General features: G+C 42.4%; 1 protein-coding gene across 1 annotated transcript; it reads right to left on the minus strand.

Moving 5' to 3' along the window:
• Positions 1-20,955: 20,955 nt before the first annotated feature.
• Positions 20,956-73,861, minus strand: PCTP (phosphatidylcholine transfer protein). The gene is made up of 6 exons (XM_082271760.1): positions 73,719-73,861; positions 50,565-50,682; positions 39,316-39,395; positions 36,523-36,694; positions 32,464-32,531; positions 20,956-21,088 (listed from the first exon to the last, which is right to left on the minus strand). The coding sequence occupies exons 1-6, from the start codon at positions 73,845-73,847 to the stop codon at positions 21,020-21,022; spliced, it is 636 nt and encodes a 211-aa protein (XP_082127886.1). The 5' UTR covers positions 73,848-73,861; the 3' UTR covers positions 20,956-21,019.
• Between the last annotated feature and the right edge of the window lie 70,318 nt (positions 73,862-144,179).

Genomic DNA, 144,179 nt, shown 5'->3' on the forward strand with positions numbered 1-144,179 from the left:
CGGATTAACAGCATCATGGGCTTGGTGCTGAGGATTTTGAAGGGCCTTAAGGGCCGTGCCTTGCCATGCACCCAGAGGAGGAAGGGTGCAGCCATGCATGCCTAATTCAACATGGGATGCTGTCTCTGAAGCCCATAAACACATCCATGCATCGCCAACTGTCCCTCCTTGTCCGGCCTTCACGCTGTGTGGGGAGGTTCTGAGGGTGCTGCCTGGGGAAGCGAGCATAGAAGCCAGACTTCTGTGTTTACAAGTGACAGAAGAGCGGTAACAGTGAATATGGCCAACCCGGGGCCTATATAAAAGGTAGGGGCCTGGAGCTGCAGCTCCAATAGCCCCTACATTAATCTGGCCCTGAGGAGGAGGACGAGGTAGCCAACACTGCTTCTTTTCAAAAATTTTAAATGAGGGTACACCCCAAAAGAGTGAGAAAGAGCAAAAATGGAACAATGGGTGGGTAAGGTCGGTATCCATTGCTATTCTGCATAAGGTACGGAAAAGTCCCGTGGGATCCATGCCTGGTTCATTTTAATGAACGTGAGCTTGTCCACATTGTCTCTGGACAGGCGGCTGCGCTTGTCTGTTATAACGCCCCCAGCCGTGCTAAATACCCGTTCAGATAATACACTGGCTGCAGGGCACGCCAGCACCTCCAAGGCGTAAAGGGCAAGCTCAAGCCATGTGCCCAATTTGGAGACCCAGAAGTTGAAGGGGGCAGACCCGTCATTCACTACATGTAGGCGTGTGCACACATACTGCTCCACCATGTTGGTAAAATGCTGCCTCCTGCTAAGACGTTCCATCTGAGCTGCTGGTGCTGCTGTTTGTTGTGGCGTGCTGACAAAGCTTTTCCACATTTCGGCCATGCTAACCCTGCCTTCTGAGGTGCTGGCGGTGCCCTGGTTGCGTTGGCGACCTCCTCCTCCTCCTCCTCTGCCTTGTGCTTCCACTGTGGCCCCGCTGTCAGATGGGAATGCCAGCAGCATGGCGTCTACCAGCGTGCGCTTGTACTCGCGCATCTTGCGATCGCGCTCCAGTGAGTGAATTAAGGACGGTACGTTGCCCTTGTAACGGGGATCCAGCAGCGTGGCCACCCAGTAATCAGCACAAGTTAGAATGTGGGCAACTCGGCGGTCGTTGTGGAGACACTGCAGCATGTAATCGCTCATGTGTGCCAGGCTGCCCAGAGGCAACGAAAGGCTGTCCTCTGTGGGAGGTGTATCGTCCGTGTCCTCTGTATCCCCCCAGCCACGCACCAGTGATGGCCATGAGCTGGCCTGGGTGCCACCCTGCTGTGAACATGGTTCCATCTCCTCCTCCAGCTCCTCCTCCTCCTCATCCTCCTCATCCTCCAGAACTGTGCCCCTGCTGGACAATTGCGTCCCTGGCGTTTGCGTGTGCAGGAACCCACCCTCGGAGCCCCTTGCGAATGACTGCCCTGAAAGCCTTGGAAATGTTACCTCTTCATCCTCCTCCTCCTCCTCATCCTGTGCCACATCCTCTTCCATCATCGCCCGAATTGTTTTTTCAAGGAGGCATAGAAGTGGGATAGTTAAGCTGAGAACGGCGTCATTGCCACTGGCCATGTTGGTGGAGTACTCAAAACAGCGCAACAAGGCACACAGGTCTCGCATGGAGGCCCAGTTAAATTAAATAGCGGAATAGAAAATATGATCCAAAAAAAGTGTATGTATATCACACGTACACAACCACACTGGGCCCCAATTACTATTGTTTGTACCCCTAAAAGGCTAGATGAGGAGTAGGGGGAGTATGGAACAGGCAGCACCCTCAAACCTTCAGAAGTATGAGATGAACCCCAACAACTTGGAAAGGTGGATCTCTCTCACACGTACCGACACAGACTATCCCGCAATTCAATTGATCCTCAAAGGTTTTTATTGAATAGCGGAATAGGAAATATGATCAAAAAAAGTGTATGTATCTCGCACGTACACAACCACACTAGGCCCCAATTACTATTGTTTGTACCCCTAAAAGGCTAGATGAGGAGTAGGGGGGGTATGGAACAGGCAGCACCCTCAAACCTTCAGAAGTATGAGATGAACCCCAACAACTTGGAAAGGTGGATCTCTCTCACACGTACCGACACAGACTATCCCCCAATTTAACTGATCCCCAAAGGTTTTTGATTAAATAGCGGAATAGAAAATATGATCCCAAAAAAGTGTATGTATATCACACGTACACAACCACACTGGGCCCCAATTACTATTGTTTGTACCCCTAAAAGGCTAGATGAGGAGTAGGGGGAGTATGGAACAGGCAGCACCCTCAAACCTTCAGAAGTATGAGATGAACCCCAACAACTTGGAAAGGTGGATCTCTCTCACACGTACCAACACAGACTATCCCCCAATTTAACTGATCCCCAAAGGTTTTTGATTAAATAGCGGAATAGAAAATATGATCCAAAAAAAGTGTATGTATATCACACGTACACAACCACACTAGGCCCCAATTACTATTGTTTGTACCCCTAAAAGGCTAGATGAGGAGTAGGGGGAGTATGGAACAGGCAGCACCCTCAAACCTTCAGAAGTATGAGATGAACCCCAACAACTTGGAAAGGTGGATCTCTCTCACACGTACCGACACAGACTATCCCGCAATTCAATTGATCCTCAAAGGTTTTTATTGAATAGCGGAATAGGAAATATGATCAAAAAAAGTGTATGTATCTCGCACGTACACAACCACACTAGGCCCCAATTACTATTGTTTGTACCCCTAAAAGGCTAGATGAGGAGTAGGGGGAGTATGGAACAGGCAGCACCCTCAAACCTTCAGAAGTATGAGATGAACCCCAACAACTTGGAAAGGTGGATCTCTCTCACACGTACCGACACAGACTATCCCCCAATTTAACTGATCCCCAAAGGTTTTTGATTAAATAGCGGAATAGAAAATATGATCCAAAAAAAGTGTATGTATATCACACGTACACAACCACACTAGGCCCCAATTACTATTGTTTGTACCCCTAAAAGGCTAGATGAGGAGTAGGGGGGGTATGGAACAGGCAGCACCCTCAAACCTTCAGAAGTATGAGATGAACCCCAACAACTTGGAAAGGTGGATCTCTCTCACACGTACCAACACAGACTATCCCCCAATTTAACTGATCCCCAAAGGTTTTTGATTAAATAGCGGAATAGAAAATATGATCCCAAAAAAGTGTATGTATATCACACGTACACAACCACACTAGGCCCCAATTACTATTGTTTGTACCCCTAAAAGGCTAGGAGTAGGGGGAGTATGGAACAGGCAGCACCCTCAAACCTTCAGAAGTATGAGATGAACCCCAACAACTTGGAAAGGTGGATCTCTCTCACACGTACCAACACAGACTATCCCCCAATTTAACTGATCCCCAAAGGTTTTTGATTAAATAGCGGAATAGAAAATATGATCCCAAAAAAGTGTATGTATATCACACGTACACAACCACACTAGGCCCCAATTACTATTGTTTGTACCCCTAAAAGGCTAGGAGTAGGGGGAGTATGGAACAGGCAGCACCCTCAAACCTTCAGAAGTATGAGATGAACCCCAACAACTTGGAAAGGTGGATCTCTCTCACACGTACCAACACAGACTATCCCCCAATTTAACTGATCCCCAAAGGTTTTTGATTAAATAGCGGAATAGAAAATATGATCCCAAAAAAGTGTATGTATATCACACGTACACAACCACACTAGGCCCCAATTACTATTGTTTGTACCCCTAAAAGGCTAGGAGTAGGGGGAGTATGGAACAGGCAGCACCCTCAAACCTTCAGAAGTATGAGATGAACCCCAACAACTTGGAAAGGTGGATCTCTCTCACACGTACCAACACAGACTATCCCCCAATTTAACTGATCCCCAAAGGTTTTTGATTAAATAGCGGAATAGAAAATATGATCCCAAAAAAGTGTATGTATATCACACGTACACAACCACACTAGGCCCCAATTACTATTGTTTGTACCCCTAAAAGGCTAGATGAGGAGTAGGGGGAGTATGGAACAGGCAGCACCCTCAAACCTTCAGAAGTATGAGATTGTGTTCACTGTACCCCACAAAGATTGAGTTCACTGCACCCCACAATGATTGTGTTCACTGCACCCCACAAAGATTGTGTTCACTGCACCTCACAAAGATTGTGTTCACTGTACCCCCCAAAGATTGTGTTCACTGCACCCCACAAAGATTCTGTTCACTGTACCCCACAAAGATTGTGTTCACTGCACCCCAAAAAGATTGTGTTCACTGCACCCCAAAAAGGATGTTGTTCACTGCACCCCAAAAAGGATGTTGTTCACTCCACCCCAAAAAGATTGTGTTCACTGCACCCCACAAAGATTGTGTTCACTGCACCCCAAAAAGATTGTGTTCACTGCACCCCAAAAATGATTTTGTTCACTGCACCCCAAAAAGGATTTTGTTCACTGCACCCCAAAAAGGATGTTGTTCACTCCACCCCAAAAAGATTGTGTTCACTGCACCCCAAAAAGATTGTGTTCACTGCACCCCACAAAGGATTTTGTTCACTGCACCCCAAAAAGATTGTGTTCACTGCACCCCAAAAAGGATGTTGTTCACTGCACCCCAAAAAGGATTTTGTTCACTGCACCCCAAAAAGATTGTGTTCACTGCACCCCACAAAGGATTTTGTTCACTGCACCCCACAAAGATTGTGTTCACTGCACACCAAAAAGGATTGTGTTCACTGCACCCCAAAAAGATTTTGTTCACTGCACCCCAAAAAGATTGTGTTCACTGCAGCCCAAAAAGATTGTGTTCACTGCAGCCCAAAAAGATTGTGTTCACTGCAGCCCAAAAAGATTGTGTTCACTGCAGCCCAAAAAGATTGTGTTCACTGCAGCTCACACACAGAAAAATGGATGTGGATCACTGACACCTGCCTATCTCCAATCCCACACCACACAGCAATATCGATTGTAGTTTGTAGAACACAGTTTCCCTAAAATTCAGCAGACTCTGTCCCTAACAGGATTGAGAAGAGATCGTAGATCAGGATTGAGTGCAGACCCCACCCCCCACACAGCAATATCGATTGTAGTTTGTAGAAGACACTGACCCTATAATTCAGCAGACTCTATCCCTAAAATGCCTACAACTCGCCCTGCCTAAACACTCCGACCTGTCCCTCAATTCTAAAAAAATGGTTTTTTCCTGCCTATCTTTCCCTAATCAGCAGCCAGCACGTTGATGTGTGCTCTGTCCCTGAATCTAAGCAGCATAATGACGCCGCTGCGGCTGCCTCGAACTTATAAAGACTTGGTCACATGCTTCAGACGGCCAATCACAGCTACTGAGACATTTGCAGGCATGGCTGGGATGGCTTAAGGCACACCAGTTAAACGATTGTTGATTGGCTGTTGAAAGCCCGCCATGAAAAGAGCGCCAAAGCATGCAAAACCCGGAAATAAAACGACCGAACACGGATTTTTACCCGAACATACAGTAAAGTGTCCGTGTCCGTGTTCGGGTACAAAAAATCCAATTATTCGGTACGAACACGAATAATACAGTCCGTGTTCGCTCAACACTATTGCACAGTCATTCTAACTCCTTCAGGATGGCACATCAATACGCGCCATTGCCAGAAGGTTTGCTGTGTCTCCCAGCACAGTCTCAAGAGCATGGAGGAGATTCCAGGAGACAGACAGTTACTATAGGAGAGCTGGAGAGGGCCTTAGAAGGTCCTTAATCCATCAGCAGGACCGGTATCTGCTCCTTTGAGCAAGGAGGAGCAGGATGAGCACTGCCAAAACCCTACAAATGACCTCTGGCAGGCCACTGGTATGAATGTCTCTGACCAAACAATCAGAAACAGACTTCATGAGGGTAGCCTGAGGGCCCGACATGCTCTAGTGGGCCCTGTGCTCTCTGCCCGACACTATAGAGCTCGATTGGCAATTGCCATTGAACACCAGAATTGGCAGATCTGTGCTTTTTACAAATGAGAGTAGGTTCACCCTGAACACATGTGACAGACGTGAAATGGTCTGGGGAAGACAAGGAGAATGTTATGCTGCCTGTAACATCGTTCAGCATGACCGGTTTAGTGGTGGGTCAGTGATGCTCTGGGGAGGCGTATCCATGGAGGGACGCGCAGACCTTTACAGGCTAGACAATGGCACCCTGACTGCAATTAGGTATCGGGATGAAACCCATTGTCAGACTCTATGCTGGTGCAGTGGGTCCTGGGTTCCTCCTGGTGCATAACAATGCCCAGCCTCGTGTGGCGAGCATATGCCCATTCCTGGAGGATGAAGTAATTGATACCATTGAATGGCCCCAATGCTCGCCTGACCTAAATAAAATAGAACACATCTGGGACAATTATGTTTTGGTCCATCCAACGCCGCCAGGTTGCACCTCAGTCTGTTCAGGAGCTCGGTGATACCCTGGTCCAGATCTGGGAGGAAATACCCCAGGACACCATTCCTCGTCTCAACATGTCCTAACATTGCCAGGCATGCATACAAGCACTTGGGATCCATACACACTACTGACTACCATTATGAGTTGCTTTGATGAAATTTTAGCAAAATGGACTAGCCTGCTGCATCATTTTTTTATTTTCGGGGTGTCTTTGAATTCAGCAAGCTGTAGGTTGATAATTTTCATTTCCATCAAACAATGTGGCTTTCTTTTGTTCCTAGCACATTACCCAGTCCATATCACTATAGATATCGAGCATGAGATCTGTGTGTTCCTTTAATTTTTTTGAGCAGTGTATATTTAATGGATCTAATGCATGGTATTTACTTGTAAACTCCTCCCTTATGTAGACATCTAGAACCCCTAAAGCCTACTGCTTTGTGCTACCATTTTAGATGTGGCCAGCACTCCCAGCAGAATCAGAACTGTCATTCAAGTGATACTCTATAGCAGTGATGGCGAACCTTGGCACCCCAGATGTTTTGTAACTACATTTCCTATGATGCTCCTGCACTCTGCAGTGTAGATGAGCATCATGGGAAATGTAGTTCCAAAACATCTGGGGTGCCAAGGTTAGCCATCACTGCTCTATAGCAACCATTCTTAACCAAGGTTCAGTAGAACCCTAGGGTTCCTTCAGAGGTTGCTACGAGTTCTTTGAGCTGTAGCTGATTGACCTCCTATTTGATGGCATAGCTCCTTGGTCAAAGCCGCTTAGCAGAGTCAGCAATATGATACCAATTATCTTTTTTTGCTGTCTGTAAGGATGGAATTCTGACCATTTCTGTGTGTGCCCAGGGGGTGGGCTGCAATATTCTGTAACTGGTGAGCTGCTGCTGTGGGGATTTACTATCTACTGTTATAGAGACTAAGCCATTTAGGAACTAACCATACAGCCATTAAGTAGCCTTTTTGGTGCCGGTAGGCTTGACTGGGACTGTTCTCATGGGCACAACAGTACAACTGGACCCAATGCTAGCCGGTTGTAGAGTTAGGACTAAAGACTATCCCTTCACAGCTCTTAGGAAGAGACCTTCACCTATTGCTTATGCCCCTCTTTTTTCCCCACAAATAGAGCTTTCTTTTGGTGGTATTTGAGCACCATTTTTTGGGCTAAAAACAAAAAAAGGGCGTCAATTTTGAAAAAAAACACCAATATTTTCAAATTTCTGCTCTAAAACATTCCCAATAAAAATGTTTAAAAATACATTTTCTTTATCAGTTTAGGCCAATTTGTATTCTGCTACATATTTTTGGTAAAAGAAAATCCCAAAAAGCGTATATTAATCGGTTTTCGCAAAAGTTATAGCGTTTACAAACTACGGGATAGATTTATTGACTTTTTATTTATTTTTATTAGTAATGGCGGTGATCATCGATTTTTATCGGGACTGCGACATTGCGGCAGACAGATCAGACCCCTAACTGACATTTTTGACACTTTTTGGGGACCAGTGACATTAATACAGTAATCAGTGCTAAATAATATGCACTGTTATTGTGTAAATGACACTGGCAGGGAAGGGAAACTAATTGTTGGAGAAACATGGACTTTAAAGGCACTGGGTATATTAAAATATAACAATTTTATTGATTCACATGTTAAAATGCACAAAAGCACAAAACATGTCGAGCAATCTGGCTCTATGAACTTTCTATGCATCTATAATCACATCAGTCGATCTCGGTGGACCACAGCTCACACACCTGTCACCTTCTTTAGATCTCCTTGATGTGAAGTATCTAAAATACCGCAGTTTCTATTGTTTGTTTCTATATTTTACTAGTCCTGTATATGTAGGCTACATATATCAACGCCTCTTTTGAGGCGAGGTATTTATGTTTTTCTTTTGTGCTTTTGTGCATTTTAACATGTGAATTAATAAAATTGTTATATTTTAATATACCCAGTGCCTTTAAAGTCCATGTTTCTCCAACAATTAGTTTCCAATCCCAATTAGGATGTGGCACTTATCTACATATATGTGCGCTCAGTATACTGCTATTTGGTAGCGCATACAATTTAAATAACTGGCAGGGAAGGGGTTAACACTGGGGGTAATCAATGGGTTAAATGTGTTCCCTTTTGTGCTTACTAACTGTGTGGAGGGATGGGTTGGACAGAGGCAGAGAGAGATCCGTGATTCAGCTTAGCTGAATCACATGATCTTTCCCTGCCTCTCTGACAGAAGAGCCGCCTGCTTTGTTTACATAGGTAGGCGGCTCGTTTGACATTCTAGCCAAAGATCGCGGGACGCCGGCGGCGATCGAGCCCGTCTGGTTCCCGCTGTGTCTAATCACAGCGGAAGAGCGGCCCCGGCAGCGAATCCGAGTGCACATAATCACATAGATCTACATGATTATGCGCAGCTGAGCCGCCCTGCCGCAGTAAATCTGCATGGGGAGGTCGGAAAGCGGTTAAAGAGACTGGACTGTATCTATACTTGTGATCTTATAAATGTACTTTCATTCAACCAGATGTGTCAGAGATTTTTTTTTTTTTGTGAGTTTTGGTTATTTATATTTTTATTGCTTAATAAATTAAATCCAACATAATGATTTTGAAATTGTTCTAAGTATAACCACTTGATATAAAGGGAAAAGAAAGGGATACATCTGTTGGAAGTGAACTGAATGTTATGACATGATATTTTTTCTAAAAAATGGAAATGTTTTTTCTTTTATTTTTGTGTATGTTTATATAATTTGTGTATGGTTATAATTTCAATAAAGAATTATTGTAAAAAAAAAAAAGATGTGTCAGAGTGCCTAAGTTTTTCTTGGAGTCGAGGCTCAGAACAGTGAACCCAAATTAGCAAATGGTTACACAATTTTAAAGATACATTGCAAGCGAATAATTATTTATGGAAAGAAAAACACAGCCAGTATGGTTTTATAATACTTTTACGTTTTAATTTGTGCTTTTACCTGCATTTTTTTAAAGCTGAGGACAGGGTCTCTAAGGTTTTTTTTTTAAAGTGCCATTAGGGGACAGTAAGGATTTGTCTCTATTAAAGCAAATTAGTCAACATTTTTTGGGCTTTCTTTTTCCTCCAAATTATCTAGAGTTTTTGAGGAAGGATTTTGCTCTTTCTACTTTTGGGTGTTTAACTTGACAATCCTGTATTATTCCCCACACTGCACAGTATTTTCTTCCTAATAAAACTGCTAACAGACATCTTGGCAAAAATTCCAGACAGAAGTTGATTTGATCATCAAAGTCAGCGAGTCTACAGCCAACAGGATGCAGAAGTGGAAGGGGGCAAGTCATTTCAGCCATAACATGAATAAAGAATTGATGATTCAAAAGTTGGGTACTTAAATTATTTGGCTTGTACTTTTTTTAATTAGATATAATTTTATCTTATTTGGCTTGTACTTTTTTTAATTAGATATCATTTTATCAGGAGTTAAATACTGTCATTTTGATTTAAGTTTGGATAGGTATACAGGCAAAAATAAGAAATAAGAAAAAAGGATTTGGGACACTTAACCAGTTCTAGACCGGAAGGATTTGCCCTCTTAATGACCAGGCCATTTTTTGTGATTATTTAAACGGACAATTGAGCGGTCGTGCGACGCTGTACCCAAATAAAATTGATGTCCTTTTTTTCCCACAAATAGAGCTTACTTTTGGTGGTATTTGATCACCTCTGCGATTTTTATTTTTTGCGCTATAAACAAAAAAAGAGCGACAATTCTGAAAAAAAAAAAAACATTTTTTTTCACTTTCTGCTATATAACATTTCCAAAAAAAATTTAAAAATCAATTTTTTTCATCATTTTAGGCCAATTTGTTTTCTACTACATATTTTTGGTAAAAAAAAAAATCGCAATAAGCATATTTTGATTGGTTTGCACAAAAGTTATCGCGTCTACTGACTAGGGGAAAGATTTATGTCATTTTTCTTTTTTTACTAGTAATGGCGGCGATCTGTGATTTTTAGCGGGACTGCGACATTGCGACGGACAGACCTGACCCCTAACTGACATTTTTTTACACCTTTGGGGGGGACCAGTGACATTACTACAGTAATCAGTGCTAAAAATATGCACTGTTACTGTAATAATGCCATTGGCAGGGAAGGGGTCAACACAGTAGTTGATCAGGGGTTAAATGTAAGCCTAGGGGCATGTTTCTAACTGTATGGGGTTTGGGCTTTTGAAATGATCACAGAGACGTATATATATATAGAAGGATCACAGGCGCTCTGTGATCATTCCAGAGAGAAGAATGATCAGCTGTGTTTACAGCAGCTGACCGTTCTTCTCTCTCAGCGTACAGTTACGTCGGTTCATGCAGGAGGGACTGCCTGCCACACTAAAACTACGGCGGGCTGTCCTTAAGTGGTTAATGCTAAATTCCAGGCACACAAAAAATAGCTTATGTATATCCCTTTATAGTCATGAAGGATATATAAATGCATGTTATGTTTTCCAAATGTTTATTCAACTTGGATATTGTCTTGTAAAGTGTGAGTGGTGACATCATTACTGTGCTGTACATAGTCTGTACAGAGAGCAGAGCTGTGGGTTGGAACCAACAGGTCCTCTTACTACAGGCTGTCTGCAGAAAACTACAGGAGGGGACAAAAGAGAGAACAGCAGCGAATGGACTCTTTATTACAGAAAAACTTTATTACAGAGTTGTTTCATGCTTGATGTCACTGTCTCCAAAACTGATTTGTGTCGCTGTCTGCAGTTGTTCATGTTGCAACTGAGTCTCTGCAGGATCAGTCTGCCATTTTGCAGTCCCATGCTTGATGCCTGTTCATTCATCTTTGCAACCACTTTAACATTCCCTGGAAACACGCCCCCAAATCTTTCACTATCTGCATATTTAAACCCTCTTTTTCTGAGGATTCTTAGAGAGAAGTGCAGTTGGACACCTCTTCTGAGGTCATGTCCCGAGAAAGCTATCTACAATAAACCTGTTGCAGTGGAAGGTACCTAAGCAAAGACCTCTTAAAGCGGAGTTCCGGCTTGAAAAAAACATTTAGATAAAAATACCCCCGGGACAGTCAGGGCTAGGGCATTTCAGCAATGATAGCCTCTGAACTGTCCCCAGGTTCACTTACTTTTTAGAAAAAATATTTACCTTGAAAATTTCTTATCCAGCGCTGCCATCTCAGGTATGGGCAGCTGAAGCCAGGGCGTCCTCTTCGGCCTCCTCTTTGGTCCCAGAATGCCCTGCATCGGCCCCTCTCGTCAGTTCCGGCGCAGGCGCGTCAACCCTGCACAGCTTCTGGGCATGCACAGAAGCTGTTTAGCAGGGTATGACGCGCCTGCGCCGGAACTGACGAGCGGGGCCAGTGCAGGCGCATTGATTCCTGGGAGTGATGATGTTCAGCTCCCAGGAGTCAATGCAAGAAGGAAGTGATGGCGGCAGCCATGTCCACAGAGGGAGGAAGAGGAAGTAAGGTAAGTATATTTTCTTTAAAAACAAGGTAAGTGAATAAAAAAAAAAAAAAATTATCCAATTGTTTTACAGGTAATTAAGAGCAAGCAGACAGTGAAAAAAAAATGTCAGGGTGGAACTCCGCTTTAAGTATCTGTTCCTAAGCTACTGCACCTATAATCTCTGTTCCAGTTCTGATACCCATTTTACGGCCTTTAACTGCTTCTTGACAATCCTTGATACTTACCAGAGGGCTGCAACCTGGGAGCTGTCTGGAGCAAAGCTCATGATTCCTTGTGAGGTGGTCGGATGGACATTGGGCAGTTTTTTAGACCCTCTGCCTCAGTCATTAGTGCCTACATTCACCTGATGATGCAGCGGGTCCACCACCTGACACTGGATTACTGCACAGATTTGAAAGAAATACATGAAGAATACCAAGATTGATATGCCTCTTGTATTTAGACAATATTAGTTTATTAGTAATATCAGCCGAGTGAATTACTGTGTGTGAGTCTTTTTGATGAAATTGTGCAAACCTTTATTTATAGTGGTTCAGTATTTAGAAATGTATGTGAAAATGCAGCGCTATAAATCAATACATCAATACAAAATAAAAGGTTCATAAAGTTCATAGAGTGAATAAAAAGTTCATGAAGTTCTTAAAGCGGAGTTCCGGCCTCGGGGGTCAATTTGAGCTAAAAATACCCCCGGGACAGTCAGGGCTAGTACATTCCATAATGGATAGCCTCTGAACTGTCCCGGGTCACACTTACCTGTAAGAAAAAAATACTTACCTTGAAAAGTTCTCCAGCGCTGCCATCGGAGTCCCACAATGCACTGCACCTGCCCCGCTCGTCACTTCCAGTGCAAGCGTGGCATCCCTGCACAGCTTCTGGGCATGCCCAGAAGCTGTTTAGCAGGGAATGCCACGCCTGCACCGAAGTGACGAGCGGGGCCGGTGCAGGCGCATTGATTCCTGGGAGCGATGACGTTCAGCTCCCGGAAGTGACAGCACAGGCCGTGGCCGCAGAGGGAGGAAGTGGAAGGAAGGGGAGTATATTTTCTTCTATAATAAGGTAAGTGACCAAATAAAAAAATCGGCACTATCCATTTCTCTTTCAGGTTGCCCTCAGCAAGCGGATGGCCCAAAATCGATTTTTTCGATTTTGAGGCCAGAACTCCGCTTTAAATTAAATAAAGACTGTGCCAGGTCTTTCTCAATCATCTGGACGGCTCACTCACCAGAAATCCAGGCTCACCAATTAGGTGCAGAAACAAAGCAATGTAAATCTAAACTCCTGGAAATAGCGCTGATCTCCTCTGGAAAACAGCAAGTTAAATTAGGACTGCAGGTATATTAGAAAAGAAAAAAAGACCACGTAGTGCTGTATTGTTTATAAATCTACAGGGAACAGTGTCTAGTGCCACTTCAAGTGTAAAACATGACCACCAATCACCAGCCTCCACCCACATGTAATGTTTACTTACCAGTTCTGTTTTTAGATTTTGCCATGCAAATTTGTTGCTTTGCTGCTTTGAGTATGGATTTTCTTGAGAAAATGCTTCTCCAGGTTCCCTCCAGGATTGGTCACTTGAGCAAAAGTCAAGGCAATTTAGGTTACTTGATTTATGTTGGAGGAAAGGGATCAACTTGGTTGATCTGCTGCTTCAGTACAGATAATGTGACCACAGATCTAGGTTTTTGGTTATGGAAGCAGCACATGATCCAATTAATTTGCCCATGTACTAGTTTAGGTAGACCCAAACTCTATTAATGTAATACATTAGGGGTCTCCAAACTTTCTAAAAAAGGGGCCAGTTCACTGTCCTTCAGATTATAGTCTGTGGTTACTAGAGGTAGAAAATGTCCCAGCATCAATTCGAGTAGACAATTCCTCAGGCTTGTTGGCCAGTGGTGGTTACATGGCACCTGTGATCAGTACGAGGAGGAGTAGTGCCCCATCATTGATATTAGTGGAGGGAAGCGTGTCCAATCAGTTATATTAGTGGGAGAAATGATGTCCCATTGTTAGTGTTAGTGGGAGGATTAGTGCCCGATCCTTAGTGTCAGTGGAAAGTATAGTGCTCTATTGTTGGTGTCAGTAGAAGAAATAGTGCTCCATCAATGGTGTTAGTGGGAATAATAGTGGTCTTGTATCAGTGGGAAGCACAGTGTCCCAAGGGCTGGATCAGGGGCGTATCTACAGGGGTTGCAATTGCAACCGGGCCCCATGCTCCAGGGGGCCAGTGTGGCTCCCCTGTACACATTGATAGAAGAGGCGGTGGGGGCAGCATGTAGAGAAATCACTGTCCTCCTTTTTCCTCCTGTAGCTGCATTCCACCACCGTGGGGAGGCCCCAAGATGCAGAAAGGGGGCCCACTGCAGAACTTGTGAAAGGATCCCGCTGCAGGACCTTAATAACGGGCCCCTCAATGAGAGTAAAGCGCCCCAGGATCAGTGGGAAGAGCCCCAGGCTTGAAGGGAAGGGCCCCAGCCAGTGGTCCGGGGGGCCTTTCATGGTTTCTTGCAACGGGGCCCTACAGGTTCTAGTTACGCCTCTGGGCTGGATATAGGCAAGTAAAGGGTCACAATTTTGAGACAACACTCATAAATGGTAAAAGAGGCTGGGATATATTTTCCACATAAAATATGATGCTCCAGCCCTCTCTGGTGTCTGGTGAAATTAGCTGTTCTAAAGCATTAGTCCTGTCGTCTCTGTCAAAGAGGCTTGATGTAATGACAGGAAGAGATGGTCGGTCAGGTTTTCTGATGAAACAAAGGTAATCTTCTTCAGCAGAGACCATATGGCCAATTTCTCAGCACTTGTCATGTGACCATTACCAACACCAGATACCGGTATTTTACAGTTTAGGTTTGCCTAACTAACTATACATAATGAACATTTGGTCCCTTTTTCCACCCACACATTTGCCAGGAAGATTAATTCATTAATACAGTTTTGTTCTATTTCCCCTCAAATAAATAATTATACAAAAGGTCATTTTATCCGAACAAATTTATTTTGCAGGCAAATTCATTTTTAGTCAAAATATATTATTTACATATTAAACACTAAATATTAATAAATCAGGAAATTTTTCAAGAAATAAATGTAATGAATTTAAAAATGCAAAAGAAAACTGTATTTACGCCACAGAAAAGAAACGATCATGTACTGGAATAAACAGGCTACCATTTGATGCAAGACATAGACAACGTATATGGTGTTAATGTTAAGTAACAGTAATCTAAGTATGCATAATTGTAATATTTTATGTAAAAGTAAACCTGGGGGGGATCTTTAGACATTTTACTGTCCATGGCAGTGTGCAGCAATTAAGATTATTAAAAAAGAGTGTCAGAATCACCAAGATCAGGTGCACTTTAATATGCACATTGCAACCTGAGCCTACATGGTCTTACCACCAGACTGATTTACAGATGTAGATAAAGAGAACAGGTGACCCTTTAAGGTGCAATATTATTTTTGAGTGTTTGGAGGCTTTGCTAAGCAGTTCATTGCACATGTTCTATACCATACATTATTGTCATGGTATGATTATTATTATTATACAGGATTTATATAGCGCCAAGAGTTTGCGCAGCGCTTTACAGTGTGGGGGAAGACAATACAGTTACAGTACAATTCAAAACAGGAGGAATCAGAGGGCCCTGCTCGTTAGAGCTTACAATCTAGAAGGGAGGGTCAAGTGAAACAAAAGGCAGTAACCGAGGGGGGTGGGCAGATGGATAAAATGGAGGTAGAGTTGTTAGGTGTGGGTAGGATAGGCTTCTCTGAAGAGGAGGGTTTTCAGAGATCGCCTAAAAGCTAATAGAGTAGGAGATAATCGGACAGATAAGGGTAAGGAGTTCCACAGGATTGGAGAGGCTCTGGTAAAGTCCTGGAGGCGAGCATGGGAGGAGGTGATGAGGGAGCTACAGAGCAGGAGGTTTTGAGAGGAACGAAGAGAGCGATTGGGTTGGTATTTTGAGACTAGGCTAGTGATGTAGTTGGGGGCTAAGCTGTGGATTGCTTTGTAAGATGTTGTTAGTATTTTGAATTTGATTCGTTGGGTGAGCGGAAGCCAGTGGAGGGAATGACAGAGAGGAGCGGCGGACACTGAGTGAATATTAAGATGGATAAGTCTGGCGGCAGCATTCATGATGAAGGGGGGATAGCCTGTGTAGAGGTAAGCCAATGAGAAGGGAATTGCAGTAGTCGAGGCGCGATATGACCAGGGAGTGAACTAGGAGCTTTGTTGTGTCTTTGGTTAGAAAGGGGTGTATTTTGGAGATGTTGCGGAGGTTAAGGCGACAAGATTTGGACAGCGATTGGATGTGGGCCTATCGCTTATCATTGTACTAGAAAATTAAAATGGTCAGCAGGAATCAAAATTGACTTTCAATAATGGTATTGCTAAGACTAGATCACAGACTCTAAATCACGTGTCAAACAAAAGGCCTGTGGGCTGAATCCCGCCCTCTAGACCATTTCATGTGGCTCTCACGCTTCTCCTGCAGCTACTCAACCCCCTCATTTCTGCCCCGATCTTCTCTCAGCAGTCCGCAGCAGAAAGGAGGACAGAACTCCTTCTACAGATCTTGTGCCTCTCTGTGCAGCACTCCCACGTCTCCACCTACCCTGTTCCCAGCATTCAGTAGACTCCCCCAGCTTACTCCAGCCCTCCTCCAGACCCTGCAATTTTCTTTTTGAGGTCCACCCCAGCTTCTTCCCAGCAGCAGCACAAAATAAGGGGGAGGGCACTGTGATGTAAGGGAGGGGCTAATGGTGGAGGGGCTCTCTTGAAATTTGACCTGGGGGGGGGGCTTTGGACATCTAGTCTTAGAGATGCAATGGGCCTTTTGAGGACAACTATAATGCTGATGTGGCCACTTTTACACCCCTGCTCCAAATAATATCTGAAGGCAGAGATTACCTAAATTACAGTAGTGAGCAAAATAAAAAAGAAATGACATATACAATATGGTCTGCAAGTAGCATTAACAGTAAGTTTTTCCGAGTCTCCACTGCAACATAGTTTTATAGCTTAGTGATCCCACCAGCAGATTTGTAATTTTCCCACTTTGTTTAACAGAGTAACAACACTGTTCCTTCTGCAGTGCAGGGTAGTCCTACATGGTATGTAGTTCTAAATAGACTTTAAAGTGATTGTAAAGCTTTCATTTTTCTTTTCCATTAAAATAATAAACATTTTATAGTTACCTGCTCTTTGAAGTGGTTTTTGCACAGAGTTGCCCAGATCCTCCTCTTCTGGGGTCCCATGTCAGTGCTCCTGGCCCCTCCCTCCTGTCGGTGCCCACACAGCAAGCAGCTTGCTATGGGGGGCACCTGAACCGAGCCCCCTGCTCTGTGTGTCCATTCACACACAGAGCCATGGTTTGGCCCCGTACATGTTATAGCTCACAGTCCCACTTTAGTTACTTCCATAATGGCCACCAATCTTACAAAAGGTAAACTCATTCTGATTTTGTTACTATCTTTACCCTGTACTTTGTTGTATGGTACTGCTGGTTTTTGTAGCCATTTCTGGAAATAAAAAGGAATGCAATTGGACTATTTGAAAACAGAGGATTCAGTCATTTTCATTTAATCTAAATAAATTTAGTTTTTAAATGTCAATCTTGTTTAAAGCGCAACTCCAGCCTTCACAGAGCAAAATTACTTCACCAGTAATAAGTCTGCCAGGTGTAATAATTAAGTAAGGCTTTTTAGAATAAATGAAATTGAATCTGCAGCTGGGGGTCTTCATTTATTAATATTTTCTGAGCCTAAGGCTCCTTTCACACTATCCGTCCATCGGACGGATTCCGTTTTTCTCAGCGGGGGATCGAGCCGCCGATCCCCCGCTGAGCAGGAGGATGACAGCTGTGTCTCCGCGCTGTGTGCGGAGACACAGCTGTCAGTTCCCCATGCATCTCTATGGGGAAAATCGGATGGGAACGGACCGTCGGTCTGTTCTCATCTGATCCCATCCTATCCGATCCGCTGGACGGATGGAAAATAGGGTTTCCATCCGTCCAGATTTGACGGATCGGATGTCAGCGGACATGTCTCCGCTGACATCCGATCTCCCATAGAGATGCATGGGGGGACCGTTCAGATCCGACAAAAAAACTGACAGGCGGAACTGAACGGTCCGCCTGTGTGAAAGGGGCCTAAGAAAGGAGCTCCTCCTGTGGCTGGAGACACCAATGACTGGCGTTTAAATTACAGGTGGAACAGGTACAGTATGTGGGTGGCATGTATGGTGGGTAATCAAAGGGAAGCAGCAATATAGTAGCAGCATATCTTTCAAAAGTACCATTAAAGCGTAACTCCACTTTTGTTGAGAAAAAAACATTCCCCTCTGGGTGATCTCTGTACATTGCAAGGATTATAGCAACCTTTGTTGCAGATTCCTTCCATTTGTTATTCTGACTAAATCATTGTTTGTTCCTCTGTGCTGAGTGGGTCTAATAGGAGTGGTTTCATAATTATCTATCAGCTGTGCAGCTGCAGAGCACTTATGAGGAAACCTGCTGGGCCTTCATCCCTTTAGACGTGTTCCAATTGGTGAGTATCTCACCAAAATTGATATTTTTGTTGCAGGGGATCCCTGAATCCTGACTTGTATTTTAGTGCAGACTTCTGGGAAAATCAGTGAGCCAATCACACAAGCAGGAAATGATGTGTAATGGGGGTAATGGGGGAAATGGGGTGTAATCAGTACACATTCTGTGTACAGAACAACTTCAAGTAGCTATATTGCATTGCATTTTCAGAAAATTACAGCAGCTAAAGATTCAAAAGAAAAGGTAATTTTTAATAACATTCAATTACAATATGATTCGTGTTGCAATTGTATACGCTATATTGTTTTTTCTTAATTTGCTATTGTTTTCCCCACCAAAGTGGAATTACCCTTTAATGGGGACACCAGAACAAGCACAAGCTCTTTCAGATGTCACCAGACTCTTGGATTTCACAGGTAGTAAAGAGAGAGGCTAAATTGAATAAGTCTTTTTATAATTACTGTTGCAACTTTGTATTTTGTCTGACTGGGGTTTTGCTTGAATTTTGTTTTCCATCATGATCCACCCCATTCACAATTTTGAAGTGAACATGTGCTTTGGCCAGGCCGGTCACATCAATGGGTTTGTTTAATTGCCCCTGGATGCTTATATCTTCCTCCAACGATGCCACACTGGATGCCAGAGTGGGTATGAAAGAGCTCCCGGTAACAGGTGATCCTTTCTCATGATGGTTTAGTTTTGAACAATAAAAATATTAACACTGATAGTAGCGGTAATAATCGTAAAATTAATAACCATAATTATAATAACAATAGTAATAAAATTAATAAAAATGGATATCGCCCAAATGTAATTGTTTTTTAAAACTATATTAACAAATAAGGCCCCTTTCACACTAGTGCGACTTGAAAGTTGCGCGATTTTGCCGTGACTTTTACTGCGATTTTGACTGGGCTTGAATGTCTTTGGCCTCAAAATCGTGCCAAAGTAGTGCAGGGACTACTTTGAAGTCGGTGCGATATGAATGGGGCTCATTGAAAATAATGTAAAACGACTTGTCTTGCGATTTTGCTGTCCAAAATCGCGGGACAAGTCGCACTAGTGTGAAAGGGGCCTAAGTCTTATCATGGTTATAATTTTACATTATTTGTTATTATTATGATTATCGTTCTTTTGAAGACTACTAATAATTATTTTATTCATTTTATTATTCTTATTATTGTTCTTTTTCTTACGATTTTTACCACTACTATCATTATTATTGTAATTAATATTATTATTGGGATCATGATCATCATCATCACTATACAAACTCTTTAGCAAACTTTTTAGCACCCTTCATGATTTGTTATACATATTGTATATGTTTTAGCACATTTCATGATTTAGTATACATTTTTTTCTTTTCTGTTATATTTTTTATTCTTCATAGTTATTCTTCATCACATGAGCTTCATGTATTTAGATATATTTATACAAAGTGCAGATGCTTTTTACGGATCACTTTTTCAAAATGTGTCTGATATCAAAATGTTTATCTATTTTCTAACTTACTAGCTCCGAAGAAGGGGGGGGGGCTGTTCCCCTAAAATGTGTTGGCCTCATCTGTAACCTTTGTCATCTTCAATAAAGTTCTAAATTAAACCATCAACAGAGAGGAACATCTGATCAAAAAACAAAGGGGAATCCGCGCTTAGGATAAAGATAATAAAGAGATTGGCTGCAGCCCACTTCAAAATATAACCCCGGGGGGGGGGGGTTATATAATAAATATGTAGAAAGAAGGGGAAGTGATTGGCACTACAGAGAGGAACATCTGTTACCAGGAGCTCATTCATCCCAACTCAAGTTACTCCAGATGAAATGGTGTCTCTGTTGTATCAGACAAGTAGCAGTCCCAAGATATCAACTGAGTACACTACTAATACCTACCCTTGGGGGGATGAATTCCCCAAAATAAACTCCCTCCTAATTCATTATTTTGATGTCCACCAACAACCTATTGGTTGGCTCACCAGTCCATCTCTTGGGGGATGAATTCCTCCCGAAATAAACTCCCACCTAATTCATTATTTTGATGTCCACCAACAACCTATTGGTTGGCTCACCAGTCCAGCATAGTCTAAGCACATCAGACGCTTGATGCCTGACCAGCCAATTGTCATACACAAGTGCTGTAATATGGGTGGCAGGAAGAGAGTTGACTAAAGCTGGCCATACACTAGTAGAATTTCATTCAAATTTTTTTTGTTTTAAAAATATACATTCAATTTTCTAATTGTCAGTGGGGTCAAATCTAGGTTTGTTTTCAAACACAGTGACGAGAAAACTCAAAGGGCCAGGATGAATGTATGTGGTTTTCGTTTGGAAACGTCCAATCATTACAAAATTGAATGTTAAAAGCCAATTAAACTATTAGGTACAAATTTTCGTAGGAATGTTTGTACAAAAATCTACTAGTGTATGGTCACGGTACTATTTAACTTTACTGAACGGGGTGAAAAGGGGCAAAAAGAAGGTGGAGGGGGAGATCGATCAGGTCAGGCAATCAGTTGAACCGTTTCCTCTATACAGGCAAAGCTCAGGTTCACTTTTGAATTATTATGATGAACTCTGTTTATATCCTTTACAGGCCTTCTGCATGTCCTTCAGGAAGTTTGGAACTCCACTCTGGAATAAAACAGAAAAAATGTAATGTAAAAGAGTAACTCCACTTTTGCTGAGAAAAATAAAAACATTCCCCTCTGGGTTATAAATGTATATTGCAGAGATTTTAACAAACTTTGTTGCAGATTCCTTTCTTCTGATGCTCTGAGGAAAAAAGCTGCTTATTTTACCATGTTCTTTAGATACTTATTCTGAATGGGAGGGTCAGGTTTATAATAATCAGCTGGTGCACTTTCAGTGTTCTAATGAAAAAAGTTGCAGGGTTTAAATCACTTTAAATGTATTTTATCCTTGGGAGTACCTCACCAAAGCTGAAATTTCTATTGCAGTTGATGCCTAAAATTTGATCTTAGTGTAGGCTTCTGGATAAATCAGTAGCCAATCATACAAGCAGGAAAGGACATTTCTTGGGGGATTCTGTACACTGTTGGTGTACAGAACACATCCAGGGTGCCATATTGCCTTGAATTTTACAGCAGCTGCAGACTGAAAAGTAAAAGGTCATTTTTATTAACATTAAATTAAATAGTTTGTGTATTCATTTGTATATGCTATTTTTTTATTTTATTTTTTGCTAAATTTTGTTCCATGAAAGTGGAGTTACCCTTTACTGGGGTCCTGTCACCTACAAATAACTGCACATTGGCCTTCAAAAGGATGCTATATTAGTTTTTAGAGATTTTTTAAATTTTTCTATACATTTTTTTGTTTTTTTAATTTGTTATATTTATTTTTGCAATGTATTAAACTTAATTTACAAATTAATATTTAATAAAAAATGCACTCATGACACTGGTGTCGCTAAGCATTATAGGTTTTCCAAAGGCAAATAGCAGCAGTAGCTATTTGCCTTAAGACTTTTAATCTCTGATTGAAACTCTATACATGCTCATCTGATCAGAGTAGGCAGGGGGGGGGGAGTGAGGAGGAACTAAACCTTCTGGCACATTCAGCTGTGCATATAATTTGAGCTTTAGTTACTGAGCTTTGTAAACAAAAGGCAATTTTAACCAAAATAATTAAGATCAGCCCTATAAACACCTGAAATACTTAAAAGACATGTTTATATTAACTGACTAAAGAAGGTTTAGTTCCCTTATTTCTGTCCCCCCTGACCCCTCTAGTTACACCACTGCCTAGGTAGTTGATGAGGGGGCTGGGCAGCTGTGTTTGCCAAAATTACTCTTGTCTATACTGCGCAGGCAGATCTTCATTATCAATTGTAACTAGATTTTTAACACTGTCTGATCTAAGAAAGGGTTAAAGGTGTTGAGGCTGGGCTTCTTGCATTGTATGTCAATGAGGACAGACTTGGGACAGGCTCACTCTAAAGCTCGCCATACATTATACAATTTTCTTATTCAATTTCCTTTAGATTAACCTTTAGCTATATAGTACAAGGGCCGGCATGATTGCATACAAATTGAAAGTGTTTAGGTTTGACTTCATATTATATGGTTTTGGCAAATCTAAAGGAAAACTGTACAGGAAAATTGTATAATGTATGGCCAGCCTTACACTGTTCAAAAATATGCAATCAGCTATGAAACCTCCTACTGGGAAATATTTAAAAGATAATAATTTTTTTTTATTTCTTTTATTATTATTTTTTTAGGCATGCTGTGTGAATGGGAACACATAACAAAGGTATAGTGAGGTATAGTGAGGCTTTCTCAAAGTTGATTGAAAATGTTTAAATACCCTGTAAATTTGACTCCCCCACACATTTCTACGATTCAGGCTCGTTATTTCATGTGTCAGCGGGATTTCACTACTGACAGCTGAAGCGTAAAAAAAAAAAAAAAAAAAAAAGCCTCAATCACCAACGGTTGTTAAGGAGCAGGGCCACCGCTTGCTTAGCAACCGATGACTCATTCGGCTGCTGACATCTGTCAAAAAAAGCAGCCGACAATGGCTATCAACAACATTGCTCTGCCACTGAAAGACAGATAAAAAGAAACATTGTATCTTCTTATCTGTCCTTCTGTTTATTCATTTACAGATCAAAGGGATGAACTTTGGTCTGCAAATGAAGTCAGTTTAAAGTAACATTGTCAAGTAAAAAAATAATTTTTTTTTGTTTTTATTAAATTGTTTCTCTGTTGAACCCCTTTTTAGGCCTTAATTTACTCTAATCAGCTTTATTAACTCCTTATTCGCCCTTCTATTTAATTATTTTCATGCTAATTATTTTTTTTTCTTACTTCTATTTTATAAACTATTAATAAATAAAACTTTTTTTTGTTTGCTTTGTTCATTAATATTTTTACAACTTTAACATCTATTTAAATGTTTCACATAGAAAAAAGTGCAAAAAAATGTATTTAATTTGTAAAATAAATTTTCAATGCTTCTGAAGTGGCGGTAGATATTGGGTAAGTACCAAAAAAAAAAAGAGCAAAAAGACCTTAATATAACCTAATGGTATTTTTTTTTCTTTACACATTACATTAGTTTTCATTACATTTCTTTAAATTTGAGTATTATGTCCTATTTTATTGCCATCTTGTTTGTTTGATAGTATTCAGGGGTTGTAAATCTTTCAAATAAAAAAGTTGTTTAGAATCGTGATCTTTATTCTAAGTAAAAAAATTGTGATTCTCATTTTATCTAGAATTGTGCAGCTCTACTGTAAAAGGTACAATAAGGGACTTATGGTACTAGTAATGGACTGCAGTTTTCTTGCTGTCCAGTCAACAAGCTAGACGCCAGAGACCTGCCTGTGTTGTCTGGCAGATGTGACTGGATCAAAAGATCAGCTAAACAGAATAATTTCATTTTTTTTAGTGATTCATGGGTGTATATTTTAATAATATTACAAAAAAAAAAAAAAACAGCAAGTGTCACGTCTACAAAACATTATTTTAAACACATTTTTGCACACATAAAAAAATCTTTGTTTATGTACATGTCGTTTCCTCCCATGACCCTTCTGTTAAAAATACCTTGAAATGTAAGTAGATATCATAAGGAGATTAAACAATCCCTGGAACAATTAAATTAGTCCTCTGGGACTTAGAGCTACTTTAAAGCATACGTATAAAAGATGTTTTTATTTCCAGAATCGCTCCTCCTGAACACACACCCTTCTCCAAAACCAGGGACTCCGCTAATCAGATCTTATACAATGCCTTAGTCTCCTTACGTCAATCCCTTATCTTGACTGCGGAGAAGCAGGATGCAGGAGAAGTGACATCAGTGCAGTGAATTGTCTAATTGGCGTCTTAGGGCATGGTAATAAAATTAATACCACAACACAACAAAAGTAACTAAACAGTCCAAAGATTGAACAATCCCTTTCTCCAAGCGCACATAGAATCATAAATGAAAAGAAACAAACATATATAAAATTATATATCAATAAAAAGTTCTTTGCACTATCAGCAGCCGCTATGAGTAATATCCATTATTTTAATTCATGCCTTAACTACTTGCCGACCGCCGCACGACTATTTACGTGAGCGGTCAGCCTCTCACAGGCAAAGCAACGTAGGTCTACATCGCTAGCCTGTGAGGCTCTAGGGAGCGAGCTCACGGACCCCCCCCCCCCCCCCCGTGCGTGTGCCCGGCGGACCCGATGTCCACCGGGCACTCGCGATCATCCGTTAGAGCAAGGCAGGCGGCTAATGTAAACAAAGCCGCCTGTCATTCTCCCCTGTATAAGAATGGAGATCACACGGTTCTACTATGATCTCTGTTCTTACACCAGTAGCCACAGCCAATTACAGTTAGAAACACGCCCCTAGGGACACACATAACCCCTCCCTCTCCAATAAAGTTAACCCCTTCCCTCCCAGTGTCATTTTTACAGTAACAGTGCATATGTATAGCACTGATTACTGTAGTAATGTCACTGGTAATCCCAAAAGTTCAAAAATGTCAGTCAAGGGTCCGATCTGTCCGCCGCAATGTCGCAGTCCCGCAAAAAAAAATTGCAGATCGCCGCCATTACTCGATCGCCGCCATTACTAAAAACAACAAAAATGACAAAAATCTTTCCCTTAGTTAGTAAACGCAATAACTTTTGCGCAAACCAATCAAAATACGCTTATTGCAATTTTTTTTACCAAACATAGGTAGAAGAAAACAAAATTGGCCTAAAATGTTAAAAAATTTTGATTTTTACATTTTTTTTGGGAATTTCATATAAAAAAATGTGAAAAAAATTGTTATTTTTGCAAAATTGACGTTCTTTTTTTGTTTATAGCGCATGATCAAAAAATCGCACAGGTGATCAAATACCACCAAATGAAAGCTCTGTTTGTGGGAAAAAAAGGACGTGAAATTTGTTTAGGTAAAGCGTCGCATGACCGCGCAATTGTCCGTTAAAGCAACGCAGTGCCGAATCGCAAAATAGGCCCTGGTCAGGAAGGGGGTAAAATCTTCCGGGGCTTAAGTGGTTAAACCCTCATAGAAAATTGTAAAGCATTAGCAGCGCTTGCTTATGTAATCCTCGTCTCTTCAAGTTATGCAAAAAAAAATGGAATAGCGTAATACCGTTTTAAAGTGTATTCACAAAACACCCCCCTTTAATTAAATGCACTTAAAAAAAAAGAAATCATATCAAGCATGTAATCACAATCTCCTACTACTCAGCAAGCATGCATCGCTCTCGTCAATGGCCACTGAATGCGGTGATTCCCGGGATGCGATACACACTGTTGGTAGTCCTGGTAGCTGCATGATCACGTTCTGACTCGTTTCGTCATTACGACTTCGCCAGAGGGCTTTGATGATGAAATTGTGATGACGAAATAAGTCAGCGCGTGATTGCGCGGCTACCAGGACTACCGACAGTGTGTATCGTATCCTGGGAATCACCGCGTTCAGTGGCCATTGACAAGCGGTGAGACCGATACATGCTTGCTGAGTAGTAGAAGATTACAAGTACACGCTTGATGTGATTTCTTTTTTTTTATAAGTGCATTTTAATAAAGGGGGGGGGGGGGGGTTTGAATAAATTTTAAAACGGTATTACACTATGAGTCCGTTTTTTTGCATAACTTGAGGAGATGATGATTACATATAATGAGGATCCCTCACCATCCTGGAAGGGTAAGTGTGTAATGTTAGCGATCTAACGAGGAATATACACATTGAGGACCCTCTACAATCCCTGGAGGATAAGTGTGTTATTCCTGGTGATATCTTACTAGCCTTCTGGTGAGTGAAACGGAGAGGTTTCACGTGGTGTGGTGATGGGACCCACAGATTAGAATTGGACTGTATCCACTCCAAACTCAAGTGGTCTAATAAGCATAAGACTCATATGGTGGTTCATTTGGAATCCAAAGGCACAGAAGGTGTAATACACCCGGGAAGCGCTGCTAATGCTTTATGATTTTCTATGAGGATTTAAGGCATTAATTTAAATAAAATTAATATGCGGCTGCTTTTGCGGCCTCATACTTTGGGGAGGCCTGGAAGGAAATGGGTTTAGGCAAAAAAAAAAAAAAGTAGATGAATATAATAGAACCAACATTGTTTAAAGGGCCAGCAATAAAAAATATGTGCTATTTCCCTTTTTGTAAAAAAGCTAAAAAAATGTACCTGATGTTTTGAAGAAAACAGTTTGCCATAATTGAGTAATAAAAGCAGAAAAATAGATATTGCCTTGTTTTTTTTTAAGGTTTTAAAGTTTCTTGAAAGTTATTACCCACACCTATTCTATATTTCTAGAATATAGCACCACCCACATTCTGTATGACACCTGTAGGAAGGAAGGAAGGATTAGAGGAAAATGATGGCGTAACACCAATGTTCTAAGGCTCTACAGCCATGGCCAAAAGTTTTGAGAATTACACAAATATTAATTTTCACAAAGTCAGCTACCTCAGTTTTTAAGATGGCAATTTGCATATACTCCAGAATGTCATGAAGAATGATCAGATGAATTGCAATAATTGCAAATTTCCTCTTTGCCATGAAAATGTATGTAATCTCATAAAAAAGAAATCCCCACTGCATTTGTGAAGAAGACTTCAGGGCGCTCAAGAAAGTCCAGCAAACACCGGGAACTTCTACAGTTAAATTCAGCTGCAGGATCGGGGCACCACCTGTGCAGAGCTTGATCAGGAATGGCAGCAGGCAGGTGTGGGGGAATCTGTACGCACCAAGAGGAGAAGACATTTGGAGGATGGCCTGGTATTAGGAAGGGCACCAAAGAAGCTGCAAAAGGTACAGGGATTGGTCTGCTGAGGAATGGAGTAAAGTCATTTTCTTTGATGAATCCCCTTTCCGATTGTTTGGGGCATCTGGAAAAAACCTTGTCCAGAGAGGAAAAGGTGAGTGCTACCATCAGTCCTGTGTCATGCATCCTGAGACCTCTCATGTGTGGGCTTGCTTCTCAGCCAAGGGAGTGGGCTCACTCCCAATTTTGCCTAAGAACACAGCCATGAATAAAGAAAGAATGGTACAAAAACATCCTCCTAGAGCAGCTTCTCCCAACCATCCAAGAATAGTTTGGTGAGGAACAATACCTTTTTCAGCATTATGGAGCACCTTGCCATGAGGCAAAAGTGATAACTAAGTGGCTGGGGGTAAAAACATTGAAATTATGGGTCCATGGCCAGAAAACTACCCAGAGCTTAATCCCATTGAGAACTTGTGGTCAATCCTCGAGAGGCGGGTGAACAAAAAAAACAATACAAATTCTGACAAACTCCAAGCATTGATTATTCAAGAATGGGCTGCCATCAGTCAGGATGTGGCCCAGAAATCGATTGACAGCATGCCAGGGCGAATTGCAGAGATCTTGAAAAAGAAGGTTGAATACTGTAAATATTGACTCTTTGCATAACCTTAAAGCGGAGTTCCGCCTTCCCCTCCAAAAATTAAAAGTCAGCAGCTACACATACTGTAGCTGCTGACTTTTAATATTAGGACACTTACCTGTCCTGGAGTCCAGCGATGTCAGGTGCTGCCGCCGCCATTGCTGGTAAGGGAACCCGGCAGTGAAGCTTTGAGGCTTCACGGCCGGGTCCCTACTGCGAATACGTGAAGCGGGCATTTCTTTTGGCCCGGTGCCGTGTCCTGGAAGTGGGGAAGGGGTACCTGTCAAAAACGGGTACCTGTTCCCCCCTCCCCTGAAAGGTGCCAAATGTGGCACCGGAGGGGGGGGGGGGGAGCAAAATAGCGCAAGTTCCATTTTTGGGCGGAACTTCGCTTTAAGGTAATTTTCAATAAAAGCCTTTGACACGTATGGAATGCTTTTAATTATACTTCAGTATACCATAGTAAAATCTGACAAAAAGATCTAAAAACACTGAAGCAGCAGACTTTGTGAAAATTAATATTTGTGTCATTCTCAAAACCTTTGGCCACGGCTGTATATGACAGCTAGATATGGGATACCAAACCCTTGGTTAGGTTACCATCCTAGCCGTACCCCTGTAAAAAGTATTGTAGCTTCCAGGACTAGATAAGGTATTAAAATTCATATTTAGGCACAGTTTAGATTTAATACTAAAACAGTGGATGGCTCACCTACATATATGGTGTGATCACTTAGTAGATCTGTGTTTCCAAAGCACAGCAATCATTTTTACCTACTGGGATGCTTGGGCTGGAGAGGACCAGTCATGCCTGTCTGTGCTCTGATCCATGAGATATTGGTCTTCCCAATGCCCACTTGTAGTTTTGATTTTGTTCTATTAATGGGTGTTCACCTGTCCTCACTGCCAATTCCTGCATCAATTGGTGTTTACATTCTGAATACTAGTGCTTGCACTCCGCCAATGTTATCCGCCTCTGTCCCTTTTGCTCAGATGATGTCATTGGCCATTAAAAAAATATTACCATATACTCTTCACTCACCAGCCACTTTATTAGGTACACCTGTTCAATTGCTTGGTAATACAAATTGCTAATCAACCAATTGTAGGGTAGCAACTAGATGTGTTGAAGACAATTTTTTTTAGTTTAAATCGAGCATCAGATTTTGGAATAAAGGGGATTTAAGTGACTTTGAACGTGGCATGGTTGTTGGTGCCAGAAGGGCTGGTCTGAGTATTTAAAAAAATGCTGATCTACGTGGATTTTGACACACAACCATATCTCGGGTTTACAGTGAATGGCATGATAAAGAGAAAATATCCAGTAAGCGTCAGTTGTGTAGAGGAAAATTCCTTGTTGATGTCACAGGTCAGAGGAGAATGGGCAGACTGGTTTGAGATGACAGAAAGGCAACAGTAACTCAAATAACTACTCGTTACAACCAATGTATGCAGAACACCATCTCTGAAGGCACAACACATCTGTCAAGGTCTTACCTTGCCCTCCTGTTGGCAGCCATCTTGGACATGTGCATACTGCTGCCTCTTATAAACTCTGATTTCACCATCACTTGCCTGCAGCCTGGGTGTCGCACAGTGATGATACTGCACACCTGACTATATCTATCCCCTGATGGGTTGCCATTGTGCTTCTGTTCTCCGTCTTCCTGTCTGTGTATGACCTGGCCTGGCTGATGACACTCCTGGCTCTTGGCCCCCCCGCATCGGCAGATGACCCAGCTTTGGCAGACGACCCGACATTGGCAGACTACCCACTTCTGGACTCTACCCCAGCTTGGATGACTATCCACTTCTGGACTTGACCCTGGCTTGTTCCTGCTCTCACTTCCTCACCCTTGCTGGGCATTTATTGTTGTTTGCTCCAATAAACTGCTTTATTTTACCTGCATCCCCGTGTGGTCTGGTTTCCTGGCACCCTGACAACATGGTACCTTGAAGATAATGGGCTACAGCGGCAAAAGACCATATAGGGTGCTACTCATGTCAGCTAAGCTCACCAAAATAGGACAATAGAAGACTGGAAAAACGTTGCCTGGTCTGATGAGTCTTGATTTCAGCTGCGATATTCAGATGGTAGGATCAGAATTTGGCGTAAACAACATGAAAGCATGGATCCATCCTGCCTTGTATCAACGGTTCAGGCTGGCGGTGGTGGTGTAATGGTGTGGGGGATATTTTCTTGGCACACTTTGGTCCCCTTAGGACCAACTGAGCGTCCATTAATTGCCACGGCCTACCTGAGTATTATTGCTGACCATGTCAATCTCTTTAGGGCTACAGTTTGTGCATCTTCTGATGGCTCCTTCCAGCAGGATAATGCACCATGTCACAAAGCTCAAAACATCTCATCACTGGTTTCCTGAACATGACAATAAGTTCACTGTACTTCATAGGTCTCCACAGTCAGCAGATCTCAATCCAATATAACTTCTTTGGGATGTGGTGCAACAGGACATTCTCATCATGGATGTGCAGCCGACAAATCTGCAGCAACAGCATGATGCCATCATATCAATATGAACCAAAATCTCTGAGGAATGTTTCCAATACCTTGTTGAATCTATGCCATGAAGAATTAGGGCAGTTCTGAAGATAAAAGGGGTCCAACCCAGTACTAGCAAGGTGTATCTAATTAAGTGGCCGGTGAGTGTATAATACTATTATATTACTATACCAGCAAAGAGATGAACTATAAAGAAAATTCCACTTTCACAAAAAAAAAAAAAATGATGTCACATATTTTCATTGTCAATGGGTTCAAACCAATGTTCATTTTAACCATGGTGACTAAAAATTTGAAGGAGCAAGATGGAAAATGTTTCCCTAGTTGAAAATATTCTGTGATTTTCATTTAAAAAAATTGTAAGAAAATGTCATAAATATTAAAATTGAACTTTAAAATGAATATGTCTGGGATTCCATTTGAATGGCCAATCTGGGAAAACAAATGTAAGGCTTTTTGAATGAAACTGGTTGACACAATGACAAGAAAGAACATTCTAAAAATGTTGTGATGAGAACTTTTGTATAAATGGTCCAACAAATTTCTACTTGAGGTGGTTCCCTAAACACTCACCTTGCTCCATGTCACCGATCCAGCGCTGTCTCCAGACTCCCCCCACTTCATGCTGCTGTCAGCCATAAGCCCCTGCTGCTGTCAGTCAAACTCCAGTGAAGAGGGAGTGGGGGGGGCGTGGCTTACCAGCACTGTGTGTGTCTATAGATGAACACGGCCCAGCGCAGAAGCATGCATGTACAGGTGCCTCTTTAGTATCTGGCTTGCTGCAGGAGGCACCTGGAGTAAAATAGAAGCTAACAGTGCTGGCACGGGACTGCCAGCAGAGGATGTAAGCAACCTTTCTGTGCAACATCATTGCACAGAACAGGTATTACCTCTTTGTTGTCTAAAAAAGAAATATTATGTAAGCCCTTAGTATTATGTTAAGCCCATTGGAAGCTACAGTATATTTATGCCAGGTTGGCTGCTTAACCACTTGCCGACCGCTCACTCGAGCTCTACTGCGGCAAAGCGGTTAGTTCCCGTCCAGCGATGTAGACCTATGTCGCTGGACTCCGCCCCTTGTGGGCGGCGCATGCGCGCCGCCGAAGGCTCGCTCCTGCTGTATTCAGTCACAGCGGGAGTCGGGCCAGGGGAGGAGCGGCGGTTTTCACCACCGCTCTTCCCCGATCGTCGGGGAATCGAGTGTGGAGATCCGCCTGCTTGTGTAAACAAAGCGGGCGGATCTCCTAAGTGACAGACAGTGACAGATTGCAGGGTTCAGCATAGCTGAACCTGCGATCTGTCCCTGTGTCACTCAGTCGCCTCCCCCCACACATGTTAGTAAGCACCAGGCATACATTAACCCCTCCCTCTCCAATAAAATTAACCCCTTCCCTGCCAGTGTCATTTTTACAGTAACAGTGCATATTTATAGCACTGATTACTGTAGTAATGTCACTGGTACCCCCAAAAGTGTCAAAAATGTCAGTCAAGGGTCCGATCTGTCCGCCGCAATGTCGCAGTCCCGCAAAAAAAAACGCAGATCGCCGCCATTACTCGTTAAAAAAAAACACCAAAAATGACAGAAATCTTTCCCTTAGTTAGTAAACGCAATAACTTTTGTGCAAACCAATCAAAATATGCTTATTGTGATTTTTTTTACCAAACATATGTAGCAGAAAACAAATTGGCCAAAAATGTAAAAAAATGTTGATTTTTACATTTTTTTGGGGGGGAATTTCATATAAAAAATGTGAAAAATATTGTTATTTTTTCAAAATTTATGCTCTTTTTTTGTTTATAGCGCAAAAAGTAAAAATCGCACAGGTGATCAAATACCACCAAAATAAAGCTCTTTTTGTGGAAAAAAAAGGACATAAATTTCATTTGGGTACGGCGTCGCACGACCGCGCAATTGTCAGTTAAATTCGCACAGTGCCGAATCGCAAAAAGTGGCCTGGACATAAGACAGCAAAATCCTCCGGTGGTAAAGTGGTTAAACAACACCTCCACCTTTTTTCCTCTTCAACAAAATAAGCCTCAATGACTAGACACATTTTAAACAAAACTATGCAAACTCTTACCTTGGCTGCCCAGTTAATAAGCCATAAAGGGATCATTCCACCGGGATTGTCAAAATAATACATAAAAACTGCAAAAAATGTTTAGAAATTTTAATTAAAAACGTACATTCCAATTCTATTTATAACATTTACTTTATCACATGTACAAACCGAGGCGGTGCCATATGTGCATTTACATGTTCTCATTTTAACTACTTGATTCCCCAGGCCTTTTTTTTTTTCTAAGGCCACATTCATAACTGTGCAGCGTGACATGCCACGTTTTTGGCAATTAATGGCACCACAAGCGTGATGTGCATTTTGAAGCATTTATTGAGCATTTCTGTGCATGTTTCCAGTAAGACAAAGTGTGATTGGGGCCTAAATCTCTGAGTCCTAGAGCATTTTTCATCTTAGCAATGTCTCGTCATTTATTCCACTACAATGTTTATGTAATGCGAGCACCGCCTAAATGTCATATTATCTCAAAATATAATCAACACAGTGGGTAGATTAAAACAATTTTACATTAGTGTGCAATGATAAAGTTTGAAGCAAATGTATAAATTATAAAATTCCTCTTTTGACGCTACATTGTGTCGCAGGCAGGGATAAAATGGTTTGCATAAATTGACTTTATTGAAATCTAGGTTGACAAGGGCACAAATGAGTATGAATAAAACTTTTTTAACAGGTTTGCAATCACTAATAATCCAAATGACATTGAGTTCAATTACGCAAATTGCACATTCTAGCAGGACAATGCTAGATTTGAGGGGCAGGTGAGCATATAACAAGTAAGAAAAAAAAGGAGGTTAAAAAAACGGGTGTGGGACAGGGAAGTGAAGTTCCTCTTTAACCTTCCTTTAAGGTGCTTGCCATCCGATGCTGTCAATCAGAGTCAGTTGAGCCAATGAAGAGAAAAAGGGGGGCGGGTAGGGCCACGGCTTTGTGTCTGAATGGATACAGGGAGCTGTGGCTCGGCGGGGGTACCCCCACAGCAAGTTGCTTGCTGTGGGGGCACTTGGCAGGAGGGAGGGGCCAGGAGCATCAAAGAGGAACCCGAGAAGAGGAGGATCTGGACTGCTCGGTGCAAAATCACTTAAAGAGGAAGTAAACCCTCCTCTACAACTTGTACCTATAGGTAAGCCTATGATAAGGCTTACCTATAGGTACTGTAAATATCTCCTAAACATGTACCGTTTAGGAGATATTTACCTTACATGTCGCCAGTGACGTCACTGGCGCATGCGCTCTGAAGGAACGGCCGATCGTGCCGTTCCTTCAGAGCCCCGTGCCATGACTGTCGGCTCTAGCGCGCGTGCGCGGGAGTGACGTCACCGCGGCTCCGGCCAATCAGATGGCCGGATGCCGCGATCCCGGAAGACGGGCGACTAGACATGTCGCCCGTCATAGAGGTGAGTGAGCGGCACGGCGGGGGCTCGTTCTGAGGTAAGTATTGCATAATGAGCTAATATGCGATGCATACTAGCTCATTATGTCTTTCTTTTGCAGGGTGTAAAAAAAAAAAAAAAACTCAAACGAGTTTACAACCTCTTTAACAAAAAAAAAAAAAGAGATTTTAGCATCACTTTAAGTCCTACACCATTCCACTTAGCTGCAGATATGTATATGCCTAGGAGTTCTGCGACTCATTCTCCTTCCTCTTTTGTGACAGTGTTGGACCTTGGCAGTTGGCCAGTCAGGAATCCAGCGATATCACACATGGATGCAAGTCCTCAGATCTGTGTAAGCTCTAGGCCAGGGTTTCTCAACCAAGGATCCATGGAACCCTAGGGTTCCGCAAGATGTTGCAAAGGGTTACTTGAAAAATGTGCCTGTCAGATATGTTCCCACTGATACCATTAATCTTTTTAGTTATTTGTAAGAGGGTAATTCTTCCCAAAGATCTCAAGTTAGGGATAATTCTTCCCACTGGCCATCACACTAATGTATCATGAGTTGTAGGTTTAGTCATTTTTAGCAGGGATTCCCTGAGACCAGAACGTTATTTTAAGAGTTCCTCTGGGTTGCAAAGGTTGAGAAAGGCTGCTCTAAGTCATAAATTAGTGCTTATACTGGACTTCCTCTCTTCATTTCTGGTGGCCAGGGTGGTCTAGAAGATAAGAGTAAGAATTGTGGTTTGGTGACCACCCTGCCCATAGTTACTGGATTGTTACCTGATCTGGCCAAGAAAGTCATCTAAATTACAGCAAACTGTAATACAATGTCGATTATAGTTAACATATCTGCTCCAATAGATATACAAACCCGATTCCAAAAACATTGGGACACTGTGCAAAGTGTGAATAAAAACAGAATGCAATGATGTGGAAGTTTCCACTTTCAATATTTTATTCAGAATGCAACATAGATGACATATCACGTGTTTAAACTGAGAAAATGTATAATTTTAAGGGAAAAATAAGTTGATTTTAAATTTTTTGGCATCAACACATCTCAAAAAAGTTGGGACAAGGCCATGTTTACCACTGTGTGGAATCCCATCTTCTTTTTATAACAGTCTGCAAACGTCTGGGGACTGAGGAGACAAGTTGTTCAAGTTTAGGAATAGGAATGTTGTCCCATTCTTGTCTAATACAGGTTTTTAGTTGCTCAACTGTCTTAGGTCTTCTTTGTTGCATTTTCTTCTTTATGATGCTCCAAATTGTTCTATGGGTGAAAGATCTGGACTGCAGGCTGGACATTTCAGTACCCGGATCCTTCTTCTACGCAGCCATGATGTTGTAATTGAAGCAGTATGTGGTCTGGCATTGTCATGTTGGAAAATGCAAGGTCTTACCTGCAAGAGGCGACGTCTGGATGGGAGCATATGTTGTTCTAGAACTTGGATATACCTTTCAGCATTGATGGTGCCTTTCCAGATGTGTAAGCTGCCCATGCCACACGCACTCATGCAACCCCATACCATCAGAGATGCAGCCTTCTGAACTGAGTGCTGATAACAACTTGGGTCCGGATGACATGACGTCCCAGTTTTCCAAAAAGGACTTCAAATTTTGATTAGTCTGACCACAGAACAGTTTTCCACTTTGCCACAGTCCATTTTAAATGAGCCTTCGCCCAGAGAAAATGCCTGCGCTTCTGGATCATGTTTAGATTTGGCTTCTTTTTTGGCCTATAGAGTTTTAGCCGGCCACGGCGAATGGCACGGTGGATTGTGTTCACGGACAATGTTTTCTGGAAGTTTTCCTGAGCCCATGTTGGGATTCCCATTACAGTAGCATTCCTGTATGTGATGCAGTGCTGTCTAAGGGCCCGAAGATCACGGGCATCCAGTATGGTTTTTCGGCCTTGACCCTTACGCACAGAGATTGTTCCAGATTCTCTGAATCTTTGGATGATATTATGCACTGTAGATGATGATAACTTCAAACTCCTTGCAATTTTTCTCTGAGAAACTCCTTTCTGATATTGCTCCACTATTTTTCGCCACAGCATTGGGGGAATTGGTGATCCTCTGCCCATCTTGACTTTTGAGAGACACTGCCACTCTGAGAGGCTCTTTTTATACCCAATTATGTTGCCAATTGACCGAATAAGTTGCAAATTGGTCCTCCAGTTGTTCCTTATATGTACATTTAACTTTTCCAGCCTCTTATTGCTACCTGTCCCAACTTTTTTGGAATGTGTAGCTCTCATGAAATCCAAAATGAGAGAATATTTGGCATGACATTTCAAAATGTCTCACTTTCAACATTTGATATGTTATCTATATTATATTGTGAATAAAATATAAGTTTATGAGATTTGTAAAATAGTTCATTCCTTTTTTACTCAGAATTTGTAGTGTCCCAACTTTTTTGGAATTGGGTTTGTATAAAAATATACAGCATATACTGTACATACATATTAACCATACACTTACCAAACAATGATTGATAAAAGACAAAAAGAAGTGTATTTATTTAAACAGAGCAAGTCTGAGAATCACACGACAGTGTGGAGGGGAGGGTACAAGAGACCTGTTTATATGAGTTCCAGGCCACCTAGCCCAACTTTACAAGGGGCTTCAACCTCACAGCTGAATTTTTTTTGTTTATTGTACACAACACTTACTTTTGCAGCCATTTTTTCCATCACTCTCTATAGCAAGGCTTTGCTTGTAACCATTGACTCTAATAATGCCGGACTTCTCTGGCCAACGGGGAACAGATACACTTTTAGCTAGGATCACAAAGATCTTCCTCCCACCGATGTCTAGATCTTGCCTTTCCCTAACATAAACATACTACACTTACCAATTAAGGAAGATAGTTGTAAATATAGTTCTTACAACAGCCAAAAATAACCAGATAAAAGTAAATAGCACTTTAAAATATATGATAAACAAAAACACAGCTTTTGCTTCATTAATATGTTTGAAGCGGGACCTGGAAGTGGAGATCTCTTGAGTAGCGGTGTCTATTTCACTAATATCCAGCTTCCAGGATTGGTCAGGTATACACATGCCAATGCCTGGACTTAGTTTTTTAAACTGCTTGAGGTCAGCAATGCTTATATATCTCGCAATCAGCTTTGGCATTCAAACTTTAAATTTACATACATTATATTGTCAAAAGTATTGGGACACCTGCCTTCACACGCATATGAACTTTAATGGTATCCCAGTCGTAGTCTGTAGGGTTCAATACTGAGTTGGCCGTCCTTTGCAGCTATAACAACTTCACTTCTTCTGGGAAGGCTATCTGCAAGGGTTTGAAGTGTCTCTATGGGAATGTTTGACCATTCTTCCAGAAGCGCATTTGTGAGGTCAGGCACTGATGTTGGACAAAAAGGCCTGGCTTGCAGTCTCCGCTCTAATTCATCCCAAAGGTGTTCTATCAGGTTGAGGTCAGGACTCTGTGCAGGCCAGTCAAGTTCCTCCACCCCAAACTCGCTCATCCATGTCTTTATGGACTTTGCTTTGTGCACTGGTCCAAATAATTTGGTGGAGGGGGGATTATGGTGTAGGGTTATTTTTCAGGGGTTGGGCTTGGCTCCTTAGTTCCAGTAAAGGGAACTCTTAAGGCATCAGCATACCAAGAGATTTTGGAAAATTTCATGCTCCCAACTTTGTGAAAACAGTTTGGGGATGGCCCCTTCCTGTTCCAACATGACTGCGCACCAGTGCACAAAGCAAGGCCCATAAAGACATGGATGGAGGAACTTAACTGGCATAAAGTCCTCCATAAAGAGTTGAAGCTGTTATAGCTGCAAAGGGTGGGCCAACTTAATATCAAACCCTACGGACTAAGAATGAGATGCCATTAAAGTTCATGTGCATAAAAAGGCAGGCCTTCCAATACTTTTGGTATAGTAATACTTTTCCAATACTTTTGGACGACGCTCGGAACGGAAGTGGGAAGCAGGTACCTGTCAAAATCAGTTACCTGCAACAACCCCCCTGACCCTCAAAAGTGCCAATTTTTCAAGAGGAGCGGGGAACGAGTCCTTAAAGTGAAACTTTCCCTTTTGGTTGGAGCTCCGCTTTAAAGCTTGATTACAAGCAGATAGAGAAATGCAGTTTATTCTAGTAAGGTATGGTAAGTATTTGCAAATGCTGACAATCAAATTCTCAAATCTTTTTATCTGTTAATTATACCATGGAAATTGTTTGTTTATCTGTTCAGTAAGTGCATATATACCTGTTGATCTTGACGGAATTCGATTGAGCTCCTAGCTTCCTGTAGCGAACTGATAGTACAGTATTGAAATCTTCAATAATGTTATCAGCCCTGCCTGAGTTCTCTTTGTGGTCTATAGAACACTTTCCCTATGTTGTGGAGATATAGAGTGGAGGAGGTGTTCTGAAGCCCAAGTGAGGAACGAGCAGCCCAGGTTGACAATACTTAATCTCCATAGATACATTACAGTGAATTAGTGTTATCATCTAAGGGCAGTAAGTATGTTAAGCTGCCGAAAGATGGATTGAAATTCATCTGGTTCAGCAGGGACTGGCCAAATTTTGATCTGTATAAGGGCAGTGTGGTTGTTTGACTTTTGTACAATTGTCCTGCAGGAAACTTTCTCTTGATTAGCGCTGCAGGCTGTAGCCTGCAGTGGTGATCAGTGTGTTCTGATGGCAGAGAAGTATCCTCTTTCAGACTACAATAAGAAGGCAAGAGGATTCAAAGTGGATTGGGGAGACGGACCCATGTATGGCCAGCTTTACTGGCAGGATTACCAAGTGATAATACAGAAAAAATATCTTAAAAAAAAAAGAAACCTAATACAGCCATCACATCTACTGGTAGACTGTCATATATATTTAAATTTTAATCTTGGGGTTAGATAAACTTAAAAAAATACAAATACATTTTACATAAAATTAATATATAAGCACCAGAGCCAAACACTTAATTTGTGCTTTTTATATTTTCCTGGTGTTCAGCTTTAAATATACTTTAGATCATGTTACTTCTTGCAAGGGTATATAAGTAACATTGTTCTAAGTCCATAAAAAAAAGGATACATCTTTTTATTCCTCTTTTTCATTTCTCTTTCCTCTCCTTTCTATTCCTTATCCCCTCTCCCCTTATTACTATTATAGTGTTTTATTTCTTTTTGTTATTTATTTTTTTATTTTTTACTCAAGTTTTTAATAAAACTGACATTATTATTTTCAACACTTTGTTGGAAAAACTTTAACACCTTTCCCAGGCTATGATTTCTATCTATTTTGCAAGTGGTTATATACTAATCTATTTGTAATTTTTTTTCTTCCAAAAATCTAATTTAAATACATTAAACTAATCTGTATTTTCAATAAATTAATTTATTTGTATTGCGATTCTCCTTTTCAAGAAATTGTATCTTGATACCCGTTATATTAAAACTTATTAAAAATGTATTGAAAAGAAAAAAGGATACATCCCGATTAGATAAAGGGAATTGATATTTAACTTCCCAATAGATCACTTTGTCTTCTCCAGTTTCCTCTTCTTGGAGAGCTTCAAAATAAGAAAGCCGGTTGTAATTTAAACAGTTTGTTTCAGTTACTGAAAAATAATACAACTTATTAGAGAAAACAACCACCCAGAAATTCAAACTGTTATCACTGACCAGCTACTAAAAATTAAAGTAACTGGTCAGAGTTCCTGGCACACAGATTTGTTTCAGAAAGCATTCAAGGTTTTGGAATAACATGATCATTATAAAACAATATAGCTTTATTAAACACTTAAATCAAGTATCTCAGGCTGATGAAAGAGAGGGGCCTCGGAAACGCGTTGTGCCCTGCCTCCTCTCTTGCCTGTGTGGCAGCTTGTGGCAGCTCTGACAGTGGTGTGCGAGAGCCCCAGATGCCACCAGGATTTCTTCCTGATTCGGCGGGTCCGGGTGTGTGGACTAACGGTCTTCCATCTGAACGTGACGGCTGCCTGTTCCATTGGCCATCTTCACCATCCCTGTATGCTGCTCAAGAGCTATTTGATGTAAGTGTTTTGACCACTTTAGCCCCGCTCACTGTGCCTCTACTGCGGCACAGTGGCTCGTTCCCGTCCAGCGACGTAGACCTACGTCGCTGGATTCCTTCCCTTGTGGGCGGCGCTCACGCGCCGCCGGAGGCTCGCTCCTGCTGTATTCAGTCACAGCGGGAGTCGGGCCAGGGGAGGAGCGGCGGCGATCGCCGCTGCTCTTCCCCGATCGTCGGGGAATCGAGTTTGGAGATCCGCCCGCTTGTGTAAACAAAGCGGGCGGATCTCCTAAGTGACAGACAGTGACAGATTGCAGGGTTCAGCATAGCTGAACATGCTATCTGTCCCTGTGTCACTCAGTCACCTCCCCCCACACACGTTAGTAAGCACCAGGCATACATTAACCCCTCCCTCTCCAATAAAACCCCTTCCCTGCCAGTGTCATTTTTACAGTAACAGTGCATATTTACAGCACTGATTACTGTAGTAATGTCACTGGTACCCCCAAACATGTCAAAAATGTCAGTCAAGGGTCCGATCTGTCCGCCGCAATGTCGCAGTCCCGCAAAAAAAAATCGCAGATCGCCGCCATTACTCGTTAAAAAAAAAACACCAAAAATTACAGAAATCTTTCCCGTAGTTAGTAAACGCAATAACTTTTGCGCAAACCAATCAAAATACGCGTATTGTGATTTTTTTTACCAAACATAGATAGCAGAAAACAAATTGGCAAAAAATTTAAAAAAATTTAGATTTTTACATTTTTGGGGGGGGGGGGGGGGATTTCATATAAAAAAATGTGAAAAATATTGTTATTTTTTCAAAATTTACGCCCTACGTCGCTCTGCCTGTGAGGGGCTGACCGCCGACGTAAATAGTCGTGCGGCGGTCGGCAAGTGGTTAAGAGAGGGGAGAATAGATCAGCGCTGTGCACGGTTGCATCTATTCTTTCCTTTACTTCCTCTTCACACAGCATTCAAGAAGCAGCAGAAGCCATTGGCTCTTGCTACTGTCAATCAAACTCAATGAAGAGGAAGTGGGGGGTGGGCCTAAGTCCTGCTGTGTAAGTCTATGGAGCACTGCTCCAGTCCATAGACACACAGGTCGGGAACGCACAGACCACGCTTCTCCCCATAGCAAGCAGCTAGCTATGTTGGACAGAAAAAGAAGAGGAGGAGCCAAGATCGCTGCCGGGGACCCCAGAAGAGAAGGATCAGGGCCACTCTGTGCAATACCACTGCACAGAGCAGGTACGTACATATAACATGTTTATTTTAATTTTAAAAAACATTTTACTTTAATGGCTCTGTATGTTCTTTTTCATGAAATTGTAACTTATTGTGTTTTTTTGCCTACTTGTAACTGATCTGTGAATCAATTGCTTGCAAAGTGCTGTGTTATATTATAAGTACATATGAACTATTGATTAAGTTCTATGCTATATCATAAATACATAAAACCATGTGCACAATCTAAAAGCTTTAAAACAAATCTTTGAACATCAATGTAAGCATCAAACATATTCATATTCTTGTCTGAGTATCTTTTTTTTTGATTCCAAGATCTGAATTGGATTCCAAGATCTGAAGACGTCACACGTTGATGACGAAACACGTAATTTTGGAACGCACGTAGGGGCACATGACTGGTAGTTCGGCAGGACGGTGTGGAACGCACGCGGCAATCGGCGCCCCCACTACCCCTATACCTTCGGTGTACACCGTTAGGGTACACTATCCGTGCCTGGACCGCTTCTTAACTTTTTAAATGTTGTTTTTTATCTAGTTCTTTATACGTCTGTCTCCTGCATGCAAGTTTTTATATGACCATAGATATAAATAAAATAATAATACAGACTTCCCTATGAGGCGTCCTATTTTTTTAACACCCGTCGCCCACGGAGTGCACGCATAGAGGAACCCATATCAAGGAATAGGGTGAGGACCAGCAGCACAGTTCCATGCCTTGGGAGGAGAAATCTACTCTCCATAAGCCTGAATGATCTCCCTGCTGTAAGGTAGGAGGGGATCCAACTTTTCTGGCGAGTCTCCTGACACACACCCCCCGAGCACTGTGGTGACCCCTAAAAACTCTTATTACCAATACATCACCCTGCCTGGACTACTTATATTGGGTACCCTGGATTTACATCCCTACATGGTGTAATATTACACCCAACATAGACTGATATACTGTGGACATTATTATCATTATTTTCTATAAGATTCTGTGTATCATATTTTTTTCCAATTACAGCTGGATCGAGTCATATATTGTAGTATTGTCTATGGTGCATATGCGTTTTTGCACAATTACAAGTTTGTAATACTCTATATATAATATTTTTTTGGTATACACTTGTTGCAAGCGCATTAAGCGTGGGGTATTCTTAATATCCCTCTTTCAATTTTTATTCTGTCTGTCCTTGTGGCAGGAGGAGTTTATTGCAGCTGCACATTAGTTATTTACTTATTTATATTATTTATTTATATATTTATTTATTCACCTAACATTTTTTGTAATCATTTATAGTAATTTATGGTGCACATATTTAATTTTATAGGTCACCGATAGGGGCAGGTGCACACTACCAATACATATACACATTATATATATATTACCAACTGTATTGGGACAACTGCCTTTACACACACATGAACTTTAATGGCATCCCAGTCTTAGTCTGTAGGGTTCAATATTGAGTTGGCCCACCCTTTGCAGCTATAAAAGCTTCAACTCTTCTAGGAAGGCTGTCCACAAGGTTTAGGAATGTGTCTATGGGAATGTTTGACAATTCTTCCAGAAACACATTTGTGAGGTCAGGCACTGATGTTGGGGAGAAGGCCTAGTTTGCAATCTCTGCTCTAATTCATCCCAAAGATGTTCTATTGGGTTGAGGTCAGGACTCTGTGCAGACCAGTCAAGTTCCTCCACCCCAAACTAGATCATCCATGTCTTTATGGACCTTGATTTGTGCACTGGTTCAAATCATTTGGTTGAGGGGAGGATTAAGGTGTGGGGTTGTTTTATAGGGGTTGTACTTGGCCCCTTAGTTCCAGTGAAGGGAAGTTTTAGGACATCAGTATACCAAGACATTTTGGACAATTTCATGCTCCCAACTTTGTGGGAACAGTTTGGGGATGGCCCTTTCCTTTTCCAACATGGCTGTGCACCACTGCACAAAGCCAGGTCCATAAAGACATGGATGAGGAAGTTTGGGGTGGAGGAACTTGAAATCTCCCATTCCACCACATTCCAAAGGTGCTCTATTGGATTGAGATGTGGTGACTGTGGAGACCATTGGAGTACAGTGACCTCATTGTCATGTTGAAGAAACCAGTGGTGAAATGATTTGAGCTTTATGACATGGTACATTATCCGGCTGGAAGGAGCCATCCGAAGATGGGTACACTGTAGTCATAAAGGGATGGGCAAGGTAAGCAACAAACCTCAGGTAGACTGTGGTGTTTAAACAATGCTCGTTTGGTACTAAGGGGCCCAAAGTGTGCCAAGAAAATATCCCCCACACCATTACACCACCACCAGCCTGAACCGTTGCTACAATGCAGGATGGATCCATGCTTTCATGGTGTTTACGCCAAATTCTGACCCTACCATCTGAATGTCGCAGCTGTAATTTAGACTCATCAGACCAGGCAATGTTTTCCCAATCTTCTATTGTCCAATTTTGGTGAGCCTGTCCAAATTGTAGCCTTGGTTTTCTGTTGTTAGTTGACAGGAGTGGCACCCGTTGTGGTCTTCTGCTGCTGTATCACATCTGCTTCAACGTTCAATGTGTTGTAAGTTTGGAGATGGTGTCCTGCATACACTGGTTGTAACCGAGTGGTTATTTGAGTGACTGTTGCCTTTCTATCATCTCAAACCAGTCTGCCCATTCTCTTCTGATGTTAACAAGGCATTTTTCTCCACACAACTGCTGCTCACTGAACATTTTCTCTTTTTCAGACCATTCCCTGTAAACCCGAGAGATGGTTGTGCGTGAAAATCCCAGTAGATCAGCAGTTTTTGAAATACTCAGAAAAGCCCGTCTGGCACCAACAACCATGCCATGTTCAAAGTCACTTAAATCCCCTTTTTACCCCATTCTGATGCTTGATTTGAACTTCAGCAAGTAGTTTTCACCACGTCTAGATGCCTACATGCATCAAGTTGCTGCCATGCAATTGGCTGATAAGCAATTTGTGTTAGAGCAATTGAACAGGCGATTTAACCACTTCTGGACTGGAAGATTTTCCCCCTTAATGACCAGGCAATATTTTGCGATTTGGCACTCCGTTACTTTAACGGACAATTGCGTGGTCATGCGACGCTGTACCCAAATACAATTGATGTCCTTTTTTTCCCACAAATAGAGCTTTCTTTTCGTGGTATTTGATCACCTCTGCGGTTTTTACTTTTTTGCACTATAAACAAAAAAAGAGCAACAATTCTAAAAAAAAAAAAACAATATTTTTCACATTCTGCTATATAACATTCCCAAAAAAAAAAATTAAAAATCCAAAATTTTTTTAACATTTTAGGCCAACTTGTTTTCTGTTACATATAAAAAAAAAAAATCGCAAATAGCATATTTTGATTGGTTTCCGCAAAAGTTCCTATCTACAGGAAAGATTTATGTCATTTTTATTGTTTTTTTTTTACTAGTAATGGCGGCGATCCGTGATTTTTTGCGGGACTGCAACATTGCGGCAGACAGATCGGATCCCTGACTGACATTTTTAATACTTTTGGGGGGGACCAGTGACATTACTACAGTAATCAGTGCTAAGAATATGCACTGTTACTGTAATAATGACACTGGCAGGGAAGGGGTTAACAGTGTGGGTGATCAAGGGGTTAAATGTGTACCTAGGGGCGTGTTTCTAACTGTGGGGGGGCGTGGCTTGTGAAATTACCATAGAGACCTGTGATCCTATATAGAAGGATCTCAGGGCCCTGTGATTATTGCAGGGAGAAGAACGGTCAGCTGTGTTTCTCTCTCAGCGGGGAACGATCGCGGGTGTCAGGCGGCAATCGGAGCCGCCTGCACCGTGCATTGGCTTCCCTGCCGGCGGCGCGCGCTCGTCCCCTAGCTGCAGGCGCGCGACCGACGTAGACATACGTCGGTTTACCTGGGAGAGCCACACTGCCGCAGTAAATAGGTGGCGTGTGGTCGGCAACTGGTTATAACACAGCACTTTACAATTAGTTGATTCACAACTTTTTATTGCCGGTATTTATTTATTCTTTTACATTGCTTCAGAAATGAAGTAATTAATTGCATTGATAGAACACCTTGCATTGATTTGTGATTCTTAGTTTATTAGGAGTTTATAGGGCACTGCAGTAGCTGTTTTATTTATATTTTGCACTTTTGAAACTTCACTTCATCTACTAAGATCTGGAGCAAATGCACTTGCAGAATGCTCAGTCTATTTGCCTATTTCTTTATGCAACTTTTTTTTTTTAATATATATATATATATATATATATATATATATATATTTGTTCTATATGTTTAGTATTGTACTTATTGTAGAAGCTTATGGATTCGCCATAAACAATGACACCTCCTACCATCTAAACAACTGCGGAGAAAAGTTATTATCCTCACCGGAGTACATTGTTTGCAGATTCAAGGACTTGCATTGTTAGAAAGAGTAATAATGCACAAACACGGTGTAGAAATGCAAAGCAGGAAATGTGTGTGATGAGAAAATATGGCTGCCGCCACATATATAATTATAATAACACAACAATCCAAGGTTCTTTCAAAACATTAATACTTATGAATAAACTTATTTCTATCAAACCAATCTCTTTTTTATGAATATCTAAAAATATTTCTAAGAAGATTTATTGCTTTTAACCTAGTCTTGGTAGAAGCACGCTACCACCAGGTGGCAGCAGCAAGCTGTTTTCTTTGTAATAACATCACTACAGAAATGAGATGTATCCGGCTCTTATACGGAACCGTCAAGGACGTGAAATTAATGACACATTTATATATTCTCACGTGGCCTTTTTCATTCAATACAGATGTATCTGTTCCTGGTTTTTTTTTTTGCTTTTATTATTGTTGTAAGTCATGCTAGACCTTGAAAAAAAAAAAACAAATGAGTTGGACCGCAGAACGAGAATGATGTTTAACTTTTAACTCCTTGTGACCAGTGGTCATTGATGCATGGATTAGTTTTCTTAAACAATGACTCTAACTAATTTGTTTCATCTCAATAATTTTTTCTCCATTTCTATTTTTTGTATGTAGGGCGGTATGATAAACACCGTAATTTATAGTGGTGAGCTCCTACGCACACTTTAAAGGATAACTATATCCAGGAATTTGCGGCTCCTTTCTCCTCTCCTTTTCCTTTTTGCGTATTTGTGGTAGGTATCTTATTTGTACCATACCCTTTGCCAAACAATATTTTATACATGTTTTTTTCTTTTCTCTTCTCTCTCCTCCTCCCCCCCATAATGAATTGCTCAATTTATGTTGACTTATTTTTATGCGTATATTAGTATGTATATTTTCTATTTGTTTATTATGTTACTGTTTCCTTTTTCCTATACATACATATTATAAGTCTGTGTATACGGATGGCAGAAGCCCCGAAGAAGCGGAATACATAGGTCGCGAAACATGTTGGCACATCATGCACCTTTTATCTTCTCTCTCCTCCTCCCCCCCCTCCCCATATTGAATTGCTCAATTTATGTTGACTTATTTTTATGCGTATATTAGTATGTATATTTTCTATTTGTGTATTATGTTGCTGTTTCCTTTTTCCTATACATACATATTAGATGTCCACGTATACGGATGGCAGAAGCCCCGAAGAAGCGGAATACATAGGCCGTGAAACATGTTGGCACATCATGCATCTTTTATCCGTTATACACTATTGATGTCACTGTATGTATTATGTTTTTATGGGCCCTATGTCTATTCATGGCCCTACATGCTATGAGGTTGTTTATATATAGGACTGTTGATACTAAATAAATGCATTTTTGTACTTTTTTAACAAGTTATTGATATGGTTGTTCTTTCATTTGAGAGTCACCATTTAAAAGCACAATATATGTAGGGTTAGATTAACCTCTTTCTTTCTGGGTTTTCAAATTTAAATAAATGTAATACTCTTTTTATCATGGCCTAAATGTTTTTTGTTTTTTTTTTTTGGTTTCGGAACTTCAGTATAGACTGGAAACTGGCTCCAGTGTGCACTATGTCTGTTCATGGCCCTACATTCTATGAGGTTGTTTATATATGACTGTGGATTCTAAATTAATGCATTTTTGTACTTTTCTAGCAAGTTATTGATATAGTTGTTCTTTCATTTGGGAGTCACCATTTAAAAGCCTAATTTATGTAGGATTAGATTCGCCTCTTCCCCTCTACCTTTCTGGGTTTTCAAATGTAAATACTGTAAATGCAATACTCTTTTTATCATGGCCTAAATGTTTTTTTTTTTTTTTAATACTGTAATTGTATCTATCTAATACAATAGCAAATAGAAACACACTGCCATCTTTTGGCTGGTGTGGCCTCTGCAAGCTAGGAAGTTTGTTTATAAACAAATATGATGGTGTGCATGCAAGCACATGATCAGGAACCACTTTAAATTGGTTTCAGAACTTCAGTATAGACTGCAAACTGGCTCCAGTGTGCACTATGTCTGTTCGTGGCCCTACATGCTATGAGGTTGTTTATATATGACTGTGGATACTAAATTAATGCATTTTTGTACTTTTCTAACAAGTTATTGATATAGTTGTTCTTTCATTTGGGAATCACCATTTAAAAGCCTAATATATGTAGGGTTAGATTTGTCTCTTCCCCTCTTCCTTTCTGGGTTTTCAAATGTAAATACTGTAAATGCAATACTCTTTTTATCATGGCCTAAATTTTTTTTTTTTAATACTGTAATTGTATCTGTCTAATACAATAGCAAATAGAAACACACTGCCATCTTTTGGCTGGTGTGGCCTCTGCAAGCTAGGAAGTTTGTTTATAAACAAATATGATGGTGTGCATGCAAGCACATGATCAGGAACCACTTTAAATTGGTTTCAGAACTTCAGTACAGACTGGAAACTGGCTCTAGTGTGCACTGCTCTCAGAAGTAAATGAAGATTAACGCTCTACCTGCTAGGTCCGTACGTCATACGGACCTGACAGTGGGGGGCTTTACACACAATCCGGTGGCTGCATGGTGTGTGAAACTGACAGGCAGACTCCCTACGGGTACCAGCGCACACAAGTTTAAGTTTGGACATGTTGGGTATCTATTTACTCACTGCAACCTTATCTTTTATATTGTACCAAAACTGTGGGTAGTTTATTGTATTTTTTTGCCCTAAAATTCACTTTAGTGTGTTTTTTTACCAAAATGTTGTGTTCCCTAGACCTTTGCGATAATAACTTGTGACGTAAAAAATTGGAACTACCACTATTTTATTCTCTAAGTTGTCTGTTTTCAGAAAATATATAATGTTTGGGGATTTTGTGTATTCTTCAGGTTGAACACGTGTGCAAAAAAAATGCAAAAACAGCTCTGGCAGTAAAAAGGTTCATGTTTCTTCAGAACATGGCAATGTGCTACGAAAGGTAATATACAAATTACAGTCATTAGGCAAAAAAAACGGAACTTACGGAGCAGGGAAAGCATTTTCTACCCTGTGTAAGCTGAAGGTCATGACTCCCTTAGCCAGGGCCAGCCCAAGACATTGCGCTGCCTGGGTCCAAGAATTAAATGCTGCCCCCCTACCCCCCCCACCCAAAAAAAATAAAATCACGTCCACCAGAAGGCCCCCCATCCATTATTTTAGATCATGATAATTGAAGCTAAAACTACATTTATCAGGAAGTCAGATTTACATGCAACATCACCTTGTCTATATGCAAAATTATATGACATACCACCATGTTACTGCTCCCCTATCTTGGCGCTCTAGGGCATCCATGGGTGCATTGCGTGTCAGCACGGTGGGCCCCACCACCACTCAAGGCTCATGTGCAGTGAACACGTTGCACCCATGGATGATATACCACTGGGATAGGGCGGTATAGGGGCAGGCTAGGGCAGTATATGGAAAGGCTAGGGTAGTATAGTGGCAGGCAAAGGGCAGTATATGGACAGGCTAGGGTAGTATATGGACAGGCTAGGGCAGTATAGAGGCAGGGCAGTATAAGGACAGGCTAGGGCAGCATAGGGACAGGCTAGGGCAGTATAGGGACAAGCTAGAGCAGCATAGGGACAGGCTAGGGCAGTATAGGGACAGGCGAGGGCAGTACAGCGACAGGCTAGGGTAGTATAAACACAGGGTAGGGCAGTTTAAAGACAGGCTAGGGTAGTATATGAACAGGCTAGGGCAGAATAGGGACAGGCTAGGGTAGTATATAGACAAAGTAGGGCAGTATACGGGCAGGTTAGGGTAGTAAATAGACAGGCTCGGGTAGTATATAGACAGGCTAGGGTAGTATAGGAGTGGGCTAGTGTAGTATAGGGGTAGGTTAGGGTAGTATAATGGCAAGCAAGGGCTGTAGTGATTTTTGAGCATGACAGGTTATACAACATTTGGCCATCCAGTAGATCAGCAGCCATTACAAAAAATAAAATAAAATTGATGGACACCCTTTGAATCCTGTCACACCGAACCAACTTATATTACCTGAAAGCATTAAAAAACGAGAGAAGGGCGCACCGTCCTAGTGCAATACCATAAAAGATTTATTGGGAATGGTTAAAAACCACAACATACATTATAATCACAAAAGTATGCTGTATATAAGCATAGAACCAAAGAATTCCGTCGGCTATCCAGAGACCTCAGGACCAAATTCCTTAATAGTGACAAGCAAACTTGAAAATGTCCATATAGATAGGACTAACTAGAGTATAATGTATGTTGTGGTTTTTAACCATTCCCAATAAATCTTTTATGGTATTGCACTAGGTCGGTGCGCCCTTCTCTCGTTTTTTTATGCTTTCAGTTTGTGTGGATACCCATCATCCTGAGAGGGCAGCAAGACGTTAGATGCCAACTATTTAGCCACCGCCTCTTTGTTTTTCTCGTAACATTTGAGCGCAGGAGATATATTTTTGTCTTTTCAACTTATATTACCTCTCTGTTGCTTTCTCTCAGTGCTCCTTCAGTGCCTAGCCTCACGCATGCACCAAAGCAGAAAAAGGTGAACTGGGCGTGAGACTGGCCACACCCCCTTCTCCAGTTCCACCCAATAGAAATGCAAGCCTTGCAAATTGACCCGAACACCAGCTGCTGGCGGAGTCGGTGGGGAAGGGATCTTTCATTGATCCATGTCTCTTGTGGGTACCCCATCACCGGCAGCACACACACATGAGCTCTTTATGTGTGCCCGGGTGATTAACAGCTGGTGTTAGACTGTGTGAGCACCCGGCAACTATGAGTAGGCGTGTTGGGCAGCCTTTTTACAGGGCGCTGCCCCTCTCAAAGTGCCTTCTGGGTTCAATGAACCAAGCAGGACCCATGGTAGGGCCGGCCCTGTCCTTAGCCGTTTAAGAGTATGTTCAGTTCAGTCCAAAGTGGTGAACTGCAGGTGAAGGGACCCTTCCACAGAGGTGGGATCCTGCCCTCATATTTTTCTGTAAAATTGGTAAAGTGCCCAACAGTGTTCTAATCTCAGAATGTGGCCTCTAAAGCCAGCGTTGTACAAACCTTTCACATTTGTGTCCCATTGCTTTCTGTAGTTCAGGTCCATGTAGACGTCTGCACACAGGTCTGCAGGACAGTCAGCCAGACCGCCATATATTTTATATTCATACAGGCCTGTTTGCTGTAATGCACAAAAGGGAAAAGTCTCATTAGTAAAGATAAGGAAATCATAATGCTAGGTTTGAGATTGGTGGCAGATCAAGGTGAATGGGTAACTGTGAACATCAACTGGTTCACCAGGATGTTTCTTTTTTGTTGTAGGCAGAATTGTCACACACACACACACACACACACACACACACACACACTATATACTGTATGTGCTTTAATTGTGTATTTAAAGAGCAGCTGAACTTTTTTTTGTACAAAAACATTTAAATAAAACATGCCATGCATTAACCACTTTAGCTCTGGAAGATTTAACCCCCCCCCCCCCTCCTGGCCAGGCCATCTTTTGCGATACGCAACTGTGTTATTTTAAATGACAATTGCACGGTTGTGCGACGCGGTACCCAAATACAATGTGTGTCCTTTTTTTCCCCACAAATAGAGCTTTATTTTGGTGGCATTTGATCACCTCTGTGGTTTTTATTTTGGGATATATATACACAGTATATATATATATATATATATATATACACATATACAGTGGTGAACGAAAGTTTGGGCACCCCAGGTAAAAATTTGTATTAATGTGCATAAAGAAGCCAAGGAAAGATGAAAAAATCTCCAAAAGGCATCAATTTACAGATTAGATATTCTTATAATATGTCAACAAAAGTTAGATTTTATTTCCATCATTGACACTTTCAAGATTACAGAAAACAAAAAAATGGCGTCTGCAAAAGTTTAAGCACCCTGCAGAATTTATAGCATGCACTGCCCCCTTTGCAAGGCTGAGACCTGCCAGTGTCATGGATTGTTCTCAATCATCGTCTGGGACCAGGTGATGTCAATTTCAAAGGTTTTAAATGCCCAGACTCATCTGACCTTGCCCCAACAATCAGCACCATGGGATCTTCTAAGCCACAGGTGTCAAACACAAGGCCCGCGGGCCGAATCCGGCCCTCCAGGCCATTTTATGTGGCCCTCGCACCTCTCCTGTAGCTGCAGGAGAGCTCCAGTCCTTATACTTTCTGCTTTCCAGCAATGCCTCCAGCTTCTTCCCAGCAGCACCACAAGGTAAGGGAGGTGCACTGTGATGTAAGGGAGGGTGGGGGACTCAACTTTTGATGGTTGAGAGGCTCTTCACGTCTTATGTAAGGGTAGGGGATGCTCTTCACATCTAGTCTTACAGATACAACCGGCCCTTTTGACGGCAATCATAATGCTGATGCGGCTCACGATTAAATTGAGTTTGACACCCCTGTTCTAAGCAGTTGTCTAGAAAACTGAAACTGAAAATAGTTGACGCTCACAAAGCTGGAGAAGGCTATAAGAAGACAGAAAAGCGTTTTCAGATGTCAATATCCTCTGTTCGGAATGTAATTAAGAAATGGCAGTCATCAGGAACAGTGGAAGTTAAAGCAAGATCTGGAAGACCAAGAAAAATATCAGACAGAACAGCTCGCAGGATTGTGAGAAAAACAATTCAAAACCCACGTTTGACTGCACGATCCCTCCAGAAAGATCTGGCAGACACTGGAGTTGTGGTACACTATTCCACTATAAAAAGATACTTGTACAAATATGGTCTTCATGGAAGAGTCATCAGAAGAAAACCTCTTCTACGTCCTCACCATAAAAATCAGCGTTTGAACTTTGCAAATGAACATATAGACAAGCCTGATGCATTTTGGAAACAAGTTCTGTGGACCGATGAGGTTAAAATTGAACTTTTTGGCTGGAATGAGCAAAGGTACGCTTGGAGAAGGAGGGGCACAGAATTTAATGAAAAGAACCTCTGTCTAACTGTTAACCATCCTAGCGGTATTCCCGAGTGTGGCTCGAGATTAAATTTCAGTGCCAAAAGTGGTAACCTCGAGCCACACTCGGGTTACCGCTAGGAAGATCGCTGGATCCTGGAAGAGAGGGTACTATGTATGCATACTAGCACATTATGACTTTACCTTGCAGGGGGAAAAAAAACATCCAGCGGTATACAAGCGATTTAAAATTAATATAAAGTCATAAGATAAATAATAATATAAAGAGAATTGTTACTGAAAGTAATGATAATAGAGTGGCATGATCCAAATTGAACTGTTTGTATTATATTAAATTACTGTCTTATATTCCTAAATATCTTACATACTATGAAATTATAAAATATGATTAGGAATTAGAGCTGCACGATTAATCGTATGAAAATCGCGATCTCGATTCACCCCCCCTGACAATCTAAACCTGACATATGCTCGATTCTTTGCATAGGAAGCAGAGAGAACAGCTGTGGAATAAAAAAAAAAAGCCTCCCCACAAACGCCTATCAGCAAGTCTCCCAGTAACTATAAACAAAATGATTACATTGTATCTTTTCCTTTCCTCTGCCAGGGAGAAAGGAAGTTTAACCTCTTAAAGACTAGACCTTTTTCTGACACTTGTTGCTTGCAAGTTAAAATCAGTTTTTTTTGCTAGAAAAGTACTTAGAACCCCCAAACATTTTATATATTTTTTTAGCAGAGACCCTACAGAATAAAATGGCGATTGTTGTAATATTTTATGTCACACTGTATTAGCGTAGCAGTCTTTCAAACGCAATTAATAGACTTTAATGAATAAAAAAAAAAAAACGTAACAGTAAAGTTATCCCAATTTATTTTTGTTACACAGAGAATCGTGAGAGAATCGTGATCTTTATTCCAAGCTAAAAAATCGTGATTCTCATTTTGGCCAGAATCGTGCAGCTCTATTAGGAATATAAAAAAAAAAAAAAGATGTATTATATTAAAGACTATGTGGAAGCTGACGTTGCTCGCCTCCTCCTAAAACTTTCCGGGCCTGGCTCTCAAGCTGGCTCATTGGCTGCAGTTCTTTCTATAACAGAACGGGAACAAATGTCCAGATCAGGAAAAGCAGACTTGTTCCACGTTAGTGACTCAAAAGAAAATACAGTGTCCGCATGACAGCCAAGCAAATAGTAGTTACAGAAATGACTACCAAGCTCTATTCCATAACAGTCATGGTTTCCATACACTGCACGGATGATGGCTTGATACTAGAGCTTCATGGTTAATCATTAAAGATCACAATCTCGATTCAACACCCCCCCCCCCCCCACCCACACAACCTTAATTAAGCATTGTAATAAGTGCAGGACAGGTCCCTGCTCACAGCAGTCAAAAAATAAATTAAAAAAAGCACTCGGCAATGTTTATCAACAACATTGCTTAGCACTGAAATAGAGATAAAAAGAAACATTGTATCTTTCTGTTCATTTACAGATCAAATGGATGAACTTCAGTCTGCAAATTAAGTCAGTTTAAGAGCCGGTTCACACCAGAGCGACTCAAAGTCGCCCCGACTTTAAAGTCGCCTGTGCAGCACGACTTCATTGCGGCTTGCAAATTACTTCTCATAATAGAAGTCAAAGCAAGTCGCTCCGACTTCGCCCAGAAGTAGTGCAGGAACCCTTTTCTAAGTCGACTTGAGTTGCTCTGATTAGAACGGTTACATTGCACAGAATGGAGCGCGACTTGTCAGGGTCTAAAGCATGGGTGTCCAACCTTTTGGCTTCTCTGGGCCACATTGAGTGTAGAGAAATTTTCTCGGGCCGCATATAAAATATATACTATAGTTAAGGTATATAAGTAATAAAACGCTGCCGTGCCCTTCCCGCGCTGCTACACCCCCCCCCCCCCAGCACTAATTTAACACAACCAGTGGATGATCCCCTCCGAGGCAGCCTCTGCCTACAGTTAGTTGGAAGCCGCTGTGGCCATGCCCCCCACTCGCCTTCTTTCCTCCCCAGCAAAAAAAAATAAAAAAATTGTCAGGAGGCAGTGGGCCGCATTGCCTGCGGTTTCGGGCCGCAGATTGGACATGCCTGGTCTAAAGCAATCTTGTTTAGTAAAAAAAAATAAAAAATAAATAAATGTTTTTTTTTTTGTTTTCTTGGGATTTTTTTTTTATTAAATTGCTCCTCTGTTTAACCCCATATTAACCCTTAATTTACTCTAATCAGCCTTAATAAATCCTCTATTCTCTTCTCCATTTAATTATTATTTTCCTGCTGATTTTTTTTTTAATCTACTTTTATTTTTGAAACTAATAACAAAACTTTTTTGTTTGCTTTGTTCATTAATATTTTTACACCTTTAGCTCCCGTTCACATAGGGGCGATCCGACTTCGGGTGGCGACCTCCGAGATTGCGGTGCGAGCAGCGCGCCGCGACCTCGGAGCGGCCGCCACGGACTTCATAACATTGAAGTCTATGGCGGTCGCTTCCGGGTCGCCCCAAAGAAGCTCCGGACCCTTTTTCTAGGTCGGAGCGACTTGTGTCGCTCCTATTAGAACGGGTCCGCAGCTTCCCTATGGAAGGCGACCTGCGGCGACCTGTGAGGCGACCAGGTCGCCTCACTGGTCTCCCTAGTGTGAACGGGGGCTTAACATACCTGTATATTTAAACGTTTTACATTGAAAAAAAAAACGCAAAATCAAAAAAAACTAAATATTTTTCATTTGTAAAATAACTTTTCAATGTTTTGTACCATTGCTGACAGCTGAAGTGTAAGCAAAAAGTTGCGGTAGATATCTGTAATTGGTATCAGCGAGTACTAAAAAAAAAAAAAAAAAAGACCCTAATATGAAACTTAAATGGAATTTTTTTTATTTTTTTTTATTTCTTTACACATTACATTATTTTTCATTACATTTCTTTGAATATGATTGAAGCAAAAGAGTAATATAGGTCTTATTTTATTTTTACATGAAAAATGTATTTTTCATTACATTTCTTTGAACATGATTGAAGCAAAGAGTAATATATGCCTTATTTTATTGCCATCTTGTTTGATCAAATAATGTTCAGGGGTTGTAAATCTTAAAAAAAAAAAAAAATTCTTCAGAATCATGATCTTTATTCCAAGCAAAAAAAAAAATTTTGATTCTCATTTTATCCAGAATTGTGCAGCTCTGCTTGAAACAGCTGAATGCAATTTGTAATATGGCCCCCTAAGTTTAGGCTATATTTGCATTATACACCAGTGGTTCTGAATGGGCATCTGGCCAGTGGGGGTGATTGGCATAGTTCCGTTCACTCCCTGGAATAAGGAATAATCCTCTTATTTTTGGGATTTGTGAAGGAACAAGACGTGAATACCTTCTGCTTTAAGAAGGCTTTACTGAGCTGCATATTTCTCTCGGAAAAGGTTTCCTTTGAGGCTGTGGGGTTAATTTATTAAACACTTCTGGACCGGAAGATTTTCCCCCTTAATGATCAGGCCATATTTAGCGATTCTGCACTGCGTTACTTTAATGGACGATTGCGCGGTCGTGCGACGCTGTACCTAAATAAAATTGATGTCCTTTTTTTCCCCACTAATAGAGCTTTCTTTTGGTGGTATTTGATCACCTGTGCGATTTTTATTTTTTTTGCACTATAAACAAAAAAAGAGCGACAATTCTGAAAAAAAAAAACAATATTTTTCACATTCTGCTATATGACATTCTCAAAAAAAAAAAAATCAAAAATCAAAATGTTTTAACATTTTAGGCCAATTTGTTTTCTGCTACATGTTTTTGGTAAAAAAAAAAAAAGAAAAGTCGCAATAAGCGTATTTTGATTGGTTTGCGCAAAAGTTATTGTGTATACTAACTACAGGAAAGATTTATATCATTTTTATTGTTTTTTTTTGTTTTTTTTTTACTAGTAATGGTGGCAATCTGCGATTTTTAGCAGGACTGCGGCATTGAGGAGGACAGATCGGGCCCCTAACTGACATTTTTAACACTTTTGGGGGGACCAGTGATATTACTACAGTAATCAGTGCTAAATATATGCACTGTTAGGCTGGCCATACACTATACAATTTTCTTATTCAATTTCCTTTAGATTTACCTTAAACTATGTAGTGCAAGGGCCTGCTGGACTGCATACAAATTGAAAGTGTTTAGGTTTGACCCTATATTACATGGTTTTGGTAAATCTAAAGGAAAGTTGAACAAGAAAATTGTATGTGTATGGCCAGCCTTACTGTAATAATGACACTGGCAGGGAAGGGGTTAACAGTATGGGTGATCCAGGGGATAAATGTGTACCTAGGGGCGTGTTTCTAACTGTGGGGGGTGGGGCTCGTGGAATCACCATAGACACCTGTGATCCTATATAGAAGGATCACAAGCACTCTGTGATCATTCCAGGGAGAAGAACGGTCAGCTGTGTTTACAACAGCTGACTGTTCTTCTCTCTCGGTGGGGAGCGATCGCAGGTGTCAGGCGGCAATCAGACCCGTGCATCAGAGTCCCCGCTGACGAGCGGAGGCAGGAGCGCACCGCCACCGGCGCGCGCTCGCCCCCTAGCTGCAGGGGAGCGACTGACGTAGCCCTACGTCGGTTTGCCTGGGAGAGCCACACTGCCGCAGTATACATGTGGTAAGCAGTCGGCAACCGGTTAAAAGGCAAATACACTGTTCACTTTGCAAGTGCAGTTGCACCCTTCCAGTGGCATTTTCTCCAGAGTTTAGTATATGAGGTAAAGCTTCACATTTAAAAAAAAAAAAAATAACCAATCACATATAAGGAAAAATAAAAAAAACAGCATTTTTGCAAGCGTTCGATTGGATGATGGAAGTCAGGCGCTTCCCCTCCTTTACTAAGCTCTGGAGCAAATGCCCTTGAAGAGTGCAACTACACTTGAAAAGTGCACAGTCTATTAGTCTTTTGTAAACAACCCTTTGCGGCAACACTGTTGTGCCTCTGAAAGTTGATGCGTCTCTTATCAGAGAAGTTTGCTTCCTCACTGTGAGTCCATAACAAATGCAAGCCAGCAGATCGATAGCTTCATTATTATAAATCTTTATATGAGCATTACAGCAATAGCAAAAGCCATAAAAACTGACGCGTTTCGTCCTAAGCCTTCATCCTAGCATGATGCTAGGACGCAGGCTCACAGTGAATAATTTCAGCCACACCCTGCTCATATATTCGTACTACATAGCGGTAGAGCTTGGGTCAGTCTCTTTGTTACTTTGCTTCCTCTCCACCTGTTTTATTCCCTTAACCACTTAAGGACCGCCTGCCGCAGATTTACTGCGGCAGGCAGCCCGTCCTGCGTGAAACAACGTAACTGTACAACGGACGTGCGCCTGCAGCTCCATCTCACCATTTTTCTCTTGGTGTCAGGAAAAATTGTCAGAAGTGAATTATGCTGATAGCAGAGGAATGAAGCAGCAGACAGAAATTACACTTATTGGTGCTCCATGGGCTGGGGGGGAAGGGGCGGCAAATGGACCATACCCTACCCCACCGGACCACACCAGCTCCAGCCCACAGACCTAACCCCCCCGGTCGCCGTCTCACTCGCTCTGGGCAGGCAGCGGCGGTGGCAGGGGTTTTCCCCTCCTTCCATGGGCTTCCCCTGCATCTCCTTACTCCTTGGCCAATAGCATGGCTTCTCCTTTCGGCCGATTGGGAAATGGGTTTAATGACCCGCTTCCTGATTGACCAGGAGGAGAATCAGTGTGGTGATAGCGAATATTCGCTATTGTCAAACAACTGGGTGGGCTCAGGGCGCAGTGGTCTGTGCCCCGAGCCCACACTTTTTTGAAGCCTATTGGAGCTTCTGGCTCTAATCACGTGCTTCAAAAAAAAAAAAAAAAACCTCATTGGAATCCATGTGTCCGGCGCCCTGCATGTAGATTAGGGGGGCCAGACGCATGGATAGGGGGGGCACTGAGCCCCCAATGGACGGGCCGCCACTGTACTTAGGGGTTGATTTACTAAAGGCAAATTGCAGTTGCACTCTGCAAGGGCAGTTGCTCCACTTCCATCATCCAATCATGCGCAAGCAAAAATGCATTTTTTATTTTTTTATTTTCCTTGCAAGTGTTGGGTATTCTTTGCAAAGTGAAGCTTTACCTCATTTACTAAGCTCCTGAGCAACTGCACTTTGCAAAGTGCACAGTCTATTTGCCTTTAGTAAATCAACTCCTTAGTGCCCTTAATTGAGACAAGTACACACTATAGAGGGATATGCTTTGTTCATATTTCATGTCTGAGGTTTACAACCATTTTAAGAAGCTTAGAGGATATTGTTTTCCACATCTTCCTATAACAAAGAGTCTGTTGCAACAAATATCATTGTTTTACAAAGCATAAGAAAACGCTAAATACCCTTGTCATGCAATAAGTAGGTAATGACAGCTTTCCACAAGGAGCTTATGATTGGAATCTAGAGCAGAGGTAAAAGGAGGATGAGAATGCCATATCGGTGATTGGACAATGTGAAAGTATTCAACTCAGGTCCAATGTGTAACAACCCAGATTGTGCTTCATGACTGGCCTGATTTACATGGAGTGCAAAGAGCATTAAAGGAGCTTTTCACTTTTAGTGAACGCCAGAAGCTCGGTCCATTCATTCTGATGGTTGTACGCATGGCCAGGGCTTTTTTTCAGGGGGAACGCAGTTCCCACACCTCCAACACTGAATGTATTTAAGTGCAAGGGGTGCTGGGGTGTGCTGGACGGTCTATTGATGATGGCCCCTGGGAGATCCATTGCCACCTGTGGGGATCTATTTTTGCATGGGGTCTGTTGTTGCTGGAGGAGGATCTATTGTTGCTGGGAGGGATCTTATATTTCTGGGGAGTTAGTTGTTGCTAGAAGGGATCTATTGTTGAGAGATAGGTCTATTGTTGCTGGCTGCTGGAGAATTTAATGTTGTTTCTGGTGGTCTATTGTCGCTGGGGTGGATCTATTGCTGCTGGGGTGGTATTTTGTTGTGGGGGGGGGAGGCATTGTTGTATAGGTGATCTCTTGTTTCTGATGGTCTATTGTTGCTGGCTGCTGGTGATCTATTTTGCTGCTTTTCTTGTTAAAAAGAACAAGTTCAATCCAAATGACTTAGCACCACAGAATGATACTTGGGTCTGTGTTCTCTATAAGGGGCGGTACTGGGAGGTGGGTAGGGGGTGAGACCAAGGGATGTGCTAGGGGGTGGGTAAGGGGCAGAGACAAGGGGTGACTCAGAAGGGGGCGTTCCTGCACTCACTATCTGAGAAAAAAAGCCTTGCACATGGCAGACCCCAACCATCAAGATGAATATGTACTGAGCTATAGAAATACCCAGGAAGAGTGAACCCCTATGCCCAGTAGAAACAGGACGGGACAGCTCACCTTAAAGTGGAACTTCATTCTTTCGATTAGCATTGATTATTTGTATCCCTTATGCTGCTAGCATCTTACTTCTTGGGCTTCACTAATGGCCTTCATTAACCGCTTGCCGACTGCCCCACGCAAATATACTGTGGCAGGGCGGCTTGGCTGCGCAAAATCACGTAAATCGACGTGATTTTGTGCACACGTCTCGGCACAGTGGGAGGCGGTGATTGCCGCCGGCCTCCCGCGATCGTCAGAGAAACTGACAGAAGACCCACCTGCTTATGTAAACAAAGCAGGAGGGTCTTCTGTCACACAGGCAGGGAGAAATCAGGAGTTTCAGCTAAGCTAAAACCACATTCTCTCTGTGCCTGTCACAGACCCCCCCCCCCCCCCCACAGTGAGTAAGCACTAACAGGCATACATTAACCCCTTTGATCACCCCCAGTGTTAACCACTTCCCTGCCAGTGTCATTTATACAGTAACAGTGCATATTATTTAGCACTGATTACTGTATTAGTGTCACTGATCCCCAACAAGTGTCAAAAATGTCAGTTAGGGGCCCGATCTGTCCTCCGCAGTCCTGCTAAAGATCGCTGAACGCCGCCATTACTAATAAAAAAATAAATAAATAAAAAGTCCAAAAATCTATCCCGTAGTTTGTAAACGCTATAACTTTTGCGCAAACCAATTAAAATGCGCTTTTTGGGATTTTTTTTTTTTTTTTTACCAAAAATATGTAGCAGAATACAAATTGATAAAAAAAATTAGATTTTTTTAAAAATGTTATTGGGAATGTTTTATAACAGAAAGTAAAAAATATGGTGTGTTTTCAAAATTGACATTCTTTTTTTGTTTATAGTGCAAAATCTAAAAATCGCAGAGGTGATCAAATACCACCAAAAGAAAGCTCTGTTTGTGAGAAAAAAAAAAGGACTTCAATTTTATTTGGGTTCAGCGTCGCATGACCGCGCAATTTTTCATTATAGTAACGCAGTCCCGAATCGCAAAAAATGGCCTGGTCATTAAGGGGGTAAAAACTTCCGGAGCTGAAGTGGTTAAAAGTGAAGTTGTCCTTTAGAAAGTAGAGAGTTCTTCTAAGACAACAGAGAGCTATGACAACATTTTTAAGCATACACAATACAGAGATGGTGCAGCGCTAACTCAATATTCAAAAATCTCTATTAAAAGGTCACATAAGAGTCCACATATAAAATGATGGCAAGAAAATCCCCACACCGTCTTCTGTGAAAAAGGATGTGCATGCACACTCGTCACCAGTGTGAGTGGGGGTGGGGGGGGGGGGAAGCCTGCTTACCGGATCCTATTGATCTTCAATTTTTTGGAGAGGTCAACAACAGCACACAAGGTTTCTAGGGTTTAGCAATACTCAGGAGGTCTGGTGCTAGAAACTTTGCTCTCATTCCGGCGTGCGTGACGATATGAAACCTATTTATCGATATCACATTTTTTAAGCGTAGGCGCCCCGCTGCGTGCATTTACGTTTGTACGTGTGTATATGTTGGGGTCGGGGGGCGGGGCTACATTTCTTTTGGGGGGGGGGGATTTGTGCTTGGGTATAACTGTAATTTTTTTTTATTAAAATTATTTAAATCTTTAAATAAAAAATTTTTTTTTTTACTTTTTTTTCATGACATAGGGGAAAAAAGTCTCCTACATGATGATTTCTTTTGGCGACAGGTTCTCTTTAATGATATAGTTCATATTCCTATCGCACACCTTCCTGGTTTGCAGGCTCGTGTGTACTGGGTGCTGAAGCGATCACCAGTTGGCAACTGGATTAGTTACAAGTAGATACATATTCGTCAGCACACCAAGGATCTTGCAAAAGCAGTCCAAAAAACGTTATTCAAGATAAGATCACATCAGAAAAATATAGTGCAACGTTTCGGAGCCCCACAGGACCCCTTCGTCAGGCATGTGATGCACATGCGTGACGAAGGGGTCCTGTGCGGCTCCGAAAGGTTGCACTATATTTTTCTGATTTGATCTTATCTTGAATAAAGTTTTTTGGACTGCTTTTGCAAGATCCTTGGTGTGCTGGCGAATATGTATCTACTAGGTTCTCTTTAAAGTGGAGTTCTGGGCACAAAATCGACCTAATCGATTTTGTGGCCATCCGCTTGCTCTTCTTCACCTGAAAAGGATTTGGATAGTCAGGATTATTTTTTTTTTTTTTTACTTACCTTGTAATTGTAGAAAGAAATACTCACCTATTTTCCACTTCCTCCCTCTGTGGCCGCGGCCTGCGCCGTCACTTCCGGTTTGCAATGATTCCTGGGAGCTGAACGCCATCGCTCCCAGGAATCAATGCGACGGCACCGGCCCCGCTCGTCACTTCCGATGCGACGCCGCATTCCTTGCTAAACAGCTTCTGGGCATGCCCAGAAGCTGTGGAGGAATGCGGCGCCGTACCGGAAGTGACGAGAGGGGCCGGTGCAGGCGCATTCTGGGAGAAGAAGACGTGGAAGAGGACGCAGAAGAGGATCGCGCTGGCTTCAGCTGCCCACAACAGAGATGGCAACGCTGGAGAAGAAATTTTATAAGTGAGTATTTCTTCTTGCAGGTAAGTGCGAACCAGGACAGATCAGAGGCTAGCCATTGTGGAATGTAGTAGCCCTGACTGTCCCGGGCGTATGTTCATTGAAAAAATGTTTTTGTGCCCGGAACTCCGCTTTAATGAGACATCCAGGGTCTAAAGGAACCCGCATGTCTCCCCTGTGCTCCACTGAATGTAATGCAATGCACATCACACTGCATTACATTCTTTCCCCGATGGCCGGGAAAACTGTCAACAGGGACCCAGAAATTACATCACATGTCACTTTCGGGTCAATTAGAAGGGGAGCTCTCCTCTCTCCCCTTCTACCCGGTGGCACCAGCTATGCTGGTCCTGGGCCCGCATATGGGCAAGCAAGTGGTGCCTGGGATACATAGTGGGGAGGTGAACGCGGGGTGTGGGGGACATTCGGGAAGCGGCCCAGGCACAAGGTCCACACTTCTGGTCGCAATGGTGACCTGGCGCCTGGGGTTTGTCAAGCCCTGTATTATACTAACATTTTAATGTCAGATTTACATTCAAAAGAGTGAATTTTGATCTCTATATACACAGTATAGTCATGAAAAAATTGTTGGGCCAGGTCTTTGGGAAAACATGGTTTGGTGAAATTTATCAGGACAGAAAAGCATTAAGCAGTGTGGGAATCACTTTCTCCATTTCACTTTTTTTCCTCTTCCAAAAGAGTTTCCTCTTATGTAAACGACTTATCTGTTGCTTGATTAGAACCTATTGTCAAGTTTTGGAACAATGCGTCATAGCACTGCGAGCGACCAGAGAGATAGTTATAGAAATACATGCACAATCTACTTATCCTTCCTCAATGTAGTTTAAAGGGCTAAGTTGAATATCAGGAGGCATCAGCCGGTTCAATAGAAACCAGATGACATTTGGCCCGTGCGTACGGCAATCGATCCAACAGAAGCCGGCCATTCAGCCAGCTTCTGTCAAAGGGGCATGACCAAAAAATGTCTGCCGATCGGCATCCGATCAGCGCTCTCTGCCAATGGCTGAAAACACTAACGGGGGTGTTCTGCCGGGGGGGGGGGGGCTGTCCCCCTGTCAGAAAACAATAGCTAAGTGGGGTAGATCGCTGTACTAACATTACATAGTTAGTACAGCAGCTCCTCCTGAGTTCTTCGGTTTTTTTTTTCATTCAGCCCGCTGGGTTGAAAAAAATTAATTATAGTGTGTACTAGGCTTTAGTTCACCTTTACAGTGGAGAAAATAATTATTTGATCCCTTGCAGATTTTGTAAGTTTGCCCACCTACAATGAAAAAAGGGTCTATCATTTTTTTTATCATAGGTGTATTTTAAATGATAGAGACAAAATATCAACAAAAAATCCAGAAAAAAAAAAAACCTGCATAAAACAAAATGCTATGAATAAAGTTGCAGTTCAGTGAGTAAGATAAGTATTCGATCCCCAAGCAAGACATGACTTAGTACATAGTGGAGAAACCCTTGTTGGCAAGCACAGAGGTAAGACATTTCTTGTAGTTGGTGACCAGGTTTGCACACATCTCAGGAGGGATTTTGGCAGGAGCGAACTTACAGGGGTTGCCATGGCGACCGGGCCCCATGCTGCAAGGGGCCTGAGAGGGCCCCCTGTATGTATAGAGAGGAGGAGCGGCAAGCGCAGCTAAGACCGAGCTCCCCGATCCTCCCGACGGAGCTGATTTCACATTGGAAACAATGGAAAGTGAAAGCAGAGTGTGTGCTGTGCTCTCTGCCTCCCCCTACAGTGCAATACGCGTCCGGCAGGAAGTTACAGGAAGGTACAGTCCTCTCTCTGCCGTTTTTACAAAGGCTTTCTGTATGTATGTGCATTTATGTTTGTATGTATGTGTGTGTATGTATGTGTGTATGTGTGTATGTATGTATGTATGTGTGTGTGTGTGTATGTATGTATGTGTATGTATGTATGTATGTGTGTGTGTGTATGTATGTATGTATGTATGTGTGTGTATGTATGTATGTATGTATGTATGTATGTATGTATGTATGTATGTGTGTGTATGTATGTATGTATGTATGTATGTATGTGTGTGTGTGTATGTATGTATGTGTATGTATGTGTGTGTGTGTATGTATGTATGTATGTATGTGTGTGTGTGTATGTATGTATGTATGTATGTGTGTGTATGTATGTGTGTATGTGTGTATGTATGTATGTATGTATGTATGTATGTGTGTGTGTATGTATGTATGTATGTATGTATGTATGTATGTATGTGTGTGTAGTAACATGGACATCTTTGAAGGAGCCCTATACTTTGGTGCCAAATGAACTGCATAAACTTGAAGGATGTCATCTATGCAATGCACACAGTTGCGGCATACTAGTGTGGGGTTCAAGACAGTGGTGTAGCTACAGGGGTTGCAATTGCAACCGGGCCCCATGCTCCAGGGGGCCTGTGCGGCTCCTCTGTACACTGGTTTGGAGGGGCAGTGGGGGAAGCATGTAGCTAAATCACTGTCCTCCTTTTTCCTCCAGTAGCTGCAGGAGGAAAATGGAGGAGATTGGTTCCTCTGTATGCTGCACCTGCCACTCCTCCTATCCAGTTCAATTGTGTTCTGCTGTCTCTGGACCCCTGTGTGCTCTCCTGCCCCCCCCCCCCCCACTGTGCTGCCCCCCCTCCCCCCCCACAGTTCGCCCCCCTCTCCCCCCCACTGTGCTCCCTTCCCTCTCCTGCCGGCTGCTGCAGGGGATGTGTCACAATAGAGAACCAGTAAGGGGGTCGGTAAATATGTAATTTACCAGCTCCTTCCTTTTCTGAATGGACAGAGTCATAGTCAGTGGCATTGTAAAAAAATAAGATGATAAAAAATAATACAAATAAAATACCAGAAAATAAAAAACTACAGACACCAGTGGGTGAATTTTCAGGATCGCAAAGGTCACACTTGCGACCGGGCCCTGGCATTCCTTCACCGTGGGGAGGCCCCTAGATGGCAGGAAGGGGGCCCACTGCAGAACTTGTGAAAGGGTCCCACTGCAGGACCGTAATAAAGGGCCCTTCAACAAGAGTAAAGGGCCCCAAGATCAGTGGGAAGAGCCCCAGGCTTGAAGGGAAGGGGGCCGGAGGACCCTTCGTGGTTTCTTGCACCAAGGCCCTGAAGGTTCTAGTTACGCCTCTGTGTTTGTGAGTATAGTTCCTCTTATTTCATTTTAATAAACTCCATTTGGGTAATGCACAAGGTCGGTGCGCCCTCTTTTTGTTCTTTTGCACAGTGTTCCCATTAAAATATACCCATGTGTCTTCAAAAAAAGACATAACTTCAAAGTTTTGCCCGCAGACCACCTACGTAATGCTACAGATCTATATGTCACAGGACTCTGACTTTGAGAACTCGGACTGAATCATTACTTTCCCTCCCATTTCCCTTTCACACGCACCAGGATGACCCGAATGTTTGCCTTCTCTATATTTGTTCCTCAAAGGAAAGAACAGCCCAAGAAATAGGACATCGACACGGCATAAGTCAAGAGGGTGTGCTTCCCTAACCTGAACTTCGCCTTTGATATGGCGGGCTCTGTTCTGTGTGGCTTTCACTGATGGCTCCAACGCTGGATGCTACGGCACAACCAAGGGGGCCAGTGCAGGCCCTGGGGCCAGTGTACCCGGACATTTTCCATACATTCACATTGACTTGTATGGAGGAATAATAGCATTGATTGAACTGATCTGACACTAAAGCCGGCATCACACGCTTCAATTTTTTTCTTTTGAATTTTTGCACAAAATTCTGAAAAATTGTTCTTCAGAGCAATTGATAAGGCCATTATTCAGTCCACTCATTTTGTTATAAGGCCCTTAACCACTTGCCTACTTGGCACCCCCTTCCTGCCCAGGCCAATTTCTACCTTTCAGCGCTGTCACCCTTTGAATGACAATTGTGCAGCCATGCAACACTGTACCCAAATTTAATTTTACTGATATGCCCTGATGAGGCAGCATTGGTGGGCACTGATGAGGCGGCACTGATTAGGCTGCACTGATAGGCGGCATTGATGGGCACTGATAGGTGGTACTGGTGGGCACTGAGTGGCGGGCACATGGTGAGCGCAATTACGGGAGGACATCATATGACGCCTTCCTAGAACTGGTCAGCAAATGGTTTAAAATTTTGTCCAAACATGATACTTGAATTCATTCAACAGGTTTCTTGCTTATGAAATCAACTAAATAATGCAAAGAAAAGCTTATTTAAACTTAAAGCGGAGTTCCGGCCACAGAATCCTTTTTTTTTTTTTTTTTTTTTAATGTCCCCCAAACAGTGACCCATCGACCTCTATACATCCGCTAATCCTGTTTCATACATTGTAATAATATGTTTGCAAGCATGAAATCTTACTTTATAAAAATTATTGTGAGCGCCGCCATCTTTGTCCTGGATCGCCGAGTCCGTTGTGGGGAAATGTCTGCCCTGCTTCCTGGTTGTAGTGGGCGGAGGCCGGTGAATCCAGCGCGAAATCTCGCGCATGCCCAGTACTATGCGATCGGCATAGTGTTTGTTTCCATAGGGACGGCAGTGTCCGCACTGTGCTCCGCCTAACATCACGTCATTTCCTGTTTGGAAATCACGCGATGAGAGGAGCGGCCGGCCTCCTTCGTCACTGCCCTTTGCATCCTGGGAGCGACGAGTAAGAGCTCCCAGGACGCATTGCGGGACAGGAAGTGACGGCGTGGGCCGCACGGCCGAGGAAGGAGGAAGTGGATGGTAAGGTGAGTATATTATGCTCTCTAATAAGGTAAGTAAAAAAAAAGGCCGGGAATATCCAATTTTTGCTCAGGTAAAGATAAGGAAGCGGATGCCATAAAATCTACAGGCATGATTTTGTGGCCGGAACTCCGCTTTAAGATAGAGAGGAGAGGAGAGGAAAGAAAAGAGATAGACAAATGAGATAGATAGAATAGAATAGACAAATGAGATAGATAGAATAGAATAGACAAATGAGATAGATAGATAGATAGATAGATAGATAGATAGATAGATAGATAGATAGATAGATAGATAGATAGATAGATAGATAGATAGATAGATAGATAGGAGCACCGAAATGAAAATTCCAGTACTGAAACCAAAATTTATGATATACTTGGCCGAAAACCGAAATGTGCAGTTTAAACAAAAAAAATTAAGAAAAATTTAATTTAGTTAATGTGGCTGGAAATTTTGCATTGAAGCCAATAGGGGGCGATTTTTGCATTAAAGTCAATAGGGTGAATTTTTGCATTGAGGTCAAAAGGGGGCATTTTTGCATTGAAGTCAATGGGACATGATTTTGCATTGAAGTCAACAGGGGCGTTTTTGCATTGAAGTCAATAGGAGGCGATTTTGCCTTGATGTCAATAGGCGGCGATTTTGCATTGAAGTCAATAGGACACAATTTTGCATTGAAGTCAATGGGACACAATTTTGCATTAAAGTCGATGGTATGCGATTTTGCATTGAAGTCAATGGGACACTATTTTGCATTGAAGTCAATAGGGGGGTTTTTGCATTTAAGTCAATAGGAGGTGTTTTTGCATTGGAGTCAATAAGGAGGGGTTTGCATTGAAGTCAATAGGATACGATTTAGCATTGAAGTAAATGGGAAACAATCTTGCACTGAAGTCAATGGGACACAATTTTGCATTGAAGTCAATGGGACACTATTTTGCATTGAAGTCAATGGGACAATATTTTGCATTAAAGTCAATATGGGGGGTTTTTGCACTTAAGTCAATGGGGGGGGGGGGTTTACTTTGAAGTCAATAGGGGAAGTTTTTGCATTGAAGTCAACAGGGGGCTTTTTTGCATTGACGTCAATAAGGGGCCTGTTTACATTAAAGTCAATGGGAGGCGATTTTGCATTGAAGTTATTAGGGGGTATTTTTGCATTGAAGTCACTGGGATGCGATTTTGCATTGAAGTCACTGGGACGCGATTTTGCATTGAAGTCACTGGGACGCGATTTTGCAATGAAGTCAAGGGGACGCGATTTTGCATTGAAGTCAAGGGGACGCGATTTTGCATTGAAGTCAACAGGACGTGATTTTGCAGTAAAGCATGCCATTAACAGAACCTTTTTTTTTTTCTATTGGCAAAACGCCGACAATGCAGATATGTCTGTGCATCCCTACAGGTAAGTTATAAAAAAAAAAAAGTATAAAATACAGCTTGGGGGACTCCATGGGAAAGACGATGCAGCTTGGGGCTAGGAGGTGCAACCCAGAGTTTTAAATAAATAATTTTAAATAAAGGCAATTTTTTTTTCTTTGGTTTTTGGAGAGAGCTGGGAGGGATTAGATCCCCTGTCAAGTTTTTATTGCCGTTTGTGCTCCCATTAGAGAGATTTAACCTCTCTATTTGTCTTGGTGACAGTTGACACCTAAATGTAAGTGAAAGAAAGTCCCCGATTTTGGGTTGTCACCAGAACAGGAATAGAGGGGAGATCTTCCAATGGGGACACTAGTTCTGGTGACAACCAGGGATTTCCTCTCACTTCCTGTTTTTGCTATAAGACAAGAATTGAAGGGAAGTCTCCCCAGTAGGACACAGATGGCAAAAAGAAAAAAAAAAAAGTCTGACATTGAGTATAACCCTCCTTTACTTTATCCAAAATTAAAAAAAAAAAAAAAAGTTTTGCCTATAGTTCTACTTTAAGATCCTTCTCTAAGATCACATACCTCACATTCCATCAATATATATTCTTTAATAAGGTTACAGTAAGACGTCTCGGCCAACTACAAGCGAGGGATCGGTCTATGAAGGGATCGGTCTATGAAGGGATCGGTCTATGACATGCTGGATCGGGGATCATTTTTCAGTTTCATGATTTTTATTTCAAAACCATGGACAGCATTGACCAAGAATCATCCTCACCCCTCATTATCTGTCCATGGTGTTGGAATCGCCTAGGAATACTTTCTAAGTCAATGACCTGGAACCAGTATACTAAATAATAAAGGCCTGACCTCACTTGCCGCATACTGGTCCAGCCAGGCAATCGGTATTTTTAAAGGTCAGCAATAAAAAGCTTTCATAATCCTACAAAGTACAAATCCCCTTTCACATGTTGAAAGTATTTATAATCTGCCTATTCCAACTTTTTTCGTATAAAAAATAAACATATGATAAAAGTGAGGTCACCTCCAGAACGATCAAAAAAAAAAAAAAAATTATATATATATATATTTTTTTTTTGATCTTTTGCTTTTAAAGATAAAGATGAGATTTGGGTTTTTTTTTTATCCCAGATCTCTTCAGAAAGAGGACCTGTCATCCTTATTTCTATTACAAGGAATGTTTACATTAGTTAGAATAGGAATTAAAAAATGTTAAAAAAAATAAAAAAATAAATGGAAATAGTAAAAATAAAAATGAAATAAATAATATATATATATATATATATATATATATATTTTTTTTTTTTTTTTTAAAGAGGCACACGCAATCTGTATTTTTAAAGGTCAGCAATGAAAAGCTTTCATAGTCCACTGAGTACAAATCCCCTTTCACATGTTGAAAGTATTTATAATCTGCTTATTCCAACTTTTTTCCTATAAATAATAAACATATGATAAACGTGAGGTCACTTCCAGTCAAGGCTGGAAAAAAAATGAAAGCGAACGATCAAAAAAAAAACAAAAAAAAAAACAATTATATATATATATATATATTTGATCTTTTGCTTTGAAAGATAAAGATGAGATTTGGGTTTTTTTTTTTGATCCCAGATCTCTTCAGAAAGAGGACCTGTCATCCTTATTTCTGTTACAAGGAATGTTTACATTACTTAGAATAGGAATTAAAAAATGTTTAAAAAATATAAAAAAATAAATGGAAATAGTAAAAATAAAATAAATAATAATATATATATATATATATATATATATTCTTTTTAAAGAGGCACACGCAATCTGTATTTTTAAAGGTCAGCAATGAAAAGCTTTCATAGTCCTCTGAGTACAAATCCCCTTTCACATGTTGAAAGTATTTATAATCTGCCTATTCCAGCTTTTTTCGTATAAAAAAATAAACATATGATAAAAGTGAGGTCACTTCCAGTCCAGGCTGGAAAAAAAAAAAAAAAAAGAAAGCAAACGATCAAAAAAAAAAAAAAAAAAATGAGATATATATATATATATTTTTTTGATCTTTTGCTTTTAAAGATAAAGATGAGATTTGGGTTTTTTTTTTATCTCAGATCTCTTCAGAAAGAGGACCTGTCATCCTTATTTCTGTTACAAGGGATGTTTACATTACTTAGAATAGGAATAAAAAAGTGTTTATAAAAAATAAAAAAATAAATAGAAATAGTAAAAATAAAATAAATAATTATATATATATATATATATATATATATATATATTTTTATTTATTTATTTTTTTTGACAGGTACTCCTTGTGGAAGGATCTGGGGGTCTAAAAGACCCCAAACCCCTCCTCTGCAATTAAAAGCATTCAAAACGCCAAGTTTGGCTGTTTTGAATTCTGTCTTTTTTTTTTAATTTGGCGCCGAGTACCCGGAAGTGATGTCATGACATCACTTCCGGGTTTTTACATGGAGACCCAATCAGAGCCGAATGTGGCTTTGATTGGGTCTTCTCTTCGGTGGCCGTGCATGCTGGTTGCTCGGGTCTCCTGGTGGGATAGGAGACCTGGGCGAGCCGCGGCAGTCGGCGGGAAGGGGGGGGGGGGGACGTCCCCTCCCACTCCATGTAATGACAGCCGAGTGACTTCTCAGCCGCATCAGTTGTCATTACAAGTCAGCCGACTGTCGGCTATGGACGCCGGTACCGGGATGGTGCCTCTAGCTTCAGGCATCACTCCGGTGCAGTACTTTCCCGAAATATCGGTAACCTCAGGGGCCGATTCTGATATATCGGGGAAAGTGCAGATCAGCCCCCGATACATCGGCTTTGCCGATAATCGGTCGATCCCTGATTTCTGTGTGTGTGTTTCTTTTCTATATTGGTTGAACTGGGTAGATTTGTGTCTTTTTTCAACCACAATACCTATGTAAGAAGTGTGCTCCCCGCTTCACCCCTTCTCTCTGCCCCCTATTCACCTCCCAGCACGATCCTCTGCAGTCAGGAACAATAGATTCCCCCCCAGCAACAATAGATCTCTGAACCAACAATAGAACCCCTTCCAGCAACAATAGATCTCTGAACCAACAATCGAACCCCTTCCAGCAACAATAGATCTCTGATGCAACAAAAGACCCCCCTCCAACAACAATAGATCCCCAGCAACAACAGATCCCTGGAGCAACAATAGACCCAACCAGCAACGAAAGATCTCTAAAGCAACACTATACCCTCCCCCCACCAAGAATAGATTCCAGAAGCAAAAATAGACCCCAACAAGCAACAACAGATCCCGGAAGCAACCATGTACCCCCCCCCCCCAGGAACAATAGGCCCCTGAAGCAACAATAGACCCTCCAGCAATAATAGCTCCTTGAAGCAACAATAGACCTCCCAGCAACAATAGACCCCCTCCAGCAACAATAGATGCCTGAAGCAACAAAAGACCCCCCAGCAACAATATATCCCTGAAGCAACAATATATCCCCCAGCATCAATAGTTATCTTGAAGCAACAATAGACCCCCAAGCAACAATAGATCATTGAAGCAACAATAGACCCCCTACAGCAACAATAGATACCTGAGGCAACAAAAGACCCCTCCCCCTCCAGTAACAATAGGTCCCTGAAACAATAATAGACCCCCCTCCAGCAACAACAGATCCCTGGAGCAACAATAGACCCCCCTCCAGTAACAATACATTGCTAAAGCAACAATAGAACCCCCTGCAATAATAGATCCCAGAAGCAAAAATAGACTCCCTCCAGCAACAATAGACTCCCTCCAGCAACAATAGACTCCCTCCAGCAGTAATAGATCCCTGAAGCAACAGCAGACCCCTCCAGCAACAATAGATCACTGAAGCAACAATAGATCTATGGAGCAACAATGGACCCCTCCATCATTAATAGAGCCCCCCAGCAAGAATAGAACCTCAACATCACCCCCCCCACAGCAACAATAGACCCCCAATGTAATAATACAGTAGATTCCCCAGCAGCCAACAACAATAGACCCCTCTCTCAACAGTAGATCCCTCCAAGCAACAAATGACCCTCCAGCAACATAAGATCCCCCAGTGACAATAGATCCCCTAGCAGCCAGGATCAATAGAACCTCCAGTGCCCCAATCAGTGCCGGAGGTGCTAGAAGTGCCCCCTCCCCCCCCCCCCCACGTTCCCGCTGAAAAAAAGTCCTGTATGTAAAAACATGCTGTCCCTCTGATAACGTTCCATCGATCGCTTTTCAGAGGACGGTTGGCAGGTGGGTAGGAGGTGATATGTTGGATATGTTGCCTCCATTACATGCAGCTGCAGTGTGACTGCCGGAGACCGACTGTACAACCCCTGATCTCTGCATACAGCTCAGCGATTGTACAATCAGATTGTATGGTGAGCTCAGATCACAGTGTAATGTATGGAACATACAGGAGATTGTACAATCAGATTGTATGGGAAACTCAGATCACAGTGTAATGTGTATAGGGAACATACAGGAGATGGTACAATCAGATTGTATGGTGTATGGTGAGCTCAGATCACAGTGTAATGTATGTATGGAATATACAGGAGATTGTACAATCAGATTATATGGTGACCTCAGATCACAGTGTAATGTATGTATGGAACATACAGGAGATTGTACAATCAGATTGTATGGTGACCTCAGATCACAGTGTAATGTATGTATGGAACATACAGGAGATTGTACAATCAGATTGTATGGTGACCTCAGATCACAGTGTAATGTATGTAGGGAACGTACCGGAGATTGTACAATCAGATTGTATGGGAAGCTCAGATCACAGTGTAATGTATATAGGGAACATACAGGAGATTGTACAATCAGATTGTATGGGAAGCTCAGATCACAGTGTAATGTATGTATGGAATATACAGGAGATTGTACAATCAGATTGTATGGTGAGCTCAGATCACAGTGTAATGTATATAGGGAACATACCGGAGATTGCACAATCAGATTGTATGGTGACCTCAGATCACAGTGTAATGTATGTATAGAATATACAGGAGATTGTACAATCAGATTGTATGGTGAGCTCAGATCACAGTGTAATGTATGTATGGAACATGCAGGAGATTGTACAATCAGATTGTATGGTGTATGGGCAGGATTATCTCATACATTGAGTTCTGTATATGTTATCATTGATAATGATTGAACTTATGAAGCTGTTCCATCTATAGAGAGCGGAATTCCTCCCTCTCCCGCCTTACCTGGTCATAGAGCCGGTAGATCTGGATGCCCATGGTGTCGGTGAAGAGCTCCCATCCCCCGGACAGTATCGGCTCGTCCAGCTCCCTCCAGGCCCCCTGGAATTGGTCGTCTGTAAAGCGGAGCTCCATGTCTCCCGGGACCCGGCACAATGGGCACAGCAGCGGCTGCTCTAAGGACGCCGCTCGCGTCACTGATCACAGCGCGCCATATCCAATGAGAGCGCCTCAAAGTGACAGCCAGCCAATCAGGCTTCGCGAGGCGCTTCCGTGTTTATTGCGGCATTAGCTGTGCACTGGAATCCGTTCCAGCAGTCTATTGTCCCCCTCCCCCCTTCTGCATTTACTGAGTGAGGATTGACAGTGTCAGTCAGTGCGCTGACTCCACAGATTCCCATAGGATGTGTGCTCTGCAAATATCAGTATAAGGGCTGAGATTTGTATTATAGAAGGGGGTCCAAACTTCTTCTCACTTTATAAACTATAATAGAGGTTGTAACATTGTAATGACACTCTAAAGCAGGTATGCCAAACACAAGGCCCGCGGGCCGAATGCGGCCCTCCAGGACTTGTCATGTGACCCTAACAGCCGAAACATGGCCGGAACTTCATTCTGCAACCTCCCACTCCCACCCTCTGCTCCCACTCCCCGCCGTCACTTGTAAATACAGAAGCCTTCTGTGTATAAGGGACAGTGTTGCCCTATAACAGATTCCTGGACGCGCTTCGGATAGGGTACAGCAGGGACAGATCTCCAGGATCTAAGAGAAAGAATGATCTCCCTGAAAATACACAGTGAGGTACTAGAGCCGGGCCAGGCAGGTCAAAGTGATGCAAGGAAGCTTCATGGGGGGAGGTTGGGGTTACAAACTCAGTGCACCCCTAAACCCTACTCTTCATACACAGCACACCCCTGAACCCTGCACTCTACGTAACACCCTCTTGAACCCTGCACTCTGTACATAGCATAGTCCTGAACTCTGCACATAACGCCCTCCTGAACTCTGCACTCTGTACATAGAGCACTCCTGAACTCTGCTCTGTGTACACAGCGCAGTCCTGAACTCTGCACAAAATGCACTCTTGAACCATGCACTCTGTACATAACACACTCCTGAACTTGCACTCTGTACATAATGCTCTCCTGATCTCTGCACTCCGTACATAACGCCCTCCTGAACTCTGCACATAACACCCTCCTGAACTCTGCACTCTGCACATAACGTCCTCCTGAACCCTGCACTCTATACGTAGCGCACTCCTGAACTCTGCACTCTGTATATAGCATAGTCCTGAACTCTACACATAACGCCCTCCTGAACTTGGCACTCTGTACATAACGCCCTACTGAATTCTGCACATAATGTCCTCCTGAACTCTGCACTCTGCACATAATGTCCTCCTGAACTCTGCACTCTGTAAGTAATGCCCTCCTGAATTCTGCACTATGTAGGTAACGCCCTCCTGAACCCTGCATTCTGTACATAATTCCCTCCTGAACTCTGCACTCTGTACATAGCGCACTCCTGAACTCTGCTCTTTGTACATAATGCCCTTCTGAACTCTGCACTCTGTACATAACGCCCTCCTGAACTCTGCACTCTGTACGTAGCGCCCTCCTGAACTCTGCACTCTGTACGTAGCGCACTCCTGAACTCTGCTCTTAGTACATAGCATAGCCCTGAACTCTACACTCTGTACATAACACCCTTCTGAACTCTGCACTCTGTACATAACACCCTTCTGAACTCTGCACTCTGTACATAATGCCCTCCTGAAATCTGCACTCTGTACATAACGCCCTCCTGAACTCTGCACTCTGTACGTAGCGCACTCCTGAACTCTGCTCTTTGTACATAGATTAGCCCTGAACTCTGCACATAATGCGCTCCTGAACTCTGCACTCTGTATATAACGCCCTTCTAAAATCTCCACTCTGTATATAATGCCCTTCTGAAATCTGCAGTCTGTGCATAACGCCCTCCTGAAATCTGTGCGTAGCGCACTCCTGAACTCTACACTCTGTATGTAATGCCCTCCTGAACTCTGCACTCTATACATAACGCCCTTCTGAACCCTGCACATAACGCCCTTCTGAACACCCTTCTGAATTTTGCAAACTGCACATAACGCCCTCCTGAATTCTGTACGCAGCGCACTCCTAAACTCTGCATTTTGTACATAGCGCACCCCTGAACTCTGCTCTTTGTACATAGCATAGTCTTGAACTCTGCACTCTTTACTTAGCACACTTCTTAACTCTGCACTCTTCACTTAGCGCACTCCTGAACGCTGCTCTTTGTACATAGCATAGTCCTGAACTCTGCACATAACACCCTCCTGAACTCTGAACTCTGTACGTAGCGCACTCCTGAACTCTGCTCTTTGTACTTAGCATAACCATGAACTCTGCACATATTGCACTCCTGAACTGTGCTCTGTACATAACACCCTCCTGAAATCTACACTCTGTACATAATGCCCTCCTGAAATCTGCACTCTGTACATAACGCCCTCCAGAAAACTTCACTCTGCACATAATGCCCTCCTGAACTCTGCACTCTGTACATAATGCCCTTCTGAACTCTGCACCCTGTGCATAACGCCCTCTCGAAATCTGCACTCTGTACATAACGCCCTCCTGAACTCTATAAACTGTACATAACTCCCTCCTGAACTCTGTAAACTGTACATAACGCCCTCCTGAACTCTGCACATAATGCCCTTCTGAAATCTGCACTCTGTGCATAACACCCTCCCCAATTTTTTCTGCACTCTGTACATAATGCCCTTCTGAACTCTGCAAACTGTACGTAGCGCCCTCCTGAACTCTATACGTAGCACAATCCTGAACTCTGCACTCTGAATGTAGCGCACTCCTGAAATCTGCACTCTGTACATAGCATAGTCCTGAACTCTGCACATAATGCCCTCCTGAACTTTGCACTCTGTGCGTAATGCCCTCCTGAATTCTGCACTGTGTACATAACGCCCTCCTGAATTCTACATTCTGCGCTTAACGCACTCCACAACTCTGTACGTAGCGCATTCCTGAACTCTGCTCTTTGTACATAGCATAGCCCTGAACTCTGCACATAATGCACTTCTGAGCTCTGCACTCTGTACATAATAACGCCCTCCTGAAATCTCCACTCTGTAGACAACGCCCTCCTGAAATCTCCACACTGTACACAACGCCCTCCTGAAATCTGCACTCTATCACCCGCTTGAACTCTGCACTTTGTACATAACGCCCTTCTGAACTATCCACTCTGTACATAATGCCCTCCTGAAATCTGTACGTAGCGCATTCCTGAATTCTGCACTCTGTACGTAACATCCTCCTGAACTCTGCACTCTGTATGTAACGCCCTCCTGAACTCTGCACTCTGTACATAGCATAGTCCTGAACTCTGCACATAATGCCCTCCTGAACTCTGCATTCTGTACGTAACGCCCTCCTGAACTCTGCACTCTGTACGTAATGCCCTTCTGAACCCTGCAATCTGTACATAATGCCCTCCTGAACTCTGCACTCTGTACATAGCATAGGTCTGAACTCTGCACATAACGCCTTCCTGAACTCTGCACGCTGTAGGTAACATCCTCCCTAACTGTGCACTCTATATGTAGCGCCCTCCTGAACTCTGCACTCTGTATGTAACGCCCTCCTGAACTTTGCACTCTGTACATAATGCCCTCCTGAACTCTGCATTCTGTACGTAGCGCACTCGTGAACTCTGCTCTTTGTACATAGCATAGCCCTGAACTCTGCACATGATGCACTCCTGACCTCTGCACTGTGTACATAAAGCCCTCCGGAAATCTCCACTCTGTACATAACGCCCTCCTGAAATCTGCACTCTGTACATAACGCCCTTCTAAACTCTGCACTCTGTGCATAACGCCCTACTGAAATCTGTACGTAGCGCAATCCTGAAATCTGCACTCTGTACATAACGCCCTTCTGAACGCTGCACTCTGCATATAACGCCCTCCTGAACTCTGCACTCTGTACATAACACCCTTCTGAACACTGCAAACTCTATGTAGCGCCCTCCTAAACTCTACGCTCTGTATGTAACGCCCTCCTGAACTTTGCACTCTGTACATAACGCCCACCTGAACTCTGCATTCTGTACGTAGCGCACTCGTGAACTCTGCTCTTTGTACATAGCATAGCCCTCAACTCTGCATATAATGCACTCCTGAACTCTGCAATCTGTACATAAAGCCCTCCGGAAATCTCCACTCTGTACATAATGCCCTCCTGAAATCTGCACTCTGTACGTAATGCCCTCCTGAACTCTGCGCTCTGTATATAACACCCTTCTGAACTCTGCAAACTGTACATAACGCCCTCCTGAACTCTGTACGTAGCGCACTCCTGAACTCTGCACTATGTACATAGCGCACTCCTGAAGGCTGCTCTTTGTACATAGCATAGTCCTGAACTCTGCACATAACGCCCTCCTGAACTCGGCACTCTGTACATAACCCACTCCTGAACTCTGCACTTTGTACATAGTATAGCCCTCAAATCTGCACATAACGCCCTCCTGAAATCCGCACTCTGTACATAACGCCCTTCTGAACGCTGCACTCTGCATATAACGCCCTCCTGAACTCTGCACTCTGTATGTAATGCCCTTCTGAACTCTGCAAACTCTATGTAGCGCCCTCCTAAACTCTGCGCTCTGTATGTAATGCCCTCCTGAACTCTGAACTCTGTACATAACGCCCACCTGAACTCTGCATTCTGTACGTAGCGCACTTGTGAACTCTGCTCTTTGTACATAGCATAGCCTTCAACTCTGCACATAATGCACTCCTGAACTCTGAACTCTGTACATAAAGCCCTCCGGAAATCTCCACTCTGTACATAATGCCCTCCTGAAATTTGCACTCTGTACATAACGCCCTTCTGAACTCTGCACTTTGTACGTAGCGTACTCCTGAAATCTGCTTTTTGTACATAGCGTAGTCCTGAACTCTGCACTCTTTACTTAGCGCACTCCTTAACTCTGCACTCTTTACTTAGCGCACTCCTGAATGCTGCTCTTTGTACATAGTGTAGTCCTGCACTCTGCACATAATGCACTACTGAACCTTGCACTCTGTACATAACACCCTCCTGAACCTGTACTCTGTACGTAGCGCACTCCTGAACCCTGCACTCTGTACATAGCATAGTCCTGAACTCTGCACATTATGCCCTCCTGAACTCTGCACTCTGTACGTAACATTCTCCTGAATTCTGCACTCTGTATGTAGCGCCCTTCTGAACTCTGCTCTCTGTACATAACGCCCTCCTGAAATCTCCACTCTGTACATAATGCCCTCCTGAAATCTGATTTCTGTACATGACACCCTTCTGAACTCTGCAAACTGTACATAACGCCCTCCTGAAATCTGCACTCTGTACATAACGCCCTCCTGAACTCTGCACTCTATACGTAACATCCTCCTGAACTCTGCACTCTGTATGTAACGACCTCCTGAACTCTGCACTCTGTACGTAACGTCCTTCTGAACTCTGCACTCTGTACATAACGCCCTCCTGAACTCTACACTCTGTACATAACACCATTCCGAACTCTGCACTCTGTACATAACGCCCTCCTGAACTCTGCACTCTCTACGCAGTGCGCTCCTGAACTCTGCAAATCGTACATAACGCCCTCCTGTACTCTGTACGTAGTGCACCCCTGAACTCTGCATTTTGTACATAGTGCACCCCTGAACTCTGCTCATTGTACATTGTGTAGTCCTGAACTCTGCACTCTTTATTTAGCGCACTCCTGAACGCTGCTCTTTGTACATAGCATAGTCCTTAACTCTGCACATAACGCCCTTCTGAACTCTGCACTCTGTACGTAACATCCTCCTGAACTCTGCACTCTGTATGTAACGTCCTCCTGAACTCTGCACTCAGTACATAACGCCTTTTTAAACTCTGCAAACTTTACATAACGCCCTCCTGAACTCTGTACGTATTGCACTCCTGAAGGCTGTTCTTTGTAAATAGCGTAGTCCTGAATTCTGCAGATAATGCACTCCTGAACTCTGCATTCGGTACGTAACGCCCTCCTGAACTCTGCACTCTGAACGTAACGTCCTTCTGAACCTTGCATTCTGTACATAACACCCTGCTTAACGCTGCACTCTTTACTCTTTGCTCATTGTACATAGTGTAGTCCTGAACTCTGCACTCTTTATTTAGCGCACTCCTGAACGCTGCTCTTTGTACATAGCATAGTCCTCAACTCTGCACATAATGCCCTCCTGAACTCTGCACTCTGTACGTAACATTCTTCCGAACTCTGCTCTCTGTATGTAGCGCCCCCTTGAACTCTGCACTCTACACATAACGTCCATAACATCCTCCTGAATTCTGCCCTCTGTACATAACGCCCTCTGAACTCTACACTTTGTACATAACACCTTTCTGAACTCTGCACTCTGTACATAATGCCCTCCTGAACTCTGCACTCTGTACGTGGCACACCCCCGAACTCTGCTCTTTGCACATAGCTTAGCCCTGAACTCTGCACATAATGCACTTCTGAACCCTGCACTCTGTACGAAACTGCCTCCTGAACCCTGCACTCTGTATGTAGCGCACTCCTGAACTCTGCACTCTGTACATAGCATAGTCCTGTACTCTGCACATAACGCCCTCCTGAACTCTGCACTCTGTGCATGTGCATAACACCTTTCTGAACTCTGCACTCTGTACATAACGCCCTCCTGAACTCTGCAAACTGTACATAACGCCCTCCTGAACTCTGTATGTAGCGCACTCCTGAACTCTGCATTTTGTACATAGCGCACTCCTGAAAGCTGCTCTTTGTATATAGCTTAGTCCTGAACTCTGCACTCTTTACTTAGTGCACTCCTTAACTCTGCACTCTTTACTTAGCCCACTCTTGAACGCTGCTCTTTGTACATAGTGTAGTCCTGCACTCTGCACAAAATGCACTCCTGAACCTTGCACTCTGTACATAACACCCTCCTGAACATGCACTCTGTACATAGCGCACTCCTGAACCCTGCACTCTGTACATTGCATGGTCCTGAACTCTGCACATAATGCCCTCCTGAGCTCTGCACTCTGTATGTAATGCCCTCCTGAACCCTGCATTCTGTATGTAGCATAGTCCTGAACTCTGCACATAACCCCCTCCTGAACTCTGCACTCTGTACCTAACATCTTCCTGAACTCTGCACTCTGTACATAACGCCCTCCTGAACTCTGCACTCTGCACATAACGCCCTTCTGAACTCTGCACTCTTTACGTAGCGCACTCCTGAACCCTTCACTCTGTGCGTAGCGCACTCCTGAACTCTTCTCTTTGCACATAGCATAGCCCTGAACTTTGCACATAATGCACTCCTAACCCCGCACTCTGTACGTAGTGCACTCCTGAACCCGGCACTTTGTACATAGCATAGTCCTGTTCTCTGCACATAACGCCTTCCTGAACTCTGCACTCTGTACATAACGCCCTCCGGAACTCTGCACTCTGTACATAATGCCCTTCTGAACTCTGCAAACTGTACAAAACGCCCTCCTGAACTCTGTACGTAGCACACTCCTGAACTCTGCACTATGTACATAGCACACCCTGGAACTCTGCTCTTTGTACATAGCATTGTCCTGAACTCTGCACATAATGCCCTCCTGAACTCTGAATTCTGTACTTAACACCCTTCTGAACCCTGCACTCTGTACGTAATGCCCTCCTGAACTCTACACTCTGTACATTCTTTTACATTAAATTCTCAAAAAAAAAAAAAAAAATGTAAAAATCAAAATTTTTTAACATATTAGGCCAATTTGTTTTCTGCTACATATTTTTGGTAAAAAGCGGATTTTGATTGGTTTGCGCAAAAGTTATTGCGTTTACTAACTACGGGACAGATTTATATCATTTTTACTGGGTTTTTTTTTTTACTAGTAATGGCGGCGATTTTTTTTTGTGGGACTGCGACATTGCGGCGGACAGATCGGACCCCTAACTGACATTTTTGACACTTTCGGGGGGTACCAGTGACATTACTACAGTAATCAGTGCTAAAAATATGCACTGTTACAGTAAAAATTACACTGGCAGGGAAGGGGTTAACAGTATGGGTGATCAAGGGGTTAAATGTGTCCCTAGGGGTGTGATTCTAACTGTGGGGGGGTTGGGCTTGTGACATGACCATAGAGACATGTGATCCTATATAGCAGGATCACATAGTCTCTGTGATCATCTCACGTTGCTGCTACTGCAGCAGAACGGCTCGGCTGGGTCCAGCGACGTAGACCTACGTCGCTGGATTCCTCCCTCCGCTGTATTCAGATACAGCGGGAGTCGGGCCAGGGGAGGAGAGGCGGTGATCACCGCCGCTCTTCCTCGATCGTCGGGGAAAGAGTAAGGAAATCCACCCGCTTCTGTACACAAAGCGGGTGGATCTCCTCTGTGACAGGCAGGGACAGATGACAGGATTCAGCATTGCATCGCTGAACCTGCGATCTCTGTGTGTGTCACACAATCCCTTCCCCCCACACATGTCAGTAAGCATGAGGCACACATTTAACTCCTTGATCACCAACAGTGTTAACCCCTTCCCTGCCAGTGTCAATTATTACAGTAACAGTGCATATTTATAGCACTGATTACTGTAGTAATGTCACTGGTCCCCCCAAAAGTGTCAAATATGTCAGTTAGGGGTCCGATCTGTCCGCTGCAATGTTGCAGTCCCACAAAAAAAAAACACAGATCGCCGCCATTACTAGTAAAAAAAAAATAAACAATAAAAATGACAAATCTTTCCCGTAGTTAGTAAATGCAATAACTTTTGCGCAAACCAATCAAAATACGCTTATTTACCAAAAATATGTAGCAGAAAAAAAAAAATTGGCCTAAAATGTTAAAACATTTTGATTTATACATTTTTTTGGGGGGGAATGTTATATATCAGAATGTAAAAAATATTGTTTTTTTTTTTTTTTCAAAATTGTCGCTTTTTTTTTCAAAAATTAAAAATTGCACAGGTGATCAAATACCACCAAAAGAAAGCTCTGTTTGTGAGGAAAAAAAGGACATAAATTGAATTTGGGTACAGCGTCGCATGACCGCGCAATTGTCAGTTAAATTCGCGCAGTGCCAAGTTAAAAAAAGTGGCCTGGACGTTAAGCAGGAAAATCCTCTGGTCCTAAAGTGGTTAATGCTGCTTTTCTCCTGTCGGAACTGCATTCAGAGAGCCTAGTGTGCATGAGGTCCTACTGGTTACATATTGTTGGACTGTCTGTACTCATGTCTACTGTTTTGTTACATTTGTTTCTTCTTTTTTGGATTGTATCAGATATTTTCTCTATAAACACATTGTTCATGCACATTAAATTCTAATACCTTTTTTATTTATAGTGTCACTAAACCCACATCATAAAAAACCTATCAATGGTGTATTCCATGCTGTTCATACTCAGTCACTATGAAATTTGTTTTTTTTTCTATTCTGCAAAAAACCTGGTTGATCCTGCTACTCTATTTCCACCTTCTGTTCATGTAACCAATTCAGCTAGGGATTTTTCAGATCTGTGTTGGAGCACATGCTCAGTTTTCACTGAGTTTCTATGCTGAGCATTTCCTCCTTATCACATCTGAGCAGCCCATGAAACTATAGAGTCACGTATGTGGGTGTATACACAGTGGTAAATGACAGCCTTCTCTCCAACATCAGGGCCTGACCTCACAAATGCGCTTCTGAATGAATGGTCAAACATTCCCATAGACACGCTCCTAAACCTTGTGGACAGCCTTCCCAGAAGAGTTGAAGCTACTATAGCTGCAAAGGGTGAGCCAACTCAATATTGAACCCTGAAGACTAAGACTGGGATGCCATTAAAGTTCATGTGTGTGTAAAGGTAGGCTTCCCAATACTTTGGTAATATAGTGTATTTCTAATATATTATCGGGATACTTACTTGACAATTTTAATGATAAAAAAAACTAGGGAAAAAGCATCATTAAAGGGAGAGTGACCCTTTTCGGGGGCATTTTAGAAGTGTTAGGGGATGAATTTAATTGTTCCATCAAGTTTTACAGCTGCATGATTTAAAAACCTTTTCTTAGATTTTTTTCAAGCTATTTCCAGTGGACCTGTGGTGACCATAATAAAATAAAATAAATAAAATAAAACTGTAAAAAAAAAAGAATATTTATTCTTACCTTTTTCCTGAATGGAATGTTAAATCTTAGCTCTCTTTAAGAGACTTGGGTGCCACTGGTGTTCGGCACTTATTGTTATGTGAAATACCTTGTCCTCAGGTATCCATAAAGAAAGACATAACATCAGTAATAAAGTGGATGATTAGGATTAGCATGGAAATCTGGTAGCGTCAAATCTAGCTCAACCCATTTATCTCTTTGCTTTTATCGAGCCACCCATAGGCCACTCCTGATGACGTCACGCTGACGAGACACGTAGGATGGAGGCTAGAGCGTCATTGCATCACTTTCAGTTTCAGTTTCGAGCCTTTCCGGTCCATGGAACGCATGACGTTCCAGACACATTACTTGCTTTACTATCTTGATACTTTGGACCACTGTAAGTGTGTTTTTTGCTTTTATTAATAAATGTTTATGTTAGGAATTACACTATGAGATGCCTTCTTTGTCCATCTACCTCGTTATGAGTGTCCCCATAGACCAGGCCTGGGGAGGAGGAGGAGGAGACATAGGACTGTGCAGTACCCTATTTGCGGGGTCTCTGACCCCTTCAGGGGTTCAGTCCTCTGGTGAGTGCAGATCTGTGGGGGGAGCACGAGTGGATTCACCTCCTGTTTTCTTCACCAAGAGATTAACACTACACTTTGCTGTTTTTGCACAAACCACTTTACAATATCATTACCTACAAGATCTTATGAACTTTTTTGAATTTCACCTATGGGATTATCTTTGATGATTGATTTTATTTATTTATATTGGTTTTTGCATCAACATTTATCTTTGCACATTTTTGCACTTAGAGCACTTTTGAATATTACTATATCATTTTTATGTATACTGAGACACAGTGGTTTGGAGACATTTAGATTTGTGGAATATCACACAGTTGTTGGTTTTTATTAGTGCGTTTCCACTTTATTAAGATTTTTTTTTTTTGTGATACTGTTTCATATATATATATATATATACATATATATATATATATATATATATATATATATATATATATATATATATATATATATATATATATATATATAGATATAGATATAGATAAATGTAAGCTTTGTTTAAAGGGATAGTGCAATTTTTTTTTAAATATAATTTTTACTAAGACTTTTAAAATGGGGTTGTACAAAAAGAAAATCTTAACACAGAACACTTATTAAGTGCGGGAAGAAACATCATTGTGTTATAAATCTAAAAAAAAAAAAAATTCCTCTTATACCCAATAATAAAGACACATCCCATGTGCCTATTACTCCAAATACAAAATTGCTCCCTCCCTCCACTATGTGTTCCTTAAATTACTCTCTCCCCCCACTGTTTATAAATCAAGCATGACAGAGGAAAAAAAAAGAAGAAAAGAAGAAAAAAAGAAAAAAAAAAGAGAAGACAGATTGACCAGCAATTTTTTGAATATTTCTCTTTGAGGATTATACACGCCAAACAGGCAGCGCCACCCATACCTCTCCCTCTACACTTAACACAGTAGTGGTGGTAGTGGGACTGGATAGCCAACAGCTCTGTAATGATTTCTCTGTGCCTTGTTGAGTCTAGAAAACTTGGCTACTAGTTCAAGCAATTTACTTTTACTTAAAGAAGAATTATAGGCAAAACTTTTTTTTTTTTTTTTTTTTTTTTTCATTTTGGATAGAGTAAGGGAGGGTTATAACTCCTGTCAGATTTTTTCCCCCATCTGTGTCTCATTATGGAGATTTTCCTTCACTTCCTGTCCCATAGCTAAACGGGAAGTGAAAGGAAATTCCTCCAAATTAGAATTTTTTGGGGGCCCCCAGGTCACCAGAACTAGTGTTACCATTGGCAAATTTCCCCTCTATTACTTTTCTGGGGACAACCCAAAATTTGTGATTTTCTAGTACTTTCACTTTCAATTATAATGGTAGAACAAATAGAAAGGAGGAATCTCCCTAACAGGGAAACAGACAACAATAAAAACTGAAAGACATTCAAATCCCTCTCCCCTCTATCCAAAACATTAAAAAAAAAAAAAAAATTGCCTTTAGTGATACTTTAAGTATCACAGTGGTTGTGACTGTACCTGAAGTTGGGGACATCTGGAAAGTATTTTAAAAATACTCTACATATAGTTACATAGTTACATAGTTAGTGAGGTTGAAAAAAGACATCAGTCAATACAGTTCAACCTATGATGCGTGTGTGTGTTTGCTTTTAACCGTACATCGTATACGTTGTGGTCTCTAAGGTGCCCATCTAATAGTTTTTTGAAACTATCAATGCTCCCTGCTGATACGACTGCTTGTGGAAGAGAATTCCACATCCTTATCACGCTTACAGTGAAGAACCCCTTACGCACTTTAAGGTTAAACCGCCTTTCCTCTAGTTTTAGTGAGTGGCCACGTGTCTTATTGTATCTCCTTTCTCTGAATAGTTTGTTCCTTATGCTAGGGTCGCCAGTACAGTATTTGTACATTGATATCATATCCCCCCTCAATCGTCTCTTCTCCAGAGAGAATAAGTTCAGTGCTTGTAGCCTTTCCTCATAGCAAACTCTATGTTTGTTCCAGGCATCCAATCCTAATAGAGGAAATGTTTCCATTTTAAATGGTTTGCTTTTGCAGTGACTTGAAGGCAGTTTGTGGACCCTGCTCTTTAGCATTATTCTTAGTTGATAAAATGTATATGCCTGATTGGTTCACTTTGAAGAGGACGTAATGCAAACTTTCTGAGCTACCTTCATGCTTTAGGAACAAGATATTGGCTGACGTGAGCACAATAATCTGGCAAACAAGAAGTGCAGAGATATGGCTTAAAACAGGAAGTTTATGGGAGAAGCAAAGAGTTCACCGTTCCCCAGAAGCAAGATACAAGGCAGGGTTGTCCAAGGGATCAGTCAGGGAGCTATCCATCATCTCAGGTGGCACAGTGAGAAGAGCTACAGCCAGACACTGCAGAGATTGCAGGTTCTGATCTGATTGTTATGGAAGTGTTAGACTCTTAGATAGAGACAGGGTCCAGTCAAGAAGGGGACAGCTCAGGCTCATGACATGACAACATGTTCTCTTCACAGAAATTGATAAAGAGACCAACTTCTGTCCAGTAGGAAGCGCCCACATACTGATTTGAATTTGCTCGTCCCTGGAGTACCAACCGAATTTTAATCAGTATATGACTAATTTCAGGTAGCGGAACCTATATGTATGTTTGGACATTTTTCTGTTGTACATTTTATGTAATAGGCAGCCTCACTGACTAATAGGGAAGCTCGGGAGGTGGAAATGGGCAATGCCTTTTACAGGAAAAAAAAAATTAAGATTTGCATGACTTCCACTGCCTGTATCTCTGGATGTACCAATTGTTTTTGCACTCTGTTTTCACTAAAAGTGACTTTTCGTTATGTGGTTTGTTATCCTCATGCTGAGTTTAATTTGCCCAGGTAAGGTTTGCTTGAGACTTTTATTACATGGCAGTGTGCTGCTGTCCCAGATAGTTGATGAATAGGGTTGAGCGGACACCTAGATGTCCGTGTTCGACGGGTTCGGCCGAACTTTAAAAAAAAGTCCGGGTCCGTGTCCCGGACTTTTACCGAACTTTTCCCGGACACCGAACCCCATTGAAGTCAATGGGGACCCGAACTTTAAGGCACTAAAATGGCTCTAAAACACCAAAGGAAAGGGCTAGAGTGCTGCAAATGGCAGCAAAACGTAATTAAGAGCATGGCAAGTGCTCTGCAAACAAATGTGGATAGGGAAATAACTTAAAACAACAAAAAAAAACAGAAAAATAAAACAATGTTCTTCTTCATCTCTGAAGGACGAGGCCCATATGGAGTAGGAGGGAGGTTGAGGTGGTGGTGGATGTGGCGGTGACATAGGCGTGCGCACAGGGTGTGCTGGGTGTGCCTGGGCACACCCTAATCACCTAGGGCACATAGCATTGCCAGTGAGGAGATGGGAAAGATCTCCCTGGGACCTGCTCTGCTCTATTTCTCCTTGCCTACAGGTACATGGCCCCGATACATTACTCTCCCTGCTGGCAAACACATGCATGTGTATTTCAACTTTGGGGTGCACACCTTAATGCAATAGGCTGCGCACACCTATGGGCGGTGTAGGTGGAAGCGGCGGTGGAGGAGGACCAGGGCCGGATTAACAGCATCATGGGCTTGGTGCTGAGGATTTTGAAGGGCCTTAAGGGCCGTGCCTTGCCATGCACCCAGAGGAGGAAGGGTGCAGCCATGCATGCCTAATTCAACATGGGATGCTGTCTCTGAAGCCCATAAACACATCCATGCATCGCCAACTGTCCCTCCTTGTCCGGCCTTCACGCTGTGTGGGGAGGTTCTGAGGGTGCTGCCTGGGGAAGCGCGCATAGAAGCCAGACTTCTGTGCTTACAAGTGACAGAAGAGCGGTAACAGTGAATATGGCCAACCCGGGGCCTATATAAAAGGTAGGGGCCTGGAGCTGCAGCTCCAATAGCCCCTACATTAATCTGGCCCTGAGGAGGAGGACGAGGTAGCCAACACTGCTTCTTTTCAAAAATTTTAAATGAGGGTACACCCCAAAAGAGTGAGAAAGAGCAAAAATGGAACAATGGGTGGGTAAGGTCGGTATCCATTGCTATTCTGCATAAGGTACGGAAAAGTCCCGTGGGATCCATGCCTGGTTCATTTTAATGAACGTGAGCTTGTCCACATTGTCTCTGGACAGGCGGCTGCGCTTGTCTGTTATAACGCCCCCAGCCGTGCTAAATACCCGTTCAGATAATACACTGGCTGCAGGGCACGCCAGCACCTCCAAGGCGTAAAGGGCAAGCTCAGGCCATGTGCCCAATTTGGAGACCCAGAAGTTGAAGGGGGCAGACCCGTCATTCACTACATGTAGGCGTGTGCACACATACTGCTCCACCATGTTGGTAAAATGCTGCCTCCTGCTAAGACGTTCCATCTGAGCTGCTGGTGCTGCTGTTTGTTGTGGCGTGCTGACAAAGCTTTTCCACATTTCGGCCATGCTAACCCTGCCTTCTGAGGTGCTGGCGGTGCCCTGGTTGCGTTGGCGACCTCCTCCTCCTCCTCCTCTGCCTTGTGCTTCCACTGTGGCCCCGCTGTCAGATGGGAATGCCAGCAGCATGGCGTCTACCAGCGTGCGCTTGTACTCGCGCATCTTGCGATCGCGCTCCAGTGAGTGAATTAAGGACGGTACGTTGTCCTTGTAACGGGGATCCAGCAGCGTGGCCACCCAGTAATCAGCACAAGTTAGAATGTGGGCAACTCGGCGGTCGTTGTGGAGACACTGCAGCATGTAATCGCTCATGTGTGCCAGGCTGCCCAGAGGCGACGAAAGGCTGTCCTCTGTGGGAGGTGTATCGTCCGTGTCCTCTGTATCCCCCCAGCCACGCACCAGTGATGGCCATGAGCTGGCCTGGGTGCCACCCTGCTGTGAACATGGTTCCATCTCCTCCTCCAGCTCCTCCTCCTCCTCATCCTCCTCATCCTCCAGAACTGTGCCCCTGCTGGACAATTGTGTCCCTGGCGTTTGTGTGTGCAGGAACCCACCCTCGGAGCCCCTTGCGAATGACTGCCCTGAAAGCCTTTGAAATGTTACCTCTTCATCCTCCTCCTCCTCCTCCTCATCCTGTGCCACATCCTCTTCCATCATCGCCCAAATTGTTTTTTCAAGGAGGCATAGAAGTGGGATAGTTAAGCTGAGAATGGCGTCATTGCCACTGGCCATGTTGGTGGAGTACCCAAAACAGCGCAACAAGGCACAATATATGCAAATGTCAAATATGCAAACTATGCCGCAATTTAATGTTTTTTACACCAAAAGGGTGTGTATTGAATAGCGGAATAGGATAAAAAACTGTGTATCTCACACGTACAAACACAGACTAGGCCCGATTAAATTTTTTCCTACCCTAAAGGGAGGATGAGGAAGAGGAGTATGGAACATGCAGCACCCTCAAATCTTCAGAAGTATGAGATGAACCCCAAAAACTTGGAAAGGTGGATCTCTCTCACACGTACCAACACAGACTATCCCCCAATTTAACTGATCCCCAAAGGTTTTTGATTAAATAGCGGAATAGAAAATATGATCCAAAAAAAGTGTATGTATATCACACGTACACAACCACACTAGGCCCCAATTACTATTGTTTGTACCCCTAAAAGGCTAGATGAGGAGTAGGGGGGGTATGGAACAGGCAGCACCCTCAAACCTTCAGAAGTATGAGATGAACCCCAACAACTTGGAAAGGTGGATCTCTCTCACACGTACCAACACAGACTATCCCCCAATTTAACTGATCCCCAAAGGTTTTTGATTAAATAGCGGAATAGAAAATATGATCCAAAAAAAGTGTATGTATATCACACGTACACAACCACACTGGGCCCCAATTACTATTGTTTGTACCCCTAAAAGGCTAGATGAGGAGTAGGGGGAGTATGGAACAGGCAGCACCCTCAAACCTTCAGAAGTATGAGATGAACCCCAACAACTTGGAAAGGTGGATCTCTCTCACACGTACCAACACAGACTATCCCCCAATTTAACTGATCCCCAAAGGTTTTTGATTAAATAGCGGAATAGAAAATATGATCCAAAAAAAGTGTATGTATATCACACGTACACAACCACACTAGGCCCCAATTACTATTGTTTGTACCCCTAAAAGGCTAGATGAGGAGTAGGGGGGGTATGGAACAGGCAGCACCCTCAAACCTTCAGAAGTATGAGATGAACCCCAACAACTTGGAAAGGTGGATCTCTCTCACACGTACCAACACAGACTATCCCCCAATTTAACTGATCCCCAAAGGTTTTTGATTAAATAGCGGAATAGAAAATATGATCCAAAAAAAGTGTATGTATATCACACGTACACAACCACACTAGGCCCCAATTACTATTGTTTGTACCCCTAAAAGGCTAGGAGTAGGGGGAGTATGGAACAGGCAGCACCCTCAAACCTTCAGAAGTATGAGATGAACCCCAACAACTTGGAAAGGTGGATCTCTCTCACACGTACCAACACAGACTATCCCCCAATTTAACTGATCCCCAAAGGTTTTTGATTAAATAGCGGAATAGAAAATATGATCCAAAAAAAGTGTATGTATATCACACGTACACAACCACACTAGGCCCCAATTACTATTGTTTGTACCCCTAAAAGGCTAGATGAGGAGTAGGGGGGGTATGGAACAGGCAGCACCCTCAAACCTTCAGAAGTATGAGATGAACCCCAACAACTTGGAAAGGTGGATCTCTCTCACACGTACCAACACAGACTATCCCCCAATTTAACTGATCCCCAAAGGTTTTTGATTAAATAGCGGAATAGAAAATATGATCCAAAAAAAGTGTATGTATATCACACGTACACAACCACACTAGGCCCCAATTACTATTGTTTGTACCCCTAAAAGGCTAGGAGTAGGGGGAGTATGGAACAGGCAGCACCCTCAAACCTTCAGAAGTATGAGATGAACCCCAACAACTTGGAAAGGTGGATCTCTCTCACACGTACCAACACAGACTATCCCCCAATTTAACTGATCCCCAAAGGTTTTTGATTAAATAGCGGAATAGAAAATATGATCCAAAAAAAGTGTATGTATATCACACGTACACAACCACACTAGGCCCCAATTACTATTGTTTGTACCCCTAAAAGGCTAGATGAGGAGTAGGGGGAGTATGGAACAGGCAGCACCCTCAAACCTTCAGAAGTATGAGATGAACCCCAACAACTTGGAAAGGTGGATCTCTCTCACACGTACCAACACAGACTATCCCCCAATTTAACTGATCCCCAAAGGTTTTTGATTAAATAGCGGAATAGAAAATATGATCCAAAAAAAGTGTATGTATATCACACGTACACAACCACACTAGGCCCCAATTACTATTGTTTGTACCCCTAAAAGGCTAGATGAGGAGTAGGGGGGGTATGGAACAGGCAGCACCCTCAAACCTTCAGAAGTATGAGATGAACCCCAACAACTTGGAAAGGTGGATCTCTCTCACACGTACCAACACAGACTATCCCCCAATTTAACTGATCCCCAAAGGTTTTTGATTAAATAGCGGAATAGAAAATATGATCCAAAAAAAGTGTATGTATATCACACGTACACAACCACACTGGGCCCCAATTACTATTGTTTGTACCCCTAAAAGGCTAGATGAGGAGTAGGGGGGGTATGGAACAGGCAGCACCCTCAAATCTTCAGAAGTATGAGATGAACCCCAAAAACTTGGAAAGGTGGATCTCTCTCACACGTACCAATACAGACTATCCCCCAATTTAACTGATCCCCAAAGGTTTTTGATTAAATAGCGGAATAGAAAATATGATCCAAAAAAAGTGTATGTATATCACACGTACACAACCACACTAGGCCCCAATTACTATTGTTTGTACCCCTAAAAGGCTAGATGAGGAGTAGGGGGGGTATGGAACAGGCAGCACCCTCAAACCTTCAGAAGTATGAGATGAACCCCAACAACTTGGAAAGGTGGATCTCTCTCACACGTACCAACACAGACTATCCCCCAATTTAACTGATCCCCAAAGGTTTTTGATTAAATAGCGGAATAGAAAATATGATCCAAAAAAAGTGTATGTATATCACACGTACACAACCACACTAGGCCCCAATTACTATTGTTTGTACCCCTAAAAGGCTAGATGAGGAGTAGGGGGGGTATGGAACAGGCAGCACCCTCAAACCTTCAGAAGTATGAGATGAACCCCAACAACTTGGAAAGGTGGATCTCTCTCACACGTACCAACACAGACTATCCCCCAATTTAACTGATCCCCAAAGGTTTTTGATTAAATAGCGGAATAGAAAATATGATCCAAAAAAAGTGTATGTATATCACACGTACACAACCACACTAGGCCCCAATTACTATTGTTTGTACCCCTAAAAGGCTAGATGAGGAGTAGGGGGAGTATGGAACAGGCAGCACCCTCAAATCTTCAGAAGTATGAGATTGTGTTCACTGTACCCCACAAAGATTGAGTTCACTGCACCCCACAATGATTGTGTTCACTGCACCCCACAAAGATTGTGTTCACTGCACCTCACAAAGATTGTGTTCACTGTACCCCCCAAAGATTGTGTTCACTGCACCCCACAAAGATTCTGTTCACTGTACCCCACAAAGATTGTGTTCACTGCACCCTAAAAGGATGTTGTTCACTGCACCCCACAAAGATTGTGTTCACTGCACCCTAAAAGGATGTTGTTCACTGCACCCCAAAAAGATTGTGTTCACTGTACCCCCCCAAAGATTGTGTTCACTGCACCCCACAAAGATTGTGTTCACTGCACCCCAAAAAGATTGTGTTCACTGTACCCCCCAAAGATTGTGTTCACTGCACCCCAAAAAGATTGTGTTCACTGTACCCCCCCAAAGATTGTGTTCACTGCACCCCACAAAGATTCTGTTCACTGTACCCCACAAAGATTGTGTTCACTGCACCCCAAAAAGATTGTGTTCACTGTACCCCCCCAAAGATTGTGTTCACTGCACCCCACAAAGATTCTGTTCACTGCACCCCACAAAGGATTTTGTTCACTGCACCCCAAAAAGATTGTGTTCACTGCACCCCAAAAAGGATTTTGATCACTGCACCCCAAAAAGGATGTTGTTCACTGCACCCCAAAAATGATTTTGTTCACTCCACCCCAAAAAGATTGTGTTCACTGCACCCCACAAAGATTGTGTTCACTGCACCCCAAAAAGATTGTGTTCACTGTACCCCCCAAAGATTGTGTTCACTGCACCCCACAAAGATTCTGTTCACTGTACCCCACAAAGATTGTGTTCACTGCACCCCAAAAAGATTGTGTTCACTGCACCCCAAAAAGGATGTTGTTCACTGCACCCCAAAAAGGATGTTGTTCACTCCACCCCAAAAAGATTGTGTTCACTGCACCCCACAAAGATTGTGTTCACTGCACCCCAAAAAGATTGTGTTCACTGCACCCCAAAAATGATTTTGTTCACTGCACCCCAAAAAGGATTTTGTTCACTGCACCCCAAAAAGATTGTGTTCACTGCAGCCCAAAAAGATTGTGTTCACTGCAGCCCAAAAAGATTGTGTTCACTGCAGCCCAAAAAGATTGTGTTCACTGCAGCTCACACACAGAAAAATGGATGTGGATCACTGACACCTGCCTATCTCCAATCCCACACCACACAGCAATATCGATTGTAGTTTGTAGAACACAGTTTCCCTAAAATTCAGCAGACTCTGTCCCTAACAGGATTGAGAAGAGATCGTAGATCAGGATTGAGTGCAGATTCACCCCACCCCCCACACAGCAATATCGATTGTAGTTTGTAGAAGACACTGACCCTATAATTCAGCAGACTCTATCCCTAAAATGCCTACAACTCGCCCTGCCTAAACACTCCGACCTGTCCCTCAATTCTATCCGGACACAAATGGTTTTTTCCTGCCTATCTTTCCCTAATCAGCAGCCAGCACATTGATGTGTGCTCTGTCCCTTAGCTAAGCAGCAGAATGACGCTGCTGCGGCGGCTGCCTCGAACTTATAAAGACTTGGTCACATGCTTCAGACGGCCAATCACAGCTACTAAGACATTTGCAGGCATGGCTGGGATGGCTTAAGGCACACCAGTTAAACGATTGTTGATTGGCTGTTGAAAGCCCGCCATGAAAAGAGCGCCAAAGCATGCAAAACCCGGAAATAAAACGACCGAACACGGATTTTTACCCGAACATACAGTAAAGTGTCCGTGTCCGTGTTCGGGTAAAAAAAATCCAATTATTCGGTACGAACACGAATAATACAGTCCGTGTTCGCTCAACACTATTGATGAATATTAGTGATAGTGTTCAGGCTTCTAATATTTAGCTGACAAACGGGAACTGCAGCAGTATACTGTGTGCTTCATAAGTACTCTAATAGAGCCCTGACTTCAGTGTATAGCCCTGTAATGATGTGTAGCGGTGTTACTTATATTAGAAATGAACATGCTTGGGCCTCTATGATTTTACGCCAGTGATTGACAGGGACACTTAAGAGATGACCTGAGACAGGAGTGATCTAAGGACAGAGGCATGTTTGGTAGGTTAAATGAAGCTGATTGACTCTTGTAAATCGCAGGAAGTCCATTGCCCTTTGAGCATATTTTTAGACATATTTCGGCTGGCATTCGTGCCTAGTGGCCAATGGAGGGGAAAGTTTGGTCATGTTTTAAATAACAAGTGCGTGATGTCTAGATAATGTCCCAGGAAGACTAAATGGTGGCAACAGCCAGTTTCATTGATGGGTGCAGACATCAGAAGCTCCATGTGTATGAAGATGGTTTGGTCCTTCTCAAGTGGCCATATAAGATTGTTTTTTTTTCAGTCATGGCACACTTTAGTATGCAAAACCTTGAGACAACCCTTTGTAAAATGTAAAAATCATAAATGTTATTTATCAATGGGAAACCTGAGCCTGGAATGATGCTACAACCAGCTTTATGAAACTAACTTCACAACAGAAGCCTCCCTCTACATTGGAGGTCCCCTTTTCACATACAAGCTCCCTTTTCACATCAGAGGTCCCCATCATGTCAGAGGCCCCCCCTGCATGTCAGATTTCCCCAATCACATCAAAGTCCCCCTTATATATCAGACAACCCCTGTTACCACACAGTCTCCCCATCACAGAGTCAGAGGCCCCTCCATCATATCAAGTATCGCCCCTGTAAATGAGGGTACCCTATCACTTTAGAAACCCCCCCCTGACAGAATCAGTCATTTATAACTCAAACTGGGTCTTTTGTTTGCAGGACTCTGAGGGAACCCAAATGGCAACCTAGGGTGCCGCGGCACTCTGGATGAAAAACACTGGTGTAATGATTAACTTTGTTTAAATAAATTTGTTATTTTAAAACTGAGCCTTAGGTAGCTAAAAAGAAAAACACAATGTAAAGTGACCCTTCCGGGTTAAAAGTAACTCAAGATCAAAGAACCCTGCAATAGCTTTTATACTCACCTCTCCCTCTTCTTACCTTTCTCATATCCTCTACCTTCCCTCAGTTCCACCACTGAAGCTTCCATCGGTGTCTTCAACATTTGACACTTCCAGGACTGACATATTCCTGTTATTCCTAAAGTGCGATGTGATTCCATCTTCCAGCCCCTTACGTCACTGCTGAGACCTGTAGTGATGCAGGGGTTGGTGGTTTTTCAAATGCTGAAGAGTCCTACAGAGGCTGCAATGCTGGTATGGAGTGGAGGTAAAAGACACGGCTCACCTGAGAGGTGAATATAATCCTTCTTCTATTGCAGGGACTTTTGATCTTGATTTTGTTGTTATCTGACAGGATCAATTTAATGCAATTGTGTATTCTTTTCAACTTATTAGAGGTATTTTCTTATACAAATTGCATAAGTATTTGAACCGGCTTTTATATCAGCTGCTGTAATTCCTTGCACAGCAGTAATCTGACTGGAAGGGGGAGAGACTATAATGGTAGCCAGGGTTTCTGTTAAAAATCATTGGGCCCCATACAGCCTTCCTGACAGGGCCCCCTTAAGTCTGCCTAAACCCCACCCACCCCCCTGGGGTGCAGCGAAACAGTGACACTGAGCCCCCTCCCCATATGCCCCAAGAATGAAAAAAAAAATCCCACTTTCGGGGCCCCTCTGTTGAACTGATAGGGCCCGTGGTAATTCCATTTTATCCCTTAGTAAACAAGTAGGAACGGTCTAGTAAAATCCATTTATTAATTTAGAAAGAAATGAACAATACAGTTGCCCTGGGCCCCCCTGTTTAGCTGATGAGGTCTGGGCCCAGTACAACAGGACCCTTTGTACTGCCATATCAGCGGCCCAGAGGGTAGCACCAGAAGCCATTCAAGCCATTCTGTAAGCATGTGTATTGACAAGCAACATGCTGACTAGAGGAGAGAGCAGAGTGAGCAGAGCTGATGTCTCATCATTGCTGCATCATTGTTCAATCAGCAGGCTGTAGGTGTGAAGGTGACTATAGGCAACGAAGGAACTGGCTTAGTCAGTGCTGGGAAATAATGGTGGCCACAAAAAATATTGACACTTTGGGCCCAATTTGGACTTTTTCACTTAGGGGTGTACTCACTTTTGTTGCCAGCGGTTTAGACATTAATGGCTGTGTGTTGAGTTATTTTGAGGGGACAGCAAATTTACACTGTTATACAAGCTGTACGCTCACTACTTTACATTGTAGCCAAGTGTCATTTCTTCAGTGTTGTCACATGAAAAGATATAATAAAATATTTACAAAAATGTGAGGGGTGTACTCACTTTTGTGAGATACTGTATATATATATATTTTTAATTTTGTTTTGCATACTTAAACTATATATATATATATATATATATATATATATATATATATATATAGGGATTACAACCTCCCTTTCAGTCTTCCTTCAAAAAATAAGATATTTCATCTCGAACATATGCATTTGACTCGTCAAGCATCTTAACACTTAATTCTCTTTTAGTCTTTTTCTTAACATGTTCCGAAATACTAAGTTATATATGATTAACCTTGAAACGTGTAATTTCTTTTTAGACAGTTTCTTGTTGGTGGACTTTGTGTTAACCAGGCCCTTCAGTCTTTGGAACTACATGGCAAATTAAGTTTATTGGGGAGAAATGTAGGGTAATGCACTTGGGGGCTAAAAACATAAACACAAACTACTGACTAGGTGGATAACCTCTGGAGAGCCAAGGATGGAGAAAGATCTGGGGGTCCTAGTAGAAGACAGACTGAGCAATAGCATGCAATGTCAAGCTGCAGCTACCAAAGCCGGCAGAAAATTAGCATTCATAAAAAAGGGATATACTTCAGAGATAAAACTATAATCCTGCCACTTTATAAAACTCTGGTTAGGCCACATCTGCAGTATTCCATCCAGTTCTGGTGACCAGTCTTCTCAGAAGGGATGTGCTGGAGATTGATGGAGCCCAAAGAAGGGCATCAAAATTAATAAGGGGATTGGAGGACCTCAATTAGGGGGAAGGACTACAAGCACTAAATTTATTCTCGCTGGAATAGAGACGCTTGAGAGAAGACATGATAGCGATTTACAAATACCTCAATGGTGATCCCAGCGTAAGAAAAAAAATTATTCAGTCTCAGGGAGTGCAAGAGGACACAAGGCCACACAATTAGATTGGAGGAGAAACGGTTTAACCTTAAACTGTGCAGGGGATTTATTTTACTGTCAGGACGATAAGGATGTGGAACTCTCAACCACAGTTGGTATTGATATTTCTAAAAGACTCTTGGACATGCATTTTAGTGAACAAAACATGTAGGGATATGTGAAATAATTATCGACACTGATACGTACACCCACACAGGTTGAACTGGATGGAATATTGTCTTTATTCACCCTTACCTACTATGTAACTGTGTAACTATGAACCATAGATACTGAAATGTACAAGGATGTTGACCTTGGTTCAGCTGTGAACACAAAAACGTAGTAACGGGGATGATTTTCTCTCCAACTTGTTTAAGTTTCCACATTGCTGAAACAATGAAATCTCAGCTAGACTAGGGGGTTTGTGTACTTCAGGTTTAAATTGTTTGTGCAGGTAACTTTCCCATTGTTCATGCATTGAGAAGTGTCCTTGCTTTCCTCCTTTCTGTACACACTTAATTTGTAAGGACAAACTATCTCAGTTGGGAAAGAGATTGTCTCTTATGTGAACTGAGACCTGAGATTTACTATGGATCTCTGGGGCTCATTCAGTTTTAAAGGGTTCAGGATTCAAACTGGAGAAACAATGAAAATATAATTGATCTAGGATTCCAGGATGGATTCCTCCTTCCCTCTTCTTGCTTTCCTTCTTTTCTTTCACCTCTTTATTTCATGCCAATCTTGGTAGCGTGCTTCTATAGCCGTCTCGCGTCTCCTTTCCTCTTTTAACCTAGACCAGGGGTCTTCAAACTTTGGCCCTCCAGTTGTTCAGGAACTACAATTCCCATCATGCCTAGTCATGTCTGTGAATGTCAGAGTTTTACAATGCCTCATGGGATGTGTAGTCCCGCAACAGCTGGAGGGCCATAGTTTGAGGATCCCTGACCTAGACACTCCTGGGTATACTGTTGGAAGGAGGTTCCCCCATAACGGACAGTTGTAATGCTTGATTGTTGAAAGAGCCTTACTTATCACACAACATTGGAAAGAGGCTCCATAACCACCTAGACCAATTTACTGTGGTTTTATTTTAGCAAGGTTGTGTATCTGTGATCACGCTGTTTTGCATACACACAATGCACTAGATGGCTAGTTGGATGGTTGCCTCGTAGAGTTCATAAGTTCAAACGTTCTATCAGTAGTTTATAATTAGTTACTGTCCTGCCTTATATACTAGTTAAAGTGTGTTGGGGGCCTCATAGCAGACCTAACCTGTGTGTTATAGTCTTCAATAAACCCTATTAAGGTGAAACGCGTCGGAAGGAGTTTTCTGTCCTCATAACATTCTGGTTTTACTGTAATATACAGCAGATTTGGAAGGGGGATCTCCTTTAGTTTGTAGGTGGTGTTATCATGAGTTACCCATTATGATATTTAATATCATTTTTGGACCTGATTTTACGTCATGTGGTCTATGACCAAATTTCTTTGAAACCTTTTTATGTTTGTAATTAAATAAAGCAATATTTTTTTATGACATAATTGCCTATTTTGAGTCTTACTGAAGGGGGAGGCCAACGCCGTAAAAATCCCGCTCCCTCCTAGTTTTTCATGTGTTTTTTGTTTGTGTTACCTTGTAATGATGGGCTCACATGCTGTGGCTTCATTTTGTAGTGTCATTGCTGATTGATTCCCCTATGTCCATGTATTCATTCACTAATGCGTCCCCATTCACTAAAGGCATAGGCAACTTCTTGTTCTGAGTCACACAGTGTCCAAAAAAAAAAAAAAAAAAAGCTCCGACCAAGTATTGCTATAGTGCATACTATACTGTACATGGACATCATTTTCAGTAAGCCAACAGTTCTGTATTAAAAATCCTTTTTTAAAATTGGTCTTATGTAATATTCTAATTTTACGAGATACTGAATTTCGGGTTTTCACTAGCTGTAAGCCATTATCGTCAAAATAAAAAGAAAGAAATACTTAAAATATATCATAATATATGAGTTTCACTTTTTGAATTAATTTACTGAAATAAATTAACTTTTTGATGATACTCAAATTTTATGAGATGCACCTGTGTATATATATATATATATATATATATATATATATATATATATATATATATATATATATTTGTCTATAGATAATTAAATATTTTAAATCATTTTTGCAGTATTAAATCACCAAAAGAAAGCTTTGTTTGTCCCTAAATAATTTTATATGTTTTACCTTATCATCTTATTATTATCTTACAGTGGCTTATTATTATTAGCCGAAGCCTGGAGTTATTGGCGAATCAATAGGTCCAAAGAAGAAAATTAATTATACAGATGAGAGCTTAAAATGTATCACTCTCTGTGTAATGCATCTATATATAAAATATGAGTTTCACTTTTTGAATTGAATTACTGAAATAAATTAACTTTTTGATGATATTCTAATTTTATGAGATGCACCTGTGTGTATATATATATATATACAGTAAAACCTTGGTTTGAGAGTAACTTGGTTTGAGAGCGCTTTGCAAGACAAGCAAATTTTTTAAAAACATTTTGACTTGATATACAAGCGATGTCTTGATATACAAGTAGCGCATCTCACAAATGGGTATAAAAGAAAAGAGAGGCGCCTCTAAGTGTAGCAATATTGTTAAATTTAATGAAGGTTCGATATTTAGCAGCTCACATGGTTGATGATTAAAACAGGCACATCTAAGTATGCAGGCATCTGGGGTAAAGCTTTCCACATAGACCATTCTCCGCACCGCCATCTTCATCACATCCTTCCACGCTGCGCTCCACGAGTGATTCAAAGTCTCGCTTTCAGATCACTCTACAGCAGGGTAGTCTTCCCAATCACAATTGCAGACTGACATCGGTGAGAGCCAGTGATTCAGAAGATGGTCTATGTGGACAGCTTTACCCCGGATGCCTGCATACTTAGATGTGCCTCTTTAATCATCAACCATGTGAGTTGCTAAATGTTGTACCCTCATTAAATGTCCCCATACTGCTACACTTAGAGGCGCCTCTATTCTCTTTTATACTCTGTAGCTCCTGCTGGATTTTGCTTCTAATCCCCTTGTGGAGGCGCCATTTGTGGATGGACATTTTATGATGACACAATCACATTGCAATAATTTTTGTATATAGACTATAAACTGAAAGACTTATAAATAAATAGTTGTGGAATAAATAGTTGTGGAACGGATCATCTGAGTTTCCATTATTTCTTATGGGAAAATTCGCTTTGATATAAGAGTGCTTTGTATATATATATATACAGTAAATCCAAGGTTTTACTGTGTATATATATATATATATATATATATATATATATATATATATTGTCTATAGATAATTATATAATTTCAATAATTTTTGCAGAATTAAATCACCAAAAGAAAGCTTTGTTTGTCCCTAAATAATTTTATATGTATTACCTTATTATCTTACACAGCGGCTTATTATTATTAGCCGAAGTTGGACGTTATTGCCAAATCAATAGATCCAAAGTAGAAAATTGCTCTGGTCCATAATTATACAGGTGAGAGAGCTAAACTGGATAGAGTTTAAATGTAAATTTTCACTGGAGTTTACTGTAACCCTGAAGGTGAGGGAGATATGGCCAGGAGACTAGAGAGTCCATAAATTGGTCTATTTAATTCACAGCTGGTAGATAAGTCTAAAGCTATAGTATGAGGACCAGCAAGATTTGTGTCTGGTAGGGATCCATGATGAACATTTGGAGAACAGCGATTATTAGATCTTGTTTCATGATCTGAATGTGGATGGACAGAAGCAGCAGCCAGCATGAGTTTTCAAAGCTGGGGTAAAACTTTTCTCTTTCAGTAATTCATCCCCTGTGTGTTGTAGAGAGTTAACAGGGCATCAGCAGTCTGCGTTACAGAGGAAGTGCATTGTTACGGCAGTCCGGGTTATGTAATAGTTACTTGGGAGGATACTTAAATGTTTCCTTAAGGAAGTGAGCCTTAATAATTAGTCTGATAGATAAGAGAACTAACTCAATGTGAAGCAAGAGAAAGTGCACAGAAATCAGGCTTCTAGGGTTAATGTTGTTTGCAATTCTAGATATGGTTAAGCCTAAATATTTTACATAACAGTTAAAAGTACTCTTTATCCTTCAAAACCTTGCTTTTTAAGACCTAGTAAAAAACCAATGCAACTTGTCATGCGACGTGACAGATGAAAGTCGCATGGCAAGTCACACTTGTTTTGCGGCAATAGAACTGTTCAGTCGCATCGACTTTGAAAAAGGTTCCTGCACTTTTTTTCTGCGATTTCGGTGTGATTTGCATTAACCACTTGACCTCCAAAAGATTTACCCACCTTCCTGACAGGCCATTTTTTGGCACCGAGTTACTCTAACTGACGATTGCGCGGTTGTGCGACACTGTTCCTAAATAAAATGTATGCCCTTTTTTCCCCACAAACAGAGCTTTCTTTTTGTGGTATTTGATCATCTCTGCGTTTTTTTTTTTGCGCTATAAACAAAAAAAAACCCGACAATTAAAAAAAAAAATAATTACCTTCTGCTATAAAACATATCCAATAAAAAAAATTGAAAAAAATCTAATTTCTTCATAAATTTAGACCAATATGTGTTTTGCTACATGTTTTTGGTAACAAAAATCCCAATAAGTGTATATTAACCACTTTACCACCGGAGGATTTTGCTGTCTTACGTCCAGGCCACTTTTTGCGATTCGGCACTGTGCGAATTTAACTGACAATTGCGCGGACGTACGTCGCCGTACCCAAACGAAATTTACGTCCTTTTTTTCTCACAAACAGAGCTTTCTTTTGGTGGTATTTGATCACCTGTGCGATTTTTACTTTTTGCGCTATAAACAAAAAAAGAGCGTAAATTTTGAAAAAAATAACAATATTTTTCACATTTTTTATATGAAATTCCCCCCCAAAAAAATGTAAAAATCAAATTTTTTTTAAATTTTTGGCCAATTTGTTTTCTGCTAAATATGTTTGGTAAAAAAAAAATCACAATAAGCGTATTTTGATTGTTTTTTTTGCGTTTACTAACTAAGGGAAAGATTTCTGTCATTTTTGGTGTTTTTTTTTTTTAACGAGTAATGGCGGCGATCTGCGATTTTTTTTGCGGGACTGCGACATTGCGGCCGACAGATCGGACCCTTGACTGACATTTTTGACACTTTTGGGGATACCAGTGACATTACTACAGTAATCAGTGCTATAAATATGCACTGTTACTGTAAAAATGACACTGGCAGGGAAGGGGTTAATTTTATTGGTGAGGGAGGGGTTAATGTATGCCTTGTGCTTACTAACGTGTGTGGGGGGAGGTGACTGAGTGACACAGGGACAGATCGCATGTTCAGCTATGCTGAACCCTGCAATCTGTCACTGCCTGTCACTTGGGAGATCCGCCCGCTTTGTTTACACAAGCAGGAGGATCTCCAGACTCGATTCCCAGACGATCGGGGAAGAGCAGCGGCGATCGCTGCCACTCCTCCCCTGGCCCGACTCCCGCTGTGACTGAATACAGCGGGAGCGAGCCTACGGCGGCGCGCGAGCGCCGCCCACAAGGGGAGGAGTCCAGTGACGTAGGTCTACGTCGCTGGACGGGAACTAACCACTTTGCCGCAGTAGAGCTCAAGTGAGCGGTCGGCAAGTGGTTAATTAGTTTGCACAAATGTTCTAGGAACCAAGCGTCTGCAAACTATGTGATATGTTTATGGAATTTTTATTCTTTTTATTTCTTTTATTTATGCTTTTATTTATTATTTTTATTCTATTATTTTGTACTTTTTACTAGTAATGGCGATGATTAGCAACTTATAGCAGGACTGCAATATTGCAGTGGACAAATCAGACACTAACTCACACTTTTTGGGGAACTAGTGACACTAATACAGTGATCAGTGCTAAAAATATGCACTGTCACTGTACTTAACTATAACTTTAACTAAAACTATACTCACTCTCCAGCACCTACCTAGGAGGGTGCTACATTTGTAATTAAATGTAGGAAGTGAATCTGACCTCTTAGTTTGAAAGGAAGCAACAGTGTATGTGCTGACAAGCATGCTGAGAGTAAAGCCCCGTACACACGTACCGATCGTCGGCATACAAACGTTCGTCTTTTCTCCCCGGGACGTCGGTGTCTGTTGAAAAGTGCAAAGACTGCCCAAGAATTTTGTCTGCCGACTACAGCCGACTGCAGAAGTGATGTCATGTAATGGTTAACTTTCCCTGTGTTTTTTCTTTTCTGAGCATGCCCAGTCTTGCAAATCTGCGGTCTGTCGGCAGAATTCTGTGCTGACTGGCGAACAATCGTCCGTTCTGGTGTCGGCATACAAAAATTTTAATGTTTGCAAGAAAGACTCTTGTCCGCAGAATGTGCACAGACAGCTGTCGGAGGCACCATACTAACAAGCGTACAATCGGCAGATCTTTCGTCCGCCGACGTTTGTATGCCGACGATCGGTACGTGTGTACGGGCCTTAAGAGAAAGCAGAGTGACGGACAGTTGATCCCATCAATAAGCTGCTTCTCCTTTCACTGACCAGTCACATGTTGGGGCTGCAATGTAGAAAAAAAGCATCCAAGAAGTAGGAGGGCAAAAAAAAAATATTTGAAGAGCTCGCTGGCTTAGATTAGGTTAAACGAGGCTACCCTCCAGTGGGTACCAAAACAGGTTACCAGAATAAAAAAAACATACAAAAAAGGAAGGACTGCCAGACCAAAAGATAAAATGAGTCCAAGTTCATTCATTGGTATTATGGTGAAAACAAACAAACAAAAAAAAAACTTTCCACATGTTTCGGGAGACGCCATTTTTTTGCTTTCTGTAATTTTGAAAGTGTCAATGATGGAAATAAAATCTTACTTTTGTTGACATATTATAAGAATGTCTAATCTGTAATTTGATGCCTTTTGGAGATTTTTCCATCTTTCCTTGGCTTCTTTATGCACATTAATACAAATTTTTACCTGGGGTGCCCAAACTTTCGATCCCCGCTGTACATGTTTCAGGGGGTTCTACCGCTTCTTCAGGAGGATAACATCTGGAACAGAGTAACAAAGTATACATAATATCCAGAGTAAACAAAAAACAATACTAAGATGTGATAAGCAAGATTAATAAATGGGGAAAGGAAGATCACTGATGCTTACCCATGGAACAACACACAAAGCCAAGACAGTGGCACCGCCAACGCTCCTTTCAGGCGAGTTTGCTGGCCAATCAAGCACAGTGATATCATGAATCATTAAACCAGGTATTGGTACTTTTGGCAGTGTGGGCGGTGCCAAGTCTTGCTTGAAAATGAAATCAGCATCTCCATAACCCTGGTCAGCAGAGAGAAGCATGGAGTGCTCTAGAATGTCCAGGTAGAGGGATGCGCTGACTTTGGACTTGATAAAACACAGTGGACCAACACCAGCAGATGACACGGCTCCCCAAATCATCACTGACTGTGGAAAAGTTTGTATTTTATTTGGAAATGAAGGTCCCAGAGTCTGAAGGAAGAGTGGAGAGGCACAGAATCCAAGTTGCATGAGGTCCAGTGTGAAGTTTCCACAGTCAGTGATGATAGAAAATCTGTGGGGTATTGTCAAGAGGAAGATGAGAGACACCAGACCCAACAATGTAGATGAGCTGAAAGGCGCTATCAAAGCAACCTGGGCTTCCATAACACCTCAGCAGTGCCACAGGCTGATCACCTCCATGCCACGCTGCATAGATTGATGCAGTAATTCATGCAAAAGGAGCCAGACCATGTATTGAGTGCATCATGGGTGTCCAACCTTTTGGCTTCTCTGGGCCACATTATGTGTAGAGAAATTTTCTCAGGCCACATATAAAATATATACTATAGTTAAGGTATATAAGTAATAGAATGCCACCGTGCCCTTCCCGCGCCGCCGCACCCCCCGCACTAATTTAACACAACTAGAGGATGATCAAATGAAATGGAATCAGTATACAGAGGTTTACTTCTTCTGAGAGATATTAAAGGAACACTCTAACCACCATGACTACTTCAGCGATTTGAAGAAGTGGTCATGGTGGTAAGAGTCAGAAACTCTGCACATGCTCGCCCCCCCCCCCCCCCCTCCAAGGCAGCCTCTGCCTACCGTTAGTTGGAAGCTGCTGTGGCCATGCCCCTGACCCGACTTCATTCCTCCCCAGCAAAAAAAAAATTGTCAGGGGGCAGTGGGCCGCATTGCCTGGGGTTCTGGGCCGCATGTGGCCCCCGGGCCGCAGGTTAGACATGCCTGCTGTACATGGACATACTTTTCAGTAAGTCAACATTTCTTTATTAAAAATCCTTTTTTTTTTTGGTCTTATGTAATATTCAAATTTTCTGAGATACTGAATTTTGGGTTTTTATTAACTGTAAGCCATAATCATCAAAATTAAAAGAAAGAAATGCTTGAAATATATCACTCTGCGTGTAACGCGTCTACAGTATCTCACAAAAGTGAGTACACCCCTCACATTTTTGTAAATATTTTAGTATATCTTTTCATGTGACAACATTGAAGAAATGACACTTTGCTACAATGTAAAGTAGTGAGTGTACAGCTTGTATAACAGTGTAAATTTGCTGTCAAAAGTAAATCAACATACAGCCATTAATGTCTAAACCGCTGGCATCAAAAGTGAGTACACCCCTAAGTTAAAATATCTAAATTGGGCCCAAAGTGTCAATATTTTGTGTGGCCACCAATTTTATCAGCACTGCCTTAACCCTCTTGGGCATGGAGTTCACCAGAGCTTCACAGGTTGCCATTGGAGTCCTCTTCCACTCCTCCATGATGACATCACAGAGCTGGTGGATGTTAGAGACCTGGCGCTCCTCCACCTGCCCCACTGATGCTCAATAGGGTTTAGGTCTGGAGGCATAATTGGCCAGTCCATCACCTCTACCCTCAGCTTCTTTAGCAAGGCAATGATCATCTTTAGGGTTGTTATCATGTTGGAATACTGCCCTGTCGCCCAGTCTCTGAAGGGAGGGCATTATGCTCTGCTTCAGTATGTCACAGTACATGTTGGCATTCATGGATCCCTCAATGAACTGTAGCTCTCCAGTGCTGGCAGTACTCATGCAGCACCAGACCATGACACTCCCATCACCATTCTTGTCTGTAGGCAAGACACACTTGTCTTTGTACTCCTCACCTGGTTGCTGCCACACACGCTTGACATCATCTGAACCAAATAAGTTTATCTTGGTTTCATCAGACCACAGGACATGGTTCCAGTAATCTATGTCCTTAGTCTGCTTGTCTTTAGCAAACTGTTTCTTGTGTATCATCTATAGAAGAGGCTTCCTTATGGGAAGACAGCCATGCAAATCTATTTGACGCAGTGTGCGGCGTATGGTCTGAGCACTGACAGGTTGACCCCCCCACCCCTTCAATCTTTGCAGCAATGCTGGCAGCACTCATATGTAGTGTTGAGCGAACACGGACTGTATTATTCGTGTTCGTACCGAATAATTGGATTTTTTGTACCCGAACACGGACACGGACACTTTACTGTATGTTCGGGTAAAAATCCGTGTTCGGTCGTTTTATTTCCGGGTTTTGCATGCTTTGGCGCTCTTTTCATGGCGGGCTTTCAACAGCCAATCAACAATCGTTTAACTGGTGTGCCTTAAGCCATCCCAGCCATGCCTGCAAATGTCTCAGTAGCTGTGATTGGCCGTCTGAAGCATGTGACCAAGTCTTTATAAGTTCGAGGCAGCCGCAGCGGCGTCATTATGCTGCTTAGATTCAGGGACAGAGCACACATCAACGTGCTGGCTGCTGATTAGGGAAAGATAGGCAGGAAAAAACCATTTGTGTCCGGATAGAATTGAGGGACAGGTCGGAGTGTTTAGGCAGGGCGAGTTGTAGGCATTTTAGGGATAGAGTCTGCTGAATTATAGGGTCAGTGTCTTCTACAAACTACAATCGATATTGCTGTGTGGGGGGTGGGGTCTGCACTCAATCCTGATCTACGATCTCTTCTCAATCCTGTTAGGGACAGAGTCTGCTGAATTTTAGGGAAACTGTGTTCTACAAACTACAATCGATATTGCTGTGTGGTGTGGGATTGGAGATAGGCAGGTGTCAGTGATCCACATCCATTTTTCTGTGTGTGAGCTGCAGTGAACACAATCTTTTTGGGCTGCAGTGAACACAATCTTTTTGGGCTGCAGTGAACACAATCTTTTTGGGCTGCAGTGAACACAATCTTTTTGGGCTGCAGTGAACACAATCTTTTTGGGCTGCAGTGAACACAATCTTTTTGGGGTGCAGTGAACAAAATCTTTTTGGGGTGCAGTGAACACAATCCTTTTTGGTGTGCAGTGAACACAATCTTTGTGGGGTGCAGTGAACAAAATCCTTTGTGGGGTGCAGTGAACACAATCTTTTTGGGGTGCAGTGAACAAAATCCTTTTTGGGGTGCAGTGAACAACATCCTTTTTGGGGTGCAGTGAACACAATCTTTTTGGGGTGCAGTGAACAAAATCCTTTGTGGGGTGCAGTGAACACAATCTTTTTGGGGTGCAGTGAACACAATCTTTTTGGGGTGGAGTGAACAACATCCTTTTTGGGGTGCAGTGAACAACATCCTTTTTGGGGTGCAGTGAACAAAATCATTTTTGGGGTGCAGTGAACACAATCTTTTTGGGGTGCAGTGAACACAATCTTTGTGGGGTGCAGTGAACACAATCTTTTTGGGGTGGAGTGAACAACATCCTTTTTGGGGTGCAGTGAACAACATCCTTTTTGGGGTGCAGTGAACACAATCTTTTTGGGGTGCAGTGAACACAATCTTTGTGGGGTACAGTGAACAGAATCTTTGGGGGGTGCAGTGAACACAATCTTTGGGGGGTACAGTGAACACAATCTTTGTGAGGTGCAGTGAACACAATCTTTGTGGGGTGCAGTGAACACAATCATTGTGGGGTGCAGTGAACTCAATCTTTGTGGGGTACAGTGAACACAATCTCATACTTCTGAAGGTTTGAGGGTGCTGCCTGTTCCATACTCCCCCTACTCCTCATCTAGCCTTTTAGGGGTACAAACAATAGTAATTGGGGCCTAGTGTGGTTGTGTACGTGTGATATACATACACTTTTTTGGGATCATATTTTCTATTCCGCTATTTAATCAAAAACCTTTGGGGATCAGTTAAATTGGGGGATAGTCTGTGTTGGTACGTGTGAGAGAGATCCACCTTTCCAAGTTGTTGGGGTTCATCTCATACTTCTGAAGGTTTGAGGGTGCTGCCTGTTCCATACTCCCCCTACTCCTAGCCTTTTAGGGGTACAAACAATAGTAATTGGGGCCTAGTGTGGTTGTGTACGTGTGATATACATACACTTTTTTGGGATCATATTTTCTATTCCGCTATTTAATCAAAAACCTTTGGGGATCAGTTAAATTGGGGGATAGTCTGTGTTGGTACGTGTGAGAGAGATCCACCTTTCCAAGTTGTTGGGGTTCATCTCATACTTCTGAAGGTTTGAGGGTGCTGCCTGTTCCATACTCCCCCCTACTCCTAGCCTTTTAGGGGTACAAACAATAGTAATTGGGGCCTAGTGTGGTTGTGTACGTGTGATATACATACACTTTTTTGGGATCATATTTTCTATTCCGCTATTTAATCAAAAACCTTTGGGGATCAGTTAAATTGGGGGATAGTCTGTGTTGGTACGTGTGAGAGAGATCCACCTTTCCAAGTTGTTGGGGTTCATCTCATACTTCTGAAGGTTTGAGGGTGCTGCCTGTTCCATACTCCCCCTACTCCTAGCCTTTTAGGGGTACAAACAATAGTAATTGGGGCCTAGTGTGGTTGTGTACGTGTGATATACATACACTTTTTTGGGATCATATTTTCTATTCCGCTATTTAATCAAAAACCTTTGGGGATCAGTTAAATTGGGGGATAGTCTGTGTTGGTACGTGTGAGAGAGATCCACCTTTCCAAGTTGTTGGGGTTCATCTCATACTTCTGAAGGTTTGAGGGTGCTGCCTGTTCCATACTCCCCCTACTCCTAGCCTTTTAGGGGTACAAACAATAGTAATTGGGGCCTAGTGTGGTTGTGTACGTGTGATATACATACACTTTTTTGGGATCATATTTTCTATTCCGCTATTTAATCAAAAACCTTTGGGGATCAGTTAAATTGGGGGATAGTCTGTGTTGGTACGTGTGAGAGAGATCCACCTTTCCAAGTTGTTGGGGTTCATCTCATACTTCTGAAGGTTTGAGGGTGCTGCCTGTTCCATACTCCCCCTACTCCTAGCCTTTTAGGGGTACAAACAATAGTAATTGGGGCCTAGTGTGGTTGTGTACGTGTGATATACATACACTTTTTTGGGATCATATTTTCTATTCCGCTATTTAATCAAAAACCTTTGGGGATCAGTTAAATTGGGGGATAGTCTGTGTTGGTACGTGTGAGAGAGATCCACCTTTCCAAGTTGTTGGGGTTCATCTCATACTTCTGAAGGTTTGAGGGTGCTGCCTGTTCCATACTCCCCCTACTCCTAGCCTTTTAGGGGTACAAACAATAGTAATTGGGGCCTAGTGTGGTTGTGTACGTGTGATATACATACACTTTTTTGGGATCATATTTTCTATTCCGCTATTTAATCAAAAACCTTTGGGGATCAGTTAAATTGGGGGATAGTCTGTGTTGGTACGTGTGAGAGAGATCCACCTTTCCAAGTTGTTGGGGTTCATCTCATACTTCTGAAGGTTTGAGGGTGCTGCCTGTTCCATACTCCCCCTACTCCTAGCCTTTTAGGGGTACAAACAATAGTAATTGGGGCCTAGTGTGGTTGTGTACGTGTGATATACATACACTTTTTTGGGATCATATTTTCTATTCCGCTATTTAATCAAAAACCTTTGGGGATCAGTTAAATTGGGGGATAGTCTGTGTTGGTACGTGTGAGAGAGATCCACCTTTCCAAGTTGTTGGGGTTCATCTCATACTTCTGAAGGTTTGAGGGTGCTGCCTGTTCCATACTCCCCCCTACTCCTAGCCTTTTAGGGGTACAAACAATAGTAATTGGGGCCTAGTGTGGTTGTGTACGTGTGATATACATACACTTTTTTGGGATCATATTTTCTATTCCGCTATTTAATCAAAAACCTTTGGGGATCAGTTAAATTGGGGGATAGTCTGTGTTGGTACGTGTGAGAGAGATCCACCTTTCCAAGTTGTTGGGGTTCATCTCATACTTCTGAAGGTTTGAGGGTGCTGCCTGTTCCATACTCCCCCTACTCCTCATCTAGCCTTTTAGGGGTACAAACAATAGTAATTGGGGCCCAGTGTGGTTGTGTACGTGTGATATACATACACTTTTTTGGGATCATATTTTCTATTCCGCTATTTAATCAAAAACCTTTGGGGATCAGTTAAATTGGGGGATAGTCTGTGTCGGTACGTGTGAGAGAGATCCACCTTTCCAAGTTGTTGGGGTTCATCTCATACTTCTGAAGGTTTGAGGGTGCTGCCTGTTCCATACTCCCCCTACTCCTAGCCTTTTAGGGGTACAAACAATAGTAATTGGGGCCTAGTGTGGTTGTGTACGTGCGAGATACATACACTTTTTTTGATCATATTTCCTATTCCGCTATTCAATAAAAACCTTTGAGGATCAATTGAATTGCGGGATAGTCTGTGTCGGTACGTGTGAGAGAGATCCACCTTTCCAAGTTGTTGGGGTTCATCTCATACTTCTGAAGGTTTGAGGGTGCTGCCTGTTCCATACTCCCCCTACTCCTCATCTAGCCTTTTAGGGGTACAAACAATAGTAATTGGGGCCTAGTGTGGTTGTGTACGTGTGATATACATACACTTTTTTTGGATCATATTTTCTATTCCGCTATTTAATCAAAACCTTTGGGGATCAGTTAAATTGGGGGATAGTCTGTGTTGGTACGTGTGAGAGAGATCCACCTTTCCAAGTTGTTGGGGTTCATCTCATACTTCTGAAGGTTTGAGGGTGCTGCCTGTTCCATACTCCCCCTACTCCTCATCTAGCCTTTTAGGGGTACAAACAATAGTAATTGGGGCCCAGTGTGGTTGTGTACGTGTGATATACATACACTTTTTTGGGATCATATTTTCTATTCCGCTATTTAATCAAAAACCTTTGGGGATCAGTTAAATTGGGGGATAGTCTGTGTCGGTACGTGTGAGAGAGATCCACCTTTCCAAGTTGTTGGGGTTCATCTCATACTTCTGAAGGTTTGAGGGTGCTGCCTGTTCCATACCCCCCCTACTCCTCATCTAGCCTTTTAGGGGTACAAACAATAGTAATTGGGGCCTAGTGTGGTTGTGTACATGCGAGATACATACACTTTTTTTGATCATATTTCCTATTCCGCTATTCAATAAAAACCTTTGAGGATCAATTGAATTGCGGGATAGTCTGTGTCGGTACGTGTGAGAGAGATCCACCTTTCCAAGTTGTTGGGGTTCATCTCATACTTCTGAAGGTTTGAGGGTGCTGCCTGTTCCATACTCCCCCTACTCCTCATCTAGCCTTTTAGGGGTACAAACAATAGTAATTGGGGCCTAGTGTGGTTGTGTACGTGTGATATACATACACTTTTTTTGGATCATATTTTCTATTCCGCTATTTAATCAAAAACCTTTGGGGATCAGTTAAATTGGGGGATAGTCTGTGTTGGTACGTGTGAGAGAGATCCACCTTTCCAAGTTGTTGGGGTTCATCTCATACTTCTGAAGGTTTGAGGGTGCTGCCTGTTCCATACTCCCCCTACTCCTCATCTAGCCTTTTAGGGGTACAAACAATAGTAATTGGGGCCCAGTGTGGTTGTGTACGTGTGATATACATACACTTTTTTGGGATCATATTTTCTATTCCGCTATTTAATCAAAAACCTTTGGGGATCAGTTAAATTGGGGGATAGTCTGTGTCGGTACGTGTGAGAGAGATCCACCTTTCCAAGTTGTTGGGGTTCATCTCATACTTCTGAAGGTTTGAGGGTGCTGCCTGTTCCATACCCCCCCTACTCCTCATCTAGCCTTTTAGGGGTACAAACAATAGTAATTGGGGCCTAGTGTGGTTGTGTACGTGTGATATACATACACTTTTTTTGGATCATATTTTCTATTCCGCTATTTAATCAAAAACCTTTGGGGATCAGTTAAATTGGGGGATAGTCTGTGTCGGTACGTGTGAGAGAGATCCACCTTTCCAAGTTGTTGGGGTTCATCTCATACTTCTGAAGGTTTGAGGGTGCTGCCTGTTCCATACCCCCCCTACTCCTCATCTAGCCTTTTAGGGGTACAAACAATAGTAATTGGGGCCTAGTGTGGTTGTGTACGTGCGAGATACATACACTTTTTTTGATCATATTTCCTATTCCGCTATTCAATAAAAACCTTTGAGGATCAATTGAATTGCGGGATAGTCTGTGTCGGTACGTGTGAGAGAGATCCACGTTTCCAAGTTGTTGGGGTTCATCTCATACTTCTGAAGGTTTGAGGGTGCTGCCTGTTCCATACTCCCCCTACTCCTCATCTAGCCTTTTAGGGGTACAAACAATAGTAATTGGGGCCCAGTGTGGTTGTGTACGTGTGATATACATACACTTTTTTTGGATCATATTTTCTATTCCGCTATTTAATTTAACTGGGCCTCCATGCGAGACCTGTGTGCCTTGTTGCGCTGTTTTGAGTACTCCACCAACATGGCCAGTGGCAATGACGCCGTTCTCAGCTTAACTATCCCACTTCTATGCCTCCTTGAAAAAACAATTCGGGCGATGATGGAAGAGGATGTGGCACAGGATGAGGAGGAGGAGGAGGATGAAGAGGTAACATTTCCAAGGCTTTCAGGGCAGTCATTCGCAAGGGGCTCCGAGGGTGGGTTCCTGCACACGCAAACGCCAGGGACGCAATTGTCCAGCAGGGGCACAGTTCTGGAGGATGAGGAGGATGAGGAGGAGGAGGAGCTGGAGGAGGAGATGGAACCATGTTCACAGCAGGGTGGCACCCAGGCCAGCTCATGGCCATCACTGGTGCGTGGCTGGGGGGATACAGAGGACACGGACGATACACCTCCCACAGAGGACAGCCTTTCGTTGCCTCTGGGCAGCCTGGCACACATGAGCGATTACATGCTGCAGTGTCTCCACAACGACCGCCGAGTTGCCCACATTCTAACTTGTGCTGATTACTGGGTGGCCACGCTGCTGGATCCCCGTTACAAGGACAACGTACCGTCCTTAATTCACTCACTGGAGCGCGATCGCAAGATGCGCGAGTACAAGCGCACGCTGGTAGACGCCATGCTGCTGGCATTCCCATCTGACAGCGGGGCCACAGTGGAAGCACAAGGCAGAGGAGGAGGAGGAGGAGGTCGCCAACGCAACCAGGGCACCGCCAGCACCTCAGAAGGCAGGGTTAGCATGGCCGAAATGTGGAAAAGCTTTGTCAGCACGCCACAACAAACAGCAGCACCAGCAGCTCAGATGGAACGTCTTAGCAGGAGGCAGCATTTTACCAACATGGTGGAGCAGTATGTGTGCACACGCCTACATGTAGTGAATGACGGGTCTGCCCCCTTCAACTTCTGGGTCTCCAAATTGGGCACATGGCTTGAGCTTGCCCTTTACGCCTTGGAGGTGCTGGCGTGCCCTGCAGCCAGTGTATTATCTGAACGGGTATTTAGCACGGCTGGGGGCGTTATAACAGACAAGCGCAGCCGCCTGTCCAGAGACAATGTGGACAAGCTCACGTTCATTAAAATGAACCAGGCATGGATCCCACAGGACTTTTCCGTACCTTATGCAGAATAGCAATGGATACCGACCTTACCCACCCATTGTTCCATTTTTGCTCTTTCTCACTCTTTTGGGGTGTACCCTCATTTAAAATTTTTGAAAAGAAGCAGTGTTGGCTACCTCGTCCTCCTCCTCAGGGCCAGATTAATGTAGGGGCTATTGGAGCTGCAGCTCCAGGCCCCTACCTTTTATATAGGCCCCGGGTTGGCCATATTCACTGTTACCGCTCTTCTGTCACTTGTAAACACAGAAGTCTGGCTTCTATGCTCGCTTCCCCAGGCAGCACCCTCAGAACCTCCCCACACAGCGTGAAGGCCGGACAAGGAGGGACAGTTGGCGATGCATGGATGTGTTTATGGGCTTCAGAGACAGCATCCCATGTTGAATTAGGCATGCATGGCTGCACCCTTCCTCCTCTGGGTGCATGGCAAGGCACGGCCCTTAAGGCCCTTCAAAATCCTCAGCACCAAGCCCATGATGCTGTTAATCCGGCCCTGGTCCTCCTCCACCGCCGCTTCCACCTACACCGCCCATAGGTGTGCGCAGCCTATTGCATTAAGGTGTGCACCCCAAAGTTGAAATACACATGCATGTGTTTGCCAGCAGGGAGAGTAATGTATCGGGGCCATGTACCTGTAGGCAAGGAGAAATAGAGCAGAGCAGGTCCCAGGGAGATCTTTCCCATCTCCTCACTGGCAATGCTATGTGCCCTAGGTGATTAGGGTGTGCCCAGGCACACCCAGCACACCCTGTGCGCACGCCTATGTCACCGCCACATCCACCACCACCTCAACCTCCCTCCTACTCCATATGGGCCTCGTCCTTCAGAGATGAAGAAGAACATTGTTTTATTTTTCTGTTTTTTTTTTGTTGTTTTAAGTTATTTCCCTATCCACATTTGTTTGCAGAGCACTTGCCATGCTCTTAATTACGTTTTGCTGCCATTTGCAGCACTCTAGCCCTTTCCTTTGGTGTTTTAGAGCCATTTTAGTGCCTTAAAGTTCGGGTCCCCATTGACTTCAATGGGGTTCGGTGTCCGGGAAAAGTTCGGTAAAAGTCCGGGACACGGACCCGGACTTTTTTTTAAAGTTCGGCCGAACCCGTCGAACACGGACATCTAGGTGTTCGCTCAACCCTACTCATATGTCTATTTCCCAAAGACCACCTCTGGATATGAGCACATGCACCCAACATCATTGGTCGACCATGGCGAGGCCTGTTCTGAGTGGAACCTGTCCTGTTAAACCACTGTATGGTCTTGGCCACCATGCTGCAGCTCAGTTTCAGGGCCTTGGCAAACTTCTTATAGCCTAGGCCATCTTTATGTAGAGCAATAATTATTTTTTTCCAGATCCTCAGAGAGTTCTTTGCCATGAGGTGCCATGTTGAACTTCCAGTCACCAGTATGAGAGAGCGAGGGTCTGGGCTGCTACCTTAGATACGGCCTAGTGGTCATTTCCAAAGTTTCTAGTGGTAGTCAGTTAAAGGAGCGCCCAAAATCAGCAATAAGAATCCCACTTAGATCAAAAGATCCTAATTTTATTGGTAGCAGAACATGTTAAAGCCAACGCATTTCTGGGGAACAAAGACTCCCCTTTCTTCAGGGCTATTGGAGACAAAATTAAAACACATACAAAAAATATATAGTAACTTGTATATACAGTACAACATGATATGCATATGTTGTATGTATGTATGTATGTATGTTGCATATCATATATTGCAATATTGGGGAGTCTTTATTCCCCCAAAATGCTTTGACTTTAAGAGCCCATTCAGACAGGGGCAACACGACTTGCTGGGGTGACCTGTGAAGTCGCGGTGCACAGCGTGCACCGCGACCTCGGCGCGACTTGCACGGACTTCACATAATTGAAGTCAATGTAAGTCGCCTCCAGGTCGCCCCAAAGTAATACAGGACCCTTTTTCTAAGTCGGAGCGACTTGTGTCGCTCCTATTAGAACGGGTCCTGTGCTAATCAATGGCAGGTGACCGACCGCGACTTCTCAGGCGACCAAGGGGAGGACTAAGGGAAGGGAGAAGGAGGAGGAAGGAGAAAGGAAAGGTGCAAGGAACAAGAGGAGGGGGAGGGGCTTTTGACAAATGAAACATTTTGTCTTCAATTCAACTATTTAATCCGAAAGATATTTCTAAAGTGATATGTCCATTTTTCTCTTAGTGACAGCCCTCCTATGACTAAGCCAGCAAACAGCTTAGCCCACCCCTGCCGGTGTTTAGATAAAAATGTAAACAGTGCAAAACCGTTGTCACACTTAGTACGATGAGCCGTGGAATGTGAGTCAGTTCCAGCTTGGAACACCTGTTGGCCATCAGATCCCCATTTGTCAGCACGGCAGCAGTTATTGTTTCTGACAGAGCTCATATTTTCAGAAGAAACCTTATTTTCCCACTGCTGGCCGGGCAGGAGAGGCATGATCAGACGTCATCACAGAGGAAGCATGGACGGAAGTGGCCCGAATGTTTTCCTGGAGAGAGGAGTTAGCAAGTTAATAAAAAGAGCAAGGGAAAGGAAAGAGAAGGGATTAGCAAGCAGACGAAAACATTACACAGACACGTACAGTAGCTGGACTTGCCCACAGCAGATGTCCTACTGTATTTAGAATGCACTGTGCCTGTCTGGATTGCTGCAAAGTCCAAGTTCAGCGTTGTTCCCAACTGTCCCTCATTTGGAAGGACTGTCCCTCTTTTCAAACAAATCGATCTCTCCCTCTTTAGTTCTGCAGTTGTTCCACCTTTTTTTAGTCTGATATGTACAGTCAGTGCTTGAAAAAAGTATTCATACTCCTTGAAATTTTCCACATTTTGTCATGTTACAACCAAAAACGTAAATGTATTTTATTGTTTTTTTTTTTTTTTTTTGTGGTAGACCAACACAAAGTGCACATAATTGTGAAGTGGAAGGAAAATGATAAATGGTTTTCAAAATCTTTTACAAATAAATATCTGAAAAGTGTGGTGGGCATTTGTATTCAGCCCCCTTTACTCTGATTTCCCTCACTAAAATCTAGTGGAACCAATTGCCTTCAGTAGTCACCCAATAAGTAAATAGAGTCCACCTGTGTGTAATTTAATCTTAGTATAAATACAGCTGATTTGTGAAGTCCTCAGAGGTTTGTTAGAGAATCTTAGTGAACAAACCGCATCATGAAGGTCAAGGAACACACCAGACAGGTCAGGGATAAAGTTGTAGAGAAGTTTAAATCAGGGTTATAAAAAAATATCCCAAACTTTGAACATCTCACGGAGCACTGTTCAATTCATCATCCGAAAATGGAGAGTATGGCACAACTGCAAACCTACCAAGACATGGCCGCCCACCTAAACTGATAGGCCGGGCAAGGAGAGCATTCATCAGAGAAGCAGCAATAAAATCCCAATAAAATACATTTATGTTTTTGGTTGTAACATGACAAAATCTGAACAGTTTCAAGTGTATGAATACTTTTTCAAGGCACTGTATATCTCTATAAAAAATGTACTCTTTAACCACAAAAGTATTATACTGCACTTGTAACCATTTTTTTTTTTTATTTAATGCACAGTGTAAAAGAATAGTAGTGGTGATCAAAAATATTTAAAGTGATTCTAAAGGCAACATTTTTATTTTTTAAAAGATAACAAACATGTTATACTTACCTGCTCTGTACAATAGTTTATCCTTTGTACACTGGTGCGCAGTCATGTTGGAACAGGAAAGGGCCCAATCCAAAACTGTTCCCACAAAGTTTGGAGCATGAAATTGTCCAAAATGTCTTGGTTTGCTGACGCCTTAAGAGTTCCCTTCACTTGAACTAAGGGGCAAAGCCCAATCCCTGAAAAACAACCCCACACCATAATCCCCCCTCCACAACCAGTGCAAATCAGTGGGTGTCATAGCCTTCCCCCTGAAAGGACATTACCGCTTCATTCTTTATTCACACTGTATTGAAGCACTGAGCGCCACTTAACCACTTTACCACCGGAGGATTTTGCTGTCTTACGTCTGGGCCACTTTTTGTGATTCGGCACTGTGTGAATTTAATTGACAATTGCGCGGTCATGCGACGCCGTACCCAAACTAAATTTACGTCCTTTTTTTCCCACAAACAGAGCTTTCTTTTGGTGGTATTTGATCACCTGTGCGATTTTTACTTTTTGCGCTATAAACAAAAAAATAGCGTAAATTTTGAAAAAATAACAATATTTTTCACATTTTTTATATGAAATTCCCCCCAAAAAAATGTAAAAATCTAAATTTTTTTTAATTTTTGGCTAATTTGTTTTCTGCTACATATGTTTGGTAAAAAAAAATCACAATAAGCGTATTTTGATTGGTTTGCGCAAAAGTTATTGCGTTTACTAACTAAGGGAAAGATTTCTGTCATTTTTGGTGTTTTTTTTTTTAACAAGTAATGGCGGCGATCTGCGATTTTTTTTGCGGAACTGCGACATTGCGGCGGACAGATCGGACCCTTGACTGACATTTTTGACACTTTTGGGGGTACCAGTGACATTACTGCAGTAATCAGTGCTATATATATGCACTGTTACTGTAAAAATGACACTGGCAGGGAAGGGGTTAATTTTATTGGAGAGGGAGGGGTTAATGTATGCCTGGTGCTTACTAAAGTGTGTGGGGGGAGGTGACTAAGTGACACAGGGACAGATCGCAGGTTCAGCTATGCTGAACCCTGCAATCTGTCACTGTCTGTCACTTAGGAGATCCGCCCGCTTTGTTTACACAAGCAGGCGGATCTCCACACTCGATTCCCTGACGGTCGTGGAAGAGCAGCGGCGATCTCCGCCGCTCCTCCCCTGGCCCGACTCCCGCTGTGAATACAGCGGGAGCAAGCCTCCGGCGGCGCGCATGCGCCGCCGAGAAAGGGGAGTGTCTGGTGACGTAGACGATAACGAAGCACTTTGCCGCAGTAGAGCTCTAGTGAGCAGATGGCAAGTGGTTAAAGTAATGGCATCAATGCCATCAGAGAAGGGGCAAAGAGGAAGAAAACTAAGCACTGGCCTGAAGACATCTGAAACCAGGTAAGTATAAAAAGAAAAAGCACAACATTCATTGGGGAAGAGGGGGTGCTCTTGGTGGTGAAAGGGGGCAGGCTGAGTCTATATTTGAGCTCTAATTGTTGTGATATGCTGTTTGAGCCCAGCTCCATCCAAAAGTTTATTTTCATTTTTTGGATAAAGTCAGGAGGGTTTAGAAACTTTATCAGGTTTTTATGGTTGTCAATGACCCAATCGGTGACACAGGAAGTGTTGTCAAACAGGGACATGATAGCAACAGCATAGTTTTTATTGCTGTCTTTGTCTTCCTATCCCAGTGACCCCTGTTTCCCTTATTTGTCCTGGTGTCACAGGGACAGGAAGAGACGGGAAATTTTCCCAATGAAGTAACAGGCTCTAATCAAAATCTTGCAAGGGGCATGGAAAATAAGAGCACCACACCAAAGGTTCAGGAGTCAGGTTCAGGTGTATATATTTCCTCTCTAAATCCAGTATATGACAAAAATGACAAACCCTCACATTTTGGGGGCTAGAAGGAAACATAATTAGTTCATAATGTTGTGAAAACCACACATAAGAAGATCCTGATACTGTATATAGGCAGCTGCCCGTGAATCGCTCCCGCGGATCGCCGTACAGATACGGCGATTCGCGCAGCCGAGCCAGCCTGCCACAGTATATATGATAAAATCACATTTTGTTGCTTTTCAGCCTGAAATGAAGACAGACCCCAGTTTTTATTTTATCCAGCTGTATTTCCTCAGTGCAACTTAATAACATCCAAGTAAAAGATATAACACCAACTGAGTTGGAAAAAGGATCATCCGGCCTTTATGTCAGTATTTTGTTGGACCGCCTTTTGCTTTAATTACAGCCTTTAGTCTGTTGGGATTTGTCTCTACTAACTTTGCACATCTAGACTTTGTAATATTTGCCCACTCTTCTTTCCAGAACTGTTCTAGTTCAGGTAAATTTGATGGTGATCATTTGTGGACTGCAGTCTTCAAGTCATTCCACAGATTTTCAATGGGGTTTAAGTCTGGGCTCTGACTAAGCCATGCAAAGACATTCACCTTCAATCACTGTGTGGTCATTTTTACTGTGTGCTTTGGGTCAGTGTCATGTTGGAAGGTAAACCTTCTTCCCATTCACAACTTTCTGGCAGAGGAAAGCAGATTTTCCTCAAGAATGTGATGGTATTATGCCCAATCCATTTTGCCTTCTATCCTGACAAGTGCTCCGGTCCCGGCTGCAGAGAAACACCCCCATACCAGGATATTACCATCTCCATGCTTTACTGTAGGAATGCTGTTATTTGGATGGTGAGCTGTATTGATTTCCGCCAGACATATCGTTTGGTGTTAAGGCCAAATAATTAAATTTTAGTCTCATCTGACCATAACACCTTTTTCCATGTGGCCTCAGAATCTTCAAGGTGCGTTTTGGTAAAGCTCATTGGTGACTGCATGTGGCCTTTCATGAGGAGTGACTTTTTTCTTGCATCCCTCCCATACAAGCCACATTTGTGGAGAATTTGTGATACTGTTGTCACATGCACACAATGACCACTCTTTGTCATAAATTCCTTCAACTGCTTCAGAGTTGCTGTAGGCCTCTTGGTAGCCTCTCTGACCAGTTTTCCTCCTGGTTCTTTCATCCAGTTTAGAGCGATGTCCTGATCCAGGGAGGGTCTATATTGTACCAAATACCTTCCACTTCTTAATAATAGACTTCACTGAGCTTCTAGGCATTGAAAAAAGCCTTTGATATTTTTTTGTACCCAACTCCTGACTTGTGTCTGTCCATAACTTTATCCCGTGACAGTGCCTTGCCACCCATAGTTGATTGTTTGCTTCAGTTGCACTATCAGGGACTGAAATGCTCCAGGAAAGCTCTTTTCATGCTGAGCTAATCAAAATGACCACAACTGATCATAGTTGAAAGTTGTGTGCCATTGAGAAGGTGAATAGCTAAACCTGATTAAGTTTACAATTCATTTTTAGGATTGGGGGTTGATTATTTTTCTTTTTTTCTTGTTGGTGTTATATCTTTTCACTTGGATGTTATAAATTGCACTAAATACAGCTGGTTAAAACAAATGTCATGTCAGGCTGCAAAGAAACAAAAGTGATTATTTAACCATTTGCCGACCTTAACTATTCACAAGATGGAGGACTTCTAATTCTGGATACAGCCAGGCTGTTGATTTACCCTGCCCCTTCAGGTGAATTTTGGGTTAAGTCTCTATCCAGATGACTTGATGAACTAAATTCTCTTCAGGACACTTTCCTAGCATCCTCTTTCTCGACCACCGACACCTGTCCTCTGTCTAACCTACACCGGGGTGGCTCTCCCCTCAGGTCAGGCCCCTTGACACAATCCCCTGTACTCACAATACTATTTTGCTAGGGTTTTCAGTGTCTCCCCCTCAGTCAGCTTTCCTAGACCTCTGGGTTCAGCTCCGTTCCTTTGGCCCTTAGGACGACCTCCTGATGCCACGTGCCACTGCTAGAGAGGAGGAGGCCGCCGCCAAAGACCCGCAGCACATGTGCTCCCGGCTTTTATACAGTATCCCAGAATGCACTGGGACAGCCGGTCTCCGCCAGTCACCAGGACTGTATCAAAGCCTATGTACCCATTGGTCAGGTTTCCCTATTGGACCAGTGTGAAACACTCTCTAGACCCAATGAATCACATACTGAGCACACTGAGCAGACCTAACTCAGATCCTGCTCTCTCCTGCGCTCTCATATATATGAGAGCACACTGAGCAGACCTAACTCAGATCTTGCTCTCTCCTGCGCTCTCATATATATATATGTAGCACCCTAGGAGGGTGCTACATATATATATGAGTTTATGCTACTGTTTACACATATTAGGTTTTCATAGCGGGAGCGCCCTTATACATATATATAATCTTCCTGTAATGTCAGATCCAAAGCACATCAATATAGATGAGGATCTGACCTGGAGACAACTTCCATTAGTCTATGGACAAAAGTCTGATGGAAGTCGCATTGAAGTAGTACAGAAACCTTTTCTAAAGTCGGAGCGACTTCAGTAGTGCTAATTAAGAAAGCTCTCATTGACCAACATGGTATTTCACATGTAAGGCGTCTTGAGGTCTCACAAGTCGGATCGCAAGTCACGGCAGTGTGAAGCGAGCCTTAAGTCTACTAACACTGGCCAAAGACTTGTAATTTTTGTCCCTCCCCTAGTCTGTGACTGAACAATAAAAGGAGAAGTAGCAGACTGGTGAGCTTAGCCAGTGCTGGGACAAGGTCATCTAGAGCCCAGGGCGAACATGCCAAACTGCGCCCCCCCCCCCCCCCTAAGATGTATAAACATTATGTATCAGCATGCTTACCCCCTAAGCATAAATTCCCCCTCCTCCCAGGACCTGCTGAAATTCCCTCTCCCAGAACAAATCTTTGCTCCCCCCATTCCGCCCTCTCAGCTCAAATCGCATTCGGCTCTGATCTGGTCTCCATGCAAAAACCCGGGTGTGATGTCATGAGTGACATCACTTCCGGGTACTGTCTGGCGCAAGATTGAAAAAAAATGACAGCATTCAAAACAGCCAAGCTTGGTGTTTTGAATGCTTTTAAGTGCAGAGGAGGGGTTTGGGGTCTTTTAGACCCCCAGATCCCTCCACAAAAGTACCTGTCAAAATTTTTTTTTTAAATGTACAAAAATATCGGCCAATATCGGCCGATACTGATATGCATTGGCCAAAATATCGGTATCGGCAACGAAAAACCGATATCATTCGATCACTAGCACACACCCTTTCCTTCCACTCCAAATCTCCCCTCCCAGCACAAATCCCCTCCCCCCCCCCCACATTTTCCTTCATGGCACAACTACGCCCTTAATCATCCCTACTAGCATAAATCTTATAAGAAGATAAAAACCACTGACTGGCAAGGAAAAAGATTGATTGAACTAAATCACTAAGCCCACTAAAAGACGACTAAATGGTCATGAGTAAAAAAATATATAAAATAATAATGAAATCCTATTCCCTATGGCTACAAATAAACCACTTGACTGCAATCAGGATATCCATGTATGTGGCTGGCAATCTGAAATAGACCTACACCATTGCTACCGCACGGAGTTCCATTCCTTGATTCCAGCCTTTGAAATGTGAGTAATGGGCACTCCAATGAGTTCCCCATGACTTACAAAATCCTCTCTTAACAATACCTTCATGAGTTATACTCCTATTATTTTTTCATTTTTTTCGTCTTTTCAGATTTATCATTTTTCCAATGCATTCTCTCTTGAAGAAGCGAGCAGTGACTCGCGAAACGCGTCAGATAAGATGCATGACATTTATACGACATTTATACGCTATGTGAAAATTATTTACCATGTTTTTATCCTTGAGATTTAAATGTTTTGCATTCTCATGAATATTGTATATTTTATGTATGGTACTTTATGTTATACATGTTTTTCAATGATTTCCAATGAAGTCTGTTATCCCAGCGCTTCACGCGCACAATTTTGATGTCATTTTTTGCAATAAAGATTATATTTTTTCAATTACTTATCTTTTGTTATTTCCAGTCACATGTACCCACCTCATATAAAGTCCCACGGGCCAATTTTCTCTTTCTCTGATTGTTTCGGGATGGAGGTGGTCTACAGATGGCTCCAGACCAATTTCCTCTTTTTGCTATTGAACCCGGGTGGAAGACACCCACAAGTGCCCACTTTTTGGTCTGTTGTCATCAGTGCTGGTATTCCATTTATTTTATTTTATTTCATTCATTCATTATTTTTTACATTCATACATCCAGATAGCTTTTTTGCCCATGATCTACTTGTACATCATTCATCTTATTCCTTTTCGCATTACGATTCATATTGGAGGTTCTCAACATACTGGTTTCCTGGATGTATCTGTGCTGGTGTGTTTGGTGGATGCCTGTGTCCCGGGAGCTGCGATGTAGAAAGAGGGAGGTGCCTCCTCCCTTGCTGTACCCGCCCTTCCCTTCGTCGGACGGGTCCACCCCTACATCGGCATCATGCCACACATCTGATGTCACGCCGGCGCTTTTGCGCGGCGCCATCACGTCCATGTGCCCTACATCTACGGGTTCTAGATGGGGGAGGTTTGCGCTTATGCGTCCGCTCCCCCACGAGGCTGCAGATGCTTGTCTCTGCTCCACCCGCTGTATGACGTTAGGGCCCCACAGACGGCACTGGCCGAAGATGCCCATGGTAAGGCTGATCCTTGGTACTTCTCTCCCTTCTCACTTTACACACGGCACTCGTTCTCCATTCACTTCACTTGGTAAGTACTTTTTTCCTATTTGCACCACTCCTTCCTATCCCTCATCTCGTGGGTCCCCGGCACCTTCCACACACTATCCTATATCCTCACTTCACAATCACCATGGTTGTTTCATTGCTGGACGTCAGCTTTGCCTTTTCTCTTCATCTTACTTTTTGCACTACCTTCATCCTCCACACTTTCCTTCACTCATTGTCACACTCTTTTCACTTCCACTTTCTACCTATTCACCTTTCTCTCAGCCATTACTCATTTCCACATTGTTCAATACTTCATTGTACCAATCATATCAGTCCATCCTGCACTGTGCATGGCATTTGGATATTTATTCATTGTTCAATATACATGATAGACTATGTACTACATTGTATCATATACTATACATATATACTTATATACGTAATTCTATAAATTCCAATTTTTATGACAGACATGGAAGGATTATGGCTTTTACTCCACACATTGGTCACTTACCTCCCATGGGCCACTCCGCTGTATTGTCGTCCGATGGGACCCTTCAGCTCCCGGGCCAGACCTACACCATTGCTACCGCACGGAGTTCCATTCCTTGATTCCAGCCTTTGAAATGTGAGTAATGGGCACTCCAATGAGTTCCCCATGACTTAAAAAATCCTCTCTTAACAATACCTTCATGAGTTATACTCCTATTATTTTTTCATTTTTTTTGTCTTTTCAGATTTATCATTTTTCCAATGCATTCTCTCTTGAAGAAGCGAGCAGTGACTCGCGAAACGCGTCAGATAAGATGCATGACATTTATACGACATTTATACGCTATGTGAAAATTATTTACCATGTTTTTATCCTTGAGATTTAAATGTTTTGCATTCTCATGAATATTGTATATTTTATGTATGGTACTTTATGTTATACATGTTTTTCAATGATTTCCAATGAAGTCTGTTATCCCAGCTCTTCACGCGCACAATTTTGATGTCATTTTTTGCAATAAAGATTATATTTTTTCAATTACTCATCTTTTGTTATTTCCAGTCACATGTACCCACCTCATATAAAGTCCCATGGGCCAATTTTCTCTTTCTCTGATTGTTTCGGGATGGAGGTGGTCTACAGATGGCTCCAGACCAATTTCCTCTTTTGGCAATCTGAAATAAGACACATAAACAGGCACCATCCATGTCTCACATGCCTGCCAATCAAAAATTAATTGCATAGACTAGGATCATATACAACCAACATATCCATTACCACATGAGATGCACTTAGACTTGAAAATAAACTCATTACATTATTATGAAAATATTCGGGATATAAACACACAATTGTACATATATATATATATATATACAAAAATAAAAATAAAACGTAAAAAACATATCATGAAAAAAACAGAGCTCATGACGTAATCAATAACTCCAAAAAACAATTAATATCCAGGTCTACATCGAGGCCTTTAGGCACCAAGCAATATATTTCATGTACCCATTCTGTTTCTTTCCTGGAGACCTCCATTCTTTTATTATTACCTCTCCAATGATGTTCTACTACATCGATGGCAACGAACTTGAGTAAACTCACATCCCTTCTATGGAATCTCCTAAAATGGGCTGATAGGTAATGGTCCCTAAATCCTCTTTTTATGTTGTATACATGTTCACCCTATTCACTATTTTTCATGTGAACTGTTGATTTATTCATTGTCATCAGCACATTTACTGGCATATTTATGAACACAGAGCTGCATTTACTTGAAATTCAGCTTTAACCTTTATATTTGGATGGAGAACAAACAGTAGTCTCCATTGACCTGGGAACACCCATACGTTATTACAGATTAATTACGTAGGAGGAAGCCCCCCTCTAGGGACAACAATAAGATTTTCCTGTGCAGTTAAATTAACTAAACAACTAGGAGACCAGTCTGTTTTTTCCAGGAAAAAAATATCTCCTCAAACAGTAAGGTAGGGGCATGAATTGTCTATCCTGCCATCTCTCCAAGAGCTTGATTTGGAAAACAAACAATGGAGTTCACATCTCAATTTGGTTTGGCAATTCCCCTCCGTTTCCCACTCCACACCCTAGAGCCATCAAAGACATGCAAGTGGATGAAGTCTGGCTTCCAAACGTTTCCTTTTTCAGGGCTGATGTTACTTCCAGCTCAACTGATGTTTAGAGAGGTGAGGGAGCAGTGACATATGTCTTTCCTGCAATCATTACTTTGGGTATGATTCACTAGACAACATAGAAGCTGCACAGGCTCTGCCGAAGGGAACACAGGGAAAGCGCTTCGGCTTTACATCGTACATAATCCCCCTAGTACACATAGGAGAAAAAGAAGTTTCTTGGATCAAACCTCCAGATCTGTGCCAACGTGCAGCAAGAAGGGAATGTTCTCTAGATGAATTATCGGTGTAATACCTATACATCTCAAGGTACTGTACTATTAGATTTACCAAAATGTTTGTATTGTAGAAAACTTGCTTTAGAAAGGCAGATGTCCTACCAAAATGATCGACTGCCCTCTGATGTTTGCATTGACATGCTATTAGGACTTGCCATGTTGTTCTTCCCAACTTGGGTGGTGATTTACAAAGTAAAAGCAATGATAGGCACTTAAATACACAAACATTTTAACCACTTAAGCCCCGGAAGATTTTACCCCCTTCCTGACCAGGGCCTATTTTGCGATTCGGCACTGCGTGACTTTAACGGACAATTGCGCGGTCGTGCGACGCTGTACCTAAACGAATTTGGCGTCCTTTTTTTCCCACAAACAGAGCTTTCTTTTGGTGGTATTTGATCACCTGTGCGATTTTTTGATCATGCGCTATAAACAAAAAAAGAGCGTCAATTTTGCAAAAATAACAATATTTTTCACATTTTTTTATATGAAATTCCCCCCCAAAAAAATGTAAAAATCAAAATTTTTTAACATTTTAGGCCAATTTGTTTTATGCTACATATTTTTGGTAAAAAATATTGCAAAAAGCGTATTTTGATTGGTTTGCGCAAAAGTTATTGCGTTTACTAACTAAGGGAAAGATTTTTGTCATTTTTGTTGGGTTTTTTTTTTAACGCGTAATGGTGGCGATCTGCGCTTTTTTTTGCGGGACTGCGACATTGCGGCGAACAGATCGGACCCTTGACTGACATTTTTGACACTTTTGGGGTTACCAGTGACATTACTACAGTAATCAATGCTATACATATGCACTGTTACTGTAAAAATGACACTGGCAGTGAATGGGTTAACTTTTTTGAGAGGGAGGGGTTAAGTGTGTCCCTAGGGGTGTGCTTCTAACTGTGATTGGTTGTGGCTTGAGGTGTAAGAACAGAGATCAACGGTCCTACATAGCAGAACCCTATGATCACTATTCTTACACAGGGGAGAATGACAGGCGGCTTTGTTTACATTAGCCGCCTGCCTTTCTCCCGGTGTAACGGACGATCGCGAGTGCCTGGCGGACATCGGGTCCGAAGGGCACACGCGCGGGGGGGTCCGTGACCGAGCGGGAGCGCGTATCCGGCGGCGCGTGCTCGCTCCCCAGAGCCTCACATGCTAGTGACGTACCCCTACGTCACTTTGCCTGTGAGGGGCTGACCGCCGCAGTATATGCACTTGCAAGTGGTTAAAGCTCAATGTATATTAATAAGTGCCTCTGGTGCTTGTAAGCCTTTTCTGGGGTTACCCAAACAGCCCAATGCTTTCCCCAAATGTTAGTAGCGCTCAGATTGGGAGTGTTATTTTGCTGTCTTTTTTTAGGACTGTATACCTTGGGCAGGCTGTATATTATCTCACAAGTTTGCCTAACATTTCATAGTAGCCGACTTACACTGAGTTCACTGTTCTCTTATAGGGAACACTGAGTGAACACAGTGATTGGGCAAAATCAAGATTATAAGTGCTTCTATGGGAAAAACATGCTTTTTTTTTCATTTTACGCAAAAGTGATATTTTTATGTAGCACCCTCCTAGGTAGGTGCTTGAGTAATTAGAATAGTTTTTGGCTCCTTTGCCTAACAGAGGAGCAGGTAGGTAAATTTATGTGGGCAGTCTGACAGAAGCCGTAATCATTTAGTTCTGTTGCTCAGTGTGCTCTGGTGCTGCTTATGCTGTTGGAGTGTTCCTATGTCCAAGCAACCTAGGAAGGTTCTGGACTATAGGTGGTGACCATGCAGAGCAGATCTCCCGGGCGTGCAGACCTGCTCCTGCTGTCCTCCACTTGCTCCCGTGCCTCCAGGAAAAGGCTTCCTCCGTGTGTTTTGGGGGATCCTTTCAGCACCCTAACCCCAGGCCCAAAGTCACCCCCCACCCACACTAGGTGTCCCCCTAAAGGACCACTGACATCCTCCTCAGCACTCCATCATTTTCCACCTGATTGCCCCTGCTGGTATGACTCCTGTTCATTTATGAGGGGAGTCTGTCCCCTACCAGCCCATTTTCTGGCGATTGGCTAAGACCCATAATAATGCATGACAGCCCTCCTAACTTCCACCCTCTATGTCTAGAAAATTGTTCCAGAGAACAAGGGGAGGCACCAGAAGAGCTGTCAGGATGAGTCATCCAGCCTCCCTGATTAACTAAACCTTGACCAAGATTCACAACCTTTGCCTACACTAACAGCTAACCTATTTACACTAGCACACTAGCTACAAGGTGCTACATGTATACTGTATTTATATATATATATCGAACTAAAGAAGGAAAGGGAATTGGCGCTGCCGGATATAGGTTAAGTGTATGTAAATTTAAAGATGATGTATATATACTTAATGAGGCACACATAAAATAATATACAAGGTTATCCTGTAGTACACCACTAGCAATTGTATATATATAAATAAATAATTACCAATCTCTAAAACACATATATATATCATATGCATTGATAATATATGGTTTCGTTGACAAATAAGGTGACTAAGTACACCGTTCTTTGGCACATGATTTGTTATATATTTATGCAATTATAGTTATTCATTTATTCATGGTTATAATATCCTATTTGTTTGCACCATTTATCACTTGTTGAATTTACTAGGCGAACATATTGGAGCCTAGATCAGATTGGTAATTATTTATTTATTTATATATACAATAGTTAGTGGTGTACTACAGGATAACCTTGTATATTCTTTTATGTGTGCCTCATTAAGTATATATACATCATCTTTAAATTTACATATACTTAACCTATATCCGGCAGCGCCAATTCCCTTTCCTTCTTTAGTTTGATTTCTGTTTTGATATAACCTTTGGTTATATTTAAGGGAGGCTGCAGCCCAGTTCTGCCCTTCCATCCATAGCGTGGGAGTTTTCTCAATTTATATATATATATATATATATTTTTTTTTTTTTTTTGGTGCTGGTTCAGGAAGTCCAGAACAAATTTTCAACTGCCACAGTTCCTAAAAAAGTAAAGAAATGATTCAACATTCCAAAAACTGACAATGATTGTTAGTTTTGGGTAGACAGACTGATTTGAGTATCACATTATAGCAGTTAAGGAGTCAAATTGTGTGTGAACAGGCACATGGTCATAGCACTAAATACTTTTTTTGAACTGTGTCTCTATGGGCTAGGCCTTTTGGCTAGTTCAGGGGCAATGTTTGCTACCAGGCCTCAGGGCCTAGCCCAGTGGATATTGCACAGCCGTTTTCTATTTATTTTTTTATTTTTCCCCTCACTTTTGTCACCTTTTTGACTTTTGTGTGAGTTTTATTTCACTGGATGGAGTGTGTCCTCAGGCTTGCCCTGAATCAGAGGCGTAACTAGAACCTTCAGGGCCCTGATGCAAAAAACCATGAAGGGCCCCCCAGACCCCTGGCCGGGGCCCTTACCTTCAAGCCCAGGGCTCTTCCCACTAATCCTGGGGCTCTTTACACTCGTTGCATGGCCTTTTATTACGGTCCCACAGCAGGATTCTTTCACAAGTTCTGCAGTGGGCCCCCTTCCTGCAATCTTGGGGCCTCCCCACAGTGGTGCAATGCCAGGGTCCGGTCGCAAGTGTGACCTTTGCGATCTTGGAAGTTCACCCACTGGTTTGCTACCGGGCCCCCTGGAGCATGGGGCCCGGTAGCGATTGCAACCCCTATAGTTACGCCCCTGCCCTGAATTCTAGGGAGAGGATGTGATGCTATCAGGTTCCTTCCTCCCCTGAACCTGGGGGGTCTCTCTTCGGGAGAGACACTTGACCTAGTGGTCGGCTTTGCTGGCCACAAGGAGAGGGGTCTGTCAGGCCTTTTGGCTGGTTGGAAAAGTTCCTTCCCCTTAAGTGCACTTTTTTGTGTCTGTTTCACACGCTCGGTTTTTGTAGATTTGACGGTCTTCGTTTTTTCATACCACCCTGGATTGAAAAAAAAAATCAGTTCTGCCAATCCAGAAGCCAATAGTCAGGGCTAGATGTGGTTGCTCCTGGATGACAGGCTTATAAATCAGTAGAGACAATGCTGACAGGCACGCCTCCATCTTTTCATTCCAGTGTAGTGCAAGCAAACACAGCCTACATTAAGGAAAATGTCAAGAAGAATCACAAGAAGCTGCATGAGGTGCACAAGTATTTGTGGGACTTTGTAAGGGGATAGAGGGACTATAGGAAATTGATGAGAGTGGATGCAGTCACAATTAAGTACTGTAGAACAGATTTTTTCCTTTCAATCAGAGGCTGCAAATTTACTTTACACTTTTTGAATTTCAACCGGTTCTTGCTGACTCGATTGAAAATATGAGCCATGTATGGTCCAGCAGGCACTACTCCATTCTACAAAAGTCAATTGTTCAATTGACTTTTGTTGAAGGAATATGTTGGAAAATTGTTAGCCAAAATGTTACTGCAGCCAATCATCTGCTGTCACTATTTGGATATTATGACTGCCAGCTTGTGGCTAAAGCCCTGCAGGGGGACTCGTCCACCCATGGTCTTTATCTTAAGGTCAACCATTAACCACTTTACCACCGCCCACAGTAATATTACTGCGGCAGAGTGGCTCGTTATCGTCTGACGACGTAGTACTATGTCGTCAGACACTCCCCCTTCTGGGCGGCGCTTACGCGCCACCGGAGGCTCGCTCCCGCTGTTTTCAGTCACAGCGGGAGTCGGGCCAGGGGAGGAGCAGAGGCGATCGCCACCGCTCTTCCCCCGATCGTCGGGGATCTAGTGTGGAGATCCGCCCGCCTGTGTAAACACAAGCGGGCGGATCTCCATAGTGACAGGGAGTGACAGATCGGACTGTTCAGCATAGCTGGACATCCGATCTGTCCATGACTCACTCAGTCCCCTCCCCCCCCCCCACACGTCAGTAAGCACCAGGCATACATTAACCCCTCCCTCTCCAATAAAATTAACCCCTTCCCTGCCAGTGTCATTTTTACAGTAACAGTGCATATATATAGCACTGATTACTGCAGTAATGTCACTGGTACCCCCAAAAGTGTCAAAAATGTCAGTCAAGGGTTCGATCTGTCCGCCGCAATGTCACAGTCCCGCAAAAAAAATCGCAGATCGCCGCCATTACGCGTTAAAAAAAAAAACACCAAAAATGACAGAAATCTTTCCCTTTGTTAGTAAACGCAATAACTTTTGCGCAAACCAATCAAAATACGCTTATTGTGATTTTTTTTACCAAACATAGGTAGCAGAAAACAAATTGGCCAAAAATTTTTTAAAAAATTGGTTTTTACATTTTTTTGGGGGGGGAATTTCATATAAAAAAATGTTAAAAATATTGTTATTTTTTCAAAATAAACGCTCTTTTTTTGTTTATAGCGCAAAAAGTAAAAATCGCACAGGTGATCAAATACCACCAAAAGAAAGCTCTGTTTGTGGGAAAAAAAGAAATCAATCTAAGTGCTGTGTGAAGAAGGTTGTTGAAAATCACAACATACAGTAGTTCAGTAATGTCACAGAAGTATCATAGGCAGGGCCGGTGTTCAGGCGCCCTGTGCGAACTAATCCTGTGGCGCCCCCCCATTTTCACCCCTCGCCCCCTGGTCACCTAATCATACACAAAGAGGAAAAAAATATTTGTAACAAATATTTGTTTTAATAACAGTTAATTTAAGTGCATGTGCAAACAATTAAAATAATAAATAACTGGATGGACTGGTAACAATGATGTATATTTTTTTGGGGAAAAAAAACTGTTTTATGAATAAAAAAAAAAAAAACACTGTTAGCCCACTTTTTTGTATAATGTAAAAGATGATGTTATGCCGAGTAAAATGTCATGCTTTAAAATTGCGCACACTCATGGAATGGCGCCAAACTTCGTTACTTAAAAATCTCCTTAGGCGACGCTTTAACATTTTTTACAGGTTACCAATTTAGAGCTACAGAGGAGGTCTTGGGCTGGAATTGTTGCTCTCGCTTTAAAGTTTGCGGCGATACCTCACATGTATAGATTTAACGCCGTTTACATATGCAGCCGCGACATTCGTATGCATTCACTTCTGCCTGCCCACCAATTGCTTCCACCAATCACCCCAAACTGACTCAAAAGATGCAGTGGCTGGTAAGATTATAAACCAGCGGTTCTGCCTTTTTTTTTTTTTTTTTTTTATAGAATATATCCAATAGGCAGGTTGGTGATTCACTCTAATTAATCCTCCTCAAACAGGCAGGGACTTTATATGAGGTGCATGTAAAACAGGCCAAAATGAATAACTAATACAGCGCCAAAGTGCAAAAAATTACAGTGTACAAACGGTGATGGAATAAAAATGTAAACTCACATAAAAAATTCCTCAATACCGTGATTGTAAACTAATGAGTATACAATGATATCACACCTCAAAATAAATAGTGCAACAAAAATGTGCATCAAAATACAGTGCATTAGATGTGTACCACGCATATTAAATAAATCCCAATACACAAAGATAACATATAATGTGCTCAAAAAACTGGTGCTGCTCCAAACAAAAAGTCCCCAATAAACTTCTTCCACATGTGAAACAGGCACCTCCATCCCTATTCTATACAATGAAGGGGATGATATAGGGACTTAACATAAGACAAATAACAAAGGAGTAAAATACAATAAAATAATATATAAAAATATGTTTATTACTTTGCCTTGCGAAAGTATTCGGCCCCCTTGAACTTTGCGACCTTTTGCCACATTTCAGGCTTCAAACATAAAGATATAAAACTGTAATTTTTTGTGAAGAATCAACAACAAGTGGGACACAATCATGAAGAGGAATGAAATTTTTTGGATATTTCAAACGTTGTTAACAAATAAAAAAACTGAAAAATTGGGCGTGCAAAATTATTCAGCCCCTTTACTTTCAGTGCAGCAAACTCTCTCCAGAAGTTCAGTGAGGATCTCTGAATGATACAATGTTGACCTAAATGATTAATGATGATAAATAGAATCCACCTGTGTGTAATCAAGTCTCTGTATAAATGCACCTGCACTGTGATAGTCTCAGAGGTCCATTTAAAGCGCAGAGAGCATCATGAAGAACAAGGAACACACCAGGCAGGTCCGAGATACTGTTGTGGAGAAGTTTAAAGCCAGATTTGGATACAAAAAGATTTCCCAAGCTTTAAACATCCCAAGGAGCACTGTACAAGCGATAATATTGAAATGGAAGGAGTATCAGACCACTGCAAATCTACGAAGTCCTGGCCGTCCCTCTAAACTTTCAGCTCATACAAGGAGAAGACTGATCAGAGATGCAGCCAAGAGGCCCATGATCACTCTGGATGAACTGCAGAGATCTACAGCTGAGGTGGGAGACTCTGTCCATAGGACAACAATCAGTCATATACTGCACAAATCTGGCCTTTAAAGATATCTATAAAAAGTGTCATTTAGGCTACATTCACACCTGAGCGTAGCGTTTTTCGCGCGTTTTTTACCGCGATTTTTGCGGCGTTTTTTACCGCGATTTTTACCGCGATTTTTGTGCAGGCGTTTTTAGATTGAATAGAGATCAATGGAAAACGCCTGTAATCTGCCCAAAAAGAAGCTCATGTACTTTTTTGAGCGTTGGGCGTTTTGTATACAGCGTCAAAACGCTCAGATGTGAACAGGGGCCATTGAAATGAATAGGATTTGTCTTGTTGGGCGTTTTGAGAGCTGATCCTAGAGCAGAAAAACGCCCCAAAAACGCCCCAAAACGCCTAGATGTGAACGGAGCCTTAAAGTTTGCCACAAGCCACCTGGGAGACACACCAAACATGTGGGAGAAGGTGCTCTGGTCAGATGAAACCAAAATCAAACTTTTTGGCAACAATGCAAAACGTTATGTTTGGCGTAAAAGCAACACAGCTCATCACCCTGAACACACCATCCCCACTGTCAAACATGGTGGTGGCAGCATCATGGTTTGGGCCTGCTTTTCTTCAGCAGGGACAGGGAAGATGGTTAAAATTGATGGGAAGATGGATGGAGCCAAATACAGGACCATTCTGGAAGAAAACCTGATGGAGTCTGCAAAAGACCTGAGACTGGGACGGAGATTTGTCTTCCAACAAGACAATGATCCAAAACATAAAGCAAAATCTACAATGGAATGGTTCACAAATAAACATACCCAGGTGTTAGAATGGCCAAGTCAAAGTCCAGACCTGAATCCAATCAAGAATCTGTGTAAGGCCCCTTTCACACATGCTGTCCGTTTGTCCGTTTTTCATCCATCCGTTGACGGATGAAAAACGGACATCAATGTATCTCTATGTAAAAACGGATGACAACGGATGATCATCAGTTAACCTCCGTTTTTCATCCGCTTCCGTCAATGTCCGTTTTTTTGAACGTATGAATGCCCTATTTTTCATCCATCAAAAAAATGGATCGGACGAAAAACGGATGACAACGGACGAAAAACTGATGACAACGGACGAAAAACGGATGACAACGGATGAAAAACGGATGACAACGGACGAAAAATGGATGACAACGGATGAAAAACGGATAACAACTGACGAAAAACGGATGAAAAACGGATAACAACTGATGAAAAACGGATGACAACTGATGAAAAATGGATGCAAAACTGATACATTTTGACGTGACTGAACTGATGAACTGAACGGACCGTATGTGTGAAAGGGGCCTTAAGAACTGAAAACTGCTGTTTAAAAAGCTCTTCATCCAACCTCACTGAGCTCGAGCTGTTTTGCAAGGAGGAATGGGCGAAAATTTCAGTCTCTCGATGTGCAAAACTGATAGAGACATACCCCAAGCGACTTACAGCTGTAATCGCAGCAAAAGGTGGCGCTACAAAGTATTAACTTAAGGGGGCTGAATAATTTTGCAGTTTTTTATTTGTTAAAAAAGTTTGAAATATCCAATAAATTTTTTTCCACTTCATGATTGTGTCCCAATTGTTGATTCTTCACAAAAAAATACAGTTCTATATCTTTATGTTTGAAGCCTGAAATGTGGCAAAAGGTTGCAAAGTTCAAGGGGGCCGAATACTTTCGCAAGGCACTCTACATAATTGCATTGGTAATGGCAATTACATACATGCATACATTACATACATGTATGTAATTGCCATTACCAATGCAATTATATAATAAACATATTATTATTTTTATATATTATTTTATTGTATTTTACTCCTTTGTTATTTGTCTTATATTCCTTATATAGTCCCTTATATCCTCCCCTTCATTGTCTAGGCTAAATAATTAAAGTAAATACTTTTTTTTTTCTTTTTTTCTTTAAAATTCGATGCAGGGGCTCAGTGACTTACCCTTCGGTGGACGGTAACTTTGCATTTAAAAATGGCGCCGCCTGGCGCCTAGACGCCACTGCGCATGCGCCGTCTGCCCGAGAATAACTGAGCATGTTCGGGCTTTCCCGAGCAGCGGCGGCGCATGTGCAGTGTGCCTGTCATGGTCGGCAGCAGCCATTTTTTTCTCAGGTGCCGATGCGTTGATCTTCACCCAGTCCCAGGGCAGGGGGACCTGCTGATGTGACTCGTAGGACTCCTCTCCTGTGATGTGAGTAACCGACTGCGACTCGCAGTCTGCGAGCTGTGATGGCCGCACGGCGCCCCTGTTGCCCATGGCGCCCTGTGCGGCCGCACAGCTCGCACACCCCAAAGGCCGGCCCTGATCATAGGTTGCGAACGAGCGCATATGGTTGCTTCATGTGTTTGCTGCATTGGGCTACAGGTATACTGCTGCCTGTACACTTCTGGTTCTGTAGTCACACAATCACATCTACTGTTCTAAAACCGTTTGCCACATGATGCCCACTGTTGCACAAATCAGAGGGCAGGAAATTTCCTGGAAAGGTGAGACTCCTTCCCACTTTTACATTAGGTGATTTCTGACTAATTCCTTTACACTCATACGTTTCCTAGTCACCAATACTGGTGCACTTACTCCACCCCCCCCCCCCCCCCCCTCACACAGCATACACAAGGTATAGGCCTCAGTTCTAGCTCATCTTAAAGTGGTAGTAAAGGCTGAAGGTTGTTATCCTCATGCATTCTATGTATGAAGGTAAAAAAAAAACCTTCTGTGTCCAGCAGCGCCTCCAACCCCCCTAATACTTACCTAAACCCCCTCTTGATCCAATGTGTATGAGAGCCTCAACTCTCCTGGGTCTCTCCTTCCTCATTGGCTGAGACAGCTGTGGGAGCCAATTGCTACTGTCAATCACAGCCAGTAAGCCAGTGAGGAGAGAGCAGGGCCCCGCTCAGTGTGAGAATGTACACACAGAACAGCATCTTGGGAGTGAGCCTGCTTGCTATGTGGGCACTAGGCAGGAGGGCGGGGCCAGGAGTTCCGGCAGGGGATCAGAGAAGGAAAGGATCAAAGCTCCTCTGTGCATAACCATAACACAGAGCAGGTAATTATAACATGTTTGTTATTTAAAAAAAAAAAATTACTACACCTTTATTATCACTTAAAGCCAGCCATACATGGCTAGAATGTTAATTTTTAAAATATTTGTTCGATTTTCTATGGGTTATTGAGGACAAATCAATGATCATTGTCAACCATGGTGAAGAGAAAATCGAAGGTGAAAGACGAGAACATTTTTTCCAGTTTCTTTTCTAAATTAATTAAATTCTAATGTGGTCCTCAGTTTCAAAAATGATACTTATTGTAACGTGTAAATGCTAGGAAAAGTTGCATCTGGAATTAGAACTTAAAGCAGAGTTCCACCCTGAAAAATTTTTTTTTGATAAAAATACCCCCCTGGACAGTCAGGGCTAGTGCATTTAAGCAACGATAGCCTCTGAACCAGGGGCGGACTGACCATTTGGGGATTAGGGCACTGCCCGAGGGCCCAGGGTCAGTAGGGGGCCCCATGAGAGGCTACACACTACAGAAAGAAGCCAGGACCTTCCATGCAGGCTATGCTGTGGTAGATATTTAAATGCCCACTCTATGTGGCTGAGCTGCAATTTGTAGGTGGGGCTTTGTGTGGCTTGAGTGTGGACACAGGGGGCCCCATGATTTCTTATTGCCCGGGGGCCCCATGAGTTGTCAGTCCACCCCTGCTCTGAACTGTCCCCTGTTTCACTTACCTGTAAGAAGAAAAATGTCTTGTCCAGCGCTGCCATCTCAGGTGTGGGCAGCTGAAGCCGGAGCGTCCTCTTCGGTGTCGGAGTCCCAGAATGCCCTGCACCGGCACTGCTCGTCACTTTCGGTGAAGGCGCATCATCCCTGCACAGCTTCTGGGCATGCCCAGAAGCTGTTCAGCAGGGAATGAGGCGCCAGCACCGGAAGTGACGAGCAGGGCCGGTGCAGGCGCATTGACTCCTGGAATCGATGACGCTCATCTCCCAGGAGTCAATGCAAGCAGGAAGTTAAGACACGGGCCGCGGCCGCAGAGGGAGGAAGAGGAAGGAAGGTATATTTTCTTTAAAAACAAGGTAAGTTAATAAAAAAAAAAACATGTTAATTATCCAATTGTTTTTCAGGTAAATTAAAGCAAGCGGACGGTGAAAAGTTCATTTTGAGGACTCCGCTTTAAAGTGAATCTTCACCTGCCCCCCCAACCAATTTTATTTCCTTTTTGCCCCCACTTACTAGGTGGCTTGTGTCCATTTTAGATACTTATCCACCCAGAGGATCCAGCGTTGTTTGGTTGAGATCCACTTGTCTTCTGCTTGTGACCTCATCTAGAGGCCCGCCTGCTCTTCTGGGTTCAGCCAACACACCTCCCAATCATGTGGCTCTAGGTATAGCCCCTCTTCCCTTCCAAATAATGGGCTATGCCTCATGAGATATATGATCAGAAAACAAAAAAAGGCGCTATTCATATAGCAGGGGGAGGGGGAGGGGTGGATTGGAGGGAAGTTTTGCTTTAAGTGGTCATCGACGTTCTTTCTGTTAAAAGAATGTATGAAAGAACAATACAAACAAAGGCTTCTGTAGAGTGTGAGGAAAAATTGATTTATAGGTCGATTCTAGCATATATTTTATATAGAGTTCATCCTTAACAACCCCATGGACTGATGAACATATAATGTATCTGTAAAAATGCTTCTAAATATGCAATATATTTATGCATTTAAATAAGCTTTGCATTGTTCTTTTGTTGATTTCATAAGCAAGAAAAGCAACCTGTTTAATATGTCTGGGAATCTATTCAAGTAGCAGATTTGAATTAATTTTTTAAGGATCTTTGACCTTGGCTGATTTGCAATTCTATTACTGCCATGATTCATGTGTGTGTGACTACCCCCTCCCTACATCACATCGATTAATGGAATTCATTACTACTTCAAAGTCCTTGCTGTATTGCAATCACTTGTTACATTTTATTTCTCTTATGTTACATTTTATTTCTCTTATGTTACATTTTTTTGTATATCCATCCCTTGTGGAAGATTCAGATACATACTGTAATTGGAAAAGACATGGATTTGTCTTTTTCCTTTTTAATTTCTATTTAATAAAAAACGTATTGCAAGGACCTTTGGAAAAAAATATTTGACTCCATGACGGTATCATCCAGTGCTCCAATGAACAATTTTTTTTAGAATTTTGTACAAATGTTTGAGCAACAATTTACCCACTTCCGGACCTCCCGCCGTCGATTTATGATGGTACTTTGACATTAAAGTGGTAGTATCCCGCTTTTTGACACTTTTACCTACAGGTAAGCCTATAATAAGGCTTACCTGTAGGTACAATTAATATCTCCTAAACCGGCACGGTTTAGGAGATATTTGCAGTGCATGCAGCCGCTCACACGAGCGGCGCATGCGCTCTGAAGGTCCGGGGAGACCTTCAGTTTTCCTTGCCGGGAGTGACGTCATCGCGGCTCCAGCCAATCACAGCCCCGGAGCCGCCGAACCTGGAAGAGACGCCGAGGGATCATGGCAGCGCCCGCTGCGATGTCCGGGGGTCCGTGTTGGGGCTTCATTCTAAGGTAAGTAATACATAATGAGCTAGTATGCGATGCATACTAGCTGATTATGCCTTTGTCTTGCAGGTTTTTTTTTTGTTTTCGGGTTTACAACCGCTTTAAATACTGGGGTTAGGGCAGAAGATATTTTTTGAAAAGGTGGGCGGTCCTCTTTCACATAAGGGCGGTCCAAGCGGCGGATTCACCGCGGGATCACCCTTACGGTGCCCACCCCCTCCCGCCGCTTCCCGGTCTTTTTACCCGCTTACCGGTCCCGCCTGCAGCGGGGAAAATGATCAGGTCCACGCTCCTCACAGACAGGAAGTCGAGTGAGGGCAAGATGGCCCCCACTCGACTCTATGGTCTTGAAGGACCAGAGCAATGTCAAATGTCTCCTAGCAACTGATTTAAAGAGCCAATTTTTTTTCATCATGAAAAAAATGGCTCTCATTTTTTTTTATTGTAATTGTGAGGTCTGAGGTCTTTTTGACCCCGGATCTCCCAATAAAGAGGTCTTGTCATGCTTATTCTTATTACAAGGGATGTTTACATTTCTTGTAATAGGAATAAAACTGATCAAAAATTAAAAAAAAAAAAAAAAACTGTGTAAAAATTAAAAATAATAGATAAAATAAATTATTAGCTCATGCACAGAAGCGAACGCATACGCAAGTCCCGCCCACATATGTAAACAGTGTTCAAACCACACATATGAGGTATCGCCACGATCGTTAGAGTGAAAGCAATAATTTGAGCCCTAGACCTCCTCTGTAATTCTAATCTGGTAACCTGTAGAAATTTTTTAAAATGTTGCCTACAGGGATTTTTAAGTACCAATGTTTGTCGCCATTCCACGAGCGTGCACAATTTTGAAGCATGACATTTTGGGTATCTATGTACTCGATGTAACATTATCGTTCACATTATAGAAAAAGATTGTGCTAACTTTACTGGTTTCTTATTTTTTAATTGAAGAAAGTGATTTTTTTTCCAAAGAAATTGCGTTTGGAAGACCGCTGCACAAATACGGTGTGATAAAAAATATTGCAAAGATCTCCATTTTATTCACTAGGGTCTCTGCTAAAAAATATATATAATGTTTGGGGGTTCTAAGTTTCTAAGTAGTTTTCTAGCAAAAAAAAAAAAAGTTTTTAACTTGTAAACAACAAGTGTCAGAAATAGGCCCGGTCCTTAAGTGGTTAGCCTTGCATGGCCAACTATACACTCCAGTCTGGGCACCTCAACAACCAATGGAGAAGCATTTATGTTGAATATTCTCTGTATGAGTGACTGTAAAGAGGAAGTCTTGTTTACTGGAATCTCTAAGAGCCCATTGACATTAGCGCGACTTGTCAGGCGACTTGTCAATGGATGCGGTCCATTGATTAGCACAGGACCCATTCTAATAGGAGCGACACAAGTCGCTCCGACTTAGAAAAAGGGTCCTGTACTACTTTGGGGCGACCTCGGAGCGACTTGCATAGACTTCCATTATGTGAAGTCTCTGCAAGTCGCGCCGAAGTCGCGGTGCACAGCGGTGCACGCAACTTCACAGGTCGCCCCCCAAAGTCGTGTCGCGCTAGTCTGAATGGGCTCTAAAGGTAATGTTTTATAAATCATGAAAACCCTTATAAAACTTCTACCGAAAAGAAAGCAATTATGGGGTAGGATGACTATATACTGTGTGTAACACATAACAGCCAAACCATCCAGAACACGATCAACAGCCATCTGGGATCTCAACCTCAGTCTCGTTTCATCTGTCATATTAAGTCTTTCAACATACTTTGGGCCTGAAAAGCATTAACTTTAGATGACATTTTCTAATATGCTGGTTGGAACCTAAACGGGTTACACCCTTGTCTTGTTGTGAGTAAAAAGGTTATTGTAGCTGTTTGGCCAGTCTAGCTACATAGATGGGCGTTTTAGGAAAAATCTTGTACTTTGGATTGCCTTAAAGATGACCTTATATGTATAAACAGATCTTAAAATTTGGATTTGATGTCAATTAAAAAAAAAATGCAATCCCCTCTGGATAAACAGTACGATTTTCAAAGCTTTTAGTAAACTATTTGCCAATTTATTCATTTTATATTCTGTCGAATTTGTTTGTTTGGCCAAAAAGCTCTTTCTAAAATGGATTTTTGAAATGAACGAGCAGCCTTCCTTATAACCGCTTCTTATTAGAAGCTAGCTATTTACATTTTATTAATGGTTAAAGTAGAAGTTCAGGCTATTCCTAACTAAGCCTAAACCTGCTCCCACCTCCCCATTAAACTTATATTCAAATTACCGTGAAAAAGGAAGATGCTTATACTAGTGATCGATCGATATCGGTTTTTCGTTGCCGATACCGATATTTTGGCCATTGAATATCGGTATCGGCCGATATTGGCCAATATTTTCGTATATTTAAAACAATTTTTATTTTTTTATTTTTAGCACGTGAGAGGTACTCTTGTGGAGGGATCTGGGGGTCTAAAAGAGCCCAAACCTCTCATCTGCACTTAAAAGCATTCAAAACGCCAAGTTTGGCTGTTTTAAATGTTCTCATTTATTTTAATCTGATGCCGAGTTCCCGGAAGTGATGTCATGACATCACTACCGGGATTTTACATGGAGACCCAATCAAAGCCGAATGCGGCTTTGATTGGGTCTTCGGCGGCTGTGCAGGCTGGTTGCCCGGATCTCCCTGTGGGACAGGAGACCCGGGCGAGCCACGGAAGGTGGCGGGAGGGGGGGGGGTGTCCTCTCCTGCTCCTTGTAATGACAGCCGAGCGAGTTCTCAGCCGCATCGGTTGTCATTACAAGACAGCCGACCGTCGGCTATGGACGCTGATACCGGGGTGATAGCTGCAGGCATCACTCCGGTACAAGCACTTTCCCAAAATATCGGCAATATCGGTAACCTCGGGGACCGATTCCGATATATCGGGGAAAGTGCATATCGGCCCTCGATATATTGGCTTTGCCAATAATCGGTCGATCCCTAGCTCATACTTACCTATCTGCAGGGCGCTCCAGTCACGTGATTTTCTCCCAGCAGTGGCTTCAGGGGAGAGGAGGGACAGCCGGCAACGGATGCCTCATAGTAAGTCTAGGGGGGACATCACAGCCCAGGCATTGCAACCATTGTCGGTGATCTCCCCTCTCCCTTGAAGCCAGCCACTGGGGAGATCACATAGTCGGACCAGAACACTCTGTGAATAGGTAAGAATAAGCTACAGTGTAGTTAGAATAAGAGTTAGAATGGAGGTAGGTGCAGGTTTAAGTGTAGTTATGAATAGCCTGAACTTCTTTAAACTTCAGTGGCATGTGTCGTTTTGTTTTACACATATGTAACCAAGTATAGACACAGCACTGATAAAAAGAAAATATAGAAGAGCTACTGAGAGTCTTGTGATTCTGCCCTTTGGTCAGATCCCTGTTTTGGAGCTAATTCTACATATATATATATATATATATAGTATTGGTCCACCTTGGCACAGTGTAAGTATCCATATCTGTTACCTGGAAGTCTTGTTTAGTTGGCCTTTGAGTGCCACATCTCTAATTCAAATTTTTGTTTAAAACAAAAAAGAGGAGTTCACTGATAAAAAAGAAAATAAATAT

This window comes from Pelophylax lessonae (genome assembly GCF_965119305.1).
Source record: "Pelophylax lessonae genome assembly, chromosome: 11".
NCBI classification, from domain to species: Eukaryota; Metazoa; Chordata; class Amphibia; order Anura; family Ranidae; genus Pelophylax; species Pelophylax lessonae.

Coding starts and splice junctions, on each gene's coding strand:
- PCTP (XM_082271760.1), bottom strand. CDS start 73,847: ATGGAGCTCCGCTTTACAGACGACCAATTCCAGGGGGCCTGGAGGGAG. Junction 32,532..36,522: donor TGGAAAAAATGGCTGCAAAA/GTAAGTGTTGTG, acceptor CATTTTTTGCAG/TTTTTATGTATTATTTTGAC. Junction 21,089..32,463: donor TTATTAACTGGGCAGCCAAG/GTAAGAGTTTGC, acceptor GTTTTATTCCAG/AGTGGAGTTCCAAACTTCCT.